At 42.6% G+C, this 144,179-nt stretch overlaps 1 protein-coding gene across 1 annotated transcript; it reads right to left on the bottom strand.

Annotated features, from left to right (window-relative positions):
* Nucleotides 1-64,901: 64,901 nt before the first annotated feature.
* Nucleotides 64,902-125,669, bottom strand: epas1b (endothelial PAS domain protein 1b). Its single transcript, XM_060925609.1, has 16 exons — nucleotides 125,121-125,669; nucleotides 106,324-106,514; nucleotides 100,657-100,802; nucleotides 98,259-98,343; nucleotides 96,120-96,232; nucleotides 95,468-95,670; nucleotides 89,555-89,661; nucleotides 80,851-80,998; nucleotides 80,494-80,699; nucleotides 80,190-80,362; nucleotides 79,971-80,078; nucleotides 79,124-79,593; nucleotides 78,926-79,028; nucleotides 74,000-74,102; nucleotides 72,262-72,393; nucleotides 64,902-70,231 (listed from the first exon to the last, which is right to left on the bottom strand). Exons 1-16 carry the CDS (start codon nucleotides 125,144-125,146, stop codon nucleotides 70,080-70,082), a joined length of 2,466 nt encoding a protein of 821 aa, XP_060781592.1. The 5' UTR covers nucleotides 125,147-125,669; the 3' UTR covers nucleotides 64,902-70,079.
* Between the last annotated feature and the right edge of the window lie 18,510 nt (nucleotides 125,670-144,179).

Below are 144,179 nucleotides of genomic sequence, written 5' to 3'. Positions count from 1 at the left end.
GGGTCGCAGGCAAGCTGGAGCCTATCCCAGCTGACTGTGGGTGAGAGGCGGGGTACACCCTGGACAAGTCATCACAGGGCTGACACACAACCATTCACACCTACGGTCAATTTAGAGCCACCAATTAGCCTACAGACACGGGGGGAACATGCAAACTCTACACAGAAAGGCCTTCGTCGGCCACTGGGCTCGAACCCAGGACTTTCTTGCTGTGAGGCGACAGTGCTAACCACTACACCACTGTGCTGCTAGTTTCAGCCATTCAGCCATCCATTGGTCCTGTTCTACAGGGTCGCAGGCAAGCTGGAGCCTATCCCAGCTGACTATGGGCGAAAGGCGGGGTACACCCTGGATAAGTCATCAGGTCATCACAAAGCTGACACATAGAGACAAACAACCATTCACACTCAGGCCAAGTTTACATTAGACCGTATCTGTCTCGTTTTCTTCGCAGATGCACTGTCCGTTTACATTAAAACGCCGGGAAACGGGAATCCGCCAGCATCCACGTATTCAATCCAGATCGTGTCTGGTCCGGTGCTGTGTAAACATTGAGAATACTCAGATACGCTGTGCTGAGCTCTAGCTGGCGTCGTCATTGGACAACGTCACTGTGACATCCACCTTCCTGATTCGCTGGCGTTGGTCATGTGATGCGACTGCTGAAAAACGGCGCGGACTTCCGCCTTGTATCACCTTTCATTAAAGAGTATAAAAGTATGAAAATACTGCAAATACTGATGCAAATACTGCCCATTGTGTAGTTATGATTGTCTTTAGGCTTGCCATCCTTCCACTTGCAAGTGGTAAGTGACGCACATGCCCGATATGCACTGGGATCACACACACAGCGGCTCAGTCCTGAATCACTGCTCGTGCGCTTCACTCGCGCGCTCTGTGAGCTGCGCAGGGCCGGAGTGCGCACCCTCCAGAGGGCACTCGCTGTTCAGGGCGGAGTGATTTGGAGCGCAGGATGCCTGCGGAGCCGAGCATATCCTTGTATTGGCGTTGCTGTGTGCATGCGAATCGTGTATTGGCGTTGCTGTGTGCACGCGAAACGTTTTAAAAATGTTAATCTGATGATCCGCTGATACGGTCTAATGTAAACCCCACCTCACATTCACACCTACGGTCAATTTAGAGCCACCAATTAACTTAACCTGCATGTCTTTGGAGTGTGGGGGAAACCGGTTAACTGGTGGCTCTAAATTGACCGTAGGTGTGAATGTGAGTGTGAATGGTTGTCTGTGTCTATGTGTCAGCCCTGTGATGACCTGGCGACTTGTCTAGGGTGTACCCCGCCTCTCGCCCATAGTCAGCTGGGATAGGCTCCAGCTTGCCTGCAACCCTGTAGAACAGGATAAGCGGCTACAGATAATGGATGGATGGATGGATGGATGGGTATTGTATTGTATTTGTTATTCTACAGCAGCAGCAACACATGACCATAGATTTTGGAGAGGCAAACAACATACAAGCTATTTTTAGAATCTTTTTAAAAAAATATATATTTCCATACTTGCCAATCCCCAGAGAATGAAAAGTGGTAGATGAGATTGTGCAACACAGTCATGCCCTTCTAGGGGCGTCTGGGCACAAGCCCCCCAAGAAAAATTTTTTGGGGAAAAACGATGTAAAATGGTGCATTCCCCTGCATTCTGAGTGTCATATTTGAAGAAAATTGATCAGGATATCGGACCGACATATTTCACAATGGGGCAGCCATGGCCTGTAGGTTAGAGAAGCCGCTTTGAGCCCAAAGGGTTGTTAGTTTGATTCCTGGGACCATCAGGAGAAATGTGAGGGTGAATTGAGTAGTTGAGCAGCACTTTCTCCTCCTTCTGTATCATGGCTGAAATGCCCTTGAGCAAGGCCCCTAACTGCTCCCCGGGTGCTGTAGTATAGCTGCCCACTGCTCTGGGTATGTGTGTGTGCTCATTGCTCATTTGTGTGTGCATGCGTGTGTTCACTGCTTCAGATGGGTGAAATGCAGAGGAGGAATTTCGCTGTGCTTGAGAGTACATGTGATCAAATAAAGGCTTCTTCTTCTTTAAAATGCATGCTTCTCACCTGGCCTCGATGCTGGATGATCCGATGACCAACTCACCTTGAACTTGTCACAGTGAATCTTTTTTTTTCTTTGGAGAATTCATTATTCATGATCACCAGAGTATGTGGTTGGTTGTTTTTTGTTTTGTTTTCCAAACACTGGTGCAATTTGTTGTAGTATGTGACCTTGTTGCTGATTGGCTAGAACCATAACGAGAGCCAGTGGAATGGTGCGATAAAGCGATACAATTTAGATTCAACATCATTATTGCGCCGTTCCACTGGCTCTCGGCTTCACTTAATATGACTATTTGACGCTGTAGACTTGTATCCCCTGTGCCAAAAACAGCTGAGGCGAGGTCAGAAGAGCGAATCCAACAATGTTCACTGATTATTTTGTAATGCGGCAGTTTTTAGAACTAAAAATGGTCGACTACCGCGTGAATCAGTCGACTTGGCAAATATGTATTTCTTGAAATTCTCTTTACATCCTGTTAGCAGTGAATAAATCAAATGCTCTGACACTAAAAAGAAAGAAAATCCTTAATCTGAGGAAGTCAAAGGGCTGTAAAAAGCCCATCCAATCATTCCACTCAGTCCAACCTGCCTGTTTATCTACCTGCACACACTCTCTCTGCCCATGCATTCAACTGACAGATGTGAGTACTAACAATAGCCATGTTTGTTGTTTACATTCATTATGCTAATGTTAGGTGTTTACTTACATGTGACTGAGACATGAGGTAGTTGGATATTACAACACACTACACTCTCCCTACACATTCTCCAGCAGTAATCAGGCGGTGCGCGTTCATGTGTTTTGGAGGCAGGGCTGAAGGGAGGGGGTTTGAAAGTATTGTTTGGATACTTTCAAAATCTTCTCTTGATAGTTTCTTCAAAATTATCAACCCTAGCTTTCATAATAATATAGCCTAAAAAAATTAAGTCAAGAAAATGTCACACTTCTGCAATAGGCTACTATAGAGTAACCCTGTAACAGGTAGTTGAGAGGGACAACGTACAATCATCCAGCTTACAGTTTAGCACTCATTTTGAGCAAAACTACATCTCAAACCTGAAGGGCACACGGTAGAGTGCATACCACCACCAAGCGACGTATTATCAACATCAAAATCAAATCACTTGAACATAGGATAAAACTAAAGCTGTACACCAAATTTCATTAAAATCACTTCATTAGTTTTTGAGTTATGTTGGGAAAAGACAAAAAAAAAATCCTGGCTCCACATACATATCTGGATTTCCATCAAAATCTAATCAATTGTTCCTTGGCCCATGCCTCGCCTTTCCTCAAAATTTAATCAAAATCTGTTCACTACTTTTTGAGTTACATTGGGAAAAGACAAACAAACAGAGTTGAAAACATAACCACCTCCAACAAAGTTGGCACAGGTAAACAACACAAAAGACCCCCAGAAGAGCCTGAATTTTTCTTCTTTTTTTCAGCCTTTACATGGGAAACAAGGGTACATTTCTGATGTGACAACATTATCTACTCAAAATCTCTCTTTTCCTCTTCTAACTTTTGCAAGATATCTTCCAATAGAAATGATTCTGGATAGATTGTCTATCATAGACACAACACACTTAGCCTTTGCAGAAATTAATATTAGTCCTAATTTTCGATTATTTGCTATAAAACAAGAAAGCAACTGAGTATTTTAAGCCAGTCCAATTCAGCAATCCTGTCATTAACTCTCCTGTTCCTCCTGCACTGAAATTTGTTCATAGAAAGTGGGCAGCATGATTCCTGCCCCAGTGGGCCTCAATTATCACTTGCTGCAGTTCCCATTTATGACCTCAAGGGACAGTAATAACAACTCATCTCATCTCATTATCTCTAGCCACTTTATCCTGTTCTACAGGGTCGCAGGCAAGCTGGAGCCTATCCCAGCTGACTACGGGCGAAAGGTGGGGTACACCCTGGACAAGTTGCCAGGTCATCACAGGGCTGACACATAGACACAGACAACCATTCACACTCACATTCACACCTACGGTCAATTTAGAGCCACCAGTTAACCTAACCTTTGGACCAGTTAACCTAACACAGTCTTTGGACTGTGGGGGAAACCGGAGCACCCAGAAGAAACCCACGCGGACACGGGAACATGCAAACTCCACACAAAAAGGCCCTTGCCAGCCACGGGGCTCGAAAGCGGACCTTCTTGCTGTGAGGCGACAGTGCTAACCACTACACCACCGTGCCACCCTGCTGCTTCATCATTCTACAAAATCTAGAAAGGCAAAGAAATCAATGGAACATCAGCCAATATTTATCAAATAACTATTTTTTTAAATGTTGGTCACATAAAAGAGGTGTTAGGGTTTTGCTGGGATTCGAACCTGGTTCGTTGGTGTGATAATCCAGCAAACCCCCACTAGGCCACCAGGGGGATGACTCAAATGCAGAGGCGTGAGGCGGAAGTAGAAAAAGAATCAAAAGGTTTATTTAAACTATATACACTATATACAAGGCAAAACAAAAGACAAAAAAAACCCAAAGAGTATAATCCAAAAGAAAAGCAAAGTGCAAAAATACAAAAGCTAAGAAGATCAAAAAACACAGTACAAAGGAAACTGGAGATAAACATAACAGCACAAAGACTCCGTGACAAGAGGACTGAACTCAGGGGTATAAATAGACAAACTAATTAAGGACACAGGTGAAGATAATTAGGCAATTAACACAAACTCAAAACACAGGAACAGTGGCGGCCTCTAGAGGCCAAAATGAACACGACATGAAAAGGAAATAACAGCGGCCTCTAGAGGCCAAAACAGTCCTAGTCCTAACAGGACCCCCCCCTCTAGGAGCGTCTCCTGACGTTCCCAGGGCGATCCGGATGGGCCGAATGGAAGTCCCGACATAGTTCTTTATCAAGGACATCCCGAGCAGGAACCCAGCAGCGCTCCTCAGGACCATAGCCCTCCCAGTCCACCAGATATTGCAACCCGCCGCGGACCCGGCGGGAGTCAAGCAGGCGATTCACAGTGAACACAGTCTGCCCCTGGAAGATGCGGGGGGGTGGGGGGTTCCTAGGGGCAGGGGCATACGTAGACGTCAGTACGGGCCGTAACAGGGAAACATGGAAAGTGGGGTTGATCCTCAGAGTCCGGGGCAACTGGAGCCGGTAGGAGACAGGGTTCACCCTGCGCACCACCTTGAAGGGGCCAATGTAGCGAGGAGCAAGCTTGCGGTTCTCCACCCGCAGTGGAAGGTCCTTAGTGGACAGCCAAACACGCTGCCCAGGGCGGAAAGCGTGTGCAGGTCTTCTATGGCGGTTGGCCTGAGTCTGGTTGGTTCTGGAGGTCTGTATGAGGGTCTTCCTGACCTTGCTCCAGGTCTTGCGACACCGTCTCACATATTGGTTGACCGAGGGCACCCCCGCGTCCTCCTCCTGGTCCGGGAACAGAGGTGGCTGGAACCCGAATTGGCACTGGAATGGCGACAGCTTGGTGGCCGATGACTGCAGGGTGTTGTGGGCGTACTCCGCCCATGGCAGCCAGGTGCTCCACGATGTCGGGTTATCCATAGCCAGGCCTCGCAGGGTGGTTTCCAGGTCCTGGTTGAGCCTCTCCGTCTGACCATTGGACTGTGGGTGAAACCCAGAGGAGAGGCTGGCAGTGGCTCCGATGACCTTGCAGAACCCGTGCCACACTCGGGAGGAGAACTGGGGCCCTCGGTCTGAGACGATGTCCTGTGGAAGACCAAAGACTCGGAAGACATGATTAAACAAAAGTTTCGCAGTTTCAAGAGCAGAGGGGAGTTTGCACAGTGGTATGAAGCGGCAGGCCTTGGAGAATCTGTCAACTAAGACCAAAATGACCGTGTTACCTTGTGACTCAGGGAGACCCGTGATAAAGTCGACTGCCACGTGGGACCAGGGACGCCGGGGAATGGTCAGAGGATGCAGGAGACCCTGGGGACGCTGTCGTGGGTTCTTGGTTCTGGTGCAAACCTCACAGGACAGGACAAATGACCTTACTTCCTTCTCCATGTTAGGCCACCAGAAGCGTCTTTTCAGGAAGTCCAGGGTCCTCCGAGCTCCCGGGTGGGCGGTGAGAGGGGAAGAGTGACCCCACTGGAGAACCTTGGCCCGGGCTTGATGTGGGACGTACAAGAGGCCTGGTGGCCCCGTCCCAGGACCGGGGTCCTGGCGTTGGGCTCGTCGGACAGCCTCCTCAATACCCCAGCGGACAGGGGCCACAATCCGGGACACAGGGATAATAGGCCCGACTTCATTCTCCCTGTTAGTGGCAGAGAACAGTCTGGACAGTGCGTCAGGTTTGGTGTTCTTGGAGCCGGGGCGGTATGAGAGGGTGAAGTCAAACCGACTGAAAAACAGGGCCCACCTAGCCTGTCGAGGGTTCAGTCTCTTGGCTTGCTGGAGGTACTCCAGGTTCTTGTGGTCAGTCCAAACCAGGAATGGATGTTGTGCTCCCTCCAGCCAGTGCCTCCACTCCTCAAGGGCCAGTTTGACCGCTAGCAGTTCTCGATCCCCCACATCGTACCGGGACTCAGCAGGACTCAGACGGTGGGAGAAGTAAGCGCAGGGGTGCAGCTTTCCTTCCGAACGTTGAGAGAGCACCGCGCCGACACCACTGTCCGAGGCGTCCACCTCCACGATGAATGGTTGGGAGGTGTCCGGGAGAACCAGAATGGGTGCCGTGCAGAAGCGGTCCTTGAGGTCTTTGAACGCCTTTTCTGCCTGAGGAGACCAGCCATAAGATCCACCTGTCCCTTTGGTGAGGTCTGACATGGGTGCTGCCACAGAACTGAAGTTCCTGATGAACTTGCGGTAGAAGTTAGCGAATCCTAAGAACCGCTGAACCTCCTTAACGGACTTGGGAGTAGGCCAATCCCGGACGGCCAGGGTCTTGGCAGGGTCCATTTGGAGTTGGCCTGTCCGTACAATAAATCCCAGAAAGGAGACCTCGGGAACATGAAATTCGCATTTCTGGGCCTTGGCGAACAGATTGTTCTGTAGCAGCCTCTGGAGAACCTGGCGGACATGGTGGCGGTGCTCCTGCACGGTCTTGGAAAAGATAAGGATGTCGTCGAGGTAGACAAAAACGTATAGGTTAATCATGTCCCTTAAGACGTCGTTGATTAGGGCCTGAAAAACAGCTGGTGCGTTGGTGAGTCCGAAGGGCATCACCTGGTATTCGTAGTGCCCAGACGGGGTGTTAAAGGCAGTCTTCCACTCGTCTCCCTGTCGGATACGGATGAGGTGGTATGCGTTCCGTAGGTCCAACTTGGTGAAGACGGTGGCGCCTTGGAGCAGGTCGAAAGCTGTGGACATCAGCGGAAGGGGATATCGGTTGCGCACAGTGATCTTATTCAGGCCCCTGTAATCAATACATGGTCGGAGCCCCCCATCCTTCTTGCCGACAAAGAAGAAGCCGGCTCCAGCAGGTGAAGTGGAGGGTCGAATAAACCCAGAGACCAGGGCATCTTTGAGGTATTCCTCCATGGCCTTGCGTTCTGGCTGAGAGAGTGAAAACAGTCTGCCACGAGGAGGGGTAGTCCCAGGGAGCAAGTCGATGGCACAGTCGTAGGCCCGGTGCGGAGGAAGAACGGCGGCCCTGCTCTTGCTGAATACCTCCTTGAGATCCCAGTACTCTGTGGGAACTTGAGATAACTCGGTGAGATCAGGGGGCTCGGCAGGAGACACAGGAGAGCTAGAGAGCAGACAAGAGGCATGGCATGCAGGGCCCCATTCCACAACCTGGCTTGTTACCCAGTCTATGCGAGGGTTGTGGCGAATAAGCCAAGGAAGGCCTAGAATAACTGGGAACTCAGGTGAAGGAATCAGGTGCAGGGATATTTCTTCCTTGTGACCTTGAGACTGAAGGAAGACTGGAGAAGTAACTTGGGTGACTCTTCCATCACCTAACGCTTGGCCATCGAGGGCAGACACAGACAGTGGGACTTCAAGAGGTGCAGTAGGTATATTGATGCTTTGGGCGAAGTGAATATCCATAAAGTTCCCAGCCGCCCCTGAGTCTATCAAAGCTTGACAAGAGTGGACAGACTCACCCCAGGAGATGGAGACCGGGATGTAGATTCCTTGGCCAGGGAGTCCGGGAGAGAGGGTAGGCCCCGTCACAACCCTCCCTCGGCTGGACGGGGCGGTCCTTTTCCCAAGAGTTCGGGACATGATGCTCGGAAGTGACCAGGCTTGCCACAGTAGATGCAGCACTTGTCCCTCCTTCTGCGCTCCCTCTCAGATGCGGAGAGGCGAGTACGACCCACTTGCATGGGTTCTGGACAGTCACTGAAGGAGGTAGATGGTCTCCAGGTAGAGGTAGGGAGGCTGGGGGGGCTCAAGGCTTGGTGGCGTTCTCTCATCCTGTTGTCCAGACGAATAGCATGTGAGATGAGGGTTTCGAGGTCACTTGGGCATCCAATAGAGGCCAGACCGTCCTTGATGGGGTCAGACAGACCATGGTGGAAGGCTGACACCAGGGCAGTCTCGTTCCATCCACTTACTGCTGCGAGTGTTCGGAACGAGATGGCGTAATCTGCGACGCTTCCTCCTTGCCGGATGGACATGAGCTTTCGGGCTGCGTCGGTACTGATGTCTGCCTGATCGAAGACCCGAAGCATCTCTTCAGAAAACAGCTGGAAATCAAAGCACTCAGGTCCCTGTCTTTGCCAGATAGCAGTAGCCCAGGCTCGCGCCTTACCAGCTAATAAGGTGATCACAAAGGCAATCTTGCGGCGATCCGTAGTGTAGGTGGTAGGCTGAAGCTCAAAGGTGAGTTGACACTGGGTAAGGAACTCTCGGCACTCACTGTGCTTGCCGTCATACCTCTGTGGTGCAGGAAGGCTGGGTTCGCGAGGTGAAGAAGGCAGCATTGCAGGAGGCACTGGAGCAGGAGTGGGAGCTGGATCAGGAGCAGGAACTGGATCAGGAGCAGGAGATGCAGGCAGAGATGTCAGCTGTGCCAGGGTTTTCCCAATTTGCTGAAGCAGTTCCTCGTGGCGAGCGAGGGCCTCACGTTGGCTGGTGAGCGTACGTCCATGAGCGTCCATGGTCGCTCCGAAGCGTGTCAAAGCTGCCATAATTCCCTGAAGGTTGGCCGGGTAGACAGTTGAAGCAGCCTCTGCTGAGTCGGTCATGACGGAGTCTTTCTGTTAGGGTTTTGCTGGGATTCGAACCTGGTTCGTTGGTGTGATAATCCAGCAAACCCCCACTAGGCCACCAGGGGGATGACTCAAATGCAGAGGCGTGAGGCGGAAGTAGAAAAAGAATCAAAAGGTTTATTTAAACTATATACACTATATACAAGGCAAAACAAAAGACAAAAAAAACCCAAAGAGTATAATCCAAAAGAAAAGCAAAGTGCAAAAATACAAAAGCTAAGAAGATCAAAAAACACAGTACAAAGGAAACTGGAGATAAACATAACAGCACAAAGACTCCGTGACAAGAGGACTGAACTCAGGGGTATAAATAGACAAACTAATTAAGGACACAGGTGAAGATAATTAGGCAATTAACACAAACTCAAAACACAGGAACAGTGGCGGCCTCTAGAGGCCAAAATGAACACGACATGAAAAGGAAATAACAGCGGCCTCTAGAGGCCAAAACAGTCCTAGTCCTAACAAGAGGTAATTAGAATTGATTTGAATTGAAAATGTATGAAGTTGTAAATGGTTAATTTATGAATATTAACATTTGTTGAATTGCAAATGCATGTACAGTACCAGTCAAAAGTTTGGACACACCTTCTATTTCAATGGTTTTTTTCCCTTTATTTTTATTAATTAAAAGACACTTCATGTCTTAAAGTAATGATGGATGTCGTTTCTCTTTATTTCGTTGAGCAGTTCTTCCATCCATCCATCCATCTTCTACCGCTTATCCAGATCCAGGTCATGGGGTAGCAGCCTAAAACCTCACTCACAACCCGCCATATGTGTTATTACGGGTGGTCTACGGTAAAAAATTTGGCAAAACCGTGCTGAGACTTGCGCAACATTTGCATGTGTTCAGCACCATAGAAAGTCGCAGACTGCCTGTGGAGACTTTTGGTCCTGCACATGCAAATTCTACAGGTCTTGTGACAAATCAAGAACGCATAACTATGTACGGGACCCGCACTCCTTTTGTACGCCTGAACCAAGTCAGCAGTGCGGCTAGTAGGGGCTTTCTGCAATGACAATAAGATGCATGAGTGACACATGGTCATTGTATGAGTGACGTGCCTCAAAAGTACTACACAAGTATTCCACACTTGCTATTTGTGCGGCCTGCAAGACAGAAGTACATCTCACTTTCTACCCCATGTATGGTGTGCATGCAGCGCATGCGACCTGTACGTGACACGAGGGGCAAGACTCTGGGTATATATATTGGGGAGGACTGAAACACACTTTGACTCCGAGCTGCTGTCCTGCTCCTACTCCTGCTGAGTGGTGGGATGGGGTGGCAGGATGTCCTTGTCCTTATCACTGAGCATGGCACAATGGCCTGACAGCGATGATGGGATTGTAATGTCCTCACTTCTGGGCATCGTTAGCTGAAACAGACATGAAAATCAGCATATATAATTGTAGCGGTTCTTGTATAAGGGTGGAGCACAGAAGACGGCAGGACAGAGTTCAGGTTGATACAGCGTTTTATTGCTTCACTTTTCAGCGAACAATTACTGCGAAATTTACAGACACACACACACAATCGGCGTCTGGTTTGGGGAAGAGCTCCTCTGCTCTCGCTCTCCCTCCTTAAGTAGGGTGCGGTCACTGGGAAGACACACAGACACAGGTTAATTGACATCAGGTGTAGTGATTCTGCCACTTACCTTCCCTGACTCTGCCCTCCTGTCACAGATCAGCGCTTGACCACGCCCCCACTGCCACATACCCCCACCGCCCAACTCAGGCCGGGTGGCCGTCCGGCCTGCAGCCGACTCCCCCCCCCCCCCCCCCCCCCTTGACGGGAGAGGAAGTCCACCACGACCATCTGCGCCCCCGGCCTGTGGACCACCTTGAAATTAAAGGGCTGGAGTGCCAGATACCAACGGGTGATCCGCGCATTGGCATCTTTCATGCGGTGGAGCCACTGGAGGGGTGCGTGGTCCGAACAGAGGGTGAAAGGGCATCCCAGCAGGTAGTAACGGAGGGCGAGGACCGCCCACTTGATCGCCAAGCACTCTTTCTCGATGGTGCTGTAGTGCCCCTCACGCACTGTCAGCTTCCTGCTGATGTACAAGACTGGGCGGTCCTCCCCCTCCACCTCCTGGGACAAAACAGCCCCCAGCCCTCTGGCCGACGCGTCCGTCTGCAACATAAAGGGGAGAGAGAAGTCAGGGGAGTGTAAAAGTGGCCCCCCACACAGTGCAGCCTTTACCTCAGAGAAAGCCCGCTGGCATTGCTCCGTCCACTGGACCGGATCTGGTGCCCCCTTTTTAGTCAGATCAGTCAGCGGGCTGGTGACATCCAAATAATTAGGTATAAACCTACGATAATAGCCAGTCAGCCCCAGGAACCGTCTCACCCCCTTTTTGGTCTTGGGCCTCGGGCAGGCCGCAATTGCTGCCGTCTTGTTAATTTGGGGACGCACCTGCCCGTTGCCCAAGTGGAAGCCCAGATACTGTATATCCACCAGCCCAATCGCACACTTCTTTGGGTTGGCTGTGAGCCCCGCTCGCCTCAGCGACCTAAGGACAGCCCTCAGATGTTCGAGGTGCCTCAGCCAGTCATTGCTATAGACGATAATGTCATTGAGGTAAGCGGCCGCATAAGTGGCGTGGGGGCGGAGGACCCTGTCCATTAGCCGCTGAAACGTAGCGGGCGCCCCAAACAGCCCAAAAGGAAGTGTGACGAATTGGTGTAATCTGAACGGTGTGGAAAAGGCCGTTTTTTCTCGGGATAGTGGAGTCAAGGGGATCTGCCAGTATCCCTTTGTCAAATCCAGTGTCGAATAAAAGCGAGCCGTGCCTAGTCGATTGAGCAACTCATCAATACGAGGCATTGGGTACGCGTCAAATTTAGACACCGCGTTGACTTTTCTGTAGTCCACACAGAACCGGACCGACCCGTCGGCCTTGGGTACCAAGACCACCGGGCTGCTCCAGTCACTGTGGGACTCCTCGACGATGCCCATTTCGAGCATGGCCTCGAGTTCTTCCCGAACAACCTTTTTTTTGTGTTCGGGTAGCCTGTAAGGGCGGCTACGCACTACCACCCCTGGGGGCGTCTCTATGTGGTGCTCTATGAGGTCAGTGCGACCGGGCAGGGGCGAGAACACATCTGAAAACTCGGTCTGCAACTGGGCGACCTCCGCGAGTTGGGTCGGGGAGAGGTGGTCTCCACAGGGGACCGGAGGGGTACGTGACGCTAATGCCCCTTTTTGAACCTCCGGCCCCAGCTCCGCCTTCTCCGGAACCACAGACACCAACGCCACGGGGACCTCCTCATTCCAGAGTTTAAGCAGATTGAGGTGGTAAATCTGTAGCGCCCCACCCCTGTCCGTTCGCCTCACCTCGTAGTCAACGTCCCTGACTCGCCGTGTGACCTCAAAGGGTCCTTGCCACTTGGCGACCAATTTGGAGCTCGATGTGGGCAACAGTACGAGTACTTTATCTCCCAGTGCGAACTCTCTAAGGTGCGTACCCTTGTTGTACAGGTGGGTTTGCCGTTCTTGGGCCTGCCGCAAATTCTCCTGGGTTAGGTGGGTGAGGGTGTGGAGTTTTGCGTGCAGGTCCATAATGTATTGAATTTCGTTTTTGCTTTGTGAAGGTCCCTCCTCCCAATTTTCCAGCAGCACATCTAGAATGCCGCGCGGCTTACGCCCATATAATAATTAGAACGGGGAGAACCCTGTGGAGGCTTGGGGGACCTCTCGCACTGAAAACAGCAAGGGCTCGAGCCACTTATCCCAATTACGTCTGTCCTCACTTACGAATTTTTTAATTATATTCTTGAGGGTACGGTTGAACCGTTCAACTAAACCATCCGTTTGTGGGTGATACATGCTGGTGCGGATCGGCTTAATCCCCAATAACCCATACAGTTCGCGCAGTGTCCGTGACATAAACGTGGTGCCTTGATCAGTCAGAATCTCTTTCGGGATTCCAACTCGGGAGATAACGCGGAAGAGCGCCTCCGCAATACTGCGTGCTGAGATATTGCGAAGAGGCACTGCTTCCGGGTATCGCGTTGCATAGTCCACCAGAACTAATATAAAGCGGTACCCTCGTGCTGACCGATCTAATGGCCTGACGAGATCCATCCCAATTCTCTCGAACTGGGTCTCGATTAATGGTAGAGGGCGCAAAGGTGCTTTTGGAATGGCCGCTGGATTTACTAACTGGCATTCGCAGCACGCCGTACACCACCTACGAACATCGCCACGAATCCCCGGCCAATAGAATTGGGCCATTATTCGGGCTAGTGTCTCATCCTGCCCTAAGTGTCCAGCCATGGGATTAAAGTGAACCGCCTGGAATACCAATTCCCAGCGGCTCTTTGGAATTAACAGCTGCGTGATTTGCTCTTTCGTCTGAGTGTCCTGCGTCACTTGGTATAATCTATCCTTCATAATAGAAAAATAGGGGAAGGACGGGGTGGCGTTCGGCGGAATCGTTTGACCATCGATTACTCTCACTTGGTCAAACGCATGCCGCAGAGTCTCGTCTTGCGACTGTTCTAATGGGAAATCCGCGAGGGATTCCCCGAGAGAGAGAGGAGGAGCCTGTGGCTCCTCACTCTGACGCGGAGATGACGTAGACACTGGGACCTCCCCCTGCTGAAGTATGGCAGGACCCACTCTCCACTAAACGGCTCATCAACTCCCCGAATCCCGGCCAATCAGTCCCCAAAATTACTGAGTGGGTGAGACGAGGATTAACCGCCACCTTTACTATAAATTTTTTCCCTCAGAAAAAAATGTGGACCGACACCAAAGGGTAGCTGTGAACATCCCCGTGCACACACAACACCTTCACCCCCTGTGCTCCCCCCAATGCCTCGTTTTGCACCAGGCTTTGGTGAATTGAGGTTTGATTACAACCGGAATCCACCAACGCCTGATATGTATCCCCTTGAATACTCACCAGTATGCTATACACTCCGGCCCAATCGAGGGCGGCTCCTGGCACATCGGGGATCTGAACCACCACGCCCACCTCCATTGCCGTGCACTGCTGTTGGAGGTGGCCCGGCTCCCCGCAGCGCCAGCAAATCGGCCCGGGCTTTCTCTCTGCACCGGTGTTCTGGGGCTCACTCACCTGAGGGGGGAGAGACAGACACAGAAGGGAGAAACGGGAGGGCACCGCGGGTGTGGCGGGCCGGCTGGGGTGGCCCCAGCCCCCGTGGTGGGGGAATGGGGCGAGGACGGGACACAGGAGGAGGGAGAGAGAGAGAGGAGAGAAGAGAAGAGGCTGTCTGCTGTCCTGCCGCCGGGACAGCCGCCAAATGGTCCTCCGCCAGCTCGATGGCCTGATCCAGCGACGCCGGGCGGTGGCACTGGACCCACTCCGCGGTTCCTGTTGGCAAGCGCGCGATGAACTGCTCCAGTACCACCTGGTCGATGATCCCCTTGGCGTCGCGGTTGTCGGCCCTCAGCCACCGCCAGCAGGCATCCTGGAGTTGCTGGCCAAACGCGAATGGCCGGCCGACTTCCTCCAAACGCAAAGCGCAGAAGCACTGGCGCTGCTGTTCGGGGGTGCGCCCCACACACTGGAGGACGGCCCGGCAAAGGTCTGCATAGGCCAGCCGGCGGTCGGCGGGGAGCTGTAGCATGGCCAGCTGTGCCTCCCCCGTTAGCAGGGGGAGGAGGCGCGCGCGTTGATCCATCGGCCACCCTGAGGTCTCCGCGACTTGCTCAAAGAGCGTGATGAAAGCCTCGGGGTCATCCTGTGGGCCCATCTTTGTCAGGGTGAGGGGGGACGGGCCTGCAGTGGGAGCGTTGGTAGACCCCGCCGACGCGAGGAGGTGCCAGAACGCCTGTCGATCCTCTTGCTGGGCCAACACCAGGGCCTCGAATCACTGCTCCTGCTCCTTACGGAGCGTGACTAGCGCCTGGTGCTAGCTTTGCTGGGCCATGGCAAGGGTGTGGACCAGGTCGGCGAACGGGGAAGACTCCATGGGGCTGTTCGGCATCTGCGCTCCAGTCCCGGGTTTCGGCACCACTGTAGCGGTTCTTGTATAAGGGTGGAGCACAGAAGATGGCAGGACAGAGTTCAGGTTGATACAGCGTTTTATTGCTACACTTTTCAGCGAACAATTACTGTGAAATTTACAGACACACACACACAATTGGCGTCTGGTTTGGGGAAGAGCTCCTCTGCTCTCGCTCTCCCTCCTTAAGTAGGGCGCGGTCACTGGGAAGACACACAGACACAGGTTAATTGACATCAGGTGTAGTGATTCTGCCACTTACCTTCCCTGACTCCGCCCTCCTGTCACAGACCGGCACTTGACCACGCCCCCGCTGCCACAATAATATTAATTACATAAGCATATAGATACTGAAATGAATGTTTAAAGCATGTGTATTTACCTGTGAAAATACCTCTGGTGGAGTGCTGTGCCTTCTGCCGGCTTGAAGGCATACTTCTCCCTGTCTGTGCAGGGCTCGCCGGTGCTGCTACCATCGTCATCAAATTCTTCCTCCTCCTCCCCCTCTGCTGTTTCAGGCTGGGTTACTTCACTTTTGCTCGCTTCTTCTTGGGTCTCATTTTCTAAACTTTAAACTGAAAATTTTTAAAATTTTCCCACAAAATATCCAATGTTCTTCAGCCAAAAGACAGATGCAGAATGCTGCAGACACGCTGGTTTTATACCCACTCCTGGCTTGCGTCACACGCAAGTTATGAGTGATTGTAATGTGCTAATCACATGCGTCACACATGCTTCACAAGTGCTGCCCGAACTTGTAGTGCAGGAAACTGGTCAAATGCAAGTCTCACACACTCCACACTCACTGAACACACACTGATCACGTGCGTCAGATATACGCTTTCCACGGGCTAATGGCATAATTTTTCCCACACCTCGAGGAAGCCAGTTGTGCAACCTGCACTTGACAAGTACTTTGCCCGTACTCCTCCCCCAAACTTTCCCCTGGGTTCTCCACGACCCTGCGGCACGTCTGCGAGCTACCAAACCGTGCGACCCAGGCGTGTCTAAAACACTTATGGCAGGTTGTGAGTGAGGCTTAAGCAGAGCAGCCCAGACTTCCCTCTCCCCAGCCACCTCCACCAGTTCTTCCAGGGGAATACCGAGGTGTTCCCAGGCCAGCCGAGAGATGTAATCTCTCCAGTGTGTCCTGGGTCTGCCCCGGGGTCTCCTCCTGGTGGGGCATGCCCAGAAAACCTCCTTTGGGTGGTGTCCAGAGGACATCCTAACAAGGTGCCCGAACCACCTCAACTGACTCCTTTCGATGTGGAGGAGCAGTTCTACTCTGAGTCTCTCCCCCGAATGACCAAGCTTCTCACCCTGTCTCTAAGGGAGAGCCCAGCCACTCTGCGGGAAAACTCATTTCTACCGCTTGTATCCGCGATCTCATTCTTTCAGTCACTACCCATAGCTTGTGACCATAGGTAAGAGTGGGAACATAGATGGACCAGTAAATTGAGAGCTTTGCCTTTTGGCTCAGCTCTCTCTTTACCACAACAGACCAGTTTAGCATCTGCATCACTGCCGATGCTGCCACGATCCGTCTGTCCAACTCCTGCTCCCCCATACCCTCACTCATGAACAAAACCCTGAGATACTTAAACTCCTCCACTTTAGGTAGCAACTCCCCCCGACCTGGAGTAGGCACTCCACCCGTTTCCGGCTGCACACCATGGCCACGGATTTGGAGGTGCTGATCTTGATATACAATAATATGGATTACTACAATAGTGGAATAGGGCTATTTACTGTATGTTTATTATTTACTATATACTGTTTGATTTCAAACACATTAAGAAGACAAGAAATTGCATTAATTAACTTTTGATGAGACACACCTGTTAATTGAAAAGAATTCCAGGTGACGACCTCATGAAGCTGGTTAAGATAATGCCAATAGTGTGCAAAGTGTCATCAAGGTAAACAGTGGCTACTTTGAAGAATAAAAAAATATGAAACATATTGTATTTTTCACACTTTTTCGTTTACCACATAATTCCATATATGTTCCATATGTATGAGCCATATGAGCTTGTGTTATTATAAGACATAATGTTGATGGCTTCATTATTGCTCTACAATGTAGAAAATAGTCAAAATACAGAAAAACCTATGAATGAGTAGGTGTGTGTCCAAACTTTTGACTGGTACTGTATATGGCAGGCTCTGCCCTACCTGCCCCTATAGATGAGCCACAAACAGTACAGCACTGCGAGAAACACCTTTTACTGCAAAATGATAAATGCAAAACCAGAAAAATGAATATGAAATGATAAATGTAATTTCTAGACACAACTTTGACCTAGGGGTGGCACAGTGGTGTAGTGGGTAGCACTGTTGCCTCACAGCAAGAAGGTTCTTGGTTCTAGCCCAGTGGCTGAAGGGGGCCTTTCTGTGTGGAATTTGCATGTTCTCCTCGTGTCTGTGTGGGTTTCCTCTGGGTGCTCCGGTTTCCCCCACAGTCCAGAGACATGCAGGTTAGGCTAATTGGTGGGTCTAAATTGAATGCGAGTGTGAATGGTTGTTTGTCTCTATGTGTTAGCCCTGCGATGACCTGGTGACTTGTCCCGGGTGTACCCCGCCTCTCACCCATAGTCAGCTGGGATAGGCTCCAACTTGCCCACGACCCTGCACAGGATAAACGGATACAGATAATGGAGGGATGGATCTTTGATCTCCTCTCTAACATTACCCATCTTGTCTACTGCAGTGGCAGTAACAGATAATGACACATACAGTACTGTGCAAAAGTGTAAATACATAGGGTGTAAAAACATAGGGTGCCTAAGATTTTGCACAGTACTGTACATCCTAACAAATCTCTTAATAAACTGCTTCATTCTGTTCATGTAGGACTGGAGGAGTTTTATTTAGTTCTTTCTGAGGTAAGGTATTTATTTGTTCTCTAATTTGGTGGGAAGTTGGTGAACGGATAGTCGATTTATCCTCATTGTGAAATTTGTAGCCAAAGCTGTTGTTGAACTCATGACTAGTAGGATGTGTTGGTAAGTTTTGCTATATTTTTGCATTTGAAACTTACAGTATATCAGTGCCAAAGAAGTGATTCAAGTTCACTTGATCTGTTTTTTTTATCCTTTGGCTTGGGTTTCAGCTATAACTAGCTGATTTGTTTGTCCCTAGACACAGCAGTGAAGGACAGTGGTTTTGCCTTTCTTTGAGATCCATTCTGTTGCAATATGAATGACTCGTCCCAAAGAGATTTCCCACATTGTGAAATCCAGAACCTGCTCTGTGGATGACAGGCTCTGAAAATGTGTTTGGATACAGTATCTGAGAAAAGTTTCAGAAAGTAGACAAATTTTATTAATAATAATAATAATAATAATATGGGTGGCACGGTGGTGTAGTGGTTAGCGCTGTCGCCTCACAGCAAGAAGGTCCTGGGTTCGAGCCCCAGGGCTGGCGAGGGCCTTTCTGTGTGGAGTTTGCATGTTCTCCCCGTGTCCGCGTGGGTTTCCTCCGGGTGCTCCGGTTTCCCCTACAGTCCAAAGACATGCAGGTTAGGTTAACTGGTGACTCTAAATTGACCGTAGGTGTGAATGTGAGTGTGAATGGTTGTCTGTGTCTATGTGTCGGCCCTGTGATGACCTGGCGACTTGTCCAGGGTGTACCCCGCCTTTCGCCCGTAGTCAGCTGGGATAGGCTCCAGCTTGCCTGCAACCCTGTAGAAGGATAAAGCGGCTAGAGATAATGAGATGAGATGAGATGAGATAATAATAATATACTGAGCATCAAAAGAAATGCAATGAAAATATAAACATCTGCTGCAATTTCTTGCATATTTTTTGAGTTGAGAAACTTTTTTCGCTCAAATATAAACAATAAGGCTGAACATGTGAAAAATGTTTAAACTCTCTATAATGTAGTACTTGCATTTTGATATTATGTAATATGACCACAATTCATACTTGCGTTTCTTTTGATGTTTAGTATAATAATAATAAAATAAAAAGTATTGTTTCATACATGACTCCAGATACAGTATACTGACTACCGAACAAATATCTGTACATAGAGAATTTTGAAAAGGTAACATTTATATAATGGAGCTGTCCTTTTGACAAAGACATTTGGTACATGTTTTTCAACCAAATCAGCCAGCAGACAACCTCAACTGAGGAAATTAAAGTTATGCCTGATATGCATTATTCATGGGCTGCCACCAGATGGTGTAAAAAGTGAGAAATTAAATCACAAATGCTCACAGAAAGCATTAATCAACCAGGTGTTTGACTTTATAAAACAAGCAAACAACAGCAAATCCATTCATTGAATCAAGGGTTGATGTTCAACTGACCAAAATCACTAGAAGCTGATTACGTCTTAAACCAAAGTAACTGTTTCCATTAAGACACACACACACACACACACACACACACACACACACACACACACACACACACACGCACACACACACAAAAAGCCATTTAAAATACTTTGCATTTATCTGGAATTATATCAGAGTAAGATTTCTATTTGCATAAAATGTCAATCTCGAGAAATATTGAGTGTTGCAACAGTACAGTTTTACAGCATATTTTGTGTCTGGGCTGGGCATTTTGCTTTGTCCTAAGCTTTTCAGACCTTGAATGAGGTCAAAATACAGATAAGTATACAGATAATTTATCTGTCGGTAACATAAAGTCAGACAGACACAAACTCAGCTCCAGTTACACACCTTAATAACAACTACTCGGTAAAAGATATGGCGTGATAACTATTTTCTCACAGAGTCAAAATAATTTTAGCTATTTTATCATTGCTACGTTATTGTAGGTAATCGTTGATGTTTATTTTTTTGCACATATTCTCCATGTTATTGCTGTATTTCTGTTTCGATGGTGATAGAGCAAAACCTTGTGCTGTCTGTCACCTATATTTGGCCTCTTCCTGATAAAAGCCTGTGCACTGGAGAAGAGAAGCGAAGGGAGTAGGTGGGAGTTATGTAATTTCTTTGTGTCGCTTCCAGAGAGAACAATTAGTGGATACACAATTATGCCTTAAATGTATTTTGTTAAACTTTGCATCCAGAACACAAACCTGAAAGGGGAAGAGTGATAGCAAATTGGGTGCGTTGATTAAACTCTCCCAATAAAATACGTCCAAAAATAACAGGAAAATTACATTTGATTGCGAACATTGTCTGACAATGATACTCAGACTTGAGTAAAAACAGTGGCATTCGACTTCTTTAAATTTGATTTTAATACACTTGAGGAAATAGCTACTTTATGGAGGAGGAATTTATGAGGTATGAATTTATACAGTACATCTGCCATGTAGCTGTAATGGTAAAAAAAAGTTTGTGGTAGAGGGTTAACATTAATTAAAAGTTTTACGCTCCAGTAGGGTTCTGCCCTATGACAACATTTTTAATTCAGGATTAGATTACTGATGCTCCGATTACCCTAAATCAGAAATGATCAGCGGACACACAGGTTCTTATTGTGAATGAGGACAAACCAGCCCACATGTCCCACCGTTATCCAGGACACTAAACACTGCAGCACAGTATGATCTCTGTGGAGACACGGTGGAAAGAAGAAGATTCAAGAGAAACCCACACACACCACACCACACCACACACATCCTGCAGTGGAAGTGTGAGATGCGATGGTCACAATGACCTGGAGATGGCAAACATACTATTAACTTTTAAAGAGTTTATCAAGCACAGGATATTGCCACACTGAGTATCCATGAGCTAATAATGTTTTTTTTTTCACTGATCAGCTCTCTTCAGCAAAAGCCAAATGTTGATGGATTGAAATAAGGTAGAGGGTTAACACGATTACACACAAAATTAAAAGACGCTGCATCTTTTCTTGTCGTCATCAACAAGGTATTTAAAAATTTTTTTGAGTCTTTTTGCAATTTGTCATACTGTTGATGGTAAGATTGAACATTTTGTCCATGTCTGTGAAATTGTCCACCCTGTCATCATGGGTAACTGTCTCTTTAAAGTACATATTCTGGACCAATTTTTTTTTATATGAAAGTATGTCCCTTTACACACTCATCCAGAAGGGTAATTTTGCACAAGGCCATCTGTCTACAGCAGAAAAAAAATATATAAAAATGGGTCTGGAAAAATCCCAAAGGAGTCTGGAGCCAGATTCGTGACGTCACCTGCGGAAGGGCCAGCAGGCTGTGCGAGCTTTGCACGGTTTCAGTGCACAGCCTGTGTAGACCAAGCGCTCCCATTTCTCTCTCATTGTCTGGTCTTTTGGAACACAATGAGTACTAATCCCATCAAGATTGGTGTTGCTACACCCTCCTACGATACATCTGTTAACCATTTTAATAATTACGCGATAACGAAGAAATTTGCAGAAAACCACCAGGTCGTTTTCTCATAAACAAACCAGCACTGATGTAGGATTCAAAGGGAGGCGTCCCGCACACGACATCACGAAAATCAATGTTTGCCAGGAAATCCAAATGCCAAGTTTTTTCAGAGGCGGACCAATTCGCCTCAAATGGCTTGATTTCAACTGAATTTTTCTGGTATTGCGCAAGGTAAAAAAAAAAATAGCAGAGAATGCAGAATGTTACAGATATTTGACCAAAGTTTAATATAAAATAGGAGAATTACATTGATCTTGCTCCTGAATTTACCGGTGATGTGCCCTTTAAGACACCTTCCATTTAAAGGTCATAGGCAACGGTTTTAATTTTTTGCACATTTGAAACTTTATATGTTAAAAAAACCCTCTGTAATTTTCTTCTGGTCCCAAGAAGTATTGTTGATAAGTAATAATTAAAATAAGTTAGCGCAGATCTTGGCGAATTTCCGTTCGGCTATTTCCATGACCACTCGGTGCGTGACGTCATTTAAGCCAAACAAACCGCTTGAGTTGAGTCCACTTCCGGGTATTTGCATCGCCATTTGGCTTGATTACAGACGCGCGTTCAGGAATTTCCAAAGAAAAACCCCATGCTTTATTGTTGTGCAGTGAACTGTAACAACGGGACCGGTTCAGGAAGAAGTTTTTACCGTTTTCCAAAAGAGGAGAAAAGGCAGAGAGAGTGGATTGTGCGTGTGAAGCGAGAGGGTTGGCAGCCGGCTAAATACGCCGCTCTGTGCTCCGATCACTTCGGGGAGGTTCATTTGTGAAGAATCTCCATCTGTTGGAGAGTTTAGGTGTCACTGTTGGACAGAGAAGCTCAAACCTGATGCTGTTCCAACAAAATTCAAGCACAAAAGCAAGCAGTCAAAGAAGAAACGAACCAGCAATGCTCAAGCAAAAAGGAGAAGATTGGAGATAAATCCTGAGGGATCCTGTACAATCATTGTGGAAATGAGACAAAAGGGATAGTTTGTCATGGCTACCTGCTAGCATGCTAACATGCTATTGACTAACATGATAAATGTCTGTGTATGTATGTCCGAACGCAAGTGTTCCTAATGAAGTGGCCACTAAGCTGAAGTTAATTTCATCTCATCTCATTATCTCTAGCTGCTTTATCCTGTTCTACAGGGTCGCAGGCAAGCTGGAGCCTATCCCAGCTGACTACGGGCGAAAGGCGGGGTACACCCTGGACAAGTCGCCAGGTCATCACAGGGCTGACACACAGACACAGACAACCATTCACACTCACATTCACACCTACGGTCAATTTAGAGTCACCAGTTAACCTAACCTGCATGTCTTTGGACTGTGGGGGAAACCGGAGCACCCGGAGGAAACCCACGCGGAGAACATGCAAACTCCGCACAGAAAGGCCCTCGCTGGCCACGGGGCTCGAACCCGGACCTTCTTGCTGTGAGGCGACAGCACTAACCACTACACATATGGGTGGCACGGTGGTGTAGTTGTTAGCGCTGTCACCTCACAGCAAGAAGGTCCGGGTTTGAGCCCCGTGGCCGGCGAGGGCCTTTCTGTGCGGAGTTTGCATGTTCTCCGCGTGGGTTTCCTCCGGGTGCTCCGGTTTCCCCCACAGTCCAAAGACATGCAGGTTAGGTTAACTGGTGACTCTAAATTGACCGTAGGTGTGAATGTGAGTGTGAATGGTTGTCTGTGTCTATGTGTCAGCCCTGTGATGACCTGGCGACTTGTCCAGGGTGTACCCCGCCTTTCGCCCGTAGTCAGCTGGGATAGGCTCCAGCTTGCCTGCGACCCTGTAGAAGGATAAAGTGGCTAGAGATAATGAGATGAGATGAGATAAAACTTGCCTTCGTACCTACGGTGCTCAAATTTGTCTTCCTCCGAGCTACTCGCAGAGGGGGAGAATCTCCCTCTTTGCAATTTCCCAAGTTGGAGCCTCTGTATTTAGAAAGTGGTTAAATAAATGAACCTCCTAAATGTGTGCTCGGTTCGCAAGTAAAAACAGAGCTGCTCCCGGTCTGTTTGGCTTAAATGACGTCACGACAACTGCCCCCTGGTGGTGAAAGTGTGCATAAGTGAGATGTAAACAAACCTTCGGAAATTGGGCAAAACAGTATATTTTAAGCATTTTATTCAATTTAGGGTGTAAATTAGACACCAGGAAGATTTAATTCGCTTTTTGGGTTGTTTTTCTAGACAATAAAGTTGATATTCTACATTTCACCTCTGACCATTGCCTATGACCTTTAAAGGTGACATACCCCTTTAATACAAGTTGAGACAGTTATCTGAGGTCTTAATGAAATGTCTGTGACATGCTTTGGTCAAAATACCACAAGGCTAAAGCAAAACACTAGCCTTCTCACCCTGTCTAAACAGTCCTGTTCAGAACAGCCGATTTGAGTACCTGTTCTTTTAAATGATAATGAGCCCTGCTCACCCCACCCCATCCCCCTCCCATGGAGTGTGCCAATATGAGCAACTGTTGAGCGTTATCAGTATTGTCGATCCTGCAGCAAGTACTGCAATAACTTTCTAAAAAAAATTAGCACACATCTGTTCCCTCAGCTATTAGCGTTAGCTAGTTGTTAGGTTTTGAGCTGTCTGTAGCCAAGGAGGTTGAATTGACAAAGTATGATCTAGGAATGTAGACCCTCTGCCGCCTAAGAAATTCTGCCTCACGGATCGATCCGGGAGCAAACAGTCACTGACACAGACACAGCTGCTCAGAGATGTTTCTCAGTTTATTGTAGGACAAACGTGAGTCATGCTCAAGAGTGTGTAGCTATGTGATTGGTTGATGATGATGTAATTAACAAATCTAAGTTATCTAAGTATCACGTAAATGGGTGATGAAGCATTACATCACGGGTTTAGACTACAGTACTCTGAAAGAAGAGAGACATTATGTACCATTACATCACCCGTCAGGATCATAGTCTTATGAAAAGAAGAAATACATTACTGGTGAACATAACCTTCATTAAGCAGAGAGCAGAATGTGCGAGCGAAGATAAATCTCAAGGATTTAACTAACCAAAACAAGTAGCAATCAGAACAGCCTGTACCAGTTTCAAGAACAAGTGGCAATCAGACCAACCTGTATCAGTTCAAGCATGCCAAACATATATTTCTATCACTAGTGCTAAAGTTGGTAAAGCAGTCAGACAAAAAGTGGTTAGCACACACAAACATGTTTTTGCCAAATGTAGCTGGGACGTTGCCATCAAAAATAAACTCGATTCACGCTTCTGTTTTCTGAGGCTGGGGGTCAATGGAACAATGTGCACTGCTCTGTGCAGCCAACAACAGGGTAGTTCCCATGTTTAGTTCACTTCGGCATATGGCTAGTGGGTCCAGTGCTTGCAAAAAAAGATGGCACACCTTCACGAAGGCAGTTCTGAAGCCGTGGGTGGAGATATTCAGATGGAGAACAGTAATTCTAATGGTCTTGGGAGCCAAATCCAAACAGCTTGTTGAATCACATGTTTTGTAGCCTTGGCAGCTCAACAGAAACTGACTGTGTTGTCTTATTTCAGAGTTTGTGGGTTGGTAGACATTTCAAATACCCAAATTTAGTATGTCCAAAAGCACTGAAAAAGTGAGTTTTTCATAATATGTCTCCTTTAACATTAGTGACAGAGCAACTATATATTTTTTCCTTTAACGGAGTGATTAAAATGGCTACACACTCAGGATATTTTTACACTTATTAGCTCATCTGGCCAACAGGTGATGAACTTATGCCATCACGTGTTGTCCATCTTCCGTCTGGCATCATCCACATTTCATGAAAATCACTTCTTCTCTCTCAATTCGTCACTGATTTTTATACTTTTTGGCAGGAAGGTAGGTCTGCCTGGGGTGCATATAGCTTCTACCCAGATTTGCATAATTACAATTAATAATGAAGACATGGAGTAATTAAGCCCTAATGAGCAGTCTCCACACAAATCGCTTATTCTCCCTCAATTCACCGATTTTGATTCTTTCTGGCATGAAGGTGGGGTAGCTAGGGTGCATATAACATCTACCCAGATTTGCTTCATTACAATTATTAATGAAGTTAAGGGCTAATTAAGCCTTAATGAGCAGTTCAACAAAAATCGCTTCTTCTCGGTCAATTCCTTGCTGTTTTGGATTCTTTCTGGCAAATAGGCCGGTATTCCTAGGGTGTATATAGCTTCTATATATAGCTTGTATATAGCTTGTATATAGTGTATATAGCTTACAACATTTATTGCACAAGGTGGCCCACTTTAGATCGCTCGTTCTGGACTAGACGAGGCCAGAGTGAGCTACGCCATCATTGATGGTCTCATTTATATTTCCTTATGTTTGGAAATGGGCAGCCATGGCTTAAAGGTTAGAGAAGCAGCCTTGGGCCCAAAGGATTGCTGGTTCAATTCCTAGGACTAGCAGGTAAATCTATGGCTAAAGTGCTCTTGAGTAAGGCACCCAACCCCCAACTGCTCCCCAGGCGCTGGGTATGTACGGTAGGTGTGTGTGCTCGTTGTTTGTTGCTCTGAATAAGAATGTCTGCCAAATGCCTGTAATGTTTTATCATGCTGTATTTGTGGCCGAATGTGGTCAAGCTTAAAATGTCAACTCAGTCACGGTAAAATATTCAATTACTCAATACAGTTTTAGAATATTAAAATGTTTGTAAAAGGGTATGAGGTCATCTTTAACAGTTCAGTGCTTTTCTAAATGAAAGTCAACCATAGGCTCATCTGATGCTAATTTTAGGCAAAAATGTCCACCTTGTCAACCCTGTCATTCATTCTTTTTGGGCAGGGAGGACATATGTTTTGGTGTGGGGATTCTGTTGTTATTGTTTTCTTTAAATAATGGCTGTAATATGCCTTATTTGATGTAACTAAATAATGTAATTATGTAATCTGTTATTTAAAAAAAAACGCGCATCTACTCATGTATACACATATAAAAACATATATGTGTACAAACAATATGAAGAACACCATCCATTCATCCATTATCTATCCTGCTTATTCATCAGGGTCCCAGGGGAAAATGGAGCCAGCCCCAGCTGATTTTGGGCGAGAAGCGGGGTACACCCTGGGCAGGCTCCCAATCTGCCGCAGGGTTAACACGGATGAAAAACCATGGACATTGTCATTCAAAATTGTGGGCAATTTAGAGTAGCCAGTTGACCTAATAATCCACATGTCTTTGGACTGGGGGAGGAAACTGGAGCACCTAGAGGAAACCCACACAAGCATGGGGAGAACACACAAACTGCACACAGAAAGGTCCCAGTCGGCCATGAGGTTCAATCCCAAGAACTTTTTGTTCTGAGGCGACTGTGTTAACCACTGCATCATCGTGTTGCCCATGAAGAACACCATGCATTCATAAAATTCAGCTGCTCATACATAGAATTACAATGAAATACAAAGAGAAAAAATAACCTGATTCCAAAAAAGTTGGGACAAAGTACAAATTGTAAATAAAAACGGAATGCAATAATTTACAAATCTCAAAAACTGATATTGTATTCACAATAGAACATAGACAACATATCAAATGTTGAAAGTGAGACATTTTGAAATTTCATGCCAAATGTTGGCTCATTTGAAATTTCATGACAGCAACACATCTCAAAAAAGTTGGGACAGGGGCAATAAGAGGCTGGAAAAGTTAAAGGTACAAAAAAGGAACAGCTGGAGGACCAAATCACAACTCATTAGGTCAATTGGCAATAGGTCATTAACATGACTGGGTATAAAAAGAGCATCTTGGAGTGGCAGCAGCTCTCAGAAGTCAAGCTGGGAAGAGGATCACCAATCCCCCTAATTCTGCGCCGACAAATAGTGGAGCAATATCAGAAAGGAGTTCGACAGTGTAAAATTGCAAAGAGTTTGAACATATCATCATCTACAGTGCATAATATCATCAAAAGATTCAGAGAATCTGGAAGAATCTCTGTGCGTAAGGGTCAAGGCCGGAAAACCATACTGGGTGCCCATGATCTTCGGGCCCTTAGACGGCACTGCATCACATACAGGTATGCTTCTGTATTGGAAATCACAAAATGGGCTCAGGAATATTTCCAGAGAACATTATCTGTGAACACAATTCACCGTGCCATCCGCCGTTGCCAGTTAAAACTCTATAGTTCAAAGAAGAAGCCGTATCTAAACATGATCCAGAAGCGCAGACGTCTTCTCTGGGCCAAGGCTCCTTTAAAATGGACTGAGGCAAAGTGGAAAACTGTTCTGTGGTCAGACAAATCAAAATTTGAAGTTCTTTATGGAAATCAGGGACGCCGTGTCATTCGGACTAAAGAGGAGAAGGACGACCCAAGTTGTTATCAGCGCTCAGTTCAGAAGCCTGCATCTCTGATGGTATGGGGTTGCATTAGTGCGTGTGGCATGGGCAGCTTACACATCTGGAAAGACACCATCAGTGCTGAAAGGTATATCCAGGTTCTAGAGCAACATATGCTCCCATCCAGACGATGTCTCTTTCAGGGAAGACCTTGCATTTTCCAACATGACAATGCCAAACCACATACTGCATCAATTACAGCACCATGGCTGCGTAGAAGAAGGGTCCGGGTACTGAACTGGCTAGCCTGCAGTCCAGATCTTTCACCCATAGAAAACATTTGGCGCATCATAAAACGGAAGATACGACAAAAAAGACCTAAGACAGTTGAGCAACTAGAATCCTACATTACACAAGAATGGGTTAACATTCCTATCCCTAAACTTGAGCAACTTGTCTCCTCAGTCCCCAGACGTTTACAGACTGTTGTAAAGAGAAAAGGGGATGTCTCACAGTGGTAAACATGGCCTTGTCCCAACTTTTTTGAGATGTGTTGTTGTCATGAAATTTAAAATCACCTAATTTTTCTCTTTAAATGATACATTTTCTCAGTTTAAACATTTGATATGTCATCTATGTTCTATTCTGAATAAAATATGGAATTTTGAAACTTCCACATCATTGCAATCCGTTTTTATTTACAATTTGTACTTTGTCCCAACTTTTTTGGAATTGGGGTTCTATCTATCTATCTATCTATCTATCTATCTATCTATCTATCTATCTATCTATCTATATACAGGGTTCTCCACGAGGGGTTTTAGAGGTGCGGGCCGCCCCCCTTTCTGTGATTCCCGCCCCCGTTTAATTTCTGCTGCCCCTTTACAAAAGGAAGAGACGTCCCTTTGTTTTCTTTGTGACAGATAACCTTTCTCTGTTGGAGTACCGACAACGCGACAACACCCGAGTGTGAAACTCATTTACCAGCAATTAGTTTGACTGACTAAGGCTACGTTTACATTAGACCGTATCTGTCTCATTTTCTTCGCGGATGCACTGTCCGTTTACATTAAACCGCCTGGAAACGCCGGGAAACGGGAATCCGCCAGCGTCCACGTATTCAATCCAGATCGTGTCAGCTCCGGTGCTGTGTAAACATTGAGAATACGCGGATACGCTGTGCTGAGCTCTAGCTGGCGTCTCATTGGACAACGTCACTGTGACATCCACCTTCCTGATTCACTGGCGTTGGTCATGTGACGCGACTGCTGAAAAACGGCGCGGACTTCCGCCTTGTATCACCTTTCATTAAAGAGTATAAAAGTATGAAAATACTGCAAATACTGATGCAAATATTGCCCATTGTGTAGTTATGATTGTCTTTAGGCTTGCCATCCTTCCACTTGCAAGTGGTAAGTGATGTGCGCTGGGATCACACACACAGCGGCTCAGTCCCGAATCACAGCTTGTTCACTTCACTCGCGTGCTCTGTGAGCTGCGCAGGGCCGGAGTGCGCACCCTCCAGAGGGCACTCGCTGTTCAGGGCGGAGTGATTTGGAGCGCAGGATGCCTGCGGAGCTGAGCGTATCCGTGTATTGGTATTGCTGTGTGCACGCAAATCGTGTATTGGTGTTGCTGTGTGCACACTAATCGTTTTAAAAACGTTAATCTGATGATCCGCTGATACGGTCTAATGTAAACATGGGCTAAGAAAAGCGTTTCACACTTCGGCGTTTTTGACACATTGTTCTTGCACCGGGAGATAACACGCCTTTATAATAACGTGTGAATCGACACCAAGTTTGAGATAACTGATTGTTATTGTCGGCAGAGAAATAAAGGATAAAAACAAAAAGTTCAAAGTTGGTGCAGCAAGCGTGATATTGCCTATAAAACCGTGAGGCTGTGAACGTGGTTTTAGTGCCATGAAGCGTGTGAAGACGACACTGCGGAACCGACTATCACAGAAGACTCTGAATTCTTTGTTGCACGTTGCAATCCAGGGGCCTCCACCAGAGGAGTTTGATTTTCACAAAGCTGCAAAACTATGGGCAGGCATTAGGAACAGGAAGATCACCTTCGAAGTGGATGTTTAGGAAAGCAGGTAATTTTGAGCTAGTTTCTTTCAAATATCAAAGCATTTTGTGCAACCATATTTTAGAGATCATGTTAGGCTTTGTAACTATTACAATGCATTTTGCTTGAATCTGTATGAATGAGTTTAAATTACAATGTCATTTTTCTTTTTTATCTTCTTAGACTGTTAACTGGTGAACATGGATGGAGCAGTGTAAATATAGCCATGGAGCAGTGTAAATATAGTTAAAACAACATCTTTTCAATGTACTTTACTCTCTAAAAATTTTTTATTTTTTCCAGTGGTGCCTGCAATTACATTTCCATTTCAAACAATGTCAGCTTTTGTGGAGCAGTGTGAATATAGTTAATACAAAAACTTTTCTGTACTTTTCTGTTCTTTTTTGTAGTTTGCTAAATAAAAAAATATTTTTTTCCAGTTCCATTTCAAACAATGTGTCTGAATATGATGTATAAGTGTGTAATGTTTGATGTGTTTTGTACCAGTCCAATTGATTCCTCTATTTTAAATGATTACTATTTGAGATTATTTTATGCAAATTTTATGCAAATGACATATGTATATTTATGCAAATTTGTTTCCAGGTCATCCGAGTGCCCCCACCCCCCTATATTTTCAATCCGTGGAGAACCCTGATATATATATATATATATATATATATATATATATATATATATATATATATATATATATATATATATGATAGCCTTTTATTATCCCACAAGGGGAAATTTACATTGTTACAGCAGCAAAATATAGAAAAAGATAAGGCACTCTATCTATCTATCTATCTATCTAATTTTTTTTCTTTTGGTTTATCAGTTCAGTTTTGCTAGTGGCATGTTCTTCTTCTTTCATCTGCTCCCATTAGGGGTCGCCACAGCAGATCATCATGATCCACATATTTGATTTGGCAGAGGTTTTTACACCGGATGCCCTTCCTGACACAACCCTCCCCAATCTGTCCGGGCTTGGGACCAGCACTAAGTATGCACTGGCTGGGTATTCAAGTGGCATGTTAATCAATTGTACACTAAAACTCAATATTTAAATGTTCTACACCATGTATTCATATGTGGCATTAAAATTGTCAGTGCTCTGAGGGTTGTGTTGGAATCATTTCTATGACCTGCAATACACAATATGATCAAAATGTCTAAAAGAAAATTGTTGTAACACAACAATTTTTAAAAATGTATTAATTTGATTAATCAAAAATTCCTCAAGAATGCCACTCATCAAAAATGTCTCATGATGTTTAAAATATGCTGTGTTGTAGTGCACTAAGTCATGGTTTTGTCTACCCTGTGTCCTGCTGTGCCCTGTCCCATCCTTGTCTTCATGTTTTATCACAATAAACAGATTATTCCTATAAGAATTTTTTTAAATAACGATGCAAATCATATGATTTGAAATTGTAATCATATATGTTTGCTGATAAATCCTGAATAGATTTTGATATATATTTTTTAAATAACTAAGAATTATTGTTGAGAAAAGGACACAGTATCTCTCTGAAAATGTCAATTCTGTTACCAGTGCAATGGAAAAACCACCATACTTATCTTTTGTATTGTCCATGACAGGGTATCTTGTAGTTGACTCACAAGTTGCCTGCTTCTAATCACACACACAAAAAAAAGTGCTTTAGCTTGGAGTAGTCAGAGGTGAACAAAGTACCCAACTTCATTACTTAAGTCAAAGTACAGATCCCACTGGTCAAATGTTATTCGGATACAAGTGAAAGTTGTCCAGTCAAATTTTTACTTAAGTTAAAGTCCTGAAGTACTTGCTTTTAAAAATACTTAAGTATTAAAAGTACATTTTCTGTCAACTTCATCGTTGTATTATTGCCACAACACTTACAAAACCTAATGTCGTTACGAAAGACAGCAATGTCTCATCTCATCATCTCTAGCCGCTTTATCCTGTTCTACAGGGTCACAAGCAAGCTGGAGCCTATCCCAGCTGACTACGGGCGAAAGGCGGGGTACACCCTGGACAAGTCACTAGGTCATCACAGGGCTGACACATAGACACAGACAACCATTCACACTCACATTCACACCTACGGTCAATTTAGAGTCACCAGTTAACCTAACCTGCATGTCTTTGGACTGTGGGGGAAACCGGAGCACCCGGAGGAAACCCACGCGGACATGGGGAGAACATGCAAATTCCGCACAGAAAGGCCCTCGCTGGCCACGGGGCTCAAACCCAGACCTTCTTGCTGTGAGGTGACAGCGCTAGCCACTACTCCACCGTGCTGCCCCGACAGCAATGTGAATTCACAAAATGAATGCATGCTGTGCCATCATGGTGGTTTAACATTAAGCTAGCTAGATAGTGAAACTCCACCTGACATGCTAACAAACTCTTTTCAAACTCAAAATCATATTGGGTAGCTAATGCTACTCGAAAAGAGAGATTTCTTCATTCTGTTTATTTGGCAAGATTATGCTAAAACAGATTTCTGTAAGGACCTCAGATAAGTTAATGTTATTCATGTTAGCATAACTCCGTTTTTACATGCTAACTAACAGTGTCCACGTTAAATAGCTATGTGTTAACATTAGCCGTGGACAAGGCTATGGCAACTTGGCAGGCAAATCCATAGAAAGTCATTTGACTAACCAGACCGCATAGCTATTGCAACGTTATTGCTAGCTCTAAAAGCACAGACAACTTCGTTGCAAGCTTTCTCTTGGAATAAAACGTTTATATACCTCAATATGCTTCCGCAGGTCGGATGGCGAGTTTTTGTAGGCCGTGATGTGGTTTGTTTTCAGCAAACAAAGCAAACATTTAAAATAAAACAAATCTTTAATCCTTTCAGAAAAATGAAACATGGGTTCTAGGTATGGCCATGAGTGCATGCATTCCCCAGAAGAATTGCCTCCTTCCATTCTGCCATCAACTGATCGTGTTAAATAATGCTGCTGAGAAATCATTGAACTTGACTTTATACAGTCTATGGATGTGATCTGACCCTAGTGATTACTGACAGGCTGTCTCAGTGTCACCTGCAAAAAAATGCGTAACGAGGACCTTGACAGAAATGTAGTGGAGTGAAAAGTACGATATTTGTCTTTCAAATGTAGTGAAGTTAAAGTCATAAGTTTCCAAAAAAAAAATACTCAAATAAAGTACAGATACTCAAAAAGTGTACTTAAGTACAGTACTCAAGTAAATGTTCTTTGTTACTGTCCACCTCTGGGAGTAGTCTACCACGGCCGATTGCTCTAAGACAACGAGGGAGGCTCAGCCTCCTCTAAAAATGACGAATATCATGTAGGATGAATTGCGCTAGGCTTATGTTATAGCCGACCTTATAACATTGCTATTTCAGATCCAGAATCATAGAAATATATGTGCTCAACCCAACTACAGTGCGAAATCATTCCGTTATAACTTTCCCCAGTTCGCCTAATGTGTGCGTGATTTTTTCCCCTTCGTGACAGCGCGATGCAGCCCAGCCTCAGTGGACTTCAATGGCATTTGGGAACTATGCGCTTTTCAATATCAAAATGCAAGACGATTATTGGACAAATACTGCGAAAACACCCGCCCACGGAGTCCCACGGACTCCCAGCCTCAGTGGACTTTAATGGCATTTGGGAGCGATGCGCTTTTCAATCTCAAAATGCAAGACGGTTATTGGACAAATACTGCGAAAATGCCCGCCCACGGACTCCGAGCCTCACAGTGGGAGGGACATGGCAGTTTCCGCGAGGAGACCGGTGATTGGTGAAAGCGGCCGGATATTTTCTTTGATTGACAGCTCGTTTCAAATATAGACAGGCAGCGGTGAATTTCAGTTCAGTCCCATGTGGATTCGCAAGTGCTGTGGTGTATTGTAAGAGATCAGCTTACATTTCGATTTCATTCATTACATATGGTTTCTACCAGCTTTTTTAGTTTGTATATATTTTCATTGTAAATAAAGTGTAAATATAGTGCTGTCAAGTTTGCTATCTTAGTTCCAGAAATTTCATTTATTTGAGTGACTGAACTTGAACTTGAGGGGGCTAGTCAGCTAGCAAGAAAGCTGCGCACGGATGCCAAGCATTGCTGATTTAATTTTGGCGAAGCCATTTGCCAGTCTTCCTTTCGAGGAAAAAATTAAAATTCAAGAGCAGGGTAGACCAACGCCTCAAATTGACTTGGTGAAAAAGGTAGGGAATAATACTCGTTCCTTTCAGCTCTCCTAGTACGAGAAAGTGAATTGGCTAACAGCAAGTGACCCACATCAACAACAGTAAATAGGCTACTTTAGTAATATGTCATGGATGGACCAAAAATATAGAATCTATTTAAAATGTTTATGCTGAGTATATTATATTGGAATATATATTTCTCTGGATATGAATTAAACACAGCTACAATTTGGAAAACATTTTTAAACAAAAACACAGCCGAGAACATTTCACACTACAGACCTGGATTAAAAGTGAAGGGTTATCAAAATTGTCAATAAAACATTTCTCAGTCAAAATAAGTAAAATATAGGGAAAGTGTCATTGAATGAAATGTGTGGCACCCAGCTCTATGTTTGGCTCCCCAAGGTCAGTGCTTGTGCCTATTCCAGAACACTCTACTGTTACTGCTGAGGTTCCTGATAAAGAGCTGCTTTCAATAATGATCAATTTTTAAACAACATGCCACAATTTTAAAATATAAAATGTTAAAATATACCCCCCCAACACCACCATCATGTATATTGGACAGTAGGCTAATGGGCCAAAAGAACCTGTTATTTCACAGTTTGTGACCCTGCCAACAATCAGCCAGATCAGAGGCAAGAGTATGGGCAAAATTGATGTGTTTTTTCTTTTTTCTTTTAAAATCTGGAAATATTGTAACCGACCAGCCTCCCCTGTTTGAAAGACAACAAGCCGCCACTGTAGTCTACAGTATGGTTAAGATCATGTGGCCCTAAAGGCACCTTATATTCCTGTTGACCCTTGAATTAATATTACTTGGTCAGACAGACAAGAGTCAAATCTACAGTGGTGCTTGAAAGTTTGTGAACCCTTTAGAATTTTCCATATTTCTGCATAAATATGACCTAAAACATCATCAGATTTTCACACAAGTCCTAAAAGTAGATAAAGAGAACCCAGTTAAACAAATGAGACAAAAATATTATACTTGGTCATTTATTTATTGAGGGAAATGATCCAATATTACATATCTGTGAGTGGCAAAAGTATGTGAACCTTTGCTTTCAGTATCTGATGTGACCCCCTTGTGCAGCAATAACTGCAACTAAATGTTTCCGGTAACTGTTGATCAGTCCTGCACACCGACTTGGAGGAATTTTAGCCCATTCCTCCGTACAGAACAGCTTCAACTCTGGGATGTTGGCGGGTTTCCTCACATGAACTGCTCACTTCAGGTCCTTCCACAACATTTCGATTGGATTAAGGTCAGGACTTTGACTTCGCCATTCCAAAACATTAACTTTATTCTTCTTTAACCATTCTTTGGTAGAACGACTTGTGTGCTTAGGTTCATTATCTTGCTACATGACCCACCTTCTCTTGAGATTCAGTTCATGGACAGATGTCCTGACATTTTCATTTAGAATTCACTGGTATAATTCAGAATTCATGGTTCCATCAATGATGGCAAGCCGTCCTGGCCCAGATGCAGCAAAACAGGCCCAAACCATGATACTACCACCACCATGTTTCACAGATGGGATAAAGTTCTTATGCTGGAATGCAGTGTTTTCCTTTCTCCAAACATAATGCTTCTCATTTAAACCAAAAATTTCTATTTTGGTCTCATCCATCCACAAAATATTTTTCTGATAGCCTTCTGGCTTGTCCACGTGATCTTTAGCAAACTGCAGATGAGCAGCAATGTTCGTTTTGGAGAGTAGTGACTTTCTCCTTGCAACCCTGCCATGCACACCATTGTTGTTCAGTGTTCTCCTGATGGTGGACTCATGAACATTAACATTAGCCAATGTGAGAGAGGCCTTCAGTTGCTTAGAAGTTACCCTGGGGTCCTTTGTGACCTTGCCGACTATTACACGCCTTGCTCTTGGAGTGATCTTTGTTGGTCGACCACTCCTGGGGAGGGTAACAATGGTCTTGAAGTTCCTCCATTTGTACACAATCTGTCTGACTGTGGATTGGTGGAGTCCAAACTCTTTAGAGATGGTTTTGTAACCTTTTCCAGCCTGATAAGCTTCAACAATGCTTTTTCTGAGGTCCTCAGAAATCTCCTTTGTTCGTGCCATGATACATTTCCACAAACATGTGTTGTGAAGATCAGACTTTGATAGATCCCTGTTCTTTAAATAAAACATGGTGCCCACTCACACCTGATTGTCATCCCATTGATTGACAACACCTGACTCTCATTTCACCTTCTAATTTTAACTGCTAATCCTAGAGGTTCACATACTTTTGCCACTCCCAAATATGTAATATTGGATTATTTTCCTCAATAAATAAATGACCAAGTATAATATTTTTGTCTCATTTGTTTAACTGGGTTCTCTTTATCTACTTTTAGGACTTGTGTGAAAATCTGATGATGTTTTAGGTCATATTTATGCAGAAATATGGAAAATTCTAAAGGGTTCACAAACTTTCAAGCACCACTGTAAGTGCAGACTTTACTTGCAGAAGTAAAATAATATAGATCGAAGTGCAATGTTTAAGCAGGTTAAAATGGAAAAAACATTCAATGCAGAGAATTAAAAATTATTGAAGGTATTGAAGAACACCCAAAGAGAAAAGCAGGGTTCTGAATGTTCAGGCACAAACAAGGGCATCAGGTGCAAGTGGTAGGCTAGTAAAGGCCAAGAGAATGAAGAAAAGTCCAAAACACTCTGGAGAATGCTCTGGGGATGAGCACTACATTTGTTTTAAATAGGATCAATTCATGAATCCTCATATGATTGTGATAAAAGTTATGACAGTAGGAAATAAAATTAAAATAGAATTCAATTTTTTAAAATCCTATTCTCAGAAACCTAAGTATTGATATTGTTGTTGATTAATTTTTTTTCTTGCTTCTTGAAGCACTTTGATTAAGAAAATGACAAGTTTGAGGATTTTACTGGTCTGTTTCAGGGTAATTTTTCTAAAAATATTGCAAAATTACAGCAAAAAGTTTTCCAGGTTCTAAATTCTAACAGTGCAATTGTAGAAAGCTCCATGCAATATTTATAAATAAAGAGACAATCAAATTAAAATGTCTTCAGAAAATATGTTATTATTTTATTAAGGATTTAAAATCATGTTATTATTGAATGGCAAAACAATAACCGGACCAAAAAAAATTACATAAGTGGAGTCAGAAAGTATTTTTTTTCCATCGAGAACACACATTTTGTAAAATAAGATGGGTTGTGCTGTTATAGGAAAATAATCACTGACAGAACAGTGTGATGTTGCCCAACATGAAGCAGAGCTTTTATTATCACCCTGAAGTTGATTATTTTCCAATCACAGATCCTGAAGTGTTTAATTCCTTTTACATCGCAGCAATTTAGCCACAATTGCAATTTTTTTTATTTGTTAATGAATGACGTCATTTGTTTTCTTACGTATTCAAAACATTGAATAAAATGTTGAAGAAATCTTCTCTTTTCTCTGGGTGGCAAGACACATGAGCTTTAACCACAGCAGTGGACTAAAATACCTACTCTTACACCTACTAAACAAACAAACAAACAAACAAACAAACAAAAGACATATCTTAAAAAAGACACAGTTATTTCTCATTTTAAATCAGTATCAAATATTAAATTATATTACATCAATATTAAATATTAGTGCTGAGAGATGAGTCATGGTATTGTAGTAGAAAGAATGGAGTGAATGAGAAGTATATTAGAGTGGTGCAAGACATGTATGAGAACAGTGAAACAGCAGTGAGGTGTGCAGTTGGAACAACTGAATGGTTCAAGGTGAAGGTGGGACTCCATCAAGGATCTGCTTTGAGTCCTTTCTTGTTTGCCATAGTGATGGATAGCTTGACGGACGAAGTGAGGCAAGAGTCACCATGGAACATGATGTTTGCGGATGATATTGTGATATGTGGTGAAAGTAGAAAGGAGGTTGAGTTGGGTTTAGAGAGATGGAGGTATGCAGTGGAACGAAGAGGAATGAAGGTGAGCAGTAGCAAAACAGAATACATGTGCATCGATGAGAATGGGGATGAGAGTGTAGTGGAGATGCAAGGAGTAGACGTAAAGAAAGTTGGTGAATTCAAGTACCTTGGGTCAACCGTGCAGGAAAATGGGGGCTGTGATAGTGAGGTGAGAAAGAGAGTGCAGGCAGGGTGGAGCAGTTGGAGAAGGATTTCGGGAGTCTTTTGTGATCGGAAAGTCCCAGCAAAAGTGAAAGGTAAGATGTATAAGACAGTAGTGCACTGTAAAAAAAAAAATAGTTGAGAATACTTGAAATTTCAAGGCAACAGTCTGCATTAAGAATTTTATGTTTTGCCAACGATGTGCCCATGATAATCCAAACTATGATAAAACTGTTATCTTTATTAAGAATTCTTAATTAAGTCAATTTTCAATTCCTCATTCTGCCAACATAGATTTCTCTTTTTGCTGAACAGTGGCATTCACAGTAGTGCAAAAAGGCAATCACAATTTTTTTTTTTTAGGTTTTTTTCACCTCTATTTGGATAGGACAGCGTAGAGACAGGGAGGTATCAGGAAATTACCTCGGGTCGGAACCGAACCCAGGTCCCCGGATTTATGGTATGGCGCCTTATCCACCTGAGCCACGACAATTTATCATTAAACTATACATGCCTTTTTTCATTGTTCTACACAATTACAAAACTTCAATATTGAAATAAAGTTTTTAAAACCCACATCGTGGGTATGGCGTCGTGGCTCAGGTGGATAAGGCACCATACCAGGGACCCGGGTTCGATTCCGACCCGAGTTAATTTCCTGATCCCTCCCTGTCCCTCTCTCCTGCTCATTTCCTGTCTCTACACTGTCCTATCCAAATAAAGGTGAAAAAAGTCCCCCAAAAAAGTCTGATAACCTCAATTGCCTTTTTGTACTACTGTGAATGCCACTGTTCAGCAAAAAGAGAAATCTATGTTGGCAGAATGAGGAATTGAAAATTGACTTAATTAAGAATTCTTAATAAAGATAACAGTTTTATCATAGTTTGGATTATCATGGGCACATCATTGGCAAAACATAAAATTCTTAATGCAGACTGTTGCCTTGAAATTTCAAGTATTCTCAACTATTCTTTTTTTACAGTGTGAGACCAGCTGTGATGTATGAATTGAGACCGTACCCTTAACGAAGAGACAGGAGGTGGAGTTGAGGATGTTAAGGTTTGCGATGGGAGGTTGGACAGGATAAGGAACAAGCACATCAGAGGAACAGCACATGCGGAGAGCTTGGGAAATAAGCTAAGAGAGATGAGACTGAGATGGTATGGGCACATCCTCAGAAGAGATTTAGAGCATGTGGGAAGGAGAATGTTGAGGATGGAGCTGCCAGGCACATGAAAACGAGGAAGGCCAAAGAGGAGATACATGGATGTGGTGAGAGAGGACATGAAAGTGGCAGGTGTGGTAGAGAAGGATGCGGAAGACAGGGAGCAATGGAGATGAAAGATCCCCTGTGGCGACCCCTAATCGGGAGCAGCCAAAAGAAGAAGAAGAAGACATCCATATTAAATATTAAACCTTTGTAAATTATTGTATAAAAACAATAAAGTTAAGAAATCATATTGCATGAAAAGGTGCATTACCTGAATGAAAGAACCTCTGTGAAATGTATGGGGAAATAAATGACCATCAAATCCCACGGTTGCATTTTCACTCACTCACTTCTTCCAGCTTGTCCTACTTATGTGTATGGATTCGCTGCTGTGTGGACCCTATTGATCCATGTCATATTAATTGGAGCATAGTTTTATGCCGGATGCCCTTCCTACCGCAACCCTCCAACTTCTGGGCTTGGGAAACAACTATTCACACACATTCACACCTCTGGACAATTTAGAGTAGCCACTTAACCTAACTGCATGTCTTTGGACTGTGGGGGAAACCAGAGCACCTGGAGGAAACCCACACAGATACGGGGAGAACATGCAAACTCCACACTGTTGCATTTTCATAACATTAAAAAAAAAAATCTCTGTGTATGTGGCACATATTTTGTGCATTTTCCCCCCAAAACTATTAATAAACATTTTAAGAGGTTTGAGAGCAGACATGGTAGAAAGAGGCAATCATGTTGTTTGAAAACAGAATGCTGGTAATGTTGTAGTGCCCACATTCTCCTGCCACAAATGTTCTGAGGAATAGATAGTGTGCATGTACGATTGGATTTCTCTGGCACCCTGCTGGGACCTTCAGCTCGATTACCGACAGCAGCTCGATTTGGATGTGCATGTAAACGTAAATTGTAATGATGCAGCTACTGTGGTTTTCTTAGGGTTAAATGAGTATAATGTACAGCATCATGGTGCTCCTCTACAATATTACGTTGTTGGATTCATTGTTTTATTTACAGTAGTGCTTGAAATTTTGTGAACCCTTTAGAATTTTCTGTATTTCTGCATAAATATGACCTAAAACATCATCAGATTTTCACACAAGTCCTAAAAGTAGATAAAGAGAACCCAGTTAAACAAATGAGACAAAAATATTATACTTGGTCATTTATTTATTGAGGAAAATGATCCAATATTACATATCTGTGAGTGGCAAAAGTATGTGAACCTCTAGGATTAGCAGTTAATTTGAAGGTGAAATTAGAGTCAGGTGTTTTCAATCAATGGAATGACAATCAGGTGTGAGTGGGCACCCTGTTTTATTTAAAGAACAGGGATCTATCAAAGTCTGATCTTCACAACACATGTTTGTGGAAGTGTATCATGGCACGAACAAAGGAGATTTCTGAGGACCTCAGAAAAAGCGTTGTTGATGCTCATCAGGCTGGAAAAGGTTACAAAACCATCTCTAAAGAGTTTGGACTCCACCAATCCACAGTCAGACAGATTGTATACAAATGGAGGAAATTCAAGACCATTGTTACCCTCCCCAGGAGTGGTCGACCAACAAAGATCACTCCAAGAGCAAGGCGTGTAATAGTCGGCGAGGTCACAAAGGACCCCAGGGTAACTTCTAAGCAACTGAAGGCCTCTCTCACATTGGCTAATGTTAATGTTCATGAGTCCACCATCAGAAGAACACTGAACAACAATGGTGTGCATGGCAGGGTTGCAAGGAGAAAGCCACTGCTCTCCAAAAAGAACATTGCTGCTTGTCTGCAGTTTGTTAAAGGTCATGCGGACAAGCCAGAAGGCTATTGGAAAAATATTTTGTGGATGAGACCAAAATAGAACTTTTTGGTTTAAATGAGAAGCGTTATGTTTGGAGAAAGGAAAACACTGCATTCCAGCATAAGAACCTTATCCCATCTGTGAAACATGGTGGTGGTAGTATCATAGTTTGGGCCTGTTTTGCTGCATCTGGGCCAGGACGGCTTGCCATCATTGATGGAACAATGAATTCTGAATTATCCCAGCGAATTCTAAAGGAAAATGTCAGGACATCTGTCCATGAACTGAATCTCAAGAGAAGGTGGGTCATGCAGCAAGACAACGACCCTAAGCACACAAGTCGTTCTACCAAAGAATGGTTAAAGAAGAATAAAGTTAATGTTTTGGAATGGCGAAGTCAAAGTCCTGACCTTAATCCAATCGAAATGTTGTGGAAGGACCTGAAGCAAGCAGTTCATGTGAGGAAACCCACCAACATCCCAGAGTTGAAGCTGTTCTGTACGGATGAACGGGCTAAAATTCCTCCAAGCCGGTGTGCAGGACTGATCAACAGTTACCGCAAACGTTTAGTTGCAGTTATTGCTGCACAAGGGGGTCACACCAGATACTGAAAGCAAAGGTTCACATACTTTTGCCACTCACAGATATGTAATATTTGATCATTTTCCTCAATAAATAAATGACCAAGTATAATATTTTTGTCTCATTTGTTTAACTGGGTTCTCTTTATCTACTTTTAGGACTTGTGTGAAAATCTGATGATGTTTTAGGTCATATTTATGCAGAAATATAGAAAATTCTGAAGGGTTCACAAACTTTCAAGCACCACTGTACATGCTCTGAGACTATTATAGTGTTTAGAACTGTCAACTGAGAACAACAGGATTGACAGAAGTACTGTGAAATGACCCAAATGTGCACCCCCAAATCAGAAAAAAGTTTGGCCGATATAGAAAATGCAAATAAAATAGAAAGCAGTGATTTCTAAATTTACTTTGACTTGTATTTCATGGCAGACAGTATAAACACAAGATATTTCATGTTTTGTCTGGTAAACTTTATTTCGTTTGTTATATACAGTACATCCATTCCTGTGTTTCAGGCCTCCAACGCATTCCCAAAAAAGTTGGGAGAGGAGAAATTTAGGGCTAGTAATGAGTTAAGCCATTAAATAATGATGTGATTTGAAACAGGTGATGTCAACAGGTAATTATGATTTGGCACAAAATCAGTATCTAGGAAAGGTCTAGTCTTTGAGGAGCAAAGATGGGCTGAGGATCTCCAGTTTGACAACAAATCAGTGATAAAATTATTGAAATGTTTAAAAACACTGTTCCTCAAAGAAAGCTAGGAAGGGATTTGGATATTTCACTGTCTCAGGTACATAATATCATTAAACAATTCAAGGAACCTGGAGCAATTTGGTGTGTAAAGGGCAAGGGCTCAAGCCAAAGCTGAACATCTGTGATCTCCAATCCCTCAGACAGCGCTGCATCAAGAACCATCATTCGTCTATAGCTGATATAACCACAGGGGCTCGGGATTACTCTGGTAAAACTGGTTCCTCGCTCTCTTTGAGCAAACAGCCGAGGCGTGGGGGTGGCCACTGGAGCAGCGCGCAGCGTGCCTCCTCCCGCTCCTAACTGGTGAGGGGCAGCTCCCAGCGCAGCAGCTCCCTGCTGACAGCCGGCTGGTTTATGCGGACCTGAGGAAAGCCATCCTGCAGCGGCTCGGCCGCTCCCTGGAGCAACACCGTCAGCGCTTCCAGACGCTGACACTGGAGGAGGTTGGCTGGCTGTTTGCATTCGGCCAGCAACTCCAGGATGTCTGCCGGCGGTGGCTGAGGGCGGAAGACCGCAACGCCGAGGAGATCATCGATCTGGTGGCACTGGAGCAGTTTATCACTCAACTTCCGGAAGGAACGGCGGAATGGGTCCAGTGTCACCGCCCGGCGTCGCTGGAACGAGCCATCGAGCTGGCGGAGGACCATCTGGAGGCGGCTCTGATGGCAGGCAGACGAGGCGCCTCCCCTCGCTTCTCTTCCCCCTCTCTCCCTCTCTATCTCCTGTCTCTTGTCCCCCTCCCCACCCTGTTCCCCTGCCACGAAGGCGGCGGCTGGCTCCTCCCCAGCTGGCCCGTCGCACCCGTGGTGTCCTCCCATCTCCCTCTTTTGTGTCTGTGTTGTCTCCCCTGCAGGTGAGTGACACCCATAACACCAGTGCAGAGAGAAAGCCTGGGCCGGTGTGCTGGCACGGTGGGGAATCAGAGTGTCTCCCGAATCAGAGCCCCGCAAGGGAGGTGGGGGCTGTCATCCGGATCCCTGATGCGCCAGAAACCGCCCCCGATCGGGCCGGAACGTATCGCGTACCGGTGAGTATTCAAGGGGATAAATATCACGCTTTGATGGATTCCGGTTGCAATCAGATCTCAATTCACCAACGCCTGGTGCAAGGTGAGACATTGGGGGGAGCACAAGCGGTGAAAGTGTTGTGTGTGCACGGGGATGTTCACCATTACCCTCTAGTGTCTGTCCATATTCTATTCCGGGGCCAAACGCATAAAATGAAGGCGGCGGTTAATCCTCGTCTTACCCACTCGTTGATCTTGGGTACTGATTGGCTGGGATTTAAAGAATTAATGGAGTATTTAACACGCAGTGGGTCCTGCCCGAGTAGGTCACGGGAAGATCCTGGTGTGGCATTGGCTGGAGAAGCTGTCGCAGAGCTGTCTGCGTCAACACAGCGTCAGAGTGAGGAGCACCCCGCTCCTCCTCCCTCTCTCGGGGATTCTCTTGGGGATTTCCCATTAGAGCAGTCGCGAGACGAGACTCTGCGGCATACGTTTGACCAAGTGAGAGTAATCGATGGTCAAACTCTTCAGCCAAGCGTGGCACCAACCTTCCCCTATTTTGCCATTATTAAAGATAGATTGTACCGAGTGACGCAGGACACTCAAACCAAGGAACGAGTAACCCAGTTGTTAATCCCAAAGAGCTGTAGGGAACTCGTATTCCATGCGGCTCACTTTAATCCCATGGCTGGACACTTGGGGCAAGACAAAACACTAGCCTGAATAATGGCCTGGTTCTATTGGCCTGGGATTCGCGGGGATGTCCATTGGTGGTGTGCAGCATGCCGTGAATGCCAATTAGTAAATCCCGCGGCCACTCCAAAAGTGCCGTTGCGCCCTCTTCCTCTAATCGAGACCCCGTTTGAGTGAATTGGGATGGATCTCGTCGGGCCATTAGATCAGTCAGCATGGGGATATCGCTTTATTTTAGTTCTGGTGGACTATGCACCGCGATATCCAGAGGCAGTGCCTCTCCGCAATATCTCAGCATGCAGTATTGCGGAAGCGCTCTTCCGCGTTATCTCCCGGGTCGGGATTCCAAAAGAAATCCTGACGAACCAAGGCACCTCGTTTATGTCACGCACACTGCGCGAGCTGTATGGGTTACTGGGGATTAAGTCCATCCGCGCCAGTGTATATCACCCACAAATGGATGGATTAGTAGAGCGATTCAACCAGACACTCAAAAACATAATCCGGAAATTCGTTAGTGAAGATGCGTGTAATTGGGATAAGTGGCTCGAACCCCTGTTGTTTGCAGTACGAGAGGTCCTACAAGCCTCCACAGGGTTTTCTCCCTTCGAATTATTATATGGGCGTAAGCCACGTGGCATTCTGGATGTGCTGCGAGAAAATTGGGAGGAGGGACCTTCACCGAGTAAAAATGAAATCCAGTACATTCTTGACCTGCGCGCAAAACTCCACACCTTCACGCAATTAACCCAGGAGAATTTACGACAGGCACAAGAACGTCAAAGCCGGCTGTATGACAGGGGCACGCACCTTAGAGAATTCACGCCGGGAGAAAAAGTACTCGTATTATTGCCCACGTCGAGTTCTAAATTAGTCACCAAGTGGCAAGGGCCCTTCGAGGTCACACGGCGAGTCGGGGACGTCGACTATGAGGTAAAGCGAACGGATAGGGGCGGGGCACTACAAGTCTACCACCTCAACCTTTTAAAATGCTGGAATGAGGGGGTTCCTGTGGCGTTGGCGTCAGTAGTCCCAGAGAAGACGGAGCTGGGGCCGGAGGTAAAAAGGATAACATCGCAGGCCACTCCGGTCCCTTGTGGAGACCACCTCTCGCTGACCCAACTCACGGAGGTAGCCAGGTTGCAGAAGGAATTTTCCGATGTGTTCTCGCCCCTTCCGGGCCGTACCCACCTCATAGAACACCACATCGAAATGCCCCGGGGGGTGGTAGTGCGTAGCCGCCCTTACCGCTTGCCCAAACACAAGAAAAAGGTGGTTCGGGATGAACTCAAGGCCATGCTCGAAATGGGCATAATTGAGGAGTCCCACAGTGACTGGAGCAGCCCAGTGGTCCTGGTTCCCAAGACTGATGGGTTGGTCTGGTTCTGTGTGGACTATAGAAAGGTCAACGCGGTGTCTAAATTTGACACGTACCCAATGCCTCGCATTGATGAGTTGCTTGATCGGTTAGGCGCTGCTCGCTTTTATTCGACACTGGATCCAGCGGCTTATGGACAGGGTCCTCCGCCCTCATGCTGCCTACGCTGCCGCCTATCTAGATGACATAATCATCTACAGTCATGATTGGCCGTGGCACTTGGAACACCTGAGGGCTGTTCTAAAGTCGCTGAGGCGAGCAGGCCTCACAGCTAACCCAAAAAAGTGTGCGATTGGGCGGGTGGAAGTACGGTATCTGGGGTTCCACTTGGGTCATGGGCAGGTGCGTCCCCAAATTAACAAGACTGCAGCGATTGCGGCCTGCCCGAGGCCCAAGACCAAAAAGGAGGTGAGGCGGTTCTTGGGGCTGGCTGGCTATTATCGTAGGTTTATACCTAAATATTCGGATATCACCAGCCCGCTAACCAACCTCACTAAAAAGGGGGCTCCAGATCCGGTCCAGTGGACGGAGCAATGCCAACAGGCCTTATCGGAGGTAAAAGCGGCACTGTGTGGGGGGCCACTTTTACACTCCCCTGACTTCTCTCTCCCCTTTATTTTGCAGACTGATGCATCGGACAGGGGGCTGGGGGCCGTTTTGTCCCAGGAGGTGGAGGGTGAGGAGCGCCCAGTGCTGTACATCAGCCGAAAGCTGTCGATGCGTGAAAGTAAGTACAGCACAATTGAAAAGGAGTGTCTCGCCATCAAGTGGGCGGTCCTCGCCCTCCGATACTACCTGCTGGGGTGCCCTTTCACACTCTGCTCGGACCACGCGCCCCTCCAGTGGCTCCACCGCATGAAGGATGCCAATGCGCGGATCACCCGTTGGTATCTTGCTCTCCAGCCATTTAAGTTCGAGGTGATCCACAGGCCAGGGGCACAGATGGTGGTGGCGGACTTCCTGTCCTGTCAGGGGGGGAGTCAGCTTCAGGCCGGATGGCTCCCTGGCCTGAGTCGGGCAGTGGGGGTATGTGGCAGCGGGGGCGTGGCCAAGCAGCAGTCTGTGAATGGAGGGCGGGGTCGGGGAAGGTAAGTGGCTAGGTCATTACACCTGATGTCAATTTGTGTGTGTGTGTGTGCATGTGTGTGTGTGTGTGTGTGTGTGTTTGTTGCAGGGATGGAGTATAAAGGGAGGAGGGAGAGGAGAGAAGAGGCTCCCCGACGACAGCACTTGTGTGAGTGAGTGAGCGAGTGACTGTGTGAAAGAAAGAAAAAAGAAAGAAAGAAAGAAAGAAAGAAAGAAAGAAAGAAAGAAAGAAAGAAAGAAAGAAAGCTGAAAAGCTCAATAAAAGTGCGTTTGTGTAAACACGATCTCTCGCCTGCCGTGCTTCTGTGCTCCACCCTCATCGGGGATTGCTACACTGATATTCACAATAGAACATAGACAACATATCAAATGTCGAAAGTGAGACATTTTTAAATTTCATGCCAAATATTGGCTCATTTGAAATTTCATGACAGCAACACATCTCAAAAAAGTTGGGACAGGGGCAATAAGAGGCTGGAAAAGTTAAAGGTACAAAAAAGGAACAGCTGGAGGACCAAATTGCAACTCATTAGGTCAATTGGCAATAGGTCATTAACATGACTGGGTATAAAAAGAGCATCTTGGAGTGGCAGTGGCTCTCAGAAGTAAAGATGGGAGGAGGATCACCAATCCCCCTAATTCTGCACCGACAAATAGTGGAGCAATATCAGAAAGGAGTTCGACAGTGTAAAATTGCAAAGAGTTTGAACATATCATCATCTACAGTGCATAATATCATCAAAAGATTCAGAGAATCTGGAAGAATCTCTGTGCGTAAGGGTCAAGGCCGGAAAACCATACTGGGTGCCCGTGATCTTCGGGCCCTTAGATGGCACTGCATCATATACAGGCATGCTTCTGTATTGGAAATCACAAAATGGGCTCAGGAATATTTCCAGAGAACATTATCTGTGAACACAATTCACCGTGCCATCCGCCGTTGACAACTAAAACTCTATAGTTCAAAGAAGAAGCCGTATCTAAACATGATCCAGAAGCGCAGACGTCTTCTCTGGGCCAAGGCTCATTTAAAATGGACTGTGGCAAAGTGGAAAACTGTTCTGTGGTCAGACGAATCAAAATTTGAAGTTCTTTATGGAAATCAGGGACGCCGTGTCATTCGGACTAAAGAGGAGAAGGACGACCCAAGTTGTTATCGGCGCTCAGTTCAGAAGCCTGCATCTCTGATGGTATGGGGTTGCATTAGTGCATGTGGCATGGGCAGCTTACACATCTGGAAAGACACCATCAATGCTGAAAGGTATATCCAGGTTCTAGAGCAACATATGCTCCCATCCAGACGACATCTCTTTCAGGGAACACCTTGCATTTTCCAACATGACAATGCCAAACCACATACTGCATCAATTACAGCATCATGGCTGCGTAGAAGAAGGGTCCGGGTACTGAACTGGCCAGCCTGCAGTCCAGATCTTTCACCCATAGAAAACATTTGGCGCATCATAAAACAGAAGATACGACAAAAAAGACCTAAGACAGTTGAGCAACTAGAATCCTACATTAGACAAGAATGGGTTAACATTCCTATCCCTAAACTTGAGCAACTTGTCTCCTCAGTCCCCAGACGTTTACAGACTGTTGTAAAGAGAAAAGGGGATGTCTCACAGTGGTAAACATGGCCTTGTCCCAACTTTTTATGCCTCTGCCACCTTAAGGTGCAGGAGGCATTATGTTTTCGGGTTGTCCATCTGTCCGTGTGTGCGTCCGTGCGTGCGTCTGTGCGTGCGTCCATCCCGAAACCTTGTGAACACGATATCTCAAAGGCTAATGAAAGGAATTTCACCAAACTTTTACCATTTGTGCACTTTGGGACAAACATGAACTGATTAGATTTTGAGGTTAAAAGGTCACAGGTCAAGATTACTGGGAGGTCAAATGTCCATCCCCAAACCTTGTGAACGCCATATCTCAAATACTAATGAAAGGAATTTCACCAAACTTTCACCATTTGTGCATTTTGGGACAAAGATGAAATGATTAGATTTTGAGATCAAAAGGTCTAAGGTCAAGGTCACTGTGAGGTCAAATGTCTGTCCGAAAACCTTGTGAACACAATATCTCCAAGGCAAATGAAAGGAATTTCACCAAACTTTCACCATTTGTGCATTTGGGGACAAACATTAACTGATTAGATTTTGAGGTTAAAAGGTCACAGGTCAAGATTACTGTGAGGTCAAATGTCCATCCCCAAATCACAACTTAATAAGCCGTGTAGTCTACCAGGCGGAGGCATCCCCATCGACGCCATTGGCGTCGAGTTCTATCTAGTTTGAGATATGTTGTTGTCATGACATTTAAAATCACCTAATTTTCTCTTTAAATGATACATTTTCTCAGTTTAAACATTTGATATGTCATCTATGTTCTATTCTGAATAAAATATGGAATTTTGAAACTTCCACATTATTGCATTCCGTTTTTATTTACAATTTGTACTTTGTCCCAACTTTTTTGGAATCGGGGTTCTCATCTCATCTCATTATCTCTAGCCGCTTTATCCTGTTCTACAGGGTCGCAGGCAAGCTGGAGCCTATCCCAGCTGACTACGGGCGAAAGGCGGGGTACACCCTGGACAAGTCGCCAGGTCATCACAGGGCTGACACATAGACACAGACAACCATTCACACTCACATTCACACCTACGGTCAATTTAGAGTCACCAGTTAACCTAACCTGCATGTCTTTGGACTGTGGGGGAAACCGGAGCACCCGGAGGAAACCCACGCGGACACGGGGAGAACATGCAAACTCCACACAGAAAGGCCCTCGCCGGCCACGGGGCTCGAACCCGGACCTTCTTGCTGTGAGGCGACAGCGCTAACCACTACACCACCGTGCCGCCCGGAATCGGGGTTGTATATTAGATTTATTGTTAACACTTAAAACTATTCCTGTGCCATTCTTGAGGTCTCAAGGTATTTATAAATGAAAGTGAGGCCATGGCTCTGCGTATATGCTTTAAGGTTATGGTTACTTTCAGGTAATGAGGTAATGTTAATGACTTATAATTATTTTTTTTTTTTAATTTTTAAAGATACAGTGATATCTTTAAGGTTTTGTAAATTACTGGCTTTAGAAAGTGACTGTAGAAAGTTACTCCACATCCACAGATTCGTCTGTTATAATAATTATCTATAAGCCAAATATTTAAATTATTCCTTTTTTTCTCACACAAAATCATATCTAGTTCCATTTATGTCTGGAAAGAAAGTGTCATTTGCTCCTACCACATTCATGCTGCTTTATTTCCTACAGACATCTTAGATTGCCACAATTTTAAATTGTTAGGCAATTATGGGAAACATTATGAGTCAGTTTTACTCAGAACTCTGTCTACGTCATTATTGCTCATAAGTAAGCTGAATGAGTGGGACAAGTGCTACTAATAAGAGCACTCCTATTGGGGGTCCAATAAAATCATATGTTTTACATTTTGGAAGACTGTATCAATTCTGTTACATTACATTACAGGCATTTAGCAGATGCTCTTATCCAGAGCAATGTATGATGAGTGCACACACACACACACACAGCACCTGGGGAGCAATTGGGGGTTAGGTGCATTGGTCAAGGGCACTTCAGCCATGGAATTTCCTGCTGGCTCAGGGAATCAAACCGGCAAACCTTTGAGCCCAAGGCTATGTCTCTCAACTTTAGGCTATGGCTGCCCAGTTCATATACAGAAAGGACAAATGTGATATTAAGTATTCATTCATTCTCTATATACAGTATCTCTTATCCACTGCAGGTCGCGGTTGAGCTGGAGCCAATCCCAGCTGACATGGGATGACAGGCAGGGTACACCCTGGACAGGTTACCAATCTATTCTGGAGCTAACACAGAAAGACAGCCAGCCACTAACACTCACATTCAAAATTATGGGCAATTTGATAGTAGCCAGCTGACCTAATCCACATGTCTTTGGACTGCACCCACAGGAAACTTGTACAGGCATGAGGAGAACATGCAAACTCCACACAAACACCCCAGTCAATTGGCAGGCTTGGATCCAGAACCTGCTTGGTGTGAGGTAACAGTGCTAACAACTACACCACCATGCCACCCTAATATTAATTATCCATCCATCCATTATCCATAGCCGCTTATTCTGTGCAGGGTCACAGGCAAGCTGGAGCCTATCCCAGCTGACTATGAGTGAGAGGCAGGGTACACCCTGGACAAGTCGCCAGGTCATCACAGGGCTGACATACAGAGACAAACAACCATTCACACACATTCACACCTACGGTCAATTTAGAGCCACCAATTAGCCTAACCTGCATGTCTTTGGACTGTAGGGGAAACTGGAGCACCTGGAGGAAACCCACACAGACACGGGGAGAACATGCAAACTCCACACAGAAAGGCCCTCGTTGGCTGCTGAGCTCAAACCAAGAACCTTCTTGCCGTGAGGCGACAGTGCTAACCGCTACACCACTGTGCCGCCTAATATTAATTAAAAACATTTATGTTTTCTAAAAACAATATTATAATAAATATGTGCATACAGTGGTGCTTGAAAGTTTATGAACCCCTTAGAATTTTCTATATTTCTGCATAAATATGACCTAAAACATCATCAGATTTTCACACAAATCCTAAAAGTAGATAAAGAGAACCCAGTTAAACAAATGAGACAAAAATATTATACGTGGTCATTTATTTATTGAGGAAAATGATCCAATATTACATATCTGTGATAGTGCACAATCAGGTGAAACTGAATGTGACAACACTTGTGTGAAGGAGACGTGTAGTTCATGTCAACCAAGTTTGAAGGCCGCAGTGGAATTCCAGTGATGACATGACAGAGTCCATAAAACCAAATGTCTCACATGAGCATCAATGGAAGTGGAGTAGAGCAAGATGTCATCAGTGTAGGCAGTAACGATTTTCCCCAACATATTCTGAAGTATGTCATTGACCAGGCACTGAGAGACTGCTGGAGTGCAAGAGTCCATATATCATTACACAATACTCATACTGACCAGAGGTGATGCTAAATGCTATTTTCCACTCTTCACCCACCTTTCTGATTCTGATGAGGTTGTGCATACTGCACAAATCCAGTTTAGTGAAAACATGGGTATTTCTGAGATGTTCCAAGGCTGACAGCACCAGACACGGGATATATTTTACTGTGATTTGATTCAACTCTCTATTGATACATGGATGAAGTCTGCCTGCTTTTTTTTCCACCTAGAAGAATCCAGAAGATGTTGGAGATGTGGAAGAAGGTCAAATGTAGCCTTGTTAAAGTGCTTCTTCAATTTATTTTTCCATGGCTTTGTTTTCAACTGGTGACAAGGGATTGATTGTGCCTGCTGTGAGCTTGATGACATAGTTATAGGGTCTGTGAGGAGGCAAACCACTTGCCTTAGCTTTGTTGAAGACTTTGTTGAATTCATGGTATACTTGTGGAATTTCCACGATAGTGGTTATCTCAGGGCTTTCAACTGAGGTTGACACCACAAGAAGGGTTGGGAGTGTGCATTCATGGAAAACCAAAAATTATGGCACATCTTGCTGAGTGGGTAACCACAAGTGATATGCACTCATGGTGGAAAGCATGGACATGAAGCATGACGAGTACAGTGTGATGAGTGATGAATCCACAACTGAAGAGTCTGCCCTCCAGAGCTTGAAATTGCAGGGGTGATTTGAGAGACTTTGATGTGGAGCTTGGCAACAAGGTCTTTTCCACAATGGAGACACCCTCTGAATGTGTTATCTTAATGTCAGAATGTTATCTTAAGAAGTTTGATAAGATAAGTAACCAAAGGAACTTAACATAGATGAGCAAGCAGAGAAGTCAGCTTGCGCATGGGAGAACTGTGGCACCTTTGTTGGAGGATGAGCCAACAAAACAGCAAGCAAAGGTGTCAGTGCATTGGGTCGCTGCATGATCTTGACAAAGCTAGCTGTTTCTGTTTTTCCCCAACCAGTCGGCCTTGAGCTACTAGTGCCTGTAGCCAGTCTAGCGTGCTTGCTGCATTCATGCTGTCAGGTGTTGGGGAAGGCTGCAATTGCAAGTAATGCTTTTATCGAAAAAACAGACAAGCAAACAAATCCAAATTGACAGGCAAAAATGTGAACATGAAGCAGGCAGAAGGCCGGGTGATCAGCAGAGATAAGAGGGCAAAACCAGAGTCAAGAAACCAGGAAAACAAAAACAAGTTAATGAACTAGAAAATTGCAAACTGTAAACAAAGGTTTGGTATATCAGGTACAGAAGAGTGGGTGATACTTTGCATCATGGAATTGCTTGTGAGGGCTTCCAGTGTTGATGTGACAAAATGAATTTTGCAAAAGATTTTGCTAAAAACAAAACAAAATAATAATACTTTTGCTAGACAAGATCAAAGTAAGCGTGCATTGATAATATTTATGAATATAAACTGTTTACCTGTATAATGAACAGCCTTCAAAACCAAAAAGTACACATTTTGCCTTTTTCCCATATATATACTAGTATATATATACAGTATATCAGTGGCGGCTGGTAGTCTTTCAAACAGGGAAGGCTGGTCAGTTACGATATTTCCAGATTTTAAAAGAAAAAAGAAAAAACACATCAATTTTGCCCATACTCTTGCCTCTGATCTGGCTGATTGTTGGCAGGGTCACAAACTGTGAAATAACAGGTTCTTTTGGCCCATTAGCCTACTGTCCAATATACATGATGGTGGTGTTGGGGGGGGGTATATTTTAACATTTTATATTTTGTTAAAACAAGAAAAAATGTCTGCACACTTAAACCCTTTTATTCATATAATTGCCAAGCTTTCGGTCAGAGACCTTCCTCAGGGCACAAACAGATGGAGCATACAACAAACTAATCAATTAAGATTCATTAAGGTGCTCAATCACACCTGCACAGATGAGTTGTAGTCCAAGTGTGGGAGTTGTAGTTTTTCTGTTCTTCCTGGTTTCATATTTCCTCTACCAAAGGTAGCTGGCATTAAATTGACCCCAAATGCACCAATAAAATACATCTTTTTACATACAAACTTGAGTACACACACACATATAAGCAAGTGTAAGTTCAAGATAACTGCATAAACATCAGCAAGAACTTCATAAACTGCAGTTTCAAGACTTAACAAATGGTATACCTCCAATCATAACATAACACTCATGTCAAAGTCTACATTTAACCCTTTGGGTTGTAGGGCATCTAATGTATGGATCCAAAACAATTCCCTTTGACATAGCACTTTATCAATGTTCCCACCCCTTGACAATTTAACTTGCTCAATACCCTGAAACCGTAGGGAAGAAACAGGGTGGGCACACTCTACAAAGTGACAAGCCACAGGGTAATTAAGATAATTTTCGCAGTATTTGTCCAATAACTGTCTTGCATTTTGAGATTGAAAAGCGCATCGCTCCCAAATGCCATTGAAGTGCACTGAGGCTGGGAGTCCGTGGGGTGGGCGTTTTCGCAGTATTTGTCCAATAATCGTTTGCATTTTGATATTTTAAAGCGCATAGCTCCCAAATGCCATTGAAGTCCACTGAGGCTGGGAGTCCGTGGGGCGGGCATTTTCGCAGTATTTGTCCAATAATCGCCTTGCATTTTGATATTGAAAGTGCATAGCTCCCAAATGCCATTGAAGTCCACTGAGGCTGGGCTGCATCGCGCTGTCACGAGGGGGAAAAACTCACACACACATTAGGCGAACTGGGGAAAGTTATAACGGAATGATTTCGCACTGTAGTTGGGTTGAGCACATATATTTCTATGATTCTGGATCTGAAATAGCAATGTTATAAGGTCGGCTATAACATAAGCCTAGCGCAATTCATCCTACACGATGTTCATCATTTTTAGAGGAGGCTGAGCCTCCCTCGTTGTCTTAGAGCAATCGCCCATGATATATATATATATATATAATATTTTGAAAGTGGGAGAATTCACCCCAGATGGGACACTAGTCCATTACAGGGTACCATGCACAACCACATTCACAAACTCTTTCATTCCTAGGGGTAATTTAACATAAACTCTCAGAAATAGGGGTACAGTAGGAGTCATTTATGTTCCCCAAGGTACAATCTACACTAATGTACCCTCTCAGGCTCATTATTGGACTTCAAGGTAACCATGTGTACCTTTTTAGGGTCAAAAAGCTACATATATGTTCCCAATCAGTATATAAATGGTACAAATAAGTACCTTAGATGGTACTGCCCCAGTGACAAGCCATTGTACCCGTAAAGGTACAATGATATACTTTGTTTTCTGAGAATGTAGCCTGCATGTTTCTGGACAGAGGGAGGAAACCAAAGAACCCAGAGGAAACCCACACAAACATCAAAATTCCCCACAGATATTAATCCAAGCTCGGGATCAAACCCAGGACCAAGGAGCTGTGAGGCAGCAAGGCTATCCACTGTGTCACTATATCATTGTGCTGTTGCCTTTATATGAACAGCGGAATTGAATAAAGTTGGTAATATTGTGGGTAGCATTGACACATCACAGCTCTGGGGTCCTAAGTTTTGCCCCTAGGTGATGCCACAGCCAAACATGACTGGGATCCCAAGAGAGCAAAATTGGCCGTGCTCTCAGGAAGGAAGGAGCAGCATACTCTGTCTCCAGCGACGTGAGCCAATCATGGGCATCTGTGCAGAGGTGGGTGGATAGTGCTTTCCTCTGAGTGTGTTACACACTGCATCTGATGCTGTATGAGCAAGCATTTCGAAAAGATGCGGTCAGCTGGCTTCAAGTGCCATGGAGGAAGCATGTAATAGCCTTCGCCCAACCTGGTTGGTAGCTGTCATGTAATGGGGATAATTGGCCATAACTAAATTAGTAAGAGAATTGTGGGGGGTGGAGGGTGAATGAATGGTCTTTGTGGCAGTGGGGGCGTGGCCAAGCAGCAGTCTGTGAATGGAGGGCGGGGTCAGGGAAGGTAAGTGGCTCAGTCATTCCACCTGCTGTCAATTAATGTATGTGTGTGTGTGTGTGTGTGTGTGTGTGTGTGTGTGTGTGTGTGTGTTTGTTTGTTACAGGGACGAGCATAAAAGGAGGGGGAGAGCAAAGAAAAGAGGCTCCTGACCAGAATGCATGTGTGTGTGCGTGTGTGTGGGAGTGAGGCTGAAAAGCTATATATCTCTCTTTAAAAATAAATGTTTGCAAGAACTTCAGGTCCCGCCTGCTGTGCTTCTGTACTCCACCCATATCAGGGATTTGCTACAGTCTTATTCTTTAACGGTGGGAAATCAGCATCTAAACATTTGATCTTTAATGAAAAATCAGAAATAGAAATTAAGAGCATGTGGTGATTTGTGGGGCAGTGGAAAACATTTGCTATTGCATTTGCTTTGTGAACACATAATCTCATCTCATCTCATTATCTCTAGCCGCTTTATCCTGTTCTACAGGGTCGCAGGCAAGCTGGAGCCTATCCCAGCTGACTACGGGCGAAAGGCGGGGTACACCCTGGACAAGTTGCCAGGTCATCACAGGGCTTGTGAACACATAATGTAAGACATAATTAAAATGAAATTGTAAAACATGCATTTGCATTTTCATAAGTATAGAAGAAGAAGAAGAAGAAGGCCTTTATTTGTCACATAAAGGACATTTTGGCCTACTGTACATTACAGTGAAATTCTTCTCTTCACATAGCCCAGATTTTTAGGAAATTGTGGTCAGAGCACAGGCTCAGCCCCATGGCGCAGACAGGGTTAAGGGTCTATCTCCCCTTGTTCACCTTCACCTTATCCCCTGACCTTCTGACCAGCGGCCCAGTGCCTTAACCACTGAGCCACCACTGCCTTGCAAAAGCAATGTACAGTGACTGCCAAAATTAAAATTCAACTGCAAGTCCAATTGACATTTCATGTTCAAAATCAAAACAGGTCTAATTTTGCCACATTCAAACAAGTATAGATAATATAAATAATTAAAGATGATAAACAAGCCCTCCACTTGTGATTGCACATTCCCTTATCAAAAAGAAGTGTACTTTAAGTTCATTTTATTAAATATACTTAAGTAAAGTTAAAATATATTTCCTTAAGTATACTTTTGTGTGTACCAAGTATACTGATATCAATGTACTTACAGTATACTTGTAAGTAAACTAATCTAATACTTCTTGGGACTAAATTGGCCCACTTTTAGTTTATAAAAAATATACTTTAAGTCTAAGAGAAGTAAACTCTGAGTATACAACTAGTATTTTTTTTATTTTGTACTGCAAGTATACCACAAGTAAACTTATACAGTGGTGCTTGAAAGTTTGTGAACCCTTTAGAATTTTCTATATTTCTGCATATGACCTAAAACATCATTAGATTTTCACACAAGTCCTAAAAGTAGATAAAGAGAACCCAGTTAAACAAATGAGACAAAAATATTATACTTGGTCATTTATTTATTGAGGAAAATCATCCAATATTACATATCTGTGAGTGGCAAAAGTATGTGAACCTCTAGGATTAGCAGTTAATTTGAAGGTGAAATTAGAGTCAGGTGTTTTCAATCAATGGGATGACAATCAGGTGTGAGTGGGCACCCTGTTTTATTTAAAGAACAGGGATCTATCAAAGTCTGATCTTCACAACACATATTTGTGGAAGTGTATCATGGCACGAACAAAGGAGATTTCTGAGGACCTCAGAAAAAGTGTTGTTGATGCTCATCTGGCTGGAAAAGGTTACAAAACCATCTCTAAAGAGTTTGAACTCCACCAATCCACAGTCAGACAGATTGTGTACAAATGGAGGAAATTCAAGACCATTGTTACCCTCCCCAGGAGTGGTCGACCAACGAAGCTCACTCCCAAAGCAAGGCGTGTAATAGTCGGCAAGGTCACAAGGGACCCCTAGGCTAACTTCTAAGCAACTGAAGGCCTCTCTCACATTGGCTAATGTTAATGTTCATGAGTCCACCATCAGGAGGACACTGAACAACAATAGTGTGCATGGTAGGGTTGCAAGGAGAAAGCCACTGCTCTCCAAAAAGAACACTGCTGCTCGTCTGCAGTTTGCGAAAGATCACGTGGACAAGCCAGAAGGCTATTGGAAAAATGTTTTGTGGACAGATGAGACCAAAATAGAACTTTTTGGTTTAAATGAGAAGCGTTATGTTTGGAGAAAGGAAAACACTGCATTCCAGCATAAGAACCTTATCCCATCTGTGAAACATGGTGGTGGTAGTATCATGGTTTGGGCCTGTTTTGCTGCATCTGGGCCAGGATGGCTTGCCATCTTTCATGGAACAATGAATTCTGAATTATACCAATGAATTCTAAAGGAAAATATCAGGACATCTGTCCATGAACTGAATCTCAAGAGAAGGTGGGTCATGCAGCAAGACAACGACCCTAAGCACACAAGTCATTCTACCAAAGAATGGTTAAAGAAGAATAAAGTTAATGTTTTGGAATGGCCAAGTCAAAGTCCTGATCTTAATCCAATTGAAATGTTGTGGAAGGACCTGAAGCGAGCAGTTCATGTGAGGAAACCCATCAACATCCCAGAGTTGAAGCTGTTCTGTACAGAGGAATGGGCTAAAATTCCTCCAAGCCGGTGTGCAGGACTGATCAACAGTTACCGAAAACGTTTAGTTGCAGTTATTGCTGCACAAGGGGGTCACACCAGATACTGAAAGCAAAGGTTCACATACTTTTGCCACTCACAGTTATGTAATATTGGATCATTTTCCTCAATAAATAAATGACCAAGTATAATATTTTGTCTCATTTGTTTAACTGGGTTCTCTTTATCTACTTTTAGGACTTGTGTGAAAATCTGATGATGTTTTAGGTCATATTTATGCAGAAATATAGAAAATTCTAAAGGGTTCACAAACTTTCAAGCACCACTGTATACTAATAGTTTACTAGTTTTATACTTGTAGTCCACTCTTTAGTTTACAAAAGCATTCTTCATAGTACACTGGAAATATACTATGAATTTACTTGTTTTATACTTCTAGTCCACTTTTTGGTTTACAAAAGTATCCTTTGTAGTATACTGGAAATATACTATTGGTTTACTCGTTACACACTTCTAGTCCACTTTTTAGTTCATAAAAGTATGCTTTATAGCATATTGGAAATATACAGTACTATTAGTTACTGGTTATATACATCTAGTCCACTTTTTAGTTTTGAAGCATACTGCAATGACCCTTCTAGGTATACTATTATTTTTCTAGCCCGAACCCTTACCTCATGCACACTACCAGTAGACAACTTAAGTGTTTTGTACCTTAAGTTACAATGAAGTTATAAAGGTAAGAATTCACAAAATAATAACAGATACTCAGGATTAAGAACATATTTATTTTCTTTAAAAATCTATATTTAAAGTAACATTGAATTAAATGCCAAAGTATAAACACATGGCAGTGACAACTGAAACTGACATCCAAGCTCTAAAGAAAAAGAAAGAAAGAAAAAAAAATTAATTATCCCACTCAGGAGAAAAAAAAAACCCTTATATGGAACCACAGACAGACCTAAGAGTCAATGCTGAAGCACAACTACAGGGCAAGTACACTTAAACATAAGGCACAAATATTTTAATACTTTATTACACTTTTGTTAATTATATCTTGATCAAAAGTTTAAATATAAGCTTAATATACTTCAACTTTTCTATATACTTTTCAGTATAAGCCAAGTATACTTATGTATAACTTTATTAAGTATATCTCTGATAAGTAAATAAAAAGTAAACTGAAAGCATACTCTCTTATTTTTAGTTTAAAAGAAGTATACTAGAAGCACGCTTGAATAAACTTCTTTTTTTGTAAGGGTTTTTATCCTTATACAACACCACAGCCAAATTAAAAATGCCTTTGCAATCTTATTTGCATTTCTCATTCTCATCTCATTATCTCTAGCCGCTTTATCCTTCTACAGGGTCGCAGGCAAGCTGGAGCCTATCCCAGCTGACTACGGGCGAAAGGCGGGGTACACCCTGGACAAGTCGCCAGGTCATCACAGGGCTGACACATAGACACAGACAACCATTCACACTCACATTCACACCTACGGTCAATTTAGAGTCACCAGTTAACCTAACCTGCATGTCTTTGGACTGTGGGGGAAACCGGAGCACCCGGAGGAAACCCACGCGGACACGGGGAGAACATGCAAGCTCCGCACAGAAAGGCCCTCGCCAGCCCCGGGGCTCAAACCCAGGACCTTCTTGCTGTGAGGCAACAGCGCTAACCACTACACCACCGTGCCACCCTATTTGCATTTCTACTATCAACAATGTAGAGTGTAAATTTCTAATTAGCATTTTAAAGTCTGGAAAATTCTTCCATAGTTGTATTACTCATTTGGCTACTGAGGCAGTTTCATTAAAAGGCCTGTTTATGCTTTTATCTTTTTGTGGTGAAATGTGAGATTTACTAAGTAATCCTTTGCCTTTTATTATTTAGGTAGAGTAATAAGTCTGTGTGTGTGTGTGTGTGTGTGTGTGTGAGAGAGAGAGAGAGAGAGAGACAGACAGACAGACAGGAAAATACAAGGTTTGTTCTCTTACTCTTTTAAAAATAATTTATTGTGTGCTACAGCTTGCAGCTACTGTTTTGGAAAAGTGAATTTAAAGGAAGTCGCCTGCTCTGAACTGGCAGTTCCTCCCATTTCCCCCCGCTTTGTTTTCTTCGTCACTGTAAGAATCAGAAATATCTGAATCAGCCAATCCAAAAATGAAATCTTTGTAGTTGGGGAATGAATGGAAGTCTGCTTTTCGTTTGCAACTTACTGGCTCTGGGAAGGAAGAGGCTCACAAAGACTCAGGGGTTGTTATGTTTGAGATGTGCATGTTTGCCCTGGAGCAGCTCCACGTTTGGGCTTGTAACTGTATAAAAAAATTTCCCCTGAGGAAAAACTAGCAGGAAAAGAAGTCCCTCGTTGTTAAATTGTTTTTGTTGTTTTCAATAATTTCTCTTCCAGTGCTTCTCTTTTTAGCCTGTATTTAGAGCCAGGATAAATAGGAATTAGGCAGAAGCTTGTTCTCACTGACCATGCTTTGGATCTTTTTCAAATTCTGTGCCTGGAAAATACCATCAAATAAATGGAGTAGAGATAGATAGAAGTTTAGAGAAAATGATAAAAATCTGACCGGAATCTGATTTTTTGAAAATCTGATTAAATGTCCAGAGAAGTGAGAGGGGAAGAAACAGCTGTAGAAAATAAAATGGCAATAAACTATTTGAAGTTTAGATATATTACATTCAGCTAGCATGATACTGAACGAGTCAAAGACGAGTTCAATATCATGCTAGTTGAATGTAATATATCGGATATACCATGAAAAAAGCCAGCCAATATTATTATTATTATCTCATCTCATCTCATTATCTCTAGCCGCTTTATCCTGTTCTACAGGGTCGCAGGCGAGCTGGAGCCTATCCCAGCTGACTACGGGCGAAAGGCGGGGTACACCCTGGACAAGTCGCCAGGTCATCACAGGGCTGACACATAGACACAGACAACCATTCACACTCACATTCACACCTACGGTCAATTTAGAGTCACCAGTTAACCTAACCTGCATGTCTTTGGACTGTGGGGGAAACCGGAGCACCCGGAGGAAACCCACACGGACACGGGGAGAACATGCAAACTCCACACAGAAAGGCCCTCGCCGGCCCCGGGGCTCGAATCCAGGACCTTCTTGCTGTGAGGCAACAGCGCTAACCACTACACCACCGTGCCGCCATTATTATTATTATTATTATTATTATTATTATTATTATACATACACATTCCTTTTGGGTGTTCAATGCATCTTTCTCTTTCAAAATTCTCTCAAAATCTTCCGTATTTAACAAAGCAAACCTGGCGGCCATGTTTGTTTACAAATTGTCACAGTCGCTCACTATAGCACAGAAGTTTTATGCCTCTGACGTGCGGCATCATGTTGGCTTAACAACCACGCAATATCGTAAACCATATTCAACGCTCATTCGCCTTTGGGTAGAGTGACGTAATATACGTAGGATAAGCGATATGCTAACAATATTGCATGCTATCAAACCAAATGAATGAAACCCTCTAGAAAGGAGTAGAATGCAGGTTTTTATTCCATTGAAAACGTGTCCTTTATGTGACCGGCGAGGGCCTTTCTGTGCGGAGTTTGCATGTTCTCCCCGTGTCCGCGTGGGTTTCCTCCGGGTGCTCCGGTTTCCCCCACAGTCCAAAGACATGCAGGTTAGGTTAACTGGTGACTCTAAATTGACCGTAGGTGTGAATGTGAGTGTGAATGGTTGTCTGTGTCTATGAGTCAGCCCTGTGATGACCTGGCGACTTGTCCAGGGTGTACCCCGCCTCTCGCCCGTAGTCAGCTGGGATAGGCTCCAGCTTGCCTGCAACCCTGTAGAAGGATAAAGCGGCTAGAGATAATGAGATGAGATGAATGAGATGAAAACGTGTCCTTTATGTATAATAATATAGAATATTCTATGAATAATTAGGGCTGCACAGTGACCTAGTGGTTAGCACTATTGCATCACAGGAAGAAGGTCCGGGTTTGAGCCCCGTGGCCGGCGAGGGCCTTTCTGTGTGGAGTTTGCATGTTCTCCCCGTGTCTGCATGGGTTTCCTCCAGGTGCTCCGTTTTCCCCCACAGTCCAAAGACATGCAGGTTAGGTTAAGTCGTGGCTTTAAATTGAGCGTAGGTGTGAATGTGAGTGTGAATGGTTGTCTGTGTCTATGTGTCAGCCCTGTGATGACCTGGCGACTTGTCCAGGGTGTACCCCGCCTTTCGCCCGTAGTCAGCTGGGATAGGCTCCAGCTTGCCTGCGACCCTGTAGAAGGATAAAGCGGCTAGAGATAATGAGATGAGATTATTTAGAATATAACCTAAGGAACTGTTATCATCCTTCCACAAAGGAATAAAATCCAGGAGTCAATTATAACATGTGACAAGCATTTGAAATGCTTTAATTGTTTTGGTAATCAGCCTTGGTGTAAATGCATCACAATGGTTGACGTGGGCTTTCCGTTTGAGCACACGCCTCCAGTGTATACATGGGAAGAAACACAGGGGACATGTGTCATGCGTCATAGTTCAAACAGAACAAGGACAATAATGGGGACAATAACAAAAATGGGAGAGGGGTGGTTTGGCTAGGCCAAAGTCCAGCAGACATCACAGTAATAAGTGACTCTATAGACAACACAAGGAGGAAAATGTCTGACGTGTGTGTTTGTGTGCCTATTAGCATTCAGCCATCCTGCAGGGTAAATGGGGCCATGGTCCACTCTGACCCTTTTTACCATGTTTACAGTGACGCTTACAGTAAAGCACTGAAAGCTGTAACGACATTTCACACTCACATTTTCCAAATCACTGAATTAGTGTGGTTAGGGTCAGAAAGCATAAACTATAAGACTGGCTGCTCCTTTTAAACATATTTCAACTAACTGAGGAGGATATGTAGGAGTTCACCTGTAGAATTTGTCTTTAGTTAACATGTCGGCGTTAACTCTGTTCGAAGCATCACTTGGGAATGCTGCATGAGAAAGTCAGGACCCTGTCAGACTCCACATAGAATTACAGTTAGTGAAGTGCTACCCTTCTCTAAAAAAAACCCACAAGACCATATGGTGGAAAGGATGACAAAATAGCCAATAAATAAATAAATATGTTTCTTCAGGCGGCACGGTGGTGTAGTGGTTAGCACTGTCGCTTCACAGCAAGAAGGTTCTGGGTTCGAGGCTGGCGAGGGCCTTTCTGTGTGGAGTTTGCATGTTCTCCCCGTGTCAGTGTGGGTTTCCTCCGGGTGCTCCAGTTTCCCCCACAGTCCAAAGACATGCAGTTAGGTTAATGTGGGGCGGCCTTGGGCTGAAGTGCCCTTGAGCAAGGTACCTGACCCCTGACTGCTCCTCGGGTGCTGTAGTGTGGCCGCCCACTGCTTTGGGTGTGTACGGGTGTGTTCACTGCTTCAGATGGGTTAAATGCAGAGGATGAATCTCACTGTGCTTGAAGTGTGCATGTGACAAATAAAGGCTTCTTCTTCTTCTTCTTAAAACGTTCCTTATGGCTCTCTTTGTTCTTTCTGTATTTCTTGTAACAAACATTTAAGCTTAGACTAAGTTCGGTTGATTTTATAATTGTGTTAATAAATGTAAAAAAACCTTCACTGGTAGATGGAAATGAATGATTTTAATATCGAAAAGATTATACTCCTAAGAAACGATGGTCAAATGACAAAATTTTGGGATTCTACTGAACCATTGAAGTTGTTGTGACAGATTTTTGACACTGAATGAGAAACTTGCGGATCTTCTCATCTCATTATCTCTAGCCGCTTTATCCTGTTCTACAGGGTCGCAGGCAACCTGGAGCCTATCCCAGCTGACTACGGGCGAAAGGCGGGGTACACCCTGGACAAGTCGCCAGGTCATCACAGGGCTGACACATAGACACAGACAACCATTCACACTCACATTCACACCTATGGTCAATTTAGAGTCACCAGTTAACCTAACCTGCATGTCTTTGGGGGAAACCGGAGCACCCGGAGGAAACCCACGCGGACACAGGGAGAACATGCAAACTCCGCACAGAAAGGCCCTCGCCGGCCACGGGGCTCGAACGCGGACCTTCTTGCTGTGAGGCGACAGCGCTAACCACTACACCACCGTGCCGCCCACTTGCGGATCTTAAAGATCCCAAATTTAGAAATCAATTGACCTTAAAGAAAGAAGTTCTTTATATGAATGAATCCACTGAAACACAAGAAAATTCTTCAACGTTTTCTTAATTTCGTAATTCTAGGTCCTCCAGAATATGGAAAACACCAAACCATGCAGTCTTTGCAGCTTGACCATGCAGAAAGCAACGGGTTTCAGCAGTCAGAGATATGAGTAAATGTGCTTGCCACAAGTAGGCTTACAGTAAATGTAGGTCGAAAGCCATTGAACTATTGACTGCATTCAGAAATGAACAGGAAGTGCTGCTCCCCTTACAGTGGCAGCTACAAATATCCTGTGCTTTGCTTAAGAAACATCAAAGACTTTTTGTTTTTGAGACCCATGTTAACCGAAGGCATTCAGGTAATAACAAAAATGAATGCTTGCTACAAAGAAAAATGTGTGACACACTGAATTGGGCACGAGCGCAAAAAAAAAATAACAACAGGAGACAAAGAGTAAAGATCAGTATGTTTTATTATGATATCAGTGCAGAGATACAACTTTTCACTGGGTAATATTTCCCATACCTTAATGTCAATAATAATAATAATAATAATAATAATAATAATAATAATAATAATAATAATGGTTTAGCACATTAAAATACAGAATTGCTTCCTGTGACTAACAAGCCCAAACTTTTAAGGAGACAATGAGACTGTTTTAGAAAATAGACATCTAAAAGAGCATCAACAGTGTTAAAATATATATTTGACCACATCACAATACAATACGATACAAGTTTACTTCGTTTACTATGTTTTACCTTGGCATCAATTTTGTAGCAAAAATTTCAGCAAAAATTCCTGTTCATGGTTGATAATACCTTTTTAAAACACTGGTGGCCAGATGTATGTTCTTTGCACATGCTTTCAATTCAGCCACAACAAACCTTTGGGTGTTATGTACAAAATGTGCAACTTGAGCATGCAAAAAGCTCGAGAAGTGCAGCTTACTGCATACGTAGGGCATTTCGTGAGAGTTTTGTGTGTGATTTGTCCGCCTTGGATGTAAATTAGTGCCATGTGTTTTTCTCATAGCAGTGGAACCAATGTTGTGAAAGGTGCATTTTTTTCCTGCAGAATAATATTTCATTACTTCTCAGAGATATTCGTATTATTACGAATAATATTTCATAATACAACACAATTTTAGAATTTTGGTGAAAGCACAGTTTAGGCAAACTCTGTGCTTTAATTCCGTTTGTTCATTGGAATGAAGCCTGAGTAACCAACTCTCTCAGAAAAAAAAGGGTACTAAACTGTACCTTTCCTCACTGCTGAGGTAGTAGCCTCAACAATGCATCTTTTAGCTAGAAAGGTGCATGTACTATACTATTAGCTTTACTCTAAAAACTAATCATGGCCCATTTATGTAATCATTTTAAGTACACTAGATCCACATTTCGAGGCGAAAGATACATATTAAAGATATCATTTAGAAGATATTAAAGATACAAATGATTTACCCTTAAGGGTTCCATCCCAGTGCCAAGGATGGGAACAATTTAATACTATTTTAACACAGCCTATGTCATGAACACATACATCAATTATAGGTGCACATTTTCTTTTCATTAGGGTAAAGCCAATTGGGGATTTAATGGCATATGAGCCATATTAATACCCTCTGTGCCATTTTCTTGTTCTGACACAAGGGTCTTTTTATTAATATTTTCTCTTCATTATTTGCATTTCAAATAAATTGAACAAATGTCACATGCATTTTTCAGCCACATTGAGTCATATACATCTGGCCCTGAAGCTGGTGTTCAACCACAGGATTTCCACTAATCATGAGTGTATATCTGACTGTGGTTTATATTTTGTTTTTCTAGAAAAAATAATTACGTTCATGTAATTATATGTTAATATACTGTACATCCATTCCTGTATTTCAGGCCTGCAACACATTCCAAAAAAGTTGGGACAGGGAAATTTAGGGCTAGTAATGAGGTAAAGCCATTAAATAATGATGTAATTTGAAGCAAGTGATGTCAACAGGTAACTGTAATTATGATTTGGTACAAAATCAGTATCCAGGAAAGGCCTAGCCTTTGAGAGGTAAAGATGGGCTGAGGATCTCCAGTTTGTCAACAAATACATGAGAAAATTATTGAAATGTTTCAAAACAATGTTCCTCAAAGAAAGATAGGAAGGAATTTGGATATTTTACCCTCTACAGTACATAATATCATTAAATGTTTCATGGAATCTGCAGGGATTTCGATATGTAAGGGCCAAGGGCACAAGCCTAAGCTGAACACTCATGATCTCCGATCCCTCAGACAGCGCTGCATCCAGAAACATCACTCATCTATAGCTGATATAACCACATGGGCTCAGGTACATAATATCATTAAACAATTCAAGGAACCTGGAGGAATTTGGTGTGTAAAGGGCAAGGGCTCAAGCCAAAGCTGAACATCTGTGATCTCCAATCCCTCAGACAGCGCTGCATCAAGAACCATCATTCATCTATAGCTGATATAACCACATGGGCTCAGGATTACCCTTTGTTAAGCACCACAATACAGAGTTACATCCACAAATGCCAGTTAAAACATTACTGTGCAAAAAGGAAGCCTTATATAGTATTAACTGTCTCCAGAAGCACCATCAACATCTCTGTGCTCGGAGGCATCTGGGACCATCATACAGTGGAAATGTGTATTGTGGTCAGACAAATCAGTATTCCAGAACTTTTAGAAGAAATAGATGCTGTGTGCTCCGGACCAAAGACAAAAAGGACCATCCAGATTGTTACCAGCAACAAGTCCAAAAGCCAGGGTCTGTCATGGTATGGAGTTGTATCAGTGCCCTTGGCAAAGGTAACTTACACTTCTGTGATGGCAGCATTAATGCAGAAAAGTACATTGAGATTTTGGAGCAACATACGCTGCCTTCAAGACGACATCTTTTCCAGGGATATTTCAACAAGACAATGTAAAACCACATTCTGCACACATTACAAAGACATAGCTGTGGAAGAAGAGGGTGCCTGTCCTCTCTGCCTCAATAGAGAATGTGTGGTGACTTTTGAAATTAAAAATATGATAATCATGACCCCTTAAGACCTGTTTGCCAGAAGAATGGGACAACATAACACCTGAAACACTTCATCAGTTGGTGTCTTCAGTCCCTAAAGCTTTTTTATTTAAGTGTTGTGAGAAGGAATGGCAACATTATAAAGTGGTAAATGCTTTACCGTCCCAACTTTTTTTTTAAATGTGTTGCAAGAATAAAAATTGAAATAAGGGTTTATTTTGAAAACAACAACAACAACAACAATAAAATTCATGAGGTAAAACATCAAATGATGTGCTGTTGTATTGTTTTGAGTGCAACACAGGTCAAAGATTATTTATAAATCATAACTTTCAGGTTCAATTTAAATTTCGACATAACCCATCCCAACTTTTACTGATTTGGGGTTGTAAATACAGCAATTTGTCATTTCTAGACGGAGGAAAACAGATGGACAGAGATGTTGTTCAGACTGGAGAGATGTGCATCAGTGGGTAGACTGAGCAGCCTGTATCTCTGTATCTTACAACAGTGAACACTGATATCTCTGTCCATTTATCTTCCATTGGTATTGTGTCTACTGTGCATAATGTCCTAACATTGTATCAGATAGGATGGAAAAAAAAAAACATCAAAAGTTCATCAAGGACATTTTTTAGGGGCCTATACAAAATGACCTAGGGTTCAAAATTAGTTTCCACTTATGCAAAATCAAACTTGCAAGCCTCTACTGCTACATCTACTGAGCTGCTTAGCCTTCTAAACTGCGTAGCTTAAAGTACAGCACAGCGTCTAGAATTTCGTTCTGGCTGTGAATGAATGGGGCACTGTTTGGGTGGTAAATGTCTCATATTGAATTAAACTCAGAAGCAGAACATTGTATTTGAATTGTATTTTGTTCCTAAATTGTTTTCTGACAATTGAGGAGGACCTCCTGAAAGATGTTTCTTACTATTCCAAGTTTAACAGCCAATACACCTTTGTGATGTGTGTGGGTGCAAGAATAGTTGATTACATCAACAAATGCAACTATTAAAAAACAGTAAGAAGAGTAAGTCAAAATTTATTAATCCATTTTTATACTAGTTCATTCGACTTTAAAAACAACCTCGGCTAGTGTGACAAAAATACTATTAAAAATATTAAAGACAATTTCTTAACACAAATGTCACACATATCATTAATAAATGATCAAAGTGAAAATGTTGAATAGAACTTTTGCTAATTTGCTACATCTCAAAAACAGACTCTCTCATTTTAATATTTTTTTCTTCCCTCCCCCCTTTCCCGGACTGGCCTGCCAACAAATATAATATGCTTTTGTGTATCACAAAGGGAAAAACTGCCACTAGAAAGGAACAGATACCAGCACTACAGACCGCTTAAAATCAGCACTCCGATCCACATCTACTGAGTAGACAAGACAAAGTACCCAGGTATTTGAGTGCTACAACTTTAACATTAACAACTTTAACTTTATGATAGAAACTTTAGATAATCCTCCTTTAAATATCATGTATACAGCTAAAATGAAAAAATAAAAACTATATAGAGTGGTCACCACATGGAGAGAGAGAGAGAGAGAGAGAGAGAGAGAGTGAGAGAAACAGAAAGAAAAGTAGTGCTGTACACTTTAGGAATTGAACAGAGAAGGCACTAAAGCATGCATAAATAGAACAGGTAAAGGCTTAAGGTGTCAGAGGTAGGAAATTTAGAGAGACATACAGAAAGTCTGAGGATAAATAACATTCTTACAGTCGATTATCTTTCTTCAAGAGAGTAGGACAGCAAAACCGAGAGAGAAATGCACTAAAAGTTTAGCTAAAGGCACAGAAACAGATTGCCAAAAGAAGTAAAATTAACATAAAAGGAAAATAAATCAGCACAGTAAAGGTGCATTAACAGTTGAGTAGGTGGATCTGACATCTGAATTTTCTTTTCTTTTCTTGTCTTTTTTTTTTTTTTACTCCTTGTGCCAACCCCTCATTCGCACCCATGTTCATGAAGCTCCACCCATAGGCTCTATGGTGGCCTGTAGAGTAGACCGTCTACAAAATAACTGACAAGGGGCACAGTCAAACAAAAACAAGCATTTCAGACCAGGAGTCAGTTTTTCAAATGGGTTTTCCCAGTGTGTGCTGAGACCATGACTTAAACCTTTATATTTTATCATGTTTTACATTTTACATCTTCCAGGTTATTTGTACAAGTGAGAAATAAAAAATGACTATTGCACCTTTAAGAAATAGCTTTTGTAACTAAAGTATTATACTGTATAATTTGTGTATATTGTATTATACCATGTATAAGACTGCATATAATTTATAAAGATAAAGACAATAACAACAGAAAACCGAAAGCTACATTCTTATTATATATGGTAGGGTAAAGGTGTGTGCATTTGAGTCTGGCTGTTGTGCACATTTTGTGCTCATGAAGTGACTGGCTGATGAATTGAGCAGGGTATGTTGAGAGGAAAATAGTACAATGTGCAGTGGAAGGGTAATGAAGGACCATGATCGAACACACTGCATGAATATAAGCAGGATTGTGGTTGATAGTCCAGGTGAGTGATATAGATAGGTTAGTTGACTAAGAAAAGGTCACTCTAAGTGGCCTGGTCTAAAGCACACAGTAGATCACTGCCCTGCAGCAGGTGCAGGTTGCCTTGCAGGGGGACGTTCACTTCGCACTCATAACGCGTCAGCTCGGGCAGACAGCACATCTCAAATGAGGGCCCAAGCAGACGGCTCGCCACACCTATGAATGCCAAATCATCATTTACTATACATGCAGGTCAACTATAACTGGTCTCATCCATGTATTACACAGTTAGATTTACAGAAATTCAGGCATTTATAATTCTTCGCTGTTTTGCATTAGGGATCATATGCAGAGTTGAGGATTTAATCAGGGCTTTGAACCGGTTCAAGGAACGAAAACGAAAACCGGGAACTTTTTCTATTTCACATGGAACAGAAACGAAACCAGAAACTTTATTATTTTTTATGTTCCGGAACAGAAACGCTTATTAAAAATAATGGTAACCGGTTAATACCGGTTTTTATTTCGTTCCTCAAAGTTTCCGTAGCCTACAAATAAAAAAAAGTCATTCTTCTCCTGCGCAAGTTTCTATGACCCGCTGGGGTTCACTTCCTGTGTGACGTTCGCTGACTGAATGGAGAGAGCGGGAAGGTGGACTACTATCACGTCTCCACGTGATAATAAGTGAGTAAGTGCATTACTGAGTGTCTAAGCAAAGAAGAGCCTGAATGTTGCAACCTCCCTATTGGCTGTTTGTAAAAATGTATCAGTTGTTGCCCTTCCCACGGGAATCATCGCGGGCTCGAGAGACGAGACCTGACGAGTTAGTTCGTTGGTAGCAGAACAAAATGTCTGGACACAAATCGGGTTTTCAGAAAAGGAAAGAAAATAAACGGAGGGTCGAAAATACAAAAAAGGAGGCAGAAAATGCAAAACGAGTTTTAAGGTAGGACAAATGGTTACTTTTTAAGGCAGCCCGCCGTGGCTGCAGGCTTTCAGTTGTGTCATTGAATGGTTACTTTTCTGAGGCAGCCCGCCATGGCTGCCTGCAGGCTTATTTATTATAGCCCATTTAGTTAAAATAGTTGATATAAAATGTTTATAGTTATAGTTATGTGATGGTTGTCCTGATTTAGACTGGTGGGGGGTTTTTTTCGGGGGGGGGGGGGGGGGGGGGGGGGGGTTGCGTGATGTTGCACCCGGGTCCAGATTAGGGCAGAACCGGCCCTGGCTACATTTCAGGTGTAGTTTGTTTTATGTATGTATGTACTTGCATAGATGTGTACTTGGTCTTCCAATATGGCGCCTAAATGAATTATCTTTCATTTTTGGCACTTTTTCTGTTTGTGTAGATGGGAAGACATACTGAGAATCCAAATCGCCAACATTTGAAATAATAATTGTTTTGAATTATTTCTTGTCTTATTTAATGAAGGTTGTAATAGAATTAGCCTACATTTGGCTTAAGCTGGATGAGACAGAGACATAATTTTATAGCCATTTGTTAAACAGCTGACAGGGAACGTAATTAACCGTTCCGGGAACGAAATTTTTTTGTTCTAACCGGTTCGGGAACGTCTATTTAATGGTGGAACCCAAAACCGGAAACGTTAAAATTCCGTTTCTGTTCGGAACGAACCAATAGGAAAAAAATTCTGGTTCAAAGCCCTGGATTTAATATCAAAGTTGCACACATTGGTAATCAGACCTCAGGAGTAACTACAGACCTAAGTGACATTCAGAGGTTGTATGAGAGTTGGAGAGTCAGAGTAAAACAAAGGTGTGTCTCAGTTATGCGTAATTTTGAAAATGAACTTGTACACATTCTTCCTGTGTGAGATTTTTTTTCAAACAAGGAGCCGTATTAAATCCAGCACCACTCTGCTGTCTAACCGTTTGACGTAACCACAATATCATGCTGAATTTCACGGTGCACTCAAAAACTTTCCAATGCATTTGACCAATGACATACTATATGACACTAATGAATAGGATTGTCCCTTTAAATTGTACTATAAGCAAATAGAGGTGATCTGAGAAGACAGCATCTTAAGCAAGTCATTACTTATCTGGAGGGTTAAAGGTTTAAGCTGCATTATCAGCACTAAATCTGCAATGAATAAAAAATTTCTCTCTGTATTTGTACCTATCTAAATGCTTCTCGGGTAGAACTTAAGTTGCCAACTCTGAACACAGCTGTAAAATTCAGATACAGAATGATTCTGAATCATAGATCATGAGCTCACCTTCCATTTTTGTGTTGGGCAGCATGTTGTAGTCTATGTAGTTACAGCGCTGTTCTGGGTAGTCTTTTTTCCCCAGCGCTGTTTGATTACCGTGGTACTGAGTCTTCCTTTGCTGGTGGCCCATGTGCTCAACTGCACAGCAAAAAATGCAAGTGCATAACTATTCAATTCCTAGATGCAGTGAACAATTCAGCTGTAGGACTAACAATAAGTTACATGAAATGGGCTAAAGCAATGAATAATTTTCTGATTTATATTCAGAAATGGTTTTATGGTACCTCGGTATACCTAAAGGCACTACAGTGGCATTATTAACACAACACCTGCACTTAAAAAAATGCACTATGCATTAGTGTACCTATACAAAGTCCTACCGAGTATGGTATATTTTATATACACACACTCTATAGCCAAAACTTTGTGACCATTACACCCATAGGTGTTTTTATGAGTTCTTCCACTTGTCACAGTCCGGTCCAGTCCATCCATGCCTTAGATTGTGGGACTTCCATGCCGGCTACAGGCCGGATCCAGGACAGGAATTCAGTCCTGCCTTGCTGAAGGCCATTTCCTGAAGCGGCACTCCCACACCTGCTACCACTCCTCTCCCATCAGCCAGGGCTTTTTATTAAGGACTGTTTGGAGCTACTCCATTTGCCAGACTGTCTCTTGTAGACTTTCCTTGCCTCCCTACAGCTCATTGGTATTGTGTCTTCTTGATTCCCCCTGCCTAATGTTTTCCTTGGTTTTTGTCTAGTTTTTCTGTCCAGTTTTTTGTCCCTGTTTTTGCTTGCCTGTTCTTTTGTATTGTGTTTTTTGCTACCTCTTCTTGGGTTTCCGTTGTCCCTGTGTTCATCGTTTTTTGTGAAGGTTTTTCGGTCCGTTTTTTTTTTTGGTCCCTGATCGTGTCTACTTGCTCCTCTGTGTGTTTGACCTCCTGGCCTGTTTTTTGACTACCGATCTTTGCCTGAGCCCTACTGTACCTTTTTGCTTTTCTGCCATCTTCATTAAAGAAGTTTTCTTGTTACACTGCCTGTTTTGAGTCTGCTCTTGGGTCCTCACTTCACTTCAGCTCGCCATTCCTGACACCACTAAGTTCTTCTACTCCAACCTTGGCAAACCATGTCTTCATGGACCTCGCTTTGTGCACTGGGCATTGGGTGGCATGGTGTAGTGGTTAGCACTGTCTCCTCACAGTAAGAAGGTTCTGGGTTTGAGCCCAGTGGCCGGCTGGGGCTTTTCTGTGTGGAGTTTGCATGTTCTCCCCGTGTCTGTGGGTTTCCTCCGGGTGCTCTGGTTTCCCCCACAGTCCAAAGACATGGTTAGGTTAATATGGGGTGGCCTTGGGCTGAAGTGCCCTTGAGCAAGGCACCTAACCCCCAACTGCTCCCTGGGCTCTGTAGCATAGTTGCCCACTGCTCTGGGTATGTCTGTGTGCTCATTGCTCACTTGTATGTGTGCATGCGTGTGTTCACTGGTTCAGATGGATTAAATGCAGAGGACGAATTTCACTGTGCTTGAGTGTGCATGTGACAAAGGCTTCTTGTCATGCTGGAACAGGTTTGGGCAGTCTGGGGAAGGCCCACTTATGGGTATGACTGTCAAGCGTACACAAAGTTTTGGCCATGTAGTGTATTATACATTAGGACTCTAGCATCTCATTTCTGCTGTAGGCTTGAGTGTGTGTGTGTGTGTGTGTGTGTGTGTGTGTGAGGTTTTAGGCTGAGGGACTCCTTACCTGTTAAGGCACTGCTGCTTTGATACGTCCTGTTCAAAATGGCACAGCTATCATTCTTCATCCTTTTCCACATACCTGGCAGCTTAGTAGCAGATGATACCCCCTATACAATACATGAGTGTATCAACATAAAATTAACACCCACACACCCCAGTCTCTACAGTTTACATAGAAGAACACCTTGAGAGATATCAGAGGAGAATGACTAGACCAGTCTGATCTGACAGGAAGTCTTCAGTAACCTAAATAATCACTCTTTACAACCACAGTGAGCAGAAAAGCATCTCAGCAGGCACAACACATAAAACCTTGGGATGGATGGGCTACAACAGCAGAAGACATCAGGTTCTATTCCTTTCACCCAAGAACAATAATCTGAGGCTATCATGAACACGGTCACTAAAACTGGACAGTTGAAGACTGGAAAAAGGTGATTAATTTTTTAATCCTCGCCTGTCCAATTTGAGTGTGTCTGTGCCTCAGATTCTTGCTGTTGTCTGACAGGAGTGGAACTCAAATGTGGTCTTCTGCTGAACCTCAAGCTTAGATGTTTTGTGCATACTGACAGTGGCGTAGGAAGTAGTTTGACACTGGGAGTACCAAATTTGCCCCTGGGGGTGGGTCATTTGGGGAGTATAGATATGTAGTGGTTGACTTCACAAACCATATCAGGGCCACATTGACAGGAAGAAGTAGAGTTCAAACAGCTAACTTATAAGAAAGATTGTATTTTCAAGACGATAGGTAGCTATTGTTCTCCGGAATTCAAAAATAAAGTTCTGAAAGACAACTAGAAGTCGTTTTAGCATCTTCCTAAAGATCCTTTGTCTGTGGCTCATTAAGTTAATTCATTAATTTATTGCAGCTCTAGGAATTATTGACCCTACCTGTTGTAGCCTAAATCATTCAAGACCTTGATTAAAATCTTTGGCTAGAATATAAGCATTGGAAATAAATTATGGCTTAATGAACTGTTTTGGGTGGCACGGTGGTGTAGTGGTTAGCACTGTCGCCTCACAGCAAGAAGGTCCTGGGTTTGAGCCCAGTGGCCAGCGAGGGCCTTTCTGTGTGGAGTTTGCATGTTCTCCCCGTGTCTGTGTGGGTTTCTACCAGGTGCTCTGGTTTCCCCACAGTCCAAAGGCATGCAGGTTAGGTTAACTGGTGGCTCTAAATTGACTGTAGGTGTAAATGTGAGTGTGAATGGTTGTCTGTGTCAACCCTGCAATGATCTGGCAACTTGTCCAGGGTGTACCCCGCCTCTTGCCCATAGTCAGCTGGGATAGGCTCCAGCTTGCCTGCAACCCTGTGGGACAGGATAAGCGGCTACGGATGATGGATGAACTGTTTTAGAAAAAAGACGCACTACAACAGTTAACCCAAGTGTTTTTAGCCACAAAGCTAAAACTAACCGAGCTAATCTTATGACAGGTCAAACTACAAAAGGAAACTGTACTGGCCTTACTTATAATCTGCAATTTGAAGAGGTTGATAATGTCATCATACACCAACATGTCTGTTACTTCATGTTCTCTTTCCTCCTCTAGACTTTTCTTCAGAGAATGGGACTGTTAAGCCATAGTTTCACTTAGCAATTACCAAGAAGCTGCTATGCGAAACTCAGCCAGAACTATTGGTATAGCAAGGTTCATTAGATTATGTTAAGGTTACCATAACATAATGTAGCCTCCTATCAGTTCTGATTGTACCTGAATGCAATGTGCAGTGTGTTATACATGCTATCCTGTAAACCGGACAGCTAACTCTCTGCTTCTACACAACCTCACGCTGCTTACCCTTAGCAAAAAGTAGTATACTTAAAGTTCATTTTGTAAAGTATTCTGAAGTGTAAGTATAAGTATATCAAGTGTACTACAGGCCATGTACTTCAAGTGTACTAGAAAGCATACTAATTTAATACTTCTTCGGACTAAATTGGAACATTTTAAGTTTATAAAAGTATACTTTCAAGTCCGTTTTAAGTTTACAAAAGTACACTTTCAAGTATATCCATTTATATACTATCAATGTACTTGGTATATCCTTATTGTGTACTTGAAGTATATCATAAGTACACTTATTTATGTACTGCCATTGTACTAGTTATATACTGTAAGTATACAAGAGGGATATACCAAGTACATTTACAGTATAGATATAGTATAGATGAGAGTACTTAAAGAGTACTTTTGCTAACTTAAAAGTAACTTTGAAGTATACTTTTATAAACTTAAAATGTTCCAATTTAGTCCGAAGAAGTATTAAATTAGTATGCTTTCTAGTACACTTGAAGTACATGGCCTGTAGTACACTTGATATACTTATACGTACTTTACAAAATGAACTTTAAGTATACTACTTTTTGCTAAGGGAAACCAGTATAAAAATGTCATATAGGCTTGCCATTGAAAAGTTGTGTGGGAAACTAAGTAACTGCTTTTGGTCTTACAACCGTTTTTTGGTTGATGGAGTTACGTACCACAGTAAAACCTATGACAGACTAAAGAAGAGATTCAACAGTGCTGCATACTTGAAAGATGGTACATTTTGTTGTATTATAGAATTGGTTGTTTTTAAACAAATATGTTCACATGAAATCTCTGCTTTTTGTCCATGTCGCAAACTATGTTGTGTTTTAGTTGACGTACTTAGTAAATCAGGCAGGCCTGTATGTAAAGATTCGCAAATAAATGTACAAAGTCATTTTGTATATGATGTTCAAAAAACTGAAACTGTTCATGCTGTCTCGCCTGACATGATCAAAACAAAATGTGTCCTTGTTGAAACAGCTGACACACTGTACATAACACCATTGCCAAACCCTTTTGAAAGGGACTAGTTAAATAAATAAAGTCAAGCCAAACTTTTTTCTGTTTTCCTGTTTTTGTGTATGATGAAGTGTAAGGTACATGAAGATAATGCAATTCAGTACACATAATGACTAAGTGTTAATCTCCAGAATTATAATAAGACATTAAACAAGACATGCATGTTGACGGTTGGGTTGGCTGGTAATGTTCATCATGTGCTGTTGAGTAAGGCTGCTGCAGAGGGGATGAAGGACTTTTTGTTTATAGTGGTACATTGTAGCGCCAGCCTGATGGGAGCAGTTGGAAGGAGTGATGGAGGGGGTGAGAGGGGCCCTCTGATCAGGTTGGATTCCCTAATCACTTACCAGCTGTATAGCTCAGCTAATGTAATATAAATTATACATATAATATATATATAAAATATAATGTAATATAAATTATAAATATAATATATACATATAGTATAAATATATAAATTAAACGTTGAGTCAATTAATGAGTTGACCTTATTGTGCTCTTGAAGCAAGATATATGCTAAGCATTCCTATTTTGTGGCAAAAAGATTTACAAAGTATACTTAGGTCCAAGTATAAGTTTTAGTATTAAAGTAATGTATAAGTGTAAGTCTTAGTATTGATATAGGTCTACTTATACTTTTTTATACTTGGTTCAGTATAAACCAAGTATACTTCCCTGTACTATGTTGTAAGTGTATCAAGAATTAGTTTATAAGAAGTAACCTTCAAGTACACTTCCTCGATTTTAGTATAAGTATACTTGTAGCACACTTGATTAAACTTCTTTTTGCTAAGGGTAGTGATGCCATTTTGTGAATGAGTCAGCTCTTTTTGGTGAACATTGAAAGCTGACTCCCATATAAGAGCCTTTTTTTTTTCTTTTGCTACACATCTGCGCTAAATCTTCATTAAAGTAGCTGGAATTTTAAAATTATCTTAATGATCACCTCACTAAATACAATCGAATTTTCAGTAAGTGCAACAGGCAACAAAATATTAACGCATATTTGTGAAAGCACACATGATACATTGCTGTTTAAAAATATATGAAAAGAAATGCAACGATGGGTGGGGGGGAGGGGACACATCCCCTGTCCTCTCTTGCCCCTTTTCCACCAAAGCAGTTCCAGGGCTGGTTCGGGGCCAGTGCTTAGTTTGGAACCGTGTTTTCTGTTTCCACTGACAAAGAACTGGCTCTGGGGCCAGAAAAACCGGTTCCAGGCTAGCACCAACTCTCTGCTGGGCCAGAGGAAAGAACCGCTTACGTCAACGGGGGGGCGGAGTTGTTAAGACCAACAACAATAACAAGACCGCGAAAGATCGCCATTTTTAAGCGACGAGAGGCAGCAGCTGTACAAACGCGAAGTCATCCATTATTATTATTATTGTTGTTGCTGCTTCTTCCGTGTTGTTTTTGCTTTGATATTCACGCCAAGGTTTATGCAAACGTAGCGACATAACTGACGTATACAATGACGTAACTGATGTATACAGTGACGTAATGACGTGGCTTCCCTTAGCACCGCGAGCTATGGAAAAGCAAACTGGTTCTCAGCTGGCTCGCAAGTTGAACGAGTTGTGAACCAGCACCAGCACTGGCCCCGAACCAGCCCTGGAACTGATTTGGTGGAAAAGGGGTATCTGTTTTCTACATCCTTTCATGCTGAGATGCTTTTCTGCTCATCATGGCTGTAAATAGTGATTATCTGAGTTACTAAATCCTTCCTGGCAGCTCAAATCAATCTGGCCATTTTCCTCTGACCTCTCTTATCAACAAGGCGTTTCCATTCACAGAACTGTCGCTCACTCAATGTTTCTGGCACTATTCTGTGTAAACTCGAGAGACTATTGTGTGTGAAATTCCCAGGAGATCAGCAGTTTCTGAATTACTCAAATCAGCCCATCTGGCACCAACAACCATGCCAGGGTTAAAGTCACAGAGATCACAATTTTTACCATTCTGATGTTTGGTGTGAACAACAGCTGAAATTCTTGACCTGTGTCTGCATAATTTTATGCGTTGTGCTGCTGCCACATGATTGGATAAGTGCATAAATGAGCAAGTACATACACACACACACACACACACGAGATGGACTTACCATGCTCATCTGCGAAAATGAGCGCTTCATAGTGTTTGGTATTGGGGGCCGGACTGGGCTTGCGTCTCTGTAGGATTTACAAGGTCCGTATTTCTCCACAGACCTGCCAAATGACATACTTGTTACTCTAACAGCAAAAACGTCACTGCAAATGCAATCCATTCAGAAAATACATTCAGCACCATTCTATGGAGTCACCTTTGATTGTGGAGGGACATGCAATTTGTTTGCAGAGCTTGACGTGAGTGTTTATCCATCAAGGAGTCTATCACACCACCTTTGGTATTGGAGTAATTTATTGGCGGGTCAGGTGGCCATTGCAGACCATGATGCCCACCCATAGAGGCCAGTGGTATGCTGGCTGTGTTCATGTGGTGTCCCAGAGGCATGGGGCTCGTATAAAATATGGGGGGCCAGGGCTCCACTGTGGCAGCATTGGGTGCCTGCTTGTCCCTAGCAGAGTGTGGGCTGGGCTGGAAGTAAGCCTCTGGAGGTGGGGTCAGTGGCTGGAAGAAGTTGGCGATGTTGTTGAAGCTATACTGAGAAATACCCAGAGCAGCAGCATCAGGCAGAGGTTCCTCCTGACAGATGGGATCTAGCTGGAAGTCTTCACCGTCCATTGGAATGTAGGGGGCCAATGTCTCCAGGTCCAGATCACTCAGGTCACTCTGAAAGGAACAGAAGAGAATAGGGCTAGAAATATGCAAACCCTGCTTTTCTGATGCTTTCTGAACACTGAATGGCTTTAAAAACATGCACAGCATTTAAAATGGGTCTGAAAATGTAACTGTAGTATGCATACTCTACTTGTATAATTCAAATCACTTAGTCTCTCACACACACACACACATACTAGTCTAGCAAGCCAAACTTTTAGCAATAGAATTTGGTACGTTTGTCAATAAAGATGGCCCAATACCATCTACTTTAATTGATGGGGCAGTCTGACTGACATAGCAGATGATCACGTACAGAATGTCAGCAAACACTCACAAAATGTTTAAAATATAACAGACTAACTAAACAACCTCTAACTAGCATCTACCTCTTGATTGTAAGAGTTTTTCCCCTGGGTGTCCATAGCAAACAGTTTCTCTGTGATCTCCATCTTCAGGTCATCCACCGGGCATTTGTAATCATCTGGGCTGCTGGGCTGTAGAACAAGATGCAACCACTAAGGCTCCACAATGAAAAAAGGTCAATTCTGTACTTATCTAGATAACAGAAGAGCCCATTAAAGGTGTTTAGGGAGCCTTGATTTTACCGTAGAGCAGCTGCTTATGCTGGGAGTGGCACTGCTGGGTGGTGGAGCCTGGGGTACGGACAAGGTGCCGCCCATTTTAGGCAAGTTATGGCACTCAGTGACTGGGTGATTGGCAGAAGGATGCATCGGAGAAACTTTAGCACTCACTGGGTATTCCTCAAATGAAGGATGACCTACAATGCAAGACGCATCACCTGTAAAGTGTCACTGAATATCACACAGCAGAAGTATGAACTACTCTTCAAGAGAGCTCATGTTTCTATTTAAGATAGCAAGAGGAATTATGAGCTTGTTCTGGCATTACCAAAGTCAAGTGGAACGACACAATCGCCAGGATTCGGTGCCAAGAGGGTGAGATCTTCGGGTTCCTCTTTGAACTTGGTGAAGATGGCTCCACTAGTCTCAGAGGCCACAGTAGATCCAGGCTGGCTGAAGAAACTGCTCATATTTGTCTTCAAAACCGACTCTGTCTGGTCTTTAGAGAAGATTGTGGCTTTCTCCTCAATATCACTTTCAAACAAAAGAGGGACATGGGGGAATAATAAGTTTTCATAAATTCTTAAATTTCATTTGGGTTCATTGCAATCAAACGGAATATTGGAAAATATAAATCATGTTACAGCAAAGATGTGGTGTGCAGATTTAAGCCTTTTTAACCAACCTCAGGACATAGTTGACACACACGATGCACTGTGGCTGAGAGTTGCGGCTACTGTAAATGACGGTGCCCTGAGTCTCCACCCACACAAAGCCCCCATGCTTGGCCAACATCCGGTATTGTCCACTCACAGCCTGCCCTTTTGTGCATACTGTAGAACAAAGAAAATAATCATTTTTGATGATCAAATTAGAACATCATTCAATAACCTTTTAAATATTAGTGTAATACGTTGAACACATATTTCGGACTGTAACTATTACACATAATACCGTCTTGAATATTCTTTACACACAATCAAACCTCAAGATTCTCATCTCATCTCATTATCTGTAGCCGCTTTATCCTGTTCTACAGGGTCGCAGGCAAGCTGGAGCCTATCCCAGCTGACTACGGGCGAAAGGCGGAGTACACCCTGGACAAGTCGCCAGGTCATCACAGGGCTGACACATAGACACAGACAACCATTCACACCTACGGTCAATTTAGAGTCACCAGTTAACCTAACCTGCATGTCTTTGGACTGTGGGGGAAACCGGAGCACCCGGAGGAAACCCATGCGGACAACATGCAAACTCCGCACAGAAAGGCCCTCGCCGGCCACGGGGCTCGAACCTGGACCTTCTTGCTGTGAGGCGACAGCGCTAACCACTACACCACCGTGCCGCCAACCTCAAGATTATTTATTTTAATTATTAACATTAGGACATGTCTCATCTCATCTCATTATCTCTAGCCGCTTTATCCTTCTACAGGGTCGCAGGCAAGCTGGAGCCTATCCCAGCTGACTACGGGCAAAAGGCAGGGTACACCCTGGACAAGTCGCCAGGTCATCACAGGGCTGACACATAGACACAGACAGCCATTCACACCTACGGTCAATTTAGAGTCACCAGTTAACCTAACCTGCATGTCTTTGGACTGTGGGGGAAACCGGAGCACACCCACGCGGACAACATGCAAACTCCGCACAGAAAGGCCCTCGCCGGCCGCAAACCTGGACCTTCTTGCTATGAGGCGACAGCGCTAACCACTACACCACCGTGCCGCCAACCTCAAGGTTAGTTATTTTAATTATTATCATTAGGACATGTAAAAAACAAAAAAACTTTGCAGTGGAATGTAACTCTTATTAAATCTATATAGAGTTTAAAAATGTTCTGCTACTTAATGTTTTTAGAACTGGAAGTACCTACAACTCTGCTCATTCATGCAATTATCCAATTAGCCAATCAGGTGGCAGCAATTCAAGGCATAAAATAATTCAGATACAGATCAAGAACTTTAGCAAATGTTCACTTTGATTGCTGGATGTTTTTGTCAGACAAACTGATCTTGGTTATTTTAGAAACTACTGCTCTCCAGGGATTTCACTCACAGCAGTTTCTAAAGTTTGCACATAATGGTGCAAAAACAAAACAAAACAAACAAAAAAAAAACCCCAAACAATCCAGTAAACAGGCGTTCTGCCGGAGGAAACGCCTTGTTAATGAGAAAGGTCAGAGGACAATGGCCAGGCTGCTTTGAGCTCTTGTTTACAGTGGTCTCAGATTCTTGTTATTAGCTGAGAGGAGTGGAACCCAGTGTGGTCTTCTGCTGTTGTAGTCCTTCAGCCTCAGGTTTTGACCTGTTGTGCATTCTGATATGCTTTTCTGCTCATCACGGTTGTAAAGAGTGGTTATTTGACTGTAAGCTTCCTGTCAGGTCGAATCAGTCTGGTCATTCTTCTGATCTCAGTCATCAACGTTTCTCTTCCCCGTGCAGACCTGCCACTCATTGGATGTTTTTTCTGCTTCTCGCATCAGTCTGTGTAAACTCTAGAGACTGTTGTGTGTGAAAATCCCAGGAGATCAGCAGTTTCTGAAATACTTAAACCAGCCCATCTGACACCAACAATCATGCCATGGTTAAAGTCACTGGCATCATGTTTTGTCCCCAGTTTGATGTGAACATTAACATTATGAATTCTGCTGCTGCCATGTGTATATCTGACTGGATAATTGAATGAATAAGCAGGAGTACATGTGGCCAGTGAGTGTAGAATGGCACATTTACAATTTTTAAACTTTTTATACATTTTTAAACAGACATTTGAAATTTTGAACAGTAAAAATTTACAGAAAGAAAGAAATATGTCATACTTTTATTGAATTCTTTTTTGGATTTACAACATCTATTTTTAAATTGTATCCTGATGTTTGGTTATACATGGTACAGCATTAATTAGATGATCAAAGATCCACACAAAGTAAAAAAAAAATATGTGCAAGATGATTTTATTTTATGCATCAAATATCTCTTGCAGCCCTACACACACTGCAGATTAAAACCTGTTGTGCCCTTTGATGAAGAATAGCAGATTCAGGGCTAATATGCAGACACAGACAGTGCAAAATCACATATATTAGTTTTGACAATATGAGCCTGTCTCTTCTTTCTTGGACCCAGCCCAAATTTTGTGTGGGAAAGCAGTGGGCTGAGGGTCATAGGGTTCACTAAGGCAGGATTAACCCACACTAGCATATGCTGATCTGCAGACCGGTCACATTGTCCTAGCCAATCGTTCAGCTGAATCCACAGAGGCCTAAAGTTAGCAGCATAGAGAGCCCATTCTCTAACTTGCTAGCAGCCTTGGGCTAGGTGCTGTTGTGGGAGAAAGCCCAGGAACACAATGTAGGACACATTTCACTGTAGTGTTTTCCTGTCTATTGTTTGGGTCATTATACTTTTTCCATAAGACAGTAAGAGTTATAGCCAACCTGAAAAAGCCCACACTAGACACCTTGAGCATGCAACTAGCAAACTGATATCACTTCTTTCTAAAATACTTGAACATGATGTATATAATCAGTTGTTTCACTTTCTTATGCGGAACAACGTCCAATAACCAACCAGTCTGGTTTCAGACACGGCTCTTGTGGCTATTACTAAGAAGCTTCACGCTGCTAGATCAGCCACGATCATCAATGCTCTTCCTCCTTGACCTCCGAGCAGCCTTCACAATATCAGTCACAAGACTCTTCTGTCTATCCCCATGAGCCTTAGAATTAGTGGTGCAGCATGGTGTTGGTTTGTTTCCTGCCGAGACAACCACATGAGGTGACACTGTTACTCAACTGGTGTCTCACAAGGTTCAGTGGTTGATCCTTTTCTATTCACCCACTCTTTTAGTGAGGTTATAGCCTCATATGGTTTTTCACATCATGCTATGCCGATGACATTCAACTCATTCTCTCCTTTCCCTTAAAGATTCATGTTTCTGCACAGATTTCAGCATGTTTGCTAAAGATCCTGTCACGAAGGGTAGCTTATAACCTGAAACTAAATCTCAGGAAGGCTGAGCTGCTCCATATCCCTGGAAAAGCATCCCTATGTCAAGATCCCGTGAAGATGAACTCCTGGATCACACCATCTATCAACACATGCAACCATAGGACAGTTCTGGACAACTAATTACTGTATATTTCTCTCCTCATATTTCTACCCTGACTTGGTCATGCATGCTTCAATTTTACAAGATCAGCTGGGTCTGGCCATTTCTCTCCATGGAGGCCACTCAGGTGCTTGTTCCATCCCTTGTCATCTCAAGACTATACTACTTGCTTCTCAGTCTTCCCCGACTCCTGCAACTGACATACAAAGCATCTGCAGGACTGTTTCTCAAAGTCTCCAAGTTCTCCCACACCACCCCATCAATGCATTCCCTCAACTAGCTTCCTATATTTAATCCCACCAGATTTAAACCACTGCTGCTTGCCTACAAAGCCAATCCTACTTGAAGGCACTTATCAAACCCTGCTCTGCACGACATTCCCTTTTGAGTCTTGACCCATCATTCCTCAAGATACAGACAAGACATTAATCAAAACTCTTCTCTGCACTGGCACCTAGGTGGTAAAATGAAATTCCCTTGACTGTCTATACAGCCGAGTCATGGGCTGTCTTCAATTGAAGACTGAAAACTTGCTTCTTTGCTAAGCACTTAAATGAACACTAATTTAAAAAACAAAACCTCAATTATAATGTTTTTGTTGCTGTTGCAAATTATTGCATTAAGCATTTTAGCTTAACATTATTCTTAAACCATGACCAATTTGTACTAGCAAGAGAGAAGAAAGTATGTTTGTAAGTCACTCTGGATAATGGCGTCTACCAGATGGTGTAAATGTAAATGTATAACGAGCTACTGGCAGTGATGCATGTGCACAATTCATGGTTCATAGCTCTAGGGCCCACTAATCAGGTTGTTTATTCAGGCCTTTTCATGTATGAGACATAAAATATATACACACATATAGGAAGTGACTTCTGCCTTTCACTTTCAACAAATTCAATCCAGATCAACACTTGCTTTTCTGGTTTCTATTCTTTTCACCACACAGTGAAAAGGCCTTAATTACATGTTAATGTCACTGCAGATAGAAGCCAGTCCACCTACAGTATCTGATTAGGAGGCAATCTGGGACACCTGGCCAAAGCAAGGGCAAGTCATCCCTGCTCTATTCGATGCTTTTATCTCCCCCTGTCACAAGTCATCCATAATGCAATTCAAGACTTCCTAATGCTTGCTGCAGTCGGCCCTAATAGAGCCAATCCAATAAGGCTCTTTTGAATCGCGATCATAACTCATATGCACATGTGAAATGCAATTTGTCTGCCTCAGGGTCTGATGGCCTCAGTGCCCCTCCCTTCAACAGTGTGTGTGTTTGTGTGTGTGTGTGTGGACAGTCCAGGTTTTGTAAATCTCACCAGATATAGAGTTTCAGGGTTGTTTGGATTAGGCAGGCAGACGCGCATTGCCATCTGAAAGCCCACTTCATTGTGACATGGGATTAACACAGATTCATGTTGAGGACTAATTGAACTGGGCACAGTGGTGAGGGTATTCAGGGGCATTATGAAAACACAGAGAAAGGGGGTCAATGGCTACATGCATTTCAGAGAGATGAATGTCTGCATTTGAAGATGATTTGTTGCTTCAATGGCAGTTGTGATGGTACTTTAAAGAGCAATGAAATGTATTTAGAAACATAAATTTGCCTTTAAACACCCTAGTTAAATAATTAGCCTAGGTTATTACCAACCAGGGCGGCACGGTGGTGTAGTGGTTAGCGCTGTTGCCTCACAGCAAGAAGGACCTGGGTTTGAGCCCCGGGGCCGGCAAGGGCCTTTCTGTGTGGAGTTTGCATGTTGTCTGCGTGGGTTTCCTCCGGGTGCTCCGGTTTCCCCCACAGTCCAAAGACATGCAGGTTAGGTTAACTGGTGACTCTAAATTGACCATAGGTGTGAATGGTTGTCTATGTGTCAGCCCTGTGATGACCTGGCGACTTGTCCAGGGTGTACCCTTCCTTTCGCCCGTAGTCAGCTGGGATAGGCCCCAGCTTGCCTGCGACCCTGTAGAAGGATAAAGTGGCTAGAGATAATGAGATGAGATGATGTATTACCAACCATGAACAAATATCCTATAAATAGCAGTCTCTGATCACAAACATGCAGTTTGCCTGACCTGACAATGCTTGATATACTTTTTCTCAGGTTACGGTAAGAATGCATTTCTGGGACTTTAAAAATAAATAAATAAACATGCACAAAAAATGAACTGCGCTTACTGAAGCAGAGTACCTAAAAGATAGATTATATAGTTTGATCATTTTCCTAGGTGTACTAAATTCATCTCATCTCATTATCTCTAGCCGCTTTATCCTGTTCTACAGGGTCGCAGGCAAGCTGGAGCCTATCCCAGCTGACTACGGGCGAAAGGCGGGGTACACCCTGGACAAGTCGCCAGGTCATCACAGGGCCGACACATAGACACAGACAACCATTCACACTCACATTCACACCTACGCTCAATTTAGAGCCACCAGTTAACCTAACCTGCATGTCTTTGGACTGTGGGGGAAACCGGAGCACCCGGAGGAAACCCACGCAGACTCGGGGAGAACATGCAAACTCCGTGTACTAAATTGTTTAAAAAAAATTATTTAAGATGCACTTAGTCTAGAATCACTTTTTAAACTCACAAAGACTTCTTGGTGGATAAAATCAAGCAAAGATGAATGCAGGTTTAAAAACCAAAGTGTTAACAAACTATCAAAACCATAATGCTAGATATAGTTCCTGGGTGACAACACAATTGGCAGGTCCAGAATTAATATTCTCACTCTCAGTACAAATTTCTTCAAACAAACTATTGTTAATTAGATTAGATTAGATTAGATTAGATTAGATTAGATTAGATTAGATTAGATTAGATTAGATTAGATTAGATTAGATTAGATTAGATAGAGCTTTGTTGATCCCTTTGGGAGGGTTCCCTCAGGGAAATCAAAATTCCAGTAGCATTATTATAGGATAAACAGAGAATAGAATAGAAAAAAGAGAGAACTTCTAGATAAATTAAGTCTTTAGAAAACTTCTAGATAAATAAATTAAGTATTTACATATGAGTGATTCCACGCTTATGGGTACTGAAATGGGGACATGAACTTATTTTTAAAAATTCACCTAAAACCATTTCTTTTTTTACCATCAGGTCACAAAACATGTAATCTTTAATGAATGATATGTTAAAAGATAACTTTAATTTTCTGAGATGTAATAAAAACATATTTATATGCCAAAGTCAGAACGTAACAGAAGTGTTGTGGACATATATATTCTCAATTTTAACAATGTAGAATTACTTTTTGAAACATAGGAAGGTGATGTTTTAGCAAATATAATTAATAAACGTGTGTAGTAGAATAAACATACACATTCTTTCAATAAGATTAACATGGTATATAGCTAGATTGTAATTAATTTGTAACAGACGTGAGATGGACAGTCGTAACAGAAGTAATGTAACAGACATCATTTTGGAACTCATAGGCTTGACTTTGGCATATAAATATGTTTTTATTACATCTCAGAAAATTAAAGTTATCTTTTAACATATCATTCATTAAAGATTACATGTTTTGTGACCTGATGGTAAAAAAAGAAATGGTTTTAGGTGAATAAGTTCATGTCCCCATTTCAGTACCCATAAGCGTGGAATCACTCATATACAAATATATTAAAAAGATATTAAAAAAGTCCAGCAGGAGAGGTATTGCACATTTATATTGCACATTGTCCGGTATTGCTTATTGTCAGGCTAGGCTAGGCTACTGCTCCTCCCCGTACTCTGTCCTCCTGTTACCCCTCCTCCCCCCCAGAGAGGAGTTGTACAGTCTGATGGCGTGAGGGACAAAGGAGTTTTTAAGTCTGTTAGTCCTGCACTTGGGAAGGAGCATTCTGTCACTGAACAGGCTCCTCTGGTTGCTGATGACGGTGTGCAGAGAGTTGTACTGAATGAAATATGGAAAGCAAAGGAGAAATAGAAAGAAGAGCCTAATCACTTGGATGAGTCACGTACGTCATGAAATCTTTTACCGCTGTGTCTTATGAGGTACGCTACTCGTCATAAACGCCTCCTTTTATGTACCTTACGTGGCACATTACTTTTACTTCACAGTGGTACACTACTGTGAGTTGGCCTAGTGGTTAGCGTGTCTGCCTCTCAATCGGAAGATTGTGAGTTCTATTCATGGTTGGGTCATACCAAAGACCATCATAAAAATGGTACCCAGTTACGTGGACCCTTGGTATACATTGTGTTTTCAAGTACTATTAATTCATGTTTATGGACAGGTTCTCATTGACAAGACCCATTGTTTTTGATTACTAAAGTTATTTTTACTCTACAACAGTGTTTTTTGTGATTTTCCTATACAAATATTAAAAATATTAAGTGTTGAACAGGCGGCATGGTGGTGTAGTGGTTAGCGCTGTCGCCTCACAATAAGAAGGTCCGGGTTCGAGCCCTGTGGCTGGTGAGGGCCTTTCTGTGTGGAGTTTACATGTTCTCCCCGTGTCCGCGTGGGGGTGCTCCGGTTTCCCCCACGGTCCAAAGACATGCAGGTTAGGTTAACTGGTGACTCTAAATTGACCGTAGGTGTGAATGTGAGTGTGAATGGTTGTCTGTGTCTATGTGTCAGCCCTGTGATGACCTGGCGACTTGTCCAGGGTGTACCCCGCCTTTTGCCCGTAGTCAGCTGGGATAGGCTCCTGCGACCCTGCAGAAGGATAAAGCGGCTAGAGATAATGAGATGAGATGAGAAGTTCTGAACAAGTTAGAGAAAGATTATCAAAATATCCCAATTTTGACCTATTTTTGTCCTATATGCCCAGCACATTACAATTAATTACGGGTGGCAGCCAAGGGGTTAAGTATCCTATGAATGTCCATGGCTCTCTTTAATCTGGACATACTTTGTATAATTAAACATTTTCACTCAAGAAATAAGAGAAACTATTTAGCGGTGTTTCCTCGGGGTATAAATGCGAGGTTGCTGACATGCTGTTATTCTCTTCAAGCCATGAGTAATGAAATATTGTTCGTAAGGATATCAAGAACTTTGAAACATTTCCCCCCTTTCCTTCCTTAATATACTGCTTTCAACGTAGTCTGTTATAAGCGAACTCTTCTGGTCAATAAAGGTTTTATTTTGCTCTCATTAGCATCACAAAATATATGCATGAAAACAGACACAGTAACATGGCTATTAAACAGCAGGCTCCCTTTGATGACTGGAGTTAGAGCAGAAGTTATGAGAGAGGTACAGGCTTGGAAGGCTTATGTATTAAGCCTTGGGTGATACAGAACAGATGAGCAACTTACAATTTTGGTGGCTTCTGGTGACACTTTCAGAGTCGAGGGCGTGGTAGAACTCGTACACAGAGCGACCCAGGAGATCTTCAGGACTGTAGCCCATTAACTCAGTTACTCTAGAACAGGGAGTGCACACACACAAAAACATGGACACAATTTTGTAAACGAAGCCCTCTTTATTTGTTCTCTTAGAACTCTTTGAGTTCTGGTTATTTCAAGACAATTTTAATAACAGAGGTGGACAGTAACAAAATACATTTACTTGAGTACTGTACTTAAGTACACTTTTTAAGTATCTGTACTTTACTTGAGTATTATTTTTTTTGGAAACTTATGACTTTAACTTCACTACATTTGAAAGACAAATATCATACTTTTTACTTCACTACATTTCTATCAAGGTCCTTGTTACTCGTTACTATGAAGTGGCTTTGAAAGTGGATGGGTTTTTTTCTTTTCTTTTCTAAAACGTGATCGCTTTTTTCGTAGGTGACACTGAGACAGCCTGTCAGTAATCACTAGGGTCACGTCATGTCCGTAGACTGTATAAAATCAAGTTCAATTTCTCATCAGCATTATTTGAACACGATCAGTTGATGGCAGAATGGAAGGAGGCGGTTCTTCTGGAGAATGTATGCACCCATGGCTTTACCTAGAACCCATGTTTCAGTTTTCCAAAAGGATTAAAGATTTGTTACGTTTTAAATGTTTGCTGAAAACGAACCACATCACGGCCTACAAAAATTCGCCATCCATCCTACGGAAGCATATTGAGGTATATAAATGTTTTATTCCAAGAGAAAGCTTGCAATGAAGTTGTCTGTGTTTGTAGAGCTAGCGATAACATTGCAATAGCTATGCAGTCTGGTTAGTCAAGTGACTTTCTATGGATTTGCCCGCCAAGTTGCCATCGCCTTGTCCACGGTTAACGTTTACACATAGCTAGTTAACTTGGACACTGTTAGTTAGCATGTAAAAATGGAGTTATGCTAACATGAACAACATTAACTTCTCCGAAGTCCTTTCAGAAATATGTTTTAGCATAATCTTGCCAAATAAACAGAATGTAGAAATCTTTCTTTTCTAATAGCATTAGCTACCCAATATGATTTTGAGTTTGAAAAGAGTTTGCTAGCATGTCAGGTGGAGTTTCACTGACTAGCTAGCTTAACGTTAAACCACCATGATGGCACAGCATGCGTTCATTTTGTGAATTCACATTTCTGTCTTTGGTAACGGCATTAGGTTTTGTAAGCGTTGTGGCAATAATACAACGATGCGTTGACAGAAAATGTACTTTTAATACTTAAGTATTTTTAAAAGCAAGTACTTCAGGACTTTAACTTACATAAAAATTTGACTGGACAACTTTCACTTGTATTGGAGTAACATTTGACCAGTGGGATCTGTACTTTGACTTAAGTCATGAAGTTGGGTACTTTGTCCACCTCTGTTTAATAATGATCCATTTCACATGGTCTGGTCTGCATAGCATACAATCTTAATGGCTGTCATTATGGGAGGATTTTCAGCTTGTTTGCACATTTCTGAGAAAGATTAATGCCACTTTCTCATCCCAAGGTCATTGCACTGACACTGAAACGTTCTCCAAACTTATCACACTCTAGCGTTGTATGAATGACTGATTTCAAATAGTGCTGCCAGTTAACACTAACTGTTCATCCTTAGTGGCTGACCACAGCTGTGCTGCTGTGTTAAGTGAAGCCAGTGAAAGAATTAGTAACTTTAACTGTATAATGGTAGTATAATCAGTGATGGGAATAACGGCGTTAGAAATAAACGGCGTTACTTTTTTTAGTAATGAGTAATCTAACTAATTACTTTTTACATCGTTATAACGCCGTTCCCGTTACTTACAATAAAATACTATGCGTTACTTTATTAAAGCTGTTTTCATCTGGCACGCTGCTCGTTCAGCCTTTCTTTTCTCTGCTTTAGTGTGGGGCGGGGAGATGAGAGACAACGGCATAGTAAGCCAATCAGAGTAGATTTGGACAGCATACGTAGGTAGGCTCCGCCTACTGCACTACTGCGCACACTTTCAATCAGAAGACACAGCGATGGCGAGCGGTCAGCCCAGCACTGCGTTTTCACATTGGAAATACAGCCAGGACTTTTCATTACTTGAAATAAAAGGCAAAAACGTCTACGTGCAATGCACATTATGTCGAGGAACAAAGCATTTGTCCTCGTCAGTGGCCAGTAATTAGTAACATAACCATTTTAATAACTACAAAAATATATTAAATTTGATAGATGTCTTATCTCAAATTATCCCACAAAAATATTAATATAGTGTAGATAACGTTATTAATTGGTTCTGTTAAGTGTCAATTTCAGTCATTAAACACATTTAACATTCACTTTTATTATGATTACACTAATTGAATTTGATTTTTTTTTTTTTTTTGGGGGGGGTAACACAAAATGTAATGGAATAATTACTTTCCCTGGTAATTAGTTACTTTTATGACAAAGTAACTCCGTTACTAACTCAGTTACTTTTTGGGAAAAGTAACTAGTAACTATAACTAATTACTTTTTGAAAGTAGCGTGCCCAACACTGAGTATAATGTACAGAATACAGAAATAAAGAATCTGCTTTACTGGCCAAGTAATCCTGAGTGAACAAGGAATTTGTTGCCAGTTTACAGAGTAGAACAGAAACTTAATGACAGCTATCACGTGATGATATAATATAATCACTCACACAGAACAGTGAACACGGTGCCTATCAATAAAATGAAGACAGTAAATAAATATATTGCACATGGTATTGAATACGCATGGGCATGATGTTGGACAAAAAAGGGGTTGTACTGTAAATGTTAAAAATCAGTAGAGAATTGAGGAAATATATGGCCCTTTTCCACTACCCTTTTTCAGCTCACTTCAGCTCGCTTCAGCTCACTTCAGCCCGACACGGCTCGCGTTTCGACTATCTAAGAACAGCACGACTCAGCTCGCTTCAGCCCTGCTCAGCCCCCAAAACTCGCACGGTTTTGGAGTGGGGCTGAAGCGAGCCAAACCGAGCTGAGTGGGGCTAGGGGCGTGAGCAGACACTCCCCTGTGCACTGATTGGTGAGGAGGAGTGTCCTCACACGCCCACACACGCCCCGCGAGCACGCTGGGATCTGTAAACACCGTAAACCCGGAAGAAGGAGAATTACGAATTACGAGAATTATGAAGCCTTATGCGCCTCGCCTCATCTATACGCTCTTGCCAGTATCTGTTGGCGTTGTCGGTGACAACAAGCCACAGCACCAAGACCAGCAACACTAATGACACCATGTCCTCCATGTTTATTGTTTACTCTCCGGGTCGTGAGACTACCGCTTAAAAGATCACTGATGTCACTGTTTGCGCCGCATAACGACATCACCTGACGTCCACCCACTTTCGCTAACTCCACCCAATGTGTCCACCCACTTCCAGCCAGCACGGTTCAGCGCGGTTGTAGTCGAAATGCAACTCCAACAGCCCCACTCAGCTCGACTCAGCACGGCACGGCTCAGCCCAACTCAGCCGCGTTGGTAGTGGAAAAGCGGCAATATTTGCTTATTGAGCACAGTCAAAATGTAACTCCGGACACAAAGTTTAATTCTGAAATGAAAGTAGACATAATGTGACTTTTGCCCAGTTCTCATAGGCTCTTATATATAGGTTATATAGTAGAACGTGGAGCCTATATATAATATAAGCCATGGCCTAATAGCTAGGAAAGCAGCTTTGGGACCAAAAGGTCACCGGTTTGATTCCCTGGACCAGCAGGAATGGCTGAAGTGCCCTTGAGCAAGGCACCTAACACCCAACTGCTCTACAGGCTGCTCTGGGTATGTTGTATGTCGCTCTGGATAAGAGCGTCTGCTAAATGCCTGTAATGTGATGTATTAACATGGGTGCAGAGAAAAGGACTGGATCCATTTTATCATTAAAGAGCATTCAATTTTATATTTATAGAATTAAAGTTGCTACTTGTAAGATTTTGGGATTTTGTCCTCTTTGGAAGAAAAATGATATTATAAGCTACTCACAGAAGAAATTTTTTTGTGATATCCTCCTCCATAGTGCAAATGAGGGTTGACTCCCACACCACATTCTACACACTATAAATAGGATAAATTATCTGACTATAAAAACTCCTATCTCCTTGCCCAGAGCCATGACTTTCCAAAAAAAAAAAAAAAGCCTATGAAAGCTCATAGGTAGAGCCTATAACATCATTGTTAATTTACAGTCTAAATCTTAAATCATACAGTGGATCAAGTGCAATGAGCAGTGTCCTCCCACCAAGTTTAAATGAAACCTACACCACTGTCACAACATTTTGCCACATATAATCGACAACATGAAGTTTATATATCGATTAAGTGTATTTACTCGGGGTGGCATGGTGGTGTACTAGCAGTGTCGCCTCACAGCAAGAAGGTCCTGGGTTCGAGCCCAGTGGCCGACAAGGGCATTTCTGTGTGGAGTTTGCATGCTCCCACGTGGGTTTCCGCCGGGTGCTCCGGTTTCCCCCACAGTCCAAAGACATGCAGGTTAGGTTAACTGGTGACTCTAAATTGACCGTAGGTGTGAATGTGAGTATGAATTGTTATCTGTGTCTATGTGTCAGCCCTGTGATGACCTGGCGACTTGTCCAGGGTGTACCCCGCCTCTCGCCCATAGTCAGCTGGGATAGGCTCCAGCTTGCCTGCAACCCTGTAGAACAGGATAAGTGGCTACAGATAATGGATGGATGTATTTACTCATTGTGTCATGTTCTTCACCCATTTAGTGTGTTCTGGGTTGGGTCCCTTGGCTAATTAAATACAGCTAGCTCGTCACTCCTCTGCTGCACTTAATCATGGACAATTTAGAGTAGTCAATTAGCCTAACTACATGTCTTTGGACTGTGTAGGAAACCAGAGCACCCGGAGGAAACCCACGCAGACACGAGGAGAACATGGAAACTCCACACAGAAAGGCCCCCATCAGCTGTGATGTTCGAACCCAGAGCCTTCTTGCTATGAGGCGACGGTGCTAACCACTGCGCCGACCCATTGTGTCGTGCCACCTGTTAATGTGCATGCAACCAATGATCATTAACCATTATTAAGGTGTTACTGGGTTACAGTTTTCTAAGCAATTTTACTTTATTCTAGGAATTGTTGTCTTTGCTCATGGTCATATCCTTCACATGGTGCTATATGAGCTGACTATTAATGCTCAATAGTTTATTAGAAATTTTAAATCAAGGTTTATTTTGAGATAAATTAATCTAAAAATAAACGAATGTTGAATCATATGTCATCGGCATAGCATGATATGAAAAACCATATGAGGCTATAACCTCACTAAAAGAGTAGGTGAATAGAAAAGGATCAACCACTGAACCTTGTGGGACACCAGTTAAGTAACAGTGTCACCTCATGTGGTTGTCTCGGCAGGAAACAAACCAACACCATGCTGCACCACTAATTCTAAGGCTCATGGGGATAGACAGAAGAGTCTTGTGACTGATATTGTGAAGGCTGCTCGGAGGTCAAGGAGGAAGAGCATTGATGATCGTGGCTGATCTAGCAGCGTGAAGCTTCTTAGTAATAGCCACAAGAGCCGTGTCTGTGGACTGTGCTGCTTTGAAACCAGACTGGTTGGTTATTGGATGTTGTTCCGCATAAGAAAGTGAAACGACTGATTGTATACATCATGCTCCATCCTGAGGATTTTGCATGTTCTCTCTATTTTCATGTGGATTTCCTCCAGGTTCTCAGATTCTTTGGTTTAGGGATGACCAGATCCACGACTCCCTTGACCAGAATAAAGCGCTTATTAAAGATGAATGAATGAATGAATGAATGAATGAATGTCCCTTGCACCGGTATGTGCATCTATTTGTGTGTGTGGATGAGTGTTACCTTTCATCACAGTAGGTGAACTTCATGTCCATGCTGTGTCGGCTGAGGAAGGTCTTGCTGTCAAATGGTGTGTCGATGTTGGAGGGGTGAGGGATCGGTTCACAGACCATGACCACACAGGTGAGTGGTGAACTTTTATATCCACATAGAGTGTGTGTAGGACAGTTGTTGTACACCTTAAGATGACCTGTGCAGTGTAGCACCTGAAGGAGGGAAGCAGTGATTCAAAAAATGCTTTCTTGTATTTTGTGGATGGAAAGTTCACTTTCTGTTCACTACTTAGCAATGAAGTCACTGTTCAGCAGGTTCAATCGCTATACCACAAATATGTTTTAAAATGATTGTTATCCAACATCTTCAAAGCAATTTATAATTGTGATATGACAGACTCCAAGCATATACAGCCGAGCAACTGATAATGGTTAATAGTCATGGGAGTTTAAATTACAATGTTCGAATCAAAAGCAACAACCAGTGCCCAAATGTTAAGATGAACCACAATCAGACATTTTAGCCAAGCAAATTATAACAAAATATCGCACCAATTTCAGTCAAAAGTTGTAAAACCATGTGGATAAGGGTTAATATTGTCAGCCACAAATCAGCTCTGGCTCTATACCAGATAATCATCTTCGTTAAACACATTATGTACCTTCCAGCTGGCTGATTTAAGGTTGACGGTGCGTCCTCGACTTGTCACAGTGCATTTCATTCTCATGAAGAAGTCTCTCTCTGTGCTCAACTCTTTGCCTTTCTTCCCCACACCTGCACCAAAATGCAACCACAGACAAACTGTTCCTGTTTGTGCTTAGTGAGAAATAGATGAAAATGATATTAGATTCTGGTCGCTATAAAAATAAATTCAAGAAATGTTTAGCGTGCAGTGCAGCAATACAGGATGATATCCAGCATAAGCACTGTCAGAGCACCCGTGTCAAAGAAAAGCATGCTGTAATATACAAATTCTTACTCAAAGTCCTACTTTAGATGAGGCAACACTAAGTTTCTGTTCTGAACATAACGCTTGACTTTGACCTTTAGGTCTGGAGTAAAGAACGTTCGCACACGAGTGTGGACTGTTTTCGCCAGATACAAGGGTGACAGAGGGATGGAAACAACTTGAGCTACAGTCTCTGGGATCTAATGGAGCTTAAGAAGAAATAAATATGGCTGGCATTGTAGCCAGTGAAGCAAATGGCCTCAAAGGACCTCGATAACAAAGAAACTCGGCCAAACAAAAACACAGGAGAAAGACTGCAGGAGGCTCAGCGAGAGGGCCACAGGAAGAGCACAGGTCACAAAGAGTGGTGAGTAGACGAAAGAATGGCAGGAGTGCAAGGGTCAAACAGACAGGGTGGGCTAATATTTCTGGCTATTTTTTCTTTACATAGCTAGTCTTCCTTCCTTTTTTTCTCTGCCTAAGCATATTATACACACAGAAGTAGAAAACAGGTCCTTGTTTTCGAACCCTTACAGAAAAAACACATGAATTTCCCATGTATTTCACGTGATCACGTTACCACATGTGTTACCATGCTGACCACATGTGTAAAACATTCCCACATGTGATTCACATAAAATTGGGCCAAAACCACATGTTTCCCATGTGCAAAACACATTTTCCACATATTTCACATGTGAGAAATCACATATGAAGTTCATGTGGTTTTTCTGTAAGGGAACGTAGTTCATTTAAACATTCATTCGTTATTTCATCATACAGCAGTGTTATTTTTCTTTTCTTTTTTTTCTGTTTGCTGAGTTTCCCTTTAACTTGATCACGCTTGCCTTAATTTTAGGACTCTCCGAATATTAGGGCTGGACAATCAGGTCAAACAAGTATACTGAAATTATATTGTTACACACTGCAATTACACACATCTTCTCATCTCATCTCATTATCTCTAGCCGCTTTATCCTGTTCTACAGGGTCGCAGGCAAGCTGGAGCCTATCCCAGCTGACTACGGGCGAAAGGCGGGGTACACCCTGGACAAGTCGCCAGGTCATCACAGGGCTGACACAGACACAGACAACCATTCACACTCACACCTACGGTCAATTTAGAGTCACCAGTTAACCTAACCTGCATGTCTTTGGGCTGTGGGGGAAACCGGAGCACCCGGAGGAAACCCACGCGGTACACACATCTTTCAAAATGAATAACACTGGTGCTCTTAAGATGAGTCACTGATAAAGAAAATAATGTGGAAAAAAAAATTTCATTTTTAGACCAGTCAGTGTCATGACTTACCATAACAGGAAGTTTACCTCTTACATGAACCCAGATTATCTCTCACACTTCTTCCAGGAATAAAGCGATGATAATAATAAAACTATTTTTTGTTAGGAGTTCATCTGCATACTGCAGTAGCACTATCTGTATCTGGATTTGGATTAAAACCCAACGCCTGGGCCTTAAACATGGCCTTAACTGAACTTTTTTTTTGGTGAACTACCACTATGCCCTAACAGCTGTTAGCTGTTAGTTCAACTGGCGGCTTTTTTTTGGGATCCTAGGCCTGAAGCAGTCTATTTTCACCCAGATTCCTTGTAAATGAGTATTTCTGGGTTACATCACTACCAATGCTAATATCACTATAAAAAAAAAAAAATCCTGTGATAACAATTAACAAATGATATATTGTGCAGCCTTACCTACTGTACAACAGTGCAATCTTTTTCAAATCATTGCATCTACTTCAGTTTACATGACTAAGCAGCCACAAATAATGGATGAACAACTAGTGCAGGACCAGTGGTCATTTGTGGGTTGGTGGATTGGGAAATTACCGTTTTTGAGACTCAGGTTCTCGCGTATCTCATCGTGGTCACAAGGATGAGTGAAATCAAAGATGCTGTGACCTATCAGTTCAACCTGGTGAGAGATCATAAACATACATGCTTATTATTCTATAGCTATCTTGGGTAACTGGTGCAGTGGCTGTAATGCTTGTGTTTGTTTGGGCACAAATGTCCTCATAATGACATGAATATGTGCAAAGGTAGACAGTAATGAAGTACATTTACTTGAGTACTGTACTTAAGTACACTTATGGCCCTTTTCCACTACCCTTTTTCAGCTCACTTCAGCCCGACACGGCTCGCGTTTCGACTACCTCAGAACAGCACGACTCAGCTCGCTTCAGCCCTGCTCAGCCCCCAAAACTCGCACGGTTTTGGAGTGGGGCTGAAGTGAGCCAAACCGAGCCGAGTGGGGCTAGGGGCGTGAGGAGACACTCTCCTGTGCACTGATTGGTGAGGAGGAGTGTCCTCACATGCCCACACACGCCCTGCGAGCACGCTGGGATCTGTAAACACCGTAAACCCGGAAGAAAGAGAATTACGAATTACGAGAATTTCTGGAGCCTTATGCGCCTCGCCTCATCTATACGCTCTTGCCAGTATCTGTTGGCGTTGTCGGTGACAACAAGCCACAGCACCAAGACCAGCAACACTAACGACTCCATGTCCTCCATGTTTATTGTTTACTATCCAGGTCATGAGACTACCGCTTAAAAGGTCACTGATGTCACTGTTTGCGCCGCCTAACGACATCACGTGACGTCCACCCACTTTCGCTAACTCCACCCAATGTGTCCACCCACTTCCAGCCAGCACGGTTCAGCGCGGTTGTAGTCGAAATGCAACTCCAACAGCCCCGCTCAGCTCGACTCAGCCCAACTCAGCACGGCACGGCTCAGCCCAACTCAGCCGCGTTGGTAGTGGAAAAGCGGCATTTTTGAGTATCTGTACTTTACTTGAGTATTATTATTTTTTGGACACTTATGACTTTAACTTCACTACATTTGAAAGACAAATATCATACTTTTTACTCCACTACGGTACATTTCTATCAAGGTCCTCGTTACTCGTTACTATGAAGTGGCTTTAAAAGTAGATGGGTTTTTTTCTAAAACGTGATTGCTTTTTTCGCAGGTGACACTCAGACAGCCTGTCAGTAATCACTAGGGTCACGTCTTGTCCGTAGACTGTATAAAATCAAGTTCAATTTCTCATCAGCATTATTTGAACACAATCAGTTGATGGCAGAATGGAAGGAGGTGGTTCTTCTGGAGAATGTATGTCCATGGCTATAGCTAGAACCCATTTTTCAGTTTTCTGAAAGGATTAAAGATTCATTACGTTTTAAATGTTTGCTGAAAACAAACCACATCACGGCCTACAAAAACTCGCCATCCGACCTGCGGAAGCATATTGAGGTATATAAACGTTTTATTAAAAACTTACAACGAAGTTGTCTGTGTTTGTAGAGCTAGCGATAACGTTGCAATAGCTATGCAGTCTGGTTAGTCAAATGACTTTCTATGGATTTGCCCGCCAAGTTGCCATAGCCTTGTCCACGGTTAACGTTTACACATAGCTAGTTAACTTGGACACTGTTAGTTAGCGTGTAAAAAGGGAGTTACGCTAACATGAACAACATTAACTTCTCCGAAGTCCTTTCAGAAATATGTTTTAGCATAATCTTGCCAATAAACAGAATGTAGAAATCTTTCTTTTCTAATAGCATTAGCTACCCAATATGATTTTGAGTTTGAAAAGAGTTTGTTAGCATGTCAGGTGGAGTTTCACTGACTAGCTAGCTTAATGTTAAACCACCATGATGGCACAGCATGCGTTCATTTTGTGAATTCACATTTCTGTCTTTGGTAACAGCATTACTAGGTTTTGTAAGCGTTGTGGCAATAATACAACAATGCGTTGACAGAAAATATACTTTTAATACTTAAGTATTTTTAAAAACAAGTACTTCAGGACTTTAACTTAAGTAAAAATTTGACTGGACAACTTTCACTTGTATTGGAGTCACATTTGACCAGTGGGATCTGTACTTTGACTTAAGTCATGAAGTTGGGTACTTTGTCCACCTCTGAATATGTGAGAGTTTTGAGCTTGTGGGGTTTTAAAAAGATAGAACTACAAACCTTTAACATTCATTATGTCTTGGCAAAAAGACTGACCAGCTTAGTGTGTGTGTGTGTAACAGATACTGGTGTGGCTCCAGAATGATACATGGTTCCTACAGTGCTGGCTCTACATGCGACTACACACACTAAGTCATACAGCTCTTATTTACTGGCCAAAAGTGGAGCTCGAACTGACCTGCTTTGTTACCCGTTATCTCTAATAGCTGTGTGTGTATGTGCGTGCTTGTTTGTGTATTCACCTGTGTCAGCCCCATGAATTTGTTGATATTCTCTGAGAGGAAGATCATGTCTCCGTCTGATGTTACCACAGAGATGAAGCCTTCTAGTGACTTCAAATAAAGACTGTCCATCTGTCTGTCGATTTCTGTTTCACTGGTACTGTGACCTGTAATACAACACACACACACACACACACACACAGATGTTAAAGTGTGTTTGTATGTGTGGGCACATTCATATTGTTTTGATTTAAGGTCATGGCCCTTCGCCAAATCAAATCAGAACAACTTCATCCTGCTACTCTTAATCCTCCCCAAAACAGCAACCTCCTCTTTGTTACTTCCCTTGGGCCACTTCGCCTGCAGAATCACACACACACACACACACCTAATAGCCACGATCAATCATATTAACTCACTTCAGATGAGAGAAAAATTCAGTGCACATGTGACCAACTAAAACAAAAGGAAGTGTTTTCCTTTACAAATGCTAGCTGTAAACTTTTAAAGACTGTCTGGTATGAAGATTTATGACAAGGATTCTTAAAATTCAGGATATTATAAGGACAGTAGTCCAATTTTATCTTGCATTTCTTGACAAACTATGTGTAGTCTAATAAACCCAAACACACACACACACACACACACACACACAAATTACTTTATATGCCTAATAAAAATATCTCTAAAATTACCACACGGTAGTTGTTTTCTAATTTTAATTCCTACGTAAACTAATCTACCTCTAATTCAAATGAGTGAGCATAAACAGGTATAAACACTGCCACCCATATCCTTAGCGAAAGCAAAATATTTTGAACACGAGGCTCTATTGCGTGGCTGTCTCCATCGGAGTGCGCAAGTGTGTTAGTAAATACGGTGTTGGTTCTGCCGTGAGTTCAGAGGAGGTGGAGTGAGCAGCAGAAGGAGAACACAGAGTGGCTCCACAATGGGGGATCGGAAGCATGTGATTGCTCCAGTGTGCTTCCTTCAGATAAGAGGCATTCTCAAGGACTACGCAGGCCTGGAGCTGGAGCAGAGCCGAGCTTGGAGACCTGCAGCCCTAGAAAATTACACCTTTAAAAGGCTTGAGGGAACCAAGACCTTGACTTTCATTTTGTAATAAAACGAATCTTCGATTCGTTTTAAGTTTTCAAGAACATCGCTTTTCCCGGCTTTACATGATCACAAAAACGAGCTGGTATTTGTGAAGAAAAAAATACCAGTCTGACTGACTGTGTTCCTGTTCCAGGGCCAAAATGGACCACAGACTATGACACTAAGTTTGTACCACGACATCTGGAAGAAATGATGCCCAGCTGAACTGCACTCGGGGAAGAATTTTAAGCTGTCTTACGTAACTCGGTGCAAGATTTAGTGTTTGACAAAATGCTAACGGAAGCAAACAGCTCAATGGCATACAGACAGCTAATATTAGATCATGTCCTCTCAATCACAGAGACTGACCTCTGAACCCAAAGACTTTATACAGGATGCAAATCTCAAAACCTCCACACTCAGGTAGTCTCTCTATTCAAAACCACTGACCGCGCTCAGTTCTAATACTGATGGAGAACTATTGCTTTTTGACTGCTTATCTTTGGTGGAGAGTATTTATAGAAATGATTGGGTATGAGCGCCTGCTAATGTTTTATAGATGTTAAGCGATTTTCTGGAAAGTGGCAAAGTTAATTCAAATCACTGTTTCCATCAACTATCATTGTGTGAGTATTCCAAGAAGGAAAGAAGAGACAAACCGCAGAGCCAATGGAACACGCTCATACTTTTTCATCATTTCTTCAAAAATGTTTCCATGTGTTTCCAGCAACCTTAATAACCTATTATCTGACCAACATTTCCAGCCCAGCCAAATGCTAAAATAGTCTGGAATATTGTCCCGATATTTGACACGCAAATTCATAATTGACAGCAGGATGTAAACCCCAGCAAAATAATCACACTGTAGATAATGACAATGAGTACATTTTGTTTTAGGCAGGTCTGGCAGCCAATTCAGTCTTTATTCTAACAGATTAAAAAAAATCTACAGAAAGACAGTTTTGGTGGGAGTTAGCTGCTAGGCATTAAAGCTTGGCTTTGTGCAGTAAAGAAAGTTCGAAGCTCACACCACACACCTCAGAAACTTGGAAAAACAAAGGGCTTCACCCAGACATTATTATACACTGCAAAAAATAAAAGTCTTATGAAGTTTATTTGTCTATTTTCAAGTCAAAACATCTAGCCACCCTTATTATAAGACATAATTGCCCAACAGGCAAAACCTCATTTAGCTAGAAAGGCTAGTTTTTAGACAGTCCATCTTGAAAATCTTGTATAGACAAAATGTCTTGAAAAAGTCTTATTTGGAGCACCTTTGAAAATAAAACAAGGGTTTTTTTAAAACAAGTAAGTACATTTTGGACATTTGTCAAATGCGGTTCATCTTGTTTCAAGAAAAAAAAAAAAACAAAGTACCATATGCTTGTTTCAGGAATAAATGAACTTTACTGAAATCTTTGAATCTAGTACCCCCAAACTGCATTGTCGTGGCTCAGGTGGATAAGGTGCCATACCATAAATCCGGGGACCCGGGTTCGAGTCTGACCTGAGGTTATTTCCCAATTTCTCCTGCTCATTTCCTGTCTCTACGCTGTCCTATCCAATACAAGTGGAAAAGGCCCCAAAAAAATGGCTAAATGTAAGAAGTACAATCTTGTTATAAGAATTATTTTGAGTTAATCAGATCTCGCATAATAAGTTCCCCAATCTTATTTTGGAATTATTTCATCTAAAAACAGGTTAGATTTTTCATCTTACTTTAAGAAATCTTACCAAGTCAAATTTGACTAGTTCCATTGGCAGATTTTTTTCACCTGATTCAAGCAAATATGCTTTGTTTTCATCTTTTATTTCTTATTTTTGAAAGGCCATTTTTTGCAGTGTATGGCGATTCATGTGAACACACAACTTGCTAATTGTACCTAATATATCGTTTGAATAACCCTGAGTGACACACATGTTGGTGTGCCTCTTGCTCTTACATAAGAGGTGTTTCCCTAGCACCCTCACTGAGGGTAAGGTGGTATAGGGTGAAGAGTGGAGCTGGTGGCGCCAGGGCAGGCCCATGTTTTGGCTGGCCTGAAACCCCGAGAAAGCAGCAGTCATGCTCCGATCTGCCTCTGTGCACAGAGCACGCAGGATCTGATAAAACCATCTATGTACCATCTTACAATCAGCGGGCTGCTATTCTACCTACATCTCCTAAAGATCACGTCTTTCCTTTTATAATCATGTGTACGTTTACCTTTAGCTATTCCAGGTAACCAAACAACAACAACAACAGGTTTATTGAATAAAACACGCCAAAAAATGGGTTATTTAATAAAAATGGATCAGCAAATATCTAAGAAAACTTAATTATTCCGCTTCCACTCGCTGCAATACTAACAGGATGGAATGGATGGAACCGGATAGAATGAAAAAAACCTGGAGACGTTCCTTTATCTGGCTTCCGGAGATTCTAATTTTAAATTTAAGACAATGCAGACAATGCAAAACAACACGCACGCACACACACACACACACACACACACACACACACACACACACACACACACACACACACATCCTCCATTGTTCAATAAACTTCCAGAAAGTCTGTTTTTCCTTTGATATCAAAGCAGTGCACATACAAACACACCATTTAACATTTTGTCAACTCCATCCATTGGCTGACTTTTATTACATGGTGATTTCAATAAAGCCTTTGCATTTATGAATCCACTGAACCCAATAATCCCAAAGCAACAGCTGGGCTAATAACCTGTAACACAATCACAGCTTTGCATAAAATCAGCTCCTCTTTCTATAACACGATTACAACATTAATACACCCTGGCTGCAATAAAACAAACAGTTTCCTCATACAACAGCCTCAAGTTTCCTCATATTCACACCTTGGGCATGCCACTGTGCCACTGGATCAAAACATGCGTTATAATTCATGCTAAACTTTTAACACTTTTTTTTTTAAACCTCTTCACTTCTTTATGAGAGAACTTCAAGTACATATGCTGTGCATGCATGTGTGTACAACCCCAATTCCAAAAACGCTGGGACATTGTGTAAACTGTAAATGAAAACAGAATGTGATAATTTGCAAATCATGGAAACCCTATATTTCATTGAAAATAGTACAAAGGCAACATATCAAATGTTGAAACTGAGAAATTTCATTGTTTTGTGAAAAATATACGGTATGCTCATTTTGAACTTGATGTCAGCAACACATTTCAGAAAAGCTGGGACAGGGGCATGTTTACTACTGTGTTGTATCACCTTTACTTTTAACAACACTGTAAACATTTGGGGACTGAGGAGAGCAACTGCTGTAGTTTTGAAAGAGAAAATGTCATCCCATTCTTGCCTGATATACAATTTCAATTGCTCAACAGTTCAGGGTCTCCTTTGTCGTATTTCGCGCTTCATAATGCACCTAATGTTTCAAATGGGAGACAGGTCTGGACTGCAGGCAGGCCAGTTTAGCACCTGGACTCTTATTACGGAGACATGCAGTTTTAATATGTGCAGAAAGCGGATTGGCATTGTCTTGCTGAAAGAAGGAAGGCCTTCCCTGAAAAAGATTTTGTCTGGATGGCAGCATATTGCTCTGAAACATGTTTATATCATTCAGCATTAATGATGCCTTCCCAGATGTACAAGTCATGTGCACTAATGCCCCCTCATATCATCACAGATGCTGATTTTTGAACTGTGCACTGCTAACAAGCTGGATGGCCCCTCTCCTCTTTAGCCTGAAGGAAGTGGTGTCCATGATTTCTAAAAAGAATTTCTACTTTTGATTTGTCAGATCTTGGGACAATTTTCCACGTCGCCTCAGTCCATCGTAAAAGAGCTCAGGCCCAGAGAAGGTGGCGGTGTTTCTGGATATTGTTTATATCTGGTTTTAACTTGCATTTGTGGATGCAATAATGAACTGTTTTCACAGATGATGGTTTTCTGAAGTATTCCTGAGCCCATACAGTGATTTCCACTACAGACACGTGTCTGCTTTTAATGCATTGTCGCCTGAAGGCCTGAAGATCACAGGCATCCAATGTCAGTTTTCAGCCTTGTCTCTTGCATACAGAGATTTCCCTGATTATCTGAATCTTTTAATGATATTATGTACCATAGATGATGTGATCCCCAAATTCTTTGCAATTTTACATTGAGGAACATGATTCTTAAATTGTTGCTCTGTTTGCCCACGCAGTCTTTCACAGAGCAGTGAACCCCTCCCCATCTTTACTTCTGAGAGACTCTGCCTCTCTGGGATGCTCTTTTTAGACCCAATCATGTTACTGACCTGTTGCCAATTAACCAAATTTATTAAAAAAAATTTTTTTTAGCATTACACAACTTTTTCAGTCTTTGTTGCCCTGTCCCAACTTTTCTGAAATGTGTTGCTGACATCAAATTCAAAGTGAACATATATTTTTCAAAAAACAATAAAATATCTCAGTTTGAACATTTGCATTGTCGTCTTTGTACTATTTTCAATGAAACATAGGGTTTCTATGATATGCAAATCATGATATTCTGTTTTTATTTACAGTTTACACAGCATCCCAACTTTTTTGGAATTGGGGTTGTATGTGTGTATGTACATATGTTGGAATAGAGCACCTGATGCGAGGAGCTTGCATGTGCGAAGGAAGCTGATGGCTAGTCTCATGATGGAGGCTTTATCCAGATGGGAGCTGATGCTGTGAGGCAGGGGTAGCTGGTGCGCCAGCTCATAGAACACCTCCGTCTCCTTACTTCGCCTGCAGCGAGCTGCATCACGGGATTTCTCCTTCCGCCGCTCTGAAGTGCTCCTACAGAGAGAAGGCAGAGGGAGTGATGCCTACTGGACACACATACAGCATAAGCAACAGTGTAGAAATAGAGCTTTCTAAATTTGGTCCAATATAATTATTAAACTACCAAGATTCAGGCCAATTACATCCACATTCTCATTGCATTCATTTTAGTTTTACTATAGTTACTCTATACCCCTGCTGAGAGAAAACAGGCACCTGACATGAGCATACACTGACAGAAATAGGGGTACAGTAGGAGTCTATTTCTGTCCCCCGAGGTACAATCTACCCTAATGTACACTAATGTGGGGCTCATTATTGGACCTCAAAGTAACTATGTGTAACTTTTTAGATCCAAAAAGGTACATATATATTCCAAAGCAGTATATAAAGGGTACAAATAAGTACCTTAGTGGGTACTGCCCCAGTGACGAGCCATTGTAGCCCTAAAGGCACAATAATGTACTTTATTTTCTGATTTGTAAAAGCGCTTATATCACATCACCAATCCTTAATACACTACCGTTCAAAAGTTTGGGGTCACCCAGACAATTTTGTGTTTTCCATGAAAAGTCACACTTTTATTTCCCACCATAAGTTGTAAAATGAATAGAAAATATAGTCAAGACATTTTTCTGGCCATTTTGAGCATTTAATCGACCCCACAAATGTGATGCTCCAGAAACTCAATCTGCTCAAAGGAAGGTCAGTTTTATAGCTTCTCTAAAGAGCTCAACTGTTTTCAGCTGTGCTAACATGATTGTACAAGGGTTTTCTAATCATCCATTAGCCTTCTGAGGCAATGAGCAAACACATTGTACCATTAGAACACTGGAGTGAGAGCTGCTGGAAATGGGCCTCTATACACCTATGGAGATATTGCACCAAAAACCAGACATTTGCAGCTAGAATAGTCATTTAGCACATTAGCGATGTATAGAGTGTATTTCTGATTAGTTTAAAGTGATCTTCATTGAAAAGAATAGTGCTTTTCTTTCAAAAATAAGGACATTTCAAAGTGACCCCAAACTTTTGAACGGTCGTGTATATTCCTACCTAATTTAAACTCGACAGAAGAAAATAGCAAGGAAAAGAAATCTGGAAATCTTTCAACTTTTTCACACAAAGCTGTTACTTGTCAAAGCAAGGAACACCAAGTGAGCTCCATGAAGACACGGTTTGCCAAAACTGAACTTGAACAACTCAAGCTGTCTGCACAAAACCCTGATCTCAACCCCACTGAACACCTTTCAAATGAATTGGAACGCCAGTTGCCTCCCTAGGCCTTCTCACCTGACATCAGCACCTGATCTCACTAATACTCTTGTGGCTGAATGAGCAAATCCCCACAGCCCCACACATGCTCCAAAATCTAGTGGAAGCCTTCCCAGAAGAAGGTTATTATAACAGCAAAGGGGGACTAAATCTGGAACGGAATTTTCAACAAGAATGTGTGCGAGTGTGACATCAGGTGTCCACATACTTTTGGCCATTTAGTGTACTTTCACTGTTAATTCTGAACAAAAGTCGGTCGCATATCGATCAAAAGCTATTAAATCGAACCGTATCATATCATTCCGTTGATGATTCAGTGGTATTTTAAAATATTGAATGGTTGCTTTAAGAATCTGAATCACATTGTATTGTATGGAAGACTGAAATTTACATCCACACCTATTACCTTTTTTTTCTGTGTTTTTTTTAATTATTCATTGTTTAGCACCTCATATGCTGTTTTCACTGGTGTTGTATATTACACTCGTATTTTCTGCAATACCAAAATATAAGCAAACTCATTCTGAAATGTTCTGGATATGATTTTAACATTTACATTTTATAGACGCAGCTATTAAAGTACTATAAATTATTGTCTGTTCACGTGAATTTAACATGACCTTGGTTCAGTGCACTATTAAGCACTCAACAATAACGCTAGTCTTTATGATATTAAGGATTTTGTGGGCTTTTTCGGAGTACATGAAAATAGAGGGCAGTGAGAATATCAGTGTGATACAGAGGGTAAGAACGTAAGCCCAAGTCTGAAAACACTTCCTGTGTCTCACAGATTTCCTCTTTAAAAACAGGTCAATGTCCAAAGTCTGAGCTTTCTTGTGAATGTTAAAATTTCCACAGCCAGATCAGAGCTATAACACATCATATAACCAGAACTGCATTGCCTGTGCTTTTTGTAATGATATCTGTTTGAAAGCAGCATTTTAAAATATCACTACAAACAGCCGTAAACAAGACTGGTTATGCACAAACTCATGTGGACATCTGAAAGCCAGATCGTTCTCAATTCTCATTCAGCTCAGCTATAAAATCCAGCGAGTGAGTAAATGAGACTGAGCCAGTGTCCGGCAGGTGGTGAACACACACACACACACACACACACAAACATAGAGATACCCTTTGATTTATATACTTTGCCCCCCAGAAAGTTATATTTGCTCTACAACTCCCTAGCCAATGAAAACATAAGTCATTTTCGGTTCGTGTGACTGAATGCAAACCTCAGCCTAAACCATGGACCCATTATCCAGTGGAGCATTGTCCAACATTAGAATGCATTTTTTTTTCTTTTGTCAACAGCAAAAACAATATAATCAATATGAAAAAGTGTCGAGAATGGAACTTAAGCAAAAGGCCATCCTTTAAGAATGAAACCTCGGTCAGACACGTACAGGATAAATGCTGCATAAATAAAGCTGCACATTTCAAAATGAGTTCTCCACACTCCCACAGATAGAAAACAGTTTCTATAAGCAAAAAAAAAAAAAAAGCCTTTCTGTCTCCAGTTTTGAATGTACACTCAGCCTACGTACAGGTCTAAAATTCTCAGAGCACTAGTTTGCATTCTTTTCTAATTTAATACAGCAATTGTCATAATAAATTACTGACAACAGCTTGAGTGAAAAGTGGAATCCTTGAATTATTTACATGAAGTTCAGCTTCTTAGTATTTCGTACGTCCCCGTTTTGCTTTACTGACAGTGTGCACTCGAGCTGCATGAACTCCACAAGTTTGTGCAAAGCCTTATGATCCATTTCAGATAAAATCTATCAGAGTGTCGTCTGAACAAATGCGTCAGTAGAAGAGATTAGGCATGATGGAAAATCTGACATTTTGTACAACACAGCTTGCTTATATTTAAATAGAGACTTAGAAATAGTGCAGAATCTTGAATATTAAATGAGTAAGATTTTGAACATTTACTTTCTTTGTTTTAAATATTTCAAAACCTGTACAACATTTAATTTCCAATTTTACATGGAAAAAGAAAAATCCCAGTTTTTCAATGTGGTTTCAGACTTGGGGACTACACACACACACACACACACACACACACAAAAAAAAAAAAAAAATCACTGGATATGAGCAAATCTGATTGGCTACTCTACTACTAGGCTATCAGCTCATATACCATTAGTAGAGAAAAACAAAATGGCGGCGCGTGTTGCTCAACCAACTGAGGACAAAATAAAAACTCTACTCGAAAACAAAAACTCCCAAAAATACAAAAAAAAAGCAACAAAATATGGAATGAAAGTATTTGATGGTAAGAACGTATCTTTTTTTATTTTTCAATAATTATTATTAAAGCATTTTTCACAAATTGCTACTGTCATTAGTTTACATTCTAAGCGGAAATGATTTTGTCAGACGTTTTGGATAAAGTTTTTATTTATCGAATTTGAAAAAAAAAAGCTCCGTTTCTCAAAATCCAGTGAATGTGGACAGAATGAAATAGTTATTCTACTCAATGTCGTCATGCATGGCTTATAGCCAACTCGCTACGCGCCTTGTCGGCTATCAGCTATATATATAAAGAAAAGTATAAAGACTGTATTTACTTTACGTAAAGTATAAAAGTATGTGGGTGTGATGCACTCAGTGGAAAATCTTCACCTATGATCGTATCAGACCTTGAGAGAAGAGAAGCCAATGGACAAGAACACATAAGGATGAGAAACCTGGTCCTTGTGTCATATATCCTTCACCATGAATCGGCCAAGAAATACAACATTTAGTTACAAGAAATATATGGCTATTTGCACTGAGTGACACGACATCCACTCAAGCAGATGCACAAGGGAGCGTGCGCGCACACACACACACCAACAGTTCTCACTTACAGAATCTTCCAAACAAAACCATCACCAGTTGCCGAGTAGCAACCCCTATTTTGCTTTGGCTTGCACTTTTAACAGTGCAAAAACAGTAATAAAAACAAAAACACTTAGAAGTTAAAACCTGTGTTTACCTTAAACAAGCAGCAGGATGGTGTGTGGAATCATGGTATAGCTTAAGTTACCTCAAAGCGGCTCCCAGACACTGGAAAATGCTCATTTCATGTTCGTTCATCCATCTATTGACCCTGGACGGAATGCCAGTCTATTGCAGGGTGCAATGCACACACACATTCACACCTATAGGCAAGTTAGCCAATATGCCCGCTACAAAACCAGGAAGCCTAGTGGAAACCCACATGGACACTAAAACTAAAGATCACACAAACTGCAACCCAAGCTCAGGTCAAACCAAACACCCTGGAGCTGTGAGGTAGCAATGCTTCCCTCTGCACCACTGTGGCAATGTGGGAGAAACTGAACTGATATCTGATTACCATTTGTATTTCGCAGTGATGATTAGAATGATGTCCTAGTCATAAAACTGAGTCAGTAAATTTCCAATATTACCAGAAACATCACCCAAAAGACTCCCCATCCCAGACGCCTGGTTCTCTTTCCCTGCCCTCAGTTCCATAGAATCAGAAGAGGACAATATCAGGTCCAGAAATTGCATCACCAACCAACAGAATATGACCAGCATATTATACTGACCAGCGGGCGCTTAATGATGGAAGAGAGGTTTAGGGTAGCAACATGAAATACAGGCCCTGCGTAACTCATACCACAAGTGTTGGGTAAGTGAGATGTCTTTAGACTGTTTTTCCTCCCAAAATTAGTCATAATGTCTTCTCATCACTCAATTTTCATTGTCTTCTGTGGTATAACACAAATTGGTTTCATAAGAAGAATGACTCTCTAAATGACGCTGGCCCTATTCCATCTCCCACAAGGTCACCTGACTCAGCCAGCTCCAGTTTAACTGGAACTGAATCATGGCAAACTGAGCCCCACTGAGTCTGCGTTTCAGGAAGGGGAGCCTTTGGTTTGGAATTTATCATAAAATGTATTAATTCTTTTCCTTCACTATCTTTTTGGTCAGGCCAGGCATTACTCTCTGCAAGTAAGTGGGGATCTTTCACAGAAAAACAAACAAACAAACAAACAAAATCCCCAATGCTTGGAGAAGAATAATAAATGTTTTTTTCTGTTTGTAGAATCAATATAGGCGGCACGGTGGTGTAGTGGTTAGCGCTGTCGCCTCACAGCAAGAAGGTCCTGGGTTCGAGCCCTGTGGCCGGCGAGGGCCTTTCTGTGCGGAGTTTGCATGTTGTCCGCGTGGGTTTCCTCCGGGTGCTCCGGTTTCCCCCACAGTCCAAAGACATGCAGGTTAGGTTAACTGGTGACTCTAAATTGACCATAGGCGTGAATGAGAGTGTGAATGGTTGTCTGTGTCTATGTGTCAGCCCTGTGATGACCTGGCGACTTGTCCAGGGTGTACCCCGCCTTTCGCCCGTAGTCAGCTGGGATAGGCTCCAGCTTGCCTGCGACCCTGTAGAAGGATAAAGCGGCTAGAGATAATGAGATGAGATGAGAATCAATATATCAATATGTATTCTATCAGCATTTACTGGATATGAGCAATCGCACGCTCTGATTGGCTACTCTACTGCTAAGCTATCAGCTCATATACCGTGAGTAGAGAAAAACAAAATGGTTGGTTGAACCAACCGAGGACGAAATAAAAACTCAACTCAAAAACAAAACCCCCCAAAATACAAAAAAGCAACAAAATATGGGATAAAAGTATTTGATGGTAAGAACGTATCTTTTTTATTTTTCAAAAACGATTATTATCGCATTTTTCGCAAATTGCTACTGTCATTTCGCTGGTTTGTTTACAATCTAAGCGGAAATTATTTCGTTGGACGTTTTGTACAAAGTTTTTATTTATCGAATTTGCAAAGAATGAAAATAAAAATGCTCCGTTTCTCAAAATCCAGTGAATGTGGGCAGAATAAAACAGTTACTCTACTCAATCTTGTCATAGCCAACTTGGTGCTACGCTCCTGGTCAGCCATCAGCTCATGTCCGACTCGATTTTGTGGAATAACTGTTAAATGTACTAATAAACAATAAAGAGGCAGTGCTCATAGCACATACAGTACTATATTGATATATACACTACATGACTTTTAGATTGGGGCGGCACGGTGGTGTAGTGGTTAGCGCTGTCACCTCACAGCAAGAAGGTCCTGGGTTCGAGCCCTGGGGCCGGCGAAGGCCTTTCTGTGTGGAGTTTGCATGTTCTCCCCGTGTCCGCGTGGGTTTCCTCCGGGTGCTCCGGTTTCCCCCACAGTCCAAAGACATGCAGGTTAGGTTAACTGGTGACTCTAAATTGAGCGTAGGTGTGAATGTGAGTGTGAATGGTTGTCTGTGTCTATGTGTCAGCCCTGTGATGACCTGGCGACTTGTCCAGGGTGTAACCCGCCTTTCGCCCATAGTCAGCTGGGATAGGCTCCAGCTTGCCTGCGACCCTGTAGAAGGATAAAGCGGCTAGAGATAACGAGATGAGATGAGACTTTTAGATTGATTTTATCCCCAATTTCTATCTGTAATTTTCAGAATAAATAAAAAAAATGCAGTGCCTTTCAAAATGGAAGCCTTTTAGAGTGCCTTCAAATCGTCACGCAATAATGGCACTGTATCTTAAGATACTTTCACTGATACTCAGACATGTCACGTAGTTGAAATTTGTTCTTTACCCAATTATCTTCTGTGTGTGCAGCCTCACAAATAAAGAGACAGGAAGTGAAAACTGATTACAAAGAGGCGTTGTGATGTTCTACATTTTATCACTTTTTTTTTTTTAGATGTACAGTTTAGTGTACACCTACTGTAATGGACCTGACCTGTAATTACCAGAACACATGACGTGGTTACCCTTAACCGAGATGTCAGTTAATCTTAATTAATCTTTAAACAGCAGGTATAAAAGTACATTTGAAACTGTATGTGCATCATTTCCTTTGTATGGGACATTAGTATTTTATGGTCTTTAACAAAGACCCTTTCATTTTCTGGAATAACTAATATTAATGTACCCTTTCCTATGACCATGCAGCAAAATGGCACTCAGCCAAAACAGAGTCTTTCAACATAATCCCTACATTTATCCAATCTAAGGAAGCCTGGGAGCACATTAAACTCTAGTGTTGCTCTGGCTTCTATTAGGAATGTGCTGACGTGGAGTTGACGAATCACAGTTTGCAATATTACCATCACAATTTTCTATTTAAAAAAATGCCCACACGGTCCCCTGTATTCATTTTTATTGCTTGGTATTTTAGCCATAAACAAGCCTTTTCTGGCAGCACGGTGGTGTAGTGGTTAGCGCTGTCGCCTCACAGCAAGCAGGTCCGGGTTCGAGCCCCGTGGCCGGCGAGGGCCTTTCTGTGCGGAGTTTGCATGTTCTCCCCATGTCCACGTGGGTTTCCTCCGGGTGCTCCGGTTTCCCCCACAGTCCAAAGACATGCAGGTTAGGTTAACTAGTGACTCTAAATTGAGCGTAGGTGTGAGTGTGAATGGTTGTCTGTGTCTATGTGTCAGCCCTGTGATGACCTGGCGACTTGTCCAGGGTGTACCCCGCCTTTCGCCCGTAGTCAGCTGGGATAGGCTCCAGCTTGCCTGCGACCCTGTAGAAGGATAAAGCAGCTAGAGATAATGAGATGAGATGATTATCTTCTTTAAAAGATTATTTATTGATGTGCTTTGTGTATGGTTTTCAAGTGTGGGCTTTACGTACAGTGTGTTGTTTGTACTGCATGTGTGTAAAAATATGCTTTTAGCGTGTGAGATTTTTCAGGGCATAATAACACTTCTCTTTGTCATCTGAGTTTTACACTGATGATCTAAAATCATTGTGATCCATTTCGCTTTGACCTTCTACACTAAATCAAGTGATTCCTCTACTTGCAGAATGCACACGTTACTCATCTCATCTCATTATCTCTAGCCGCTTTATCCTGTTCTACAGGGTCGCAGGCAAGCTGGAGCCTATCCCAGCTGACTACGGGCGAAAGGCGGGGTACACCCTGGACAAGTCGCCAGGTCACCACAGGGCTGACACATAGACAACCATTCACACTCACATTCACACCTACGCTCAATTTAGAGTCACCAATTAACCTAACCTGCATGTCTTTGGACTGTGGGGGAAACCGGAGCACCCGGAGGAAACCCACGCGGACAACATGCAAACTCCGCACAGAAAGGCCCTCGCCGGCCACGGGGCTCGAACCCGGACCTTCTTGCTGTGAGGCGACAGCGCTAACCACTACACCACCGTGCCGCCCACGTTACTCATGTACTAATAAAAATATTTAAAAAGGAAAGGGATTTTTTTTTAAGCCCAAAGTGTTCACACTTGATGAAAATTAGAGCGCACATACAGGAATGAGATCTGAAAATGAGTCAAATGTGTAAAACTAACTGCTATATCTCAGAGGACTAAATAAAAATATTAACAGTTCACTTTGTGAACTCCCATGACCAAATCATTATCTGAGGTGATCTATCACAGCAGGCGAAAGTATAAGACTTCAGCGAGATCACACCAGAACCAGCAATGACTCATCGAAAGATTGTTCAGACTCCTTTCAAGTAACCTTTATCCTGCATTATGTAATGTTTATCAGAACACGGACAGACCTAGACAAGCTCGTTACACGCATTTAAACAGAAAGGCTCATACTGTAATACGAAACTGTGGGATCAAAAAAAAAAAAAATAGCAGAGTAGAGACTTCTCAGAGGAGAACAAAAGCATAAATTTGTCATCTTTTACAATTCTGTAATTCTGTAAGTGTCCCTTCTGTGTGCGAATAACAAGTCTGAGGGTGCTGCACAATTCTTACATTCAGCTCATTACATAATGGACAAATGAGAACTTTTATATTCTCTATGGCTAGAAGAGTGAAAGCGTATCTGCGAAGTACATCACATACCCAAGGGACAGAACACATGAACAGATGCCAAGTAAGATAACAGACTAAGAGCTGTCTTTCGACACAGGAGCCATTTCTACACTGATTTGGACATCGATCAAACCACTCCGAGTGGCACAGAGGGACACAAATCTGGAAAATGGTGTCCAATACAGTTTTGGGCAGGGCTACAATTTCTTACTGCACAATCTCTTTAATACTACACTTTGATTTCACTGATTGTTAAAATGTAACCCAAACTTCATATTAGCCAAGTGATTCATTCATTTATACTGAGAATCCATCATCTTCTGCAAGACAGCAATTAAGCAGTCTATTGCTGTTTACAGACTTACGGTCTGACTAACTTATCTGCCACTTGGACCGTTTCTGAGAAACTGAGCTATGTGGTTTAGGATTCAAACATATCAACATGTCACAATGTAATGCCAGCTATGCCAGGTTGATGAATCCAGATACACAGTCCTTCCACATGACGTACAAACAGGGGCAAGAACTGAAAACAAAATCAACATAAAATGCCTAAGCAGCCATTTCACATGTCGTTTCACAAAGAAACACACACGAATACACTGGAGGTCATTTCCTCTTCTACAAAGCTGACTAAATTAAGCTCCGTGTCCCCTCTGCCATGTTAGCCATGCTAATGTTGGCCAAAGCTCTCCTGGAACTCTGAGTTGACCTTTGATCTATAGAAGATCAACAAACTGCTTTCTGATTGTATTTGTAGTTGTTATACTGTATTTGCCCTGATGGCCATACATCCTCCTACTCTGATAACTACAGCAAAAATAATTATTATACGTACAGGACACATTTCAATGAAATAAAAACGTGTTCTATTCCCTTCTAGCGGGTTGCATTCATTTGGTTTGATAGCATGTAATATTGTTAGCAGGGCGGCATGGTGGTGTAGTGGTTAGCACTGTCGCCTCATAGCAAGACAGTTCGCTGGGTTCGAGCCCTGCGGCCGGCGAGGGCCTTTCTGTGCGGAGTTTGCATGTTCTCCCGGTGTCTGCGTGGGTTTCCTCCGGGTGCTCCGGTTTCCCCCACAGTCCAAAGACATGCAAGTTAGACTAACTGGTGGCTCTAAATTGACCGCAGGTGTGAACGGTTGTTTGTCTCTGTGTCAAAGTCCCTTCCCATGCCATGTGGCACATAGGGCGGCGCCGATCTCCGTTTCCGTAGCCCTCGGCCTCTCGCCTATTACATAGCTAGGGTTACAGTGGAGGGCTAGCCCTCTGGTAACCGCGAGAGTCTGACTCCCCACTCACATCTGTATTGCAGCATGCTTTGCCAGACAGCAGCAGGTACCATTTTTATGATGGTCTTCGGTATGACCCGACCGTGAGTAGAACTCGCGATCTCCCGATCAAGAGGCAGACACGCTAACCACTAGGCCAACTCACCTAGGTGTACCCCGCCTCTTGCCCATAGTCAGCTGGGATAGGCTCCAGCTTGCCCGTGACCCTGTAGAACAGGATAAGCGGCTACAAATGATGGATGGATAATATTGTTAGCATATTGCTTATCCTACGTGTATTACATCACTCTACCCAATGGAGAATGAGCGTTGAATATGATTGACGATATTGCATGGTTGCCAAGACAACATGACGGCACACATCGGAGATGTAAAACTTCCACACTAGCGAGTGACTGGGACAATTTTTAAACAAACATGGCTGCCAGGTTTGCTTCATTAAATACAGAAGATTTTGAGAGAATTTTGAAAGAGAATTACGTGTTGAACACCCAAAAGGAATGTAGTATAATAATAATAATAATAATAATAGCTGGCTTTTTTCATGGTACTATATATCAGATATATTACATTCAGCTGGCATGATACTGAACTCGTCTTTGTCTCGTTCAGTATCATGCTAGCTGAATGGAATATATCTGATATACCACTCAACACCAGCCAATATTATTGAAACATTTAATGGACTGATTTGAAATCACAGGAACAATCTTGTTGGTTCAATAAAGCCAAAATAGTCCAGTTTTCTCTCTTGCATTTCCATTCTCGTCATGAGGGTCAATGAAGTAATAAACTCTTGAGTGCAACACTGGAATTGCTCAATAACTTTGCCATTCATGGCTAAGAATCCTAATACACAACAGCAAATCTCGCACTAGTACTTGCACCGCTACCTGAACCGTGTCTTATGAAGCTAAACCAGCCACGACAACATGCTATTTTCAACCCGGTATAATGTACTAATGGTGCAGAACTAAAGAAAAGGTTGCCCTCAAATGACTCATTCCCAGTGCATACCATGCATGCTGTTCCATACTTGGGAAGAACAATAAGTAAATTACACTACAAAAATGGACAAACTGACTGACTCTCTCTCTCTCTCTCTCTCTGAATATGTGCAAGATAAGTCTGCACTTTCTCAAATGTTTCCTGCAACGACCTAGAATATTTAGCCCATAACACTGTCCTGAACTCTCAAGTGGTTTCAGTGCTTAACCTCCTAGGGCCTAGCGGTCACATATGTGGACAGCACTTTTTAGAAATTCAGAACAAGAATCCACATATGTGGACATACTTTTTCTCAAAAAGTACATCTTATCAAAGATGATGCTTAGTTTTTATTCTAATCAGGTTCTAATAAGCCCAAATAGCAAAAAGAAATAAAAAATGCATGTAAAAAAAACAGCTTGGGTCTTAGGAGGTTAAGAGTTCTTCATGTATGGTTAGTGTTTTGAGCTTCCTTAAAGGGATGTTTTGCATCTTTTCTGATCAGGAAACACTATTTAAGGGACCTACAGATAACCTTTAAAGAGTTCCCTTGAGGAATAAGTGAAGAACTTTTAATTAATGGTTCTAGATTTTACCATTTTCTTTTTGAGGAACTGAAATGTTACGGTCATGGACTGTAAGTAATATAAATAAATATAAATAAACATGGAAAAACAAGTGCATTTAAATTGACCAACTGAAACATCTATTGATTCAAGTGAGACGCTGGACCCGAAACACAGGTCCAACAACAGATGCATATCTAAAACAGTTAGTTACGACTTTACTATTATTAAATTGAGGTGTCGCGTGGATTTTTCAAAAGCTTCACCTGAGGTAAAGACGCAGCCACATTATCTTTAGTGAAACCAATTCTTTCGCACTTGCTGAAGGCTTTCCAAACGGTATCTGTGGGACAATTGTTTTTCATGTCAAGTTTCAGGTTCCATAAAGAGCCATCAATGAGGCACTAGCGTTTTTATATTTGGATTTTTTTTTTTAAGAGCCGCAATGAATTTGATCTTTCAGCCCTGCGTTTACAGCTATGTGCGATTATTGCTCCATTTTACACATGGCACAAAGTACTTCATATCTTTTGAATTTAACCCTCTACAGCTTTGGATTTTACACTCATCTTTACACATTAGCGCGGAGAAATTCAAACCACACCTGAAAAGCATCCTCATCCACATGTGTTACAGATCACGATATTATTAACCTCTCTACCCCCTTGAGCACTCTCACTCTCTCTCTAACACACACTCTCTCTGTGGTTTTAATCAAAATGTCACCAGAGAGCTTGCATGTCTCTCGATAGCCTCAGGTGCAGCTCAAAATTTACAGCAGCCATCTGCTCCTCTTGCGACACAACTATTTTCATAATAAGCCGGACCACTTTGGGCTAAACAGCAGCCAGGCAAGAAGAAATCCACAAAACTGGATTAACCAACCAGGTAAGGACACAGAGTACGAGTCTCTCACCATACGTCCTCCTTGATACTGCCTTCGTATTCGGAAGAAGCGTGTTTATTTGAACATTTTCCCAGTGATTACTTTCAGCACGACAGATTCCTTTAAACAGGACGAGTCTAACTGTTCACATCGGATGGATCATCCTTAACGTTTTCAAACCCAAGAGGCTCCAAGAACCGTAAAGCAATGGGCAAACCTCCTCAACCTTGCACACTTATAAGCAGTAATTCTGTGATTTTGGCCTCTTACTAAACACAAACTGCAAAAATGCATCCCCTGCTAATCTCTGATCCCCTGGAACAATTTGTTCCCTCACACTGCAAAACAAGCACACAACATTGGCACAACATCTCTCACTCACGAAAAGCGACCTCGAGACGAATGGTGCCATACATTGTGGATGCTGAAGGACCCGACTGCCATAGACACATACGGGTCTCACAACCACGCAACAGAAAACAGTTTGTTATTCGGGTCCATCTAAAATAAGATAGCGCTGTATATTGCAATTAAAGGAAGTGGGAGACTGGCGGACAGGAAAGACTAGGAGACAGGCTTCTTAGGCAAAGGAAAGTTCTAGTCAAGCCCAACCAATATGACATATGACGAGGTGAAGGCTGAAAAAGGCGGAGAAAAAAAAGACAGCATAATCTCTTAAACTAAAAAGCTTTGTATGTGCCCCTGCTGTTAGCCGAGGGTGGGGATTTAGAGGCCTAGATTCACATTCTCTCCTGAGATCCTGTCACAATAAACTGCACATTTTTGTAGAGTCAGACAGCTGGGATAGAATTCTCTGCTGTCAGCAATCATCTCAATCTCCTCGAGAACATCAGCCCACATGAGACCAATACAATCCCACTAAATGTCAATTCGAAAATTTTCTGAACAATGCTCAGATGGCAAGAAAGCATGGATACAACTTCTCACAACTTCATATGACTATCCTGTCACATTAGCCGACTCCCTGTTTCTCCCATTAACACCTAGTCAGTAGAAAGCGTAGCCTCTAATTACCTGTAGACCCTGATAGACGGAACAGAAGGCATCTGTTCTCAGCAGAGCTGTAAGCTGGACATCGCTGTCGGAGGACTGAGAGGCTCTGAGGTGGCAGGGACAGAGCTTGGATAGAGCTTGCACTGGCAGGGCTGGCACTGAGAGCCCTGGGAAGCAAGCCACCGTTTGCCCTTTGGCTAGATCAGTTTAACCTAGGTGAGTGCTGAGAAGTCTCTTGCTTCCTCTGCGTCTCAATATCCGATAGGGAAATGAAGATAGTGCAACTCAACTGCCCCATATTGCTGTCCAACCTGAATCTTCATGTGTAGTTGGGATACGCAAAGGTGTACTGCTAGATGCAAAGACAAAATAGTTTGTTTGTTTGTTTGCTTGTTTTTTTAAACAGATATTGGTGTACAAATGGGCAAAACATAACCAGATTTCCTCAAAAGGTTTCTCAATGATTCTCTGAACATTTAGATGCCTTTTCAACGTTCTGCTTAGAAACCTTCAGAGTTCCATCACAAAGTCAAACAGAAATATCTGTTCGAGTTCTGGATTGAACCATTTTCTATGAGTGTTTATAATTGTAACCTTATCAAACATCATGCAGGCTTTACTGTTACCAAAATATGTAGAAAGAAAATAAATGCTTCTCTTTTCATTCTTTGAAATATGTTATACATTTAATCAGGTCATTTAATACATGGTCCAAAAGCCTGTTGTGAAAGCATGCATCAAAATTAAAAAAAAAAAAAAAAACAAGCTCGACATAAACAGTATTCATCTACTGAATGTCAGCAACAGCTCAAAGATGGATTTCCCTAAATTATTTAACGGCAAATAAATTGCACAGACCAGCACACCATGCATACATCTCTAGAGGTCCAAGATGGCTGACACATTTGTTGCGAAAGCCTCCTCACTCCAATTCGGCCTTCGTCCCTTAAGGAAATGCTCAACAGTTTTTGCATTCCCCTTGGAATTGCAATATCCTGATACTAAAGATACATGCTCTTCATTTGAGTGTAATACCAATGTTTGTGTTCAGTTTCCCTCTGATTGATCTGATAAAGGCACAGAGAGCATGCAGGGAACTACCAGTCACGAGGCCGGAGCAGACTTTTAGGCGCTTTGTCTACCAAGCACACACACACACAGACACACACACACACAAACATGGTGAGCCTAAAATTTTCAGCATTTTCTTTAAAGGGATATTCCACTAAGTTTTCAAAACTTTAGAAGAATTGGTTCAGGAAGAAGCAAACAGTCATGCAGAGTGTTTTGAAGAAAAACTATTCAATGTCTAAAAATTGCCCAAAAAAAACTATCTCGAAATTTACTAGCACAGATGTCTTTACAGTGTTTGTGACAAGAAGCTCAATTTCCAGTGAAGCTACATGCATCTTCTGGGATTTTATATTTCTCAGCTGAACAATCCGATCCATTAAGTGTGGCCTGCACAAACTAATCTGTTCTCATGAAGATTTATAGGCCTGCTGGACATGACAGATACAGAACAACATTACCTTCGATGCTGAATCAGCATATCAGGAATGGGAAAGTCTAGTGGAGTGATTTTTGAAATTTGACCTTAATTTGCACAGTGTCGATTTCATAGTGATTTTATATCCCATAAAAAATGCATAAGCAACCAATCTATGTAATAATTATATCTGACACTGAAACCTGCTGTTTCCCCAAGTAGACTATCCAGTACAAAAACATGTAGTGTGTCTGTATAATACGTGAAGTTCAAATTATTATGATGATGATATTCATTATTATGGCCATATTTCCAAGGAGAATATATATATATATTGCATGGACACGAGTGTTTCACTGGGAAATATACACCACTCGTATTTTTCATATGAGCTACATCTGGGACATCGAGAATTGCAACTTTGACATATTTCTCTATATGTCACTCATAAGGAAATTGATGAATTGTTTTGATAAATTTGGGTACTTTTTGTTTGTGAATGTGTCAATATAATAAAAAGAAAAATCACATGTTGGCTTGAAGATATGAAGTTTATCTTCTTGTGTTGAAAAACTCGCATTTTTCATACGAAATACATCACGGATCTGAGTGATATATTTCCTGATATTTCACTCCGATGATGTCACTCCCAGTGTTTTCCCACTGACTGGACACACAATGTCAAAATGGTGAACCAGTTCAAAATTTAAATCCTTTTGATTAACTGGCGCATTTTTTGTGGATGCGTCCATATAAAGACTATTACACAGTGGCGCGAAGATATGAAGTTTATCTTCTCGTGTTGAAAATATTTTCACTTGTTTGCTTTGCTCACTTGTGATATATACATTCACCACTCAAAGATAAACTTCATATCTTCGCACAACTGTGTAATATCCTCTCTCATATTTTATATATATATATATATATATATATATATATATATATATATATATATATATATGTGTGTAATAGCAACATAAAAATATTATCGAAATAACACATTTATTATATATTAATAACACACACATACACATGTATTTTATACTACACGTGTATGTGTTAATATATTAATATATTATTAATATGTTATTAATATAGAATAAATGTGTGTTATTTCAATAATGCATATTTTTAAGTTCGCCATTATTTATATTAATATAAGGACATTACACATGATCATAACTGAAAAAGCCAGATGTTACCCACACACTGGCCTTCCAAAGATCGTCATGAGCACCACCATTTAATAGTAAAATCACAAAACATAACAAAGATAAGCCTCACACATGCATATCACTCAGCAGTTAATGTGACACACTTACAAATCTACCTCGAGTATTTTAATCACAATTATACATGTGCCAGATTACGTCAACACCACAGCAATCAGAGAACTCTGGATGCCCTTTTCAACCACTTGAAAAAAAAAATTTAGTTATATATATTCAGAGTACTGTATGCCATAATACTGAGGACATATCTCATAATTATAACTTTGTATCTTGTAATTATTTTTGAATTGTCTGAATCGTAATAATAATTTACTATTTCATAATAATGAGCACTTCTTTTTTTTTTCAAAACTGTTCCTTAAGATCTCATTATCATGAGATAGCAAGTCATAATTGTGAGATAGTACCTCATACATAAGAGATAGAAAGTCAGAATTCGGAGGATATGACCTGAGATATTATGTCATAATTATGAGAAAAATTCTCATTAGCATGGTGGCAGAAACAGACTTATATAGAGAAGCTATCTTCCCCCCCTCAGTAAAGAGACAGCATACAGGTGACACCAGTCAGGGTTTTGTGTGTCACTGTGCAGTGAGAAGTAAGACGACAGACGTGGACTAACACGACTTTATTCAGAGTTAAAATACTGAAGAAAGTGAGAAATAATAATAATAATAATAGGTCTAACCACTGCAGTATCATGAGATAGCAAGTCATAATTGTGAGATAGGATCTCAGACATAAGAGATAGAAAGTCAGAATTCGGAGGATATGACCGTAAAATTCTCATTAGCATGGTGGCAGAAACAGACTTACATAGAGAAGTCATCTTTTTTCTTTTTTTTTCTCTCAGTAAAGAGACAGCATACAGGTGACACCAGTCAGGGTTTTGTGTGTCACTGTGCAGTGAGAAGTAAGACGACAGACATGGACTAACACGACTTTATTCAGAGTTAAAATACTGAAGAAAGTGAGAAATAATAATAATAATAATAGGTCTAACCACTGCAGTATCATGAGATAGCAAGTCATAATTGTGAGATAGGATCTCAGACATAAGAGATAGAAAGTCAGAATTCGGAGGATATGACCGCAAAATTCTCATTAGCATGGTGGCAGAAACAGACTTACATAGAGAAGTCATCTTTTTTTCTTTTTTTTTTTCTCAGTAAAGAGACAGCATACAGGTGACACCAGTCAGGGTTTTGTGTGTCACTGTGCAGTGACAAGTAAGACGACAGACGTGGACTAACACGACTGTATTCAGAGTTAAAATACTGAAGAAAGTGAGAAATAATAATAATAATAATAGGTCTAACCACTGCATTATCATGAGATAGCAAGTCATAACTGTGAGATAGGATCTCAGACATAAGAGATAGAAAGTCAGAATTCAGAGGATATGACCGCCTTGAGATATTATGCCATAATTATGAGAAAAATTCTCATTAGCATGGTGGCAGAAACAGACTTACATAGAGAAGTCATCTTTTTTCTTTTTTTTTCTCTCAGTAAAGAGACAGCATACAGGTGACACCAGTCAGGGTTTTGTGTGTCACTGTGCAGTGAGAAGTAAGACGACAGGCGTGGACTAACACGACTTTATTCAGAGTTAAAATACTGAAGAAAGTGAGAAATAATAATAATAATAATAATAATAATAATAACAGCAACCACAAAACACCACCAATAATAATAATAATAATAATAAATAGTCTAACCACTGCATTAAAGTGTGTATTATTATGTACACACACATAAATGAGCAATTAGTTTGAGGCTTTATGAGCAAAATATTTTCTGTGACACAATTAGCTCTGAGATGTGTTCAGTAATGAAATAATGAAATAATACAGCAGCAGCAGCAGGTGTTGTTTCCCCCTAAACTATTTCGGTTTTATTCTCATTTTCATATTATTATATCTAGTCCCTTTCTCTCAGTATACTGAATCTCCCCAAAACAGCACACAACTTATGAGAGCAGCAGCAGAACTGTGTCTCTGAGAAACAGCATGTGTTTCAGGGAAATCTCATCAACTCACCTTTTCTTGTCTTTCTCGGCTGTCATCTTTCAGAAGTGAGCTCTCTCTCTCTCTCTCTCTCTCTCTCTGTCTCACACACACACACACACACACACACACACACTCTCTGTTCCTGGAGCCTGATTTCTCCGAAACACACACACACACACACACACACACAGGCACTTCGGTGGCGTCGATATTCTAACAGTCACAAACAATAACAGCAACAACAGTAACTCCTGTGTGTGTGTGTGTGTGTGTGTGCAGGTTTAGGGATTAGTCTAAGGGAGGGGAGGGGGAGCTACGCGGTTTTGTTTTTAGTTAAAAAGAAATACATAAAATCCATTCCGGGTTCAAAGGCGAGGCTGTACAGTCTCAGGGTCGGTCAGCCTTCCCCTCTTCCCTCCTTCCTTCCCTCCTTCCCCTCTTCCCTCCACCGGTTTAATCACAGCAGGTAAAATCCGCGGAGTCCGGCGCGCGCTCAAATGACCAGCTCGCGCTTCTACCGGTTTCAGACGGTCTGCAGAACTTTGCACGCGCTGCCCGGACTCACACCAGCAGCGCCAGCACGCTGCTCTCAGCTGAGACATTAATCACAGCATCCTGATTGGTCCGTTTGCTGGCTAAAACACGCCCACCGCGTCATGCTCACAAACTCTGACAGCAGCAACCTGTGGTGTAACTGCTGTGGATATTCTCATCTCATCTCATCTCATCTCATTATCTGTAGCCGCTTTATCCTGTTCTACAGGGTCGCAGGCAAGCTGGAGCCTATCCCAGCTGACTACGGGCGAAAGGCGGGGTACACCCTGGACAAGTCGCCAGGTCATCACAGGGCTGACACATAGACGCAGACAACCATTCACACTCACATTCACACCTACGGTCAATTTAGAGTCACCAGTTAACCTAACCTGCATGTCTTTGGACTGTGGGGGAAACCACAGCACCCAGAGGAAACCCACGCGGACACGGGGAGAACATGCAAACTCCGCACAGAAAGGCCCTTGCTGGCCACGGGGCTCGAACCCGGACCTTCTTGCTGTGAGGCGACAGTGCTAACCACTACACCACCGTGCCGCCCTGCTGTGGATATTCTCATCTCATCTCATTATCTGTAGCCGCTTTATCCTGTTCTACAGGGTCGCAGGCAAGCTGGAGCCTATCCCAGCTGACTACGGGCGAAAGGCGGGGTACACCCTGGACAAGTCGCCAGGTCATCACAGGGCTGACACATAGACACAGACAACCATTCACACCTACAGTCAATTTAGAGTCACCAGTTAACCTAACCTGCATGTCTTTGGACTGTGGGGGAAACCGGAGCACCCGGAGGAAACCCACGCGGACACGGGGAGAACATGCAAACTCCGCACAGAAAGGCCCTCGCCGGCCACGGGGCTCGAACCCGGACCTTCTTGCTGTGAGGCGACAGCGCTAACCACTACACCACCGTGCCGCCCTGCTGTGGATATTATCTGCAATAATTAATGACTCTGTGGTGGCATCAGCGATTTTCTCCGCTGTGGTCTGCTGGGGCTGTGGAAGTTCAGAGAGGGACAGGAAGAAACTTAATAAACTGTTCAGAAGGGCTGGCTCAGTCTTGGACTGTCCTCTGGACTCCATTGAGGTGGTGGGTGAGAGGAGGATGTTAGCCAAGCTGACCTCAATCATGGAGAACCCCTCTCACCCCCTACATGAGGCTGTGGGGGCTTTAAGCAGCTCTTTTAGTAGTAGACTGCTACACCCACGGTGTAAGAAGGAGAGATACCGCAGGTCATTCATACCTGCTGCTGTCAGACTGTATAACACCCACAACCTGTTTGTCGTTATATTTGCACTACTTCACCACTACTACCTCTGCCATCTCTCATCGATGCAATTATTATAGGCCTTAAACTATTTTTATGCATACTTATATTTATATATACACTACCATTCAAAAGTCTTGGGTCACCCAGACAATTTTGTGTTTTCCATGAAAAGTCACACTTTTATTTCCCACCATAAGTTGTAAAATGAATAGAAAATATAGTCAAGACATTTTTCTGGCCATTTTGAGCATTTAATCGACCCCACAAATGTGATGCTCCAGAAACTCAATCTGCTCAAAGGAAGGTCAGTTTTATAGCTTCTCTAAAGAGCTCAACTGTTTTCAGCTGTGCTAACATGATTGTACAAGGGTTTTCTAATCCTCCATTAGCCTTCTGAGGCAATGAGCAAACACATTGTACCATTAGAACACTGGAGTGAGAGTTGCTGGAAATGGGCCTCTATACACCTATGGAGATATTGCACCAAAAACCAGACATTTGCAGCTAGAATAGTCATTTAGCACATTAGCGATGTATAGAGTGGATTTCTGATTAGTTTAAAGTGATCTTCATTTAAAAGAACAGTGCTTTTCTTTCAAAAGTAAGGACATTTCAAAGTGACCCCAAACTTTTGAACGGTAGTGTATATATGTGTGTATACGGTATATACAGAGTCTACCTGTAATGTGCAATTTTTCCGAGCCTCTCAATAAGGCAATTTTTCTATACTTTTTCACGGTAGATAATGCAAATAGCCCTCTGTATTTAATCCTTCATTTGTCTAATTTTTATTTCAGTTTTATTTGTTATCTGTTTGACATTTTCTTGCTACTGTAACACGTGAATTTCCCCGATGTGGGATGAATAAAGTGAATCTAATCTAATCTAATCTAATCTAATCTAATCTAATCTAATGTAATTAATAATAATTTGTTGTTTATTTCTTGTGAAGATTTATTTGTATTGTGCAACTCAAGCCCAAGCCTTCTCAGTCCTTCTTTCTACATGTCAGAACATGTCTCAGGGTTTACATGTACAGTAGATGTGAGACTATTTAAGACACTTTTGCAGTGTAGTGAGTAACAGGTGCTGAGGGAGAACCATGTGAGGACAAACAGTGCTAATTTCTGCTGGAAAGCACCACATCTGGTGGGATCACAGGACGCAATTAATTGCGGGAATCCACCAAGAAAGTTTCAAGAAGTTGTTTATCCTCTGTTTTCACGGTGATCCTAGTATTTCCTATTTTGATTTTGAGGGTTTTTTTGTTCAAGACTCATTCCCTCTGTGTTGTATGCAGCCAGCGAGTTCGACGGTGGATTGTTGACGGTGAATTGGAATGAAGAGAAAAATAAATCCATCTGTATAAAGAACCAGCATCACTTATTTCATGGAGGGAGTGATATGTGGTGTAGTAGTTAAATTTACTACTACAACCCCAAACCAGGACAAGTTAGGACAGTGTTTTGAAATTGAAAATAAAATGGCTTGTAAATAATTTTTTTTTTTTGGCCTGTATTCCACTCAAAACTATACAACAGCACATTATTTCAGGTTTTAGCTCAGAAATGTTGTTTTGTTTTGTTTTGTTTTGTTCCCCCCTCCCCAAAATAAACACATTTTGTGGTGTAAGTGGTTAGCACTGTTGCCTCACAGTAAGAAGGTTCTGGGTTTGAGCCCAGCGGTGTAGAGTTTGTATATTCTGAGGTGGAAAAGTGGTCTGATGAGTCGACTTTTTGGAAATCATGGACATTGTGTCCTCTAGGCTACATCTAGGTCAGCCGACCAACTCCGTCTTGTTGTTCCTCGCTCTAGGCTAAAAAGCAGAGGTGACCGGGCCTTTGCAGTGATTGCACCTAAGCTCTGGAACGAGTTGCCACTGCACATACGCCTGGCTCCTTCCTTGGCTGTTTTCAAATCTCATCTAAAAACCCATTTTTATGCCCTGGCGTTCAATACAGCATGATTGTCTTATTTATTTATCTGTATGTATGTGTACATTGTTATGCTCACTGTTTGTTGTCTTTTCTGTTGTCAGCAGTACGTCAGGCTGAAGGACATCACGTCTGACACTGTAATTAGCAGCACCGGAGCACCCCAGGGCACGGTGCTGGCCCCTCTTCTCTTCACCCTGTACACCGCGGACTTCTGCTACAACTTGGAGCTGTGTCACATTCAGAAGTTTGCCGATGACACAGCCATCGTTGGGTGTATCAGTGACAACAGAGAGGAGGAGTATAGGAGCCTGGTGAGGGACTTTGCTGTGTGGTGCAGCAGGAACCATCTGCAGCTCAACACTTCAAAGACCAAGGAGCTGGTCATTGACTTTGGGAGGTCCAGACCAAGGTCACGACCAGTTCTGATCGAGGAAGTCGAGGTGGAGGCTGTGGATTCCTACCAGTACCTCGGGCTGTGGCTGGATAGCAAGCTGGACTGGACTTGCAACACCAATCACTTATACAGGAAGGGACAGAGCAGACTATACTTCCTTAAGAGGCTGCGGTCCTTTAACAACTGCAGGAGACTCCTGTGGATGTTCTATCAGTCTGTGGTTACCAGTGTCCTGTTTTACACCGTGTTGTGCTGGGGGGCAGCACATCCAAGAAGGACACATCCAGGCTGGACAAACTGATAAGGCGGGCCGGCAATGTGGTCTGCATGAAGCTGGACTCTCTGGTGACGGTGGCAGAGAAGAGGTCTATGGACAAACTATTGAACATCATGGGCGATGCCAGTCACCCATCAGCATCACCATCAGCAACCAGAGGAGCCTGTTCAGTGACAGAATGCTCCTTCCAAAGTGCAGGACGAACAGACTCAAAAACTCCTTTGTCCCTCACGCCATCAGATTGTACAACTCCTCTCTGGGGGGGGGAATAACAGGAGGACAGAGGACGGGAAGGAGCAGTAGCCTAGCCTAACAATAAGCAATACCGGACAATGTGCAATATAATGTGCAATATAAAGTGCGATATCTTTCCTGCTCCCCCCCCCACACACACACACACTTACCCTAACCCCACTTTCCCCCCTCCCCCCTCCCCTTCCTCTCTTCCCCATATCTTATTCTTTTATATTTGTATATGTAAATACTTAATTTATTTTAATTTATCTAGAAGTTTTCTCTATTTCATTTCTCTGTTTATCTGTAATGATGCTGCTGGAAACTTAATTTCCATGAGGAAACCCTCCCAAAGGGATCAATAAAGTTTTATCTAATCTAATCTAATCAAGTCGTACTACTTTGCCTGTCACTTTGGTCAGCTGCTGTTGTTTTTAAAGTGCTTTATAAATAAATGTGATTTGACTAAAGAAGTAAAGGACCATCCAGATTGTCCATCCATCCATTATCTGTAGCTGCTTATCCTGTTCTACAGGGTTGCAGGTGAGGTCATTGCAGGGCTGACACAGAGACAAACAACCATTCACACCTATGGTCAATTTAGAGCCACCAGTTAGCCTAACCTGCATGTCTTTGGACCGTGGGGGAAACCAGAGCACCCAGAAGAAACCCATGCAGATACAGGGAAAACATGCAAACTCCACACAGAAAGGCCCTTGCCAGACACTGGGCTCGAACCCAGGACCTTCTTGCTGTGAGGTGACAGTGCTAACCACTACACCACCATGCCGCCTCCATCCCGATTGTCCCAGCACAAAACTTAAAAGCCAGCATCTATGGGGGTATGTTAGCACCCATGGCATGGGCAGAGGTGGACAAAGTACCCAACTTCATTACTTAAGTCAAAGTAGAGATGCCACTGGTTAAATGTTACTCTGATACAAGTGAAAGTTCCATCCATCCATTATCTGTAGCCACTTATCCTGTTCTACAGGGTCTCAGGCAAGCTGGAGCCTATCCCAGCTGACTGTGGGCGAGAGGCGGGGTACACCCTGGACAAGTCACCAGGTTATATCACAGGGCTGACACACAGAGACAAACAACCATTCACACTTACATTACAAGTGATAGTTGCCCAGTCAAATTTTTACTGAAGTACTTGCTTTTAAAAATACTTAAGTATTAAAAGTAGTGCTGTCAAGCGATTAAAATATTTAATCGCGATTAATGTCGCGACTGTCATAGTTAACTTGCGATTAATCGCAATTTAATCGCACAATTTTGTCACATGAAAAACCATGTAATTCTCTTATCAGCATAAAAAAGTGAATGGGCTTGCTCACCGTTCGAACTATGGGGGTACTCGGGGGATTCAAGATCCCCTGAAACAGACATGAGATCCCTTGAAAACATGATTTGGGAAATGTTGGGGGGTCTCTAAAATATTGGCAAAATAATGTTTATTGACATAGCAATCGTGTGTAACACGAAGCATTTGCATATCCGAAGTGAGCGCGCGATGGAGATCCGCGCTCTGAGACAAGCGCAAGCACCCCCCCAAGGGAAAAAAAGGGACCCCCCGAAAATATCGGCATAGTTCGAACACTGGTTGTACCAATGTTTTTTTTTTTTTATTGCAGAGCATAACACGTCTTGTCACAGCCACTGCAAAGTGGGGCTGGAGCCGCCGATGGGAAAACGAAACCTAAGCCGAGCACCGTGGCTCTTCGGGGGAGGGCAGAAGACTCTGACTGTGTGGGGCGTGGCATTACAGTCTAGCTGCTATCGTTTTTCTAAGCAAAGTCTCTGCTCCAAGTTCCTGGCAGTTTCAAAAGCTTATGAAAAACCTACATCATGTCACAGAGCGTTAATCTCGCGATAAAAAATTATCGCCGTTAAAATTGAGTCAAGTTAACGCGTTAATAACGCGACATTTTTGCCAGCACTAATTAAAAGTAAATTTTCTGTCAACACACTGTTGTATTATTACTACAATGCTTACAATACCGAATGCCTCTGAAGCAACCGACTGGATTTTCTGACTAGTTTGTAGAACCTATAGAGCTGAAGCTCCACCTGGCATGCTAGCAAACTCTTTTCAAACTCGAAATCATATTTGGTAGCTAACGCTACTCGAAAAGAAAGATTTCTACATTCTGTTTATTTGGGAAGATTATGCTAAAGTTAATGTTATTCATGTTAGCGTAACTCTGTTTTTACATGCTAACTAACAGTGTTCAAGTTAACTAGCTATGTGTTAATGTTAGCTGTGGACAATGCTGTAGCAACTTGGCAGGAAAATCCATAGAAAGTCATTTGACTAACCAGACTGCACAGCTATTGCAACGTTATTGCTAGCTCTAAAAGCACAGACAACTGCATTGCAAGCTTTCTCTTGGAATAAAATGTTTATATACCTCAATATGCTTCCGCAGGTTGATGGCGAGTTTTTGTAGGCTGTGATGTGCTCCATTTTAGGCAAACAAAGCAAACATTTAAAACGAAATGAATCTTTAGTCCTTTCAGAAAACTGAAACATGGGTTCTAGGTATGGCCACGACGGCACGCATTCTCCAGAAAAACCGCCTCCTTCCATTCTGCCATCAACTGATCATGTTTAAATAATACTGCTGAGAAATTGAACTTGATTTTATATAGTCTATGGACGTGACGTGACCCTAGTGATTACTAATAGGCTGTCTCAGTGTCACCTGCGAAAAAACCAATCACGTTTTATAAAAGGAAAAAAAAACATCCACTTTCAAAGCTACTTCATAGTAATGAGTAACGAGGACCTTGATAGAAATGTAGTGGAGTGAAAAGTACGATATTTGTCTTTCAAATGTAGTGAAGTTAAAGTCATAAGTTTCCAAAAAATAATAATAATACTCAAGTAAAGTACAGATACTCAAAAAGTGTACTTAAGTACAGTACTCAAGTAAATGTACTTTGTTACTGTCCACCTCTGGGCATGGGTAACTTGCATATCTATGAAGGGACCATTAATGCTGAAAGATACATGCATTTGGAGCAACAAATGCTGCCATCCAGACAATGTCTTTTTCAGGGATGTCCTTGTTTATTCCCGCAAGACAATGCCAAGCCACATTCTGCACATGTTACAACAGTGTGGCTTTGGAGCAATAGAGTGCGAGTGCTAAACTGGCCTGCCTCCCATTTAAAATGTGTGGTGCATTATGAAGCACAAAATACGTCGATGGAGACCCCAGTCTGCTGAGCAACTGAAGTTGTATGTCAAGCAAGAATGGGAAAGAATTTCATAGTCAAAATGTCAACAATTAGTGTCTTCGGGTCCCATTTACTGACTGTGTTGTTAAAAGAAAAGGTGATGTCACACCGAGGCAGCACGGTGGTGTAGTGGTTAGGTCTGTCACCTCACAGCAAGAAGGTTCTGGTTTTGAGCCCAGTGGCCTACGGGGGACTTTCTGTGTAGAGTTTTCATGTTCTCCCCATGTCTGCGTGGGTTTCCTCCGGGTGCTTCAGTTTCCCCTAAAGACATGCAGGTTAGGTTAATTGGTGGCTCTAAGTTGTCCATAATGTGGTTGAGAGGAGAAAACCTTTATAATAATCCAGTAGGAGGCAATGGGAAACCACTATTGTAATGTTCCCTAGACACTTTGATGGCTGAAGCCGTCAGAGTGGGCACGTGACTGTAGTGATATGGAAAGGTTGTGTTTTTTTTTTAAAGTTTGGACGATAAAGCATTTACCACTTTAGAATGATGTTGTCATTCCTTCTAACAACACTTAAAAGATGTTTAAAGACTGAAGACACAGTGATGAAGCGTTTCAGGTGTGATTGTGTCCCATTCTTCCTGCAAACAAGTCTTAAGTTGTGCAACAGTACAGGGTCGTCGTGGTCATATTTTTCATTTCAAAATCAGCCACACATTCTCTATTGGGGACCAAGGGGACAGGCACACAGCCCATGTGGATATATCAGCTATACATAGATGAATGATGGTTCTTGATGCGGTGCTGTCTGAGGGATCAGCAATCACAGGTGTTCAGATTAGGCTTGTGCCCTTGCCCTTTATGCATTGAAATTCCTCCAGATTCTTTGAATTGTTTAATGATATTATGTACCATATCCCTTCATATCTTTCTTTGAGGAGCATTGTTTTTAATCCATCCATCCATCTGTTATCTGTAACCGCTTATCCTGTGCAAGGTCACAGACAAGCTGGAGCAAGAGGTGGGGTACACCCTAGACAAGTCACCAATTCATTGCAGGACTGACAAATAGAGAAAAACAACCATTCACACTCACTTTAGAGCCACCACGTAACCTAACCTGCATGTTTTTGGACTGTGGGGAAAACTGGCGCACCCGGAGGAAACCCACACAGACACGGGGTGAACATGCAAATTCCACACAGAAGGGCCCCCATCAGTCACTGGACTCCAACCCAGAACCTTCTTGCTATGAAGCAACAGTGCTAACCACTACACCATCATGCTGCCCCACGTTGTTGTTAAACATTTTAATAATTTTCTCATGCATTTGTTGATAAACTGGCGATCCTCAGCCCATCTTTACTCCTCAAACACTAGGTCTTTCTTGCATACTGATTTTGTACCAAATCATGATTACAATCACCTGTTGACATCACCTGTTTCAAATCACATCATTATTTAATTGCTTTACCTCATTACTAGCCCTAAATTGCCCCCGTTCCAACTTTTTTGGAATGTATTGCAGGCCTGAAACACAGGAATGGATGTATATTAACAACTGAAATGAAGTTGACCGGACAAAACATGAAGGTTCATACTATCTGCAATGAATACGAGTCAAAGTAAATTTAGAAATCACTGCTTTCTTTTTTTATTTTCTTTTTCCATGCCATCCCAACTTTTTCTGATTTTGGGGTTGTATGTCATTGTCTTAACTCCAGGGAGTAAAAAATAAAAAATAAAAATAAATCTTTATCATTTAAACTTAATATTTTTCATTTAAAAAAGACAGTTATTAAGATAAGAATAAATCATATAGTCAAAATTTACTTAAATTCTTCACCAGTGTGAAATGCCAAGGAAATTTGCAGTAAAGCAAAGGTACACATCATATTTCTGACTTTTGGAGAGCTTTTGCACTCTGGATACCTTTTTTTTTTATTTCCACCAGTCTTGATAGACCAAGGAGCTGTTGCATGTATCTGGAACCGGAACTGGTGGAGGAGCAGCTTCTTTTCTTCTTTTCAAAAGACTGAGAAGATATTCCATTTGGCAACGCCATGTCAGCATCTCTTTTCTGTCATGTTTTATTATTATTATTATTATTATTATTGGAGACGAAAGATCCGCTGTGGCGACCCCTAATCGGGAGCAGCCAAAAGAAGAAGAAGATTATTATTATTATTATTATTAATTTTTGGGGGGATATTTTAGAAGAAGCCTTAATTTGTCATGTATGCATTACAGCACAGTGAACTTACTTTCTTTGCATATCCTAGCTTGTTAGGAAGCTTGGGTTAGATCTCAGAGTCAGCTGTGATACAAAAGAGAGTGTTAAGGTCCTTTTTTTTCAAGGGCCCAACAGCGCTAGCTTGGCGGTAATGGGGCTTGAGCCCCAGACCTTCTGAACAGTAGCCCAAAGCCTTACTCATTGGGCCACTACTTCCCCATTTTAAAGACCCATGTCAATATATTAATTGTTATTAATTATTTATCTTTATTTTTGAATGCACAGTTTCATATAGAAATGAGTCAGAATGTGATTACCAGCAGATAATCACCATACGATACTTTGACCACATTATGACCACATATAGGTCAAGCCTCACTGACTGCCTGATTGTCTTTTTCCACCAAACCACAGTCAGGGGGGTCTTGGACAACTGGCCTTTTTCTTCTAGTTGCATCTCTCTGTTGTGTGACTAGGTGTGTTTCATTGCTATAATTAACAGTTCATTGGTGCTGGGCTTTCGTGGAATGCCCCACAGCCAGATTTTTCAGCAGAATATCCGTCATTAACCTGTTCTGTGATCTATTCTGAGTCTGTGAATTCCTTTCAAGTCATCTTGAGCTACAGTGGCATGCAAGGGAACCAGTTGCTAAGGTATAACACGATTGCACCATCATACGAAAAGAGGGTCTATTGGTTTAGTGGTTAGAGCACAGCTCTCTCATGCTCAGATGGGCTCTGGACTACTGATCATAAGGTTGTACATTTCAGTTCCAGTACTGCCAATCTGTCACTGTTGGGTCCTTGAACAGGTCCTTGAGCAACACTCATCTCCTCTGCTCAGTTCAGTTGTAAGTTGCTTTGGATAAAAAGTGGTTGTTAAGTGAATTAATATAAATATAAGGGTCTAGTCTAGTTTACATTCTTTGTATAGAAAATCAAATCCTGGATCCATGACTATAAAGTAATCAGTGGAAATTCACCTGACTACACGAGTCACTTGTAAGGGCCTACATTCCATCCCAATCATTACAATCTGTGAGTGAACAGTGCCTGCCCTATAAACTGTTGCACATTTTAAGACAGACTGTTTTCATCTGATGGAAAGTTGAATCCTGCCTTAGAACAGAATTATGTGATGAGTTTGTTCAACATGTAGCTTTTCTGCAAATGTAATGGCAATGCATTTGTATTTTACACATGATGTACAGTTTATTAATGATATGTTGTAGCGCTGGACAAACCCTTTTGCCACTGAAATAGATGGTTTTCCTTGTCGATATCATGGTGTGTGTGTGTGTGTGTGTGTGTGTGTGTGTGTGTGTGTGTGTATATATATATATATATATATATATATATATATATATATATATATATAGAGAGAGAGAGAGAGAGAGAGAGAGAGAGAGAGAGAGAGAGTAACATTTACTGTCTAAACAAAAATGTATATATACAGCACCAGTCAAAAGTTTGGACACACCTTCTAATTCAGTAATTTTTCTTTATTTTTATTAATTAAGAGACACTTCATGTCTTAAAGTAATGATGGATGTCATTTTACTTAGTTGAGCGATTTTTGACATAATATGGATTACTACAGTTGTGGAATAGGGCCATTTACTGTATGTTTATTATTTACTATTTACTGTTCGATCTCAACTCATTAAGAAGGCATGAAATTGCACTAATTAACTTTTGACGAGACACACTTGAAAAGCATTCCAGGTGACGACCTCATGAAGCTGGTTAAGATAATGCCAATAGTGTGCAATGCGTCATCAAGGTAAACCCTGGCTACTTTGAAGAATCTAAAATATGAAACAGTTTTTTTTAACACTTTTTTGTTTACCACACAATTCCATATATGTTCCATGTTATATATGTTCCACGACTTCATAGTTTTGATATTTTCAGTATTGTTCTACAATGTAGAGAAGAGTCAAAACACAGAAAAAAACATGACTGAGTATTTAATAATAATAATAATAATAATAATAATAATAATAATAATAATAAAATGTATTTCTTTAGAAGCGTGTGCATTTGATACTTTTTTCTTTTTTAAAAAATTTGCATATTATTGTCTTTTTTCCACCTCAACTACTAATCTGAGTATACAGGGCAGTATAAAGGACAATGAGGCCAAATGTGAAGCCTCCAGTGCACAAACATCTTACAAACTAATTCTGGTAATTCAACTCAGGAAGTGAGGCGTGTGTGACATTTTTCATGCCTCAGGAGGTGTGAGACCTCTGTTGAAATGGTTACCTTTGACAAGGACAGTTCTTCACTTTGATCACTGTGAGCCAGGAACTCGAAAGAGCATTTTAAGAATTTCTCTTCTGTGTCTCCATGTCATGCAATACTTTCTAACATCTTGTAGTATTGTAAAACAAGCTCATAATCTAAACTATTCATAATTCAGTCTACATGACACTAAAACTTGAATGGTTTAAGCAGCATGAAGCAGTGTGTCATGTTTCCTACTGTCCATCCAGATCTGCTTTTTTATGCCTCAGGAAACAGGTGATGTTCTACAGTACTCATATTCATTTCTTTATCATCCAAGGTGTCAGTCTGTGGGAGAGAAGACGACAGCCTCCACGCGGCCTCCCCTGCGAGTAGTGAGAAATGGTGCAAGACCAACTCATGAAACTAATGTCGCCAAAGAATCATCGAGCTGGCAGACCAAGGTACAGCCAAGGTCAAGACCAAGGCAGAGAACATCCTCCTTAGGACGGGTGGATACCCCCACCATCGAAAACCAAGGCCTGTCAGTGCTCCAACTCAATGTCGAGGGCCTTACCATCGCCAAACTCGAAGTCAGACATCTCGCCGATTCCAGTAAAGTGGCAGTTGTTCTCCTGCAAGAGACACACTGGGTTTCTGACGACAACCGCAAGCTGCCTGGGTTCTTCCTCGCTGGGTTCATCCACAGCAAGACGCATGGAATGGCAACCTTTGTCTGGGAAGGATTAAGTTGGTCAGCCACCAGCCACTCTCCACCTGGCTGCAACATTGAGTGGCTGGTCACCAAAATCCAAGAAACATCTGTTGTGAATGTATACAAGCCCCCACCAACAGCGCTGACTGTTATCATCACTTCCACCTGTGCCTGCTCCTGCCATCTATGCAGGTGACTTCAACTGCCAACATACAGATTGGGGTTACAACCACACATCACATGATGGTGAAGCGCTGAGTGAGTAGGCTTCTAACATTGAAGCACTGCTGCTCTTCGACCCAAAAGAGCCCCCAAGCTTCTTTTCTGCATGCTGGAACTCTTACACCAACCCAGACCTGGCCTTCGCCGTATGCCACAGTAATGACCTGAAACTATTGGGTGTTCCCTAACTCAATGTGTGGCCATGGGCTTATTGTATATGCCAGCCAAACTGCTAAAAATGAACTCGTCATCCCTCCGTCTAAATGTGGATGTTTACAGCCTGTGCGTCGACCTTTCCATCACTCGCCGGCCTCACTACGTACATAGAGGTTCTCGTCGCAAAGTCTGTTGTTATATAGGATCCTCAGGTGTCATCCCCACCCGAATATCCACAATGTCAACTTGTCCTTCGTCTACAGTATTCAGAAAGGGAGGCGTAAATTATGGAAACCTTACGACATTACCGTCGAGCCACTTCCCTGCTCCTCTGCGTCCCATTAACTATATCCCTGTCCACTGGTTGCCACGCTCCCTCCCTGTAAACAGAGCTTCCCATGGTGGAGCCGATGTTAAAAACCTGCGTTCCCTGACGTTCCACAGGATTTTACCAGCAGTAACTACACAACGACTGGACTCATTTAATGCCAAATTCGCTCTGTTCAATGCTAGGTCTCTATCAAATAAGACATTTATTTTAAATGACATTATGTAGTCTCGTATGCTGGACTTTTTATTTTTAACAGAGACTTGGCTAGCCGCTGGTGACATCTCTCCTTTTGGAGACCTCTGCCCCTCCCACCGCAGCTTCCTGAACTCACCTGGACTGACTGGCCGTGGGGTTGGTATAGCCACCGTTTTTAAAACTTGCCTTAATTGTAAATCTGTGCCCACTGATACTTACTCCTCTTTTGAAGTTCAAGTTCTCAAAATCCATGTCTCAGTTCCTATATTATGTGCTCTTGTCTACAGACCTCCTAAAACCAACAGCCTGTTTATTCAAGAGTTCTCCGACCTCTTATTGACTCTGGCTTCCCAATCTGATAAACTTTTAATATTAGGTGATTTTAATATACATGTTTGTTGCCCAACCAAGCCCATGGTTAAAGAATTTGTAAACTTAATTGACTCTTTCAGTCTTTGTCAATCTGTCTCTGGTCCAACACATTATAAGGGCCACACTTTAGATCTTGTCTTATCCTCTGGCCTCTCTGTGTCTGGTCTTGAAATGGTTGACACGGGAGTCTCTGACCACTCCTTGATTGTGTTTGATTCCTCTTTACCCCACTTCAGTCCAAGCCCTCCACTGCCCCCCTTGCTGACCAGGTGCATAAACTCTGCCACAGCCTTACATTTCTCTAACATTTTCATGGTCTCATAAGCTCAGCACATTTCTTCTGTCCTCTCTTCCTGTAATGATACAGAGAAACTACTCTCCCTGTTTAATGCCTCCTGCTCTGTCACTCTAGACTCTGTAGCGCCCTTAAAACCTAGATGGCCCAACCTTACTTTTGTGCGCACCCCTTGGCTAAATGACTCCACCCGTTCCTCAAGACAAACCTGTAGGAGGGTGGAGCGAAAGTGGAAAAAAGACAAGCTACAAGTGTCTTATGAGTGGTTCAGGGATAATTTAAAAATGTATCAATGTACTGTTAGGAAGGCCAAAGAACAGTATTACTCAGACTTAATTTCTACAAATGCCCACCAACCTAAAGTGCTGTTCAACACCATAAATTCAATTTTAAATCCTGTTACCACTGCTGGCACATTTACCCCATCTAATGAATCCTGTGAGCGCTTCTCAACCTTCTTCACCAACAAAATTGATCTGATAAGAGCCAGTATCATTCCCCCACTATCAGACCCCTCAGATTCTCATGCCATCACCTCCCATTTCCAACACTTTCAGCCAGTATCATGCTCACAGCTAACAGAAGTGGTTCAAAACATGAAGCCTACTTACTGCCCTCTGGACATCCTGCCATCATGTCTCTTTAAGGAGGCCTTCTCTATCCTTTGTCCCATTGTCTTGGCCCTCATCAACAGCTCCCTAATGAGTGGCAGTGTCACTTTGAGCTTTAAACATGCCATTGTACAGCCACTCCTCAAGAAACCCTCACTTGACTCTGATAACCTCAAAAATTATAGACCCATCTCTAAGCTGCCTTTCATGTCAAAGATTCTAGAAAAAGTTGTTTTTAACCAGATTTCTTCTTATTTGAAAACATTCAATATTTATGATAAATTTCAGTCTGGTTTTAGATCTGTGCACAGCACTGCTATTTTAGTACTGCTTGATCTAAGTGCAGCTTTTGACACAATTGACCACGACATTCTTTTTAAAAGATTAGAGGAAGATGTTGGTTTGAAGGGGCAGGTACTAAAATGGTTCCACTCCTACCTAACAAACAGACACTTCTCTGTCAGGATTGGAAACTGCTCATCCTCCTCCACCCCTATCAAATGTGGAATCCCTCAAGGCTCCATCCTGGGTCCCCTTCTGTTTTCTTTATACATGCTTCCGCTTGGGTCAATTTTAAAAAGACACAATATTTCCTATCACTGCTACGCAGATGATACTCAGTTTTATCTGCCAGCTTCACCTGATCCCCACTCCACAAACAGCCTCATTAGCTGCCTGAACGACATTAAATGTTGGATGGCAGGAAACTTCCTTCAGACCGAGGTGGTCATCTTTGGCCCCTGCAATTCAGCTGCCAGTATCACCCCCACCCTTGGTCCCTTGTCTGCATAATTTGCACAGTGAGGTTAAAAACCTTGGTGTTTTTATGGACAATACTTTGAGTTTTAACAAGCAGGTGGCAAATGTGGTGAGAGGTGGTTTTTATCATTTGAGAAATATTGGAAAGCTAAAACCAATATTAGCTCCAAAAGACCTAGAAATAGTTATTCATGCTTTTATTACTTCTAGGTTAGACTACTGCAATGCACTTTATCTGGGCTTGCCTCATTCCACCCTCACACACTTACAGATGGTCCAAAACGCTGCAGCTAGGTTCCTTGCTGGTACAAAGAAAAGGCAACACATCACTCCCATCCTAGCACAGCTACACTGGTTATCTGTGAGGTACAGAATTGATTTTAAAGTATTGTTGTTTGTTTTTAAAGCCCTAAATGGTTTGGCCCCTCAGTACATTTCTGATCTCCTCACACCTTGTTCTGCTCCCATATCCCTCAGGTCTTCATCACAACTTCTTTTTTCAGTGCCCCACACACACCTAAAAACCAAAGGTGACAGAGCCTTCTCTGTTGCTGCCCCTAAGCTCTGGAACAGTCTTCCTATATATGTCAGATTCTCTCCCACCATTGATTGTTTTAAATCCAATTTAAAGACGCATTTTTTCTCCCTTGATTTTGGCACAATCTGAGGTAGTAATTTCTATTTTCATTTTTATTTTTGATTTTATTTTCAATTTTAATTAGTGATGTCAAGTCTACCCCTTTTAATTATTTTAATTACTTTTATAAATTGTTTTGTTTATTTATCTTTATATTTTATATATTTATGCTATTTTTTTTTTTTACACTTTTTTGCTAGCTTGGGTTTTAATCTAGTCCAATTTCTTTATTTATTCTGTTTCCCTGTAAATGTTGTTCCAAATCTTGTGTTGTGCTGTGAAGCACTTTGGGGCCAACTTTGTTGTATAATGTGCTATATAAATAAAATGACTTGACTTGAAACTGGAGAGACGTGTCTTGGACAGGTTTCCTTGTTCACACCACCGGCCATCCATCATCAAAGTACCATCGCTGGTACAGCTGGTAGCTGGCAAACCAGTTAGGAGATGGAATTTCAGGAAGGCGAACTGGCAGTTGTTTATGGCAGAAATGGGAAGAAGAACTGCTGGTCTGCTGAACCCAGAAGCAGCTGATGTGGACACTGCATACGCCACTTACTGTAAAGTCCTCCTAAGGGCAGCAAAGCACAACATCCCGCGTGGCTACAACAAGAACTACATCCCAGGCTGGGATGAGGAGTGCAGCTGCCTGCTGCGCCAACACCAGCAGGCGGGCTCCAGGGAAGAAATGGACGCAACAGCAACAACTTTACTGCAGAAGCTGGATGACACCCGAAGGACTAGGTGGACTGAAGTAGTGGAATCTATCAACTTCACCCACTCTAGCCGGAAGGCGTGGCAGACCATCAACCTGCTCTCAGGGAGAAAAACAACACCCCGCAGGCACAGCAGATGCCATTGCTTCCCAGCTCCTCAAAAATGCCTGCTTCCCAGATGCAAAGAAAAACTTCACATGACTGATCTCGTGTGAGGTATCGTCCCTCCAGGGCAGCCAGCGTTGATGCCAACCTCTCAGGAGACTTCACAGCAGCCGAACTAAGTGCAGCAATTAACAAACTGAAGCCAGGCAAGTCACCAGGTCGAGACAATATCCACCCAGAGTTTGTCATACACCAAAGTGAAAGAACATCTTGCTGGCTATGCTCTTTCTTCTCAGCATGCTTCTGGAGGTCCAAGCTTCCAAAGACCTGGTGCCATGCTGCTTCCGTCATAGCCTTGCCAAAGCTGAACAAACCCATCTCTCTGCTCTGTGTCCTATATAAGATCCTGGAGAGGCTGATTCACAGCCGCACTGAGCCAGTGGTGGACCCACAACTCCCACCGGAACAAGCTGGCTTCCACCGAGGCAGGTTAACAGTGGATCAGGTAACTCTACTCACTCAGGACATCGAAGACAGCTTTTAGGATAACGAGAAATCCCGGACCGGCACATGGTGAGGTTCATCATGGAGATGCTATTGAACCGTAGCTTTATCCTACAGACCAGCGATGGCCAGACCAGCAGGCTCCGAAGACTGAAGAACGGTGTCCCGCAAGGCTCCATCCTCTCACCAATGTTGTTTAACATCTACATTCACGACCTGCCAGAAATAATATCTACCAAGTACGGCGATGCGGACAATTTGGCCATCATGCTTCGATTCCCAACATGGAAGGCGATGGAAGATGGTCTCAACCGAGACATAGGCATCCTGGCAGACTACCTCCAGAAGTGGCACCTTCAGCTCAGTGTGGGCAAGACAGTGTCTGCAGCATATCATCTCAACAATCGGGAAGCAATAAGGGAATGGGATGTGTATGTTGGCAACAACCGCCTGGAGTTCCAGCAAGCCCCCAAATGCCTTGGTGTACGCTTGGATCGGAGCAACACCTGGATGAAGTGAAGGCCAAGGTAACAACAAGGGTCTCACTCATCCGCTGTCTGGTGGGTTCGACTTGGGGAGCTTCCCCCAGACCCTTCACATATCCACGCAAGCCCTTGTCCTACCCGTAGCCGAATACTGTGCCCCTGCCTGGAGCAGAAGTCCACACATGAACAAGGTAGATACTGCCATCAACAGCGCCCTCCGGATAGTAAATGGTTGTCTGAAACCCACCCCTGTGTCCCACCTGCCAGTCCTTGCTGGAATCACCCCGGCCAGTCTCTGACGGGATGCAGCTACCCTCACCCTGGCAAGAAAAGCCGGGAAGTATGATTGGCACATCCTGCACAAAGCCACAATAACACCAGGCAGGCTCAAGTCTCGCCATCCCTACAACAAGGCAGCATAAGAGATGCTACAGTCTATCCCTGAGGACTTGTCCAGAGACGCCTGGCTGGCAGCATCCTGGAAACAGACGTGGGTGACGGCTGGGTCCTCCTGCATCCAATGATACATCAGGGACCTAGGAGGCGGTGTAAAAGGAGAAGACCTGCCACGCCACCTGTGGACCTCGCTGAATCGTCTACGCACTGGGGTCAGCCGCGTCAAGTCATCTCTGAAGAAGTGAGGCCTATCGGACAGTGCGGCA

This window comes from Neoarius graeffei, chromosome 7 (assembly GCF_027579695.1).
Source record: "Neoarius graeffei isolate fNeoGra1 chromosome 7, fNeoGra1.pri, whole genome shotgun sequence".
Taxonomy (NCBI): Eukaryota; Metazoa; Chordata; class Actinopteri; order Siluriformes; family Ariidae; genus Neoarius; species Neoarius graeffei.
This window is presented reverse-complemented; position numbering and strand designations above follow the sequence as displayed.

Bases quoted from the DNA above. Each gene is read 5' to 3' on its own strand.
- epas1b (XM_060925609.1), bottom strand. From the start codon at position 125,146: ATGACAGCCGAGAAAGACAAGAAAAG. The intron at 89,662-95,467 runs GTAACACTCATC...TCCCTGTTCTAG, and splicing joins TTCACCTACTGTGATGAAAG to AGTAACTGAGTTAATGGGCT. The intron at 80,079-80,189 runs GTAAAATCAAGG...CTTGTTCTACAG, and splicing joins GCATAAGCAGCTGCTCTACG to CCCAGCAGCCCAGATGATTA.